Source organism: Epinephelus fuscoguttatus, linkage group LG20, assembly GCF_011397635.1.
Source record: "Epinephelus fuscoguttatus linkage group LG20, E.fuscoguttatus.final_Chr_v1".
Lineage (NCBI taxonomy): Eukaryota > Metazoa > Chordata > Actinopteri > Perciformes > Serranidae > Epinephelus > Epinephelus fuscoguttatus.
The window spans coordinates 12,311,530-12,455,708 of NC_064771.1; the positions used below are offsets into that span (position 1 = coordinate 12,311,530).

Genomic DNA, 144,179 nt, shown 5'->3' on the forward strand with positions numbered 1-144,179 from the left:
TGCTAATATGCTAAAGCAGTAAGCAGCTCTGTCCTAAAGGGAAACAAATCTTGTTATGTTTGTCACATGTATCCCAATAAATACAGAGACATTAAGCCAACCAATAACTTAAAGAGGGTATCTTGTCTGTTCCACAGTTAGCAGTTTAGCAGGAATATCTCCCCCAACTAAATCTGAAAATCTTCAAGTCTGGTGAACTGGTGCAGGACATACTATTCAAGTTTAGGTACCGTACCATTGTTACAATGGCCCAAAATTTTGAGGTCCCATTTGTCCAAAAAATGCCCCATTGGATTGAAAGCCCATTTCCCCAACTGCCTGTTATTCCAGAAACAAACGCCCATTGCTCCTATATGTTCCATTTCTCTGAAAATACATACAGGTTTTTACCAACCCTTCAAAGTATTTCTCAGTGGCACTTGAGCCACTGATTGCGAATGTTTTGGGGCATTTCTCAGCTGCGTTTGTGCCACCAAATGTGGGTGTTTTAAGCCAAAACATGATCTTTTCTTAACAATAACCAAGCAGTATTTGTACCTGAATCTAACCACGCAATCACCACAAGACTGTTGCAACATATTTGAGGATTACAGAATTGTACAATGCAAAAATGTTTCTGATGACTGGGTTGTCTCACCACAGGTAGTGTGCATTTTCAACAAATTGTTTTGTCTGAAGTCTTGTTTTGGCAAAACAGGACTTAAGAGCAATTGGCATTTGTTTTTGTGATAAAAGGCTGTCGGAGAAATGGACTTTCAGTTGAATGGGAATTTTTTTCGGACTTCGGATTTTTGGGTCATCAGAACAATTGGCAGTCCTTCAAGTTTCATAGCGATTAAGCCACAAGAAAATTAGCAATGCTATCTCCTATCTGCTTGGCGCGGAAGATCACAGCTTCCCTCAGGTATTTATTTCCTGTCTTGATGCACCGATTAATTGAATTGGCCACACTGCGCACTCAAGGCACTGAAGTGGGCGTGTAACATACCGGTTACACCAGCATTTTCATAATGTGGAAATGATTTAGCACACGTCATCTGGATATTTTTTTTTAATTAATGACATAAAGTTGCTTCTCTTCATCTCTTATAGGTTTAAAACCAGCAGCCTGGCTCTTCTCTCAGTCAGAGAAAGCTCATATAGTTTAGTTGTTTTTTAAAGTTATATGGCTTGGACCCTGCCTGCACCATGCCCCATTAACTCCATGAAAGATGTATGGTCCTAGTTCAGCCAATAAAAATATTTGGACTAATCTACTGGATTGGATAAAAGTGTATTTGCACTTGGGTCAAGAACTGCAGCAAGAAATCCAACAAAAGTGTGATCTCCAAGCTTCCACGTACTATTAATATGCATCCACTATTAGTTATCAGTAAAAGAAATATCTATACTGTGATCAAAGTTCAGATTCCCCTGCTGCCATTATTTTTTACCCCCATGTTGACATAAAGAGGATACATGAGAGGGGCACAGCCGTTAGCAGTCTGGATGGGTGTCAGCTACTCTTGTGGTAGTGAAGGCGCTGTAATGAGAGAGGGGGAGATTTAAATGTTGGGTTAAGTCTACTTGCAACCTCCTAATTATTTTCGAAAGGAAAAGAGAGAGGAAGCTCACTGTGTGCGTGGGACAAAAGGAACCCCAGAGGTCTTATAAAAATGTCTCACCCACAAAGAAAACGCATGGAGCTGACACAGAGATAGGTCAGTAGATGAGTCGGTTTGGAGAGAAGTTGTTCAATAGTAATAAAATATGATCAGTAAGGTAAATAAAAGCTGTTTAAGTAGGTGAGACTATAGGAAAGGAAAAAGAAAGCTCAAAGAAATGGAGTACAAAAAGAGGCTTGGAAGTGTAGGACAGACTGATGCTAGTTTCCTGTCTGAGCACGACACAGCAGGCTTTAGCAGACACTCCCTTAAAAAGAAACAACTGATGTCACCAGTAAAACAGCCAAACAAAACCTATTGTTAATTCTGGAAACCTTGCGTGCGTCTGCATTCGTTCTGTCCCACGCATGCCATCATCTCTGTCAATAGAAATACAATGCATAGTAAACACACAGTCTACAACCCAACACATCCTGTGTGGTTACAGTAATGCATAGCTACAGTGCACTGGCCTCCAGGCAGCAAAACGCATAATGAAAGACTTCAGCAAGTGGAAATCACAGGAAGTAGAAATTAAGATTAAGGCTCAGAACTGAAAGTCCTGGAAGAACTCAGATCCAATGTCCAGTGTTGGGCGGTCAGTCCATGTTAAAGGAGAGACCTCGTCCTTCTTTGTCCCCTCTGTAAGTATACAGCACTGCTCTGGAGTCATGTTCACTCAAGGTTTCCAACCAGACCCACTTGGACATGACCCATGAGCCTCTGAATCCAGTGGGTTTCCAGCTGTTTTGTCCTCACAAAAACACAATGGAGTACACGGTCAGCGTGTAGGACTCCTGCTGCAAAACAAACTGCTGCCTTCAAGGTAAATTTCTTGTCATCGGTCAAGTCTAGAGAGTTTCAAAAGTCAGTCCGGTCATACATTTTGAGAGAGAACTTGTTTTCGAGTTCTTAGAGTTATGACGTAGAGTGACGGCCAGAAAGGTGTTTATGCAGAACATGATGATGTCACAGTGAGGTTGACCTCTGACCTTTTGGATATGAAATGTCATCATTTTATCCTATTGGTCATATGTGTGAAATTGGGTCATAATTAGTGCATGAATCCCTGTGTTGTGATCAAAAACATGTTTCTGAGGTCACAGTGACCTTGACCTTTGACCTTCAACCACCAAATTATAATCAGTTTATTATTGAGTCCCAGGGGATGTTTGTGCCAAATTTGAGTAAACTCCTGCAAGGTGTTCTAGAGATATCGCAGTAACAAGAATAAGACAGACAAGGTTACAATGACCTTGACCTTTGACCACAAAAATCTAATCATTTCATTATTCAGTCCAAGTGGACATTTGTGCCAAATCTGAAAGAAAGAAAGTCCTTCTTAGTGTTAAGATATCGTGGTCACAAAAATGGACAGACTGACGGACAGACAGGTTGACAGATGGACAACCTGAGAAAATAATGCCTCTGACCGCAGCTGTTGATTGCGCTGAGGCATTAAAATAGCTCTAGACAGTTTATAGACAGTTAGACAGTTTATAATAGACAGTTTGCCTCATAAAAGTTGGCCTTTGTTTAAAATAGTTGTTGGAGATTATATCTGCTCGTATCGTTTTGAATCCAACAGCTTTTTCATATTACTCTCACACTTGGATTTGTTTGACAGACACAGTAACAGATGAGGCATTTCACTGCAAGATATATTAGTCTGCAGTTCGGGGTGACTGTCACCTCTCAGTACTATGATTCACTTTGCTGTTGTGTGGAACTGCAGGCCAAGCAGAGCTAATGAGAAACAGCCCGTCTCAGGCTCACCGGCTGGCTGCTTTTCACCCCTTTGGGTTCCCCAAAATGATGACATCATATTACAATGGCTTTCAAGATTGTTAACGGGTGCAAAGTTTTAAGTGATGAAGCAGATGAAGTCAGGATGAGGTTTCCCCATGACCATGGAGTTGGAACATTTTGCTTTCATTTTATACTATCACCTGTCATCTCGTGCTGAACTGAACAAAATTATTTGAATCAGCAAAGTGATTCATCATAACAGCCTAGTCTCACTCGCAGGGCATCAAAATACGCCACTTAGGAGGTGTCCCATAATGATATGGGGGACACCTTTTAGTGTCTGTAAAGCACAGTTTCCACCGAGCAGTACGGGACAGTACGGGACGGTACAGTTCGTTGCGAATTTTTTCCATTTCCACTGTGAAAAGTTGTGGATGGTATCAATGAAACTGTTCCATACCATCCCCATTTTTGGTCACCCCTCTGTTGGGGTACCTAGCACACAGATCTGGTACCAAATGATGGAGCTGTGAACACTGCTGTCCATTGATTGGTCAATAATGGACAGTCAGTCTTGCTCAGTTGTGGCTGGTTTTGAAGCTTATATAACCACCGTTCGTACAGTTGAGATTTACATAGGCTACATAAGTAAACTGTAACTATAAAATGAAAGGATGTTTGCTGCCTCTTGCAGCAGCTGTAGTCTGAGAAAAAAAAATTCACTGGGCCCACGGCCGGCAACTTTTAAGGTGGAACGTTAACTTGTAATGTTACTCAATGCACGAGTTTTTGACGTGAATCCATCAGCACACCTTAAATTTCACTGTGACAACTTTGACTGCTACTTTAATTTTTATTGTCTGTCTTGGATAACGTTGGATACAGTTGTAGTAATAAGTGGATCTTCAAGCATTTAAAAATGTATATTAGTTTTGACCATATTATGTGAACTGTATATATTGTAATCCTCACTCGGAGGCGGAGGAAAAAAAAGCGTTGTGGAGCATTGTTCCTGTGGGCTCTGGTAACACTAAACCCCTGAGCTTGCCTGAGAAGGATTAAATGCACAAACCTTCTATTTTTAAATATCCGATTGACAGAGACACTTTTTGCAGCCTGTTCTATTTTGTTCTGAAAATGTTGGCATGCAACCCCGTTCTGTGGATGATAAATGAGGTGCAAACTGATATGAGGAAATACAGTGAGTGCTGGACGTATCAGTGGGTGACAACAACCCTGCCCACATGAAAGAGTACTGTTTGCAGTGGAAACGCTAAGCGGACCAAGGGTCTAGGTACCATATCTGAAGGGTTACTTTTGGTTCTCAAGGTACCATACTGAAAGTGTTTGGTAGAATCAGGGCTTAAGAGACACACCTGGCTGTTAACTACCTCCATTGTATACTCATTTGTGTTATTATTAGATGTTCAGAGCAACGGAGGACGATGGGTCCAACAAGCACAGGACTTTGACCCAGGAGACCGGTGTTTGTGTCCCCAGTTGTTACGGGAGTTATATACACGAGTTGTTAGTCACGTAGGTCATTAGCCGCGTGAGTTGACTCACGTGACATGTCAACCACAATCTTTTCCCAACTCTTAGGTTTAGCCAACAGAATTAATAACTGCTGACTCCTGCATCAAGATACAGCACAAAAGTCTGCCCCTGTCAGCCTAATAACACTGGGGGCTTCTGCCCAAGCGTCAAAATATGATGAGTAGGGATGAGATCACATTGGTTATTTACACCTCTAATATTTCATACACACAGTCATTCACACAGTAATTTAAGGCTATACATGCTGAGATTTTGGACTAACCCAGGCTAAAGTCAATCCTTGGAACAACATGAAAGCCAATTTAGCCAATTTAGAGCTTTGGTAACCAGTGTCAGCTTGCATCAAAATTGTGACAAACTCCATCTGGCCCTTGTGGTCAAGTGGTCAGGATTCAGCACTCTCGCCCTGTGGCCTGGATTCTGTGAACATATCTGCCTACAACCTGTTTTCCTTGTGTGTATCTATTTACTACATTACTTCACAACCTGTTTATTTACATTTACATTACAATTCATACATTTTTCTTTACTGTACTCCTGTCTACCACAGTACTGTTTTATTTTTTTATTTTGTATTTTATTTTATTCCAATATCTTAGCTGCTGCACAATTTTATGTCTTGGATTCTGATTAGATTTTACATGCATGACTTTTTAATACATATTTTTATGAGCATTGTTTGAGGGAGGATGAGATCCAGGAATACCAAGCCAATGACTCCATGACGATATGACAATAAAGAACAAAGTGACAGTAGAGAACTGTTCAGTAGCTGCAAATGATTGCCATCAAGTGTACAGAAATGTGTTTTTAGTTACAGTATATGTTACATGGTTTGCTGGCGAGTTAGTGGAAACGATAAGGAGCACTTTATGTCTTATAATTAAGCCTTTAAAACACTTCTGTAGACACACTGCCTACAAACTAATCCTGACCCAGTCATTACATTCATCATAAGCAAACAACATGACTAACTGACTCACCCACCCAAAAACACTTTCTCAAATGCTTGGCGAATATCCTGTTAAGCCCATATTAAACTTTCCTGAATGAAACGTGGACTAACATTCACAAAAAGGAAAGCGGCTCTTTGAACTCGCAGCCCTGAAGCAACAACAACACAACAGTCACATAGTTAGAGGGGAGGAAAGCCACATCCATTCAAAGCTTAGATAAACACACAAATGCCTCTGCCCCTGTGGTGCCAGCTTTCCTAAACATAGCCAACGAGCTATCACTCATCTCTGTTCGAAAAGCAGCTTTACTCTTGTTTTGAAACAGAAGGCCTAAACAATAGTTCATAAAGTCGACAAAGTATGCACGAGCACGCTGGAAAGGAAGAATCACAAAGTCTCTGTGACAAAGTGGAGCCATGTGTCCGATCCTGAGCGGGATAAAGCCACGTCCTTCTGGCACCATTTATGTATTCCTCTTAAAACCTTATGTATCCTGTAAAGGTTGACTTTGCATGAAATACATGATCTTCTTTTTGCAATTCACACAATTCATATACAGTAGTTTCATGTGTTCACACTTAGGAGCTGCCCACTGTTTTTAGTCTTTTGTCACTGGCTACTGTACAGCTCCATGGAAGTGACTCTGCAGCTCCAAACTTATTTTACTTTCCTCTGCTCATCACAAACTGTCCGACCAAAGCAGTTTTAAAGGGAAGTGAGCCCATGACACAGAACAAAACTGAGAAGTGGTCAGTGACAATTCACCACCATGTATGCCATGTGATGCTTTTAATGGTTTTTGCTGTGTGTAGCATTTTGTGTCAAATCCCGCACTGGTTCTCTCCATCTCTCTCTCTCTCTCTGTATAAATTAGCAAGAACAAGACACTGATTATGTGTTTGTGTGCAAAAGTGTGTAGGTGACCAGCAGGACAGTGATTCAAGCTGTCAGACAGCTGTGAAAGAAGGCAGGAAGGAAATGAGTGAGTGAAAGAAAGAAAGGAAATCCTTGCCGAGAAGTTAGTAAATGAATACAAGGATGTGCTGGGTCTGTCTGAATTGGTCTGTCCACATTATTTCATATATATATTTAGATATATATTTGCTATTTCTGTCACTACGTGTTTGATTCTTGATGATTAGCCTACCTTTTTGAAGGTTTACAGTAGGCTCTTTGGAGATGAGCTCCGCCTGGCCTTGTTAGATCCAATCCAGAGCTCTAATTGTGTCTCCAGTAATTGCTGTTTCGCTAAGTTCTTATATATGACAGTGCTCACTTTACATGTGAGATAGCCTACCTGTGATCATCATGGTAATTTTCAGGGTCTTACGTCAGTATAATTAATAATTTTATTGAAAACGTAGAAGGTAGGTGTCATATCTTATCTTATCTTGCTACATAATGACGAAAACTCTGTCTGTGTGTGTGTCTGTTCCACTTTTTTCTCCTCACTGACTTGGTCAGTCCATGTGAAATTTGGCACAGTAGAGAGGGTCATGGGAGGATGCGAAGGAAGCAATTTTACATCAATTGGCCGAAGGGGGGCGCTATAGCAACCGATTGAAATTGCAAACTTTGAATGGGCATATTTCATGCCCCGTATATCGTAGAGACATGAAACTTTGCACAGAGATGCCTCTCCTCATGAGGAACAAATTTGCCTCAAGAACCCATAACTTCCAGTTATATAGATTTTCTGCCATTTTGAATTTTTTGAAACACTTCAAATCGATCTCTTCCTAGGAAGTTTGACCGATCTGCATGAAACTCGATGAACATAATCTAGGGACCAATATCTAAAGTTCCCTCTTGGCAAAAGTTGGAAAACTTACTAAAACTGAGCTTCTATAAGGCAATGAATATTGCAGAGGGCGTGGCTCATCACATAAAGGTGTATAACATCTCAAGGGTTTCACCGATCACCAGGCAACTTTGTAGGCATATGACCACGCATAATCTGAGGGGACCCCTCCATTACTGACCAGATCAAACAAAGTGGGGGTGCTAGAGAGCTAATTTCTTATCTAGGCCTAACCCCCATATTGACTTTTACTAAACTTGGTAGACATGTAGAACATAGACTAACAAATTCAGTCTTTAGACGCTTTGCTTAACTAAAGACTGATGTCTTTCTCCCTGATTTTGTGTTTAGATTGGGCGGATACAATTTCAGAGTTTAAAAAAACTCCCTACATTGCAGAACCAATAGTATATCTGCAGGGCGGTCCTTCGGTGGCACGCTAAGCTCTTGTGCTCGTAAACATAGTCCGACTGTGTTAAAAGTTTTAAACAAAGTCGCTGTAAGTCCTTCATTTCCACAATCTTGTGGACTGAGCACACGTTTGATAAAACAGAGTTAAATCTCTCGGCATCCATTTTCAAGCTCTCTGTGTGTTTGTTTTCTTGCGGATGAGAAAAGGGGGAGCGCACATTTCCGGGAGGGCATGTCCTTTTAAAAAATACAAGAGGCGTTGCTTTGTACACTTTAGAAAGGACTGTCCCCAGACTATCAGAAGGCGGAAATCTCTGATTGTCTGGTGGTGAGACTATGTAGAACAGGACGTCTCAAGGTGACTGGAGATATTTAACTCTAATTGGCAACTGGGTGGCGCTATAACAACAGAAAAATGCTTAAAAATGGCTAAAATGCGACCGATCGCTGTGGCTCCCCCTGTGGCCCAATGTTTGTTTTTTTTTTATAATTTTTGGTATGACTAAGTCATGGTATGGTATGCTGTACATAATCACGGAAACTGTCAGTGTGTCATTCTGTCAGTCAGTCATTCTGTCTGTCCCACGTTTTTCTACTCACTGACGTGGTCAATCTATGTGAAACTGTACATAGGCATTGAGGAGTGGCATAGATAGAAGGTGACAAAGCTACCCATGGGTATGGAATAGTTAGTTTGATTTATGTGTATCAGCCTGTCTCTTAAACTAAAGAAATAATTCATTAGTAGTCAATAGTTTTCACTATTGATCTGTCAGATATTTTGACAGTCAGGGCTTCACATATTTCATACCATATTATTGTGGACTAGAATTCTCATAGACCGTATAGTCTAGTATAACTCTCATCTCTAATAGAGTGTGCTAGAAGTGAGTCCTAAAACCTGGAAATGAGTTAGCATTTTACCACTTCCAGTTCCCTCTTTTAAAGTCAGTGGGTTTTTTGAATGGGTTTTTGGTTTGATGCCTGAAACAAGGTCTGTGGTTAACACAAGCTTAAAGAACTTTAATGTTTTGTTCTGACATAAAGTATGTCAGTAAATACCCCACTCTTGAACTTTGAAGCTTTTATGTGTCTCAAAAAAGGCAGCTGCTAACAAGTGGCTAAAGGAGGCTACGGTCATGCAACCATAGTGTAGTTTGTTCATAGCCTGACGTTAGCTTTTTAATTCTGACGATTGCATTTAGGCTTCAACAATCATGAAAGTGGTGTTCATCTATAAAGATTATCTTGCTGAACAAAACATCTAGGTATTATGTTTGTTTGCCACAGAGCTTATTTTCTAACCTGGGAATCCAGATGCCCAGCCCCTAGCAAATTCTAATTTGCACTGCAGGGGAATCCAGCCCCGACAAGCAGAGCCTGCTGAATTGCCTATTGGACCAATCAGATCAGTCTATCTGACAGAGGCTGGCTCTGGGCGGGCTTAACATGATGAGGACAGCGCTGCCCCAAAGGAGTCAAAAAGTAAACAGCCAAGATGGCAGCTGCCGAAGGACTGCGTCCATTCAATTTAGCTTTGGAAGAAACGTTAAGCCAACTACACTTATCTTTTTCCATGAGAGAGAAACAGAAGACTGCCCTAGAAGCCTTCGTTTCCAGGAAGGATATTTTTGCTGTTTTACCAACGGGATATGGCGAAATCATAATATATCAGTTAGCCCTACTGTTTGGCAAACAAATGGGGCTTAGTGCAATGAATACGTCACCTTGTTTTTTGCTCTGATTGGCCATCGTGCTATCCAATTGCGTGTGGCGGCATTTAATATGCCTCGGTTAGTGCAGTCCCTTGGGTAGGAAGGATGTATGTATCGGTGTCTAGATTTGAGTCTGGATTTCCAGGCTACTTATTTTCTGCAGTGATCCAAAATCCAATGGAAAAAAATCCCATAGGCTTTTTGATAGGGGCACCAGTGCAATGCGAACTTAAGTGTCTGCTTACAGAAATACGTCATCACTGGAGCACTTATAAACTAAATTAATACTTAATAACATCAAAATTTCTTTCAATAAAGTGCCATGTTGCTGATCCAACATCAAAACCAATCAGCTCTTACTTGGTGAGAGACAGGGTTTTCCTATCGTAGCTCCCATCGCTGTTGACATTTTGAGCTTGTTAGCTGGCCAAACATAACTAACAAAAAAGGCTATTTGTCCATTAGCTTGTTATCGACTGTAGCTAAACCTAGCTGACTAGCATTTCTTTTTTGTTTTTTTTTTTGTTTTTTTAGCTGCAGTAGCTAATCAACTAAGTAGCATTTGTTGTTAAGTTTGTTAGACACTGTAGCAAACTGTGTCTAAATAGCATCTGTGGTTTGGTTTGGTAGCCACAGTGGCTAACCATAGCTAACTAGCATTTGTTGTTCAGTTTGTTAGTCTCAGTAGCTAACCATAGCAAACTAGCATGTGTTGTTCAGCCTGTTGGTCATAGAAGCTAACCATAGCAAACTAGCATATGTTGTTTAGTTTGTTAGACACAGTAGCTAATTATAGCTAACTAGCATGTGATGCTAATTAGCCATGGTTAGCTACCATGGCTAATTAGCATCTGTTGTTCAGCTTGATAGCCATGGTAGCTAACTATAGCTAAATAGCATGTGTTGTTTGGTTTGTTAGCCACAGTACCTAACCATAGATAAATACCATATGTTGTTTAGTGTGTTAGCTACAGCAGCTGGCCAACTAATTAGCATCTGTTTTTCTGGCTTGTTAGCCACTAAAGCTAACCCTAGCAGCTAGCATTTGTTGTTCAGTTTGTTAGCACAGTAGCTAAAATTAGCTAACTGGCTGTGCTGTCTGCTAGTACACATGATTAAAATGCTAGTTAATGTATTACATGGCAGTGGATTAGTCAAATGTTGAATGTTTTTGTTTTCTAAATAAGACTGAGGTCTCTTCTTTCTTTCTCGTTATTTCTTTGCCTTTCTCTGGGCCTCTGTCATGCTCACGAAGGCTTAGATGCACACACACACACACACACACACACACACACACACACACACAAACACTCTCACACACACTGCTCACATTTCTTATCATTAGACGTAATCTGAACTGCTGTGTGCAGTACCTCATGCAATTAGGTCAGCACCATTTCCTCCAGTGTGACCTGCATATATCCTGGCCTGTATTTCACACTGCTGCGGGAAATGACTCAGGCTTATAGACCATATTATACTGTCGCCTGCTGTTTTAGGGGAATTGAAAATAAATTAAAAAAAAAAAAAAAAAAAGAACAAAAAAATCCCACAGCAAGAAATGGGCAGGTCTGGTTAAAAAAAGAGAGGAAGTAAATGGCTTTGGGTTTTGTCTGTAGTTTAACATTACAAAACATATGGCATTTAGTGGCTACGTTTTCCACAGTCTACCATACCATGGCTGCTTTTTCTTTGACAGACACATTGGAATCTAACCTCTAACCCAAGCAGATTTTCTCCTTTCTGTGGGATGATTATATTTATTGCCATGTTTCAAGCGTGTGTTTACATGCACATGATATTCTCGCCTTGATGCGGTATCGTAAGTGACCTGATTTTAGGTTGCTGCATGCAGACTTACATATAATAACCAGGTTTGAATAACATGGTAGACCAAAACTTTGATGAGAAACATGCTTAGGATTTCCAATTAATCAGGTACTGCTTTCACTTTTAGAATTTGCAGTATAAGCAAACTTTAGTGCCATGCAGAGTTTTGTGATGCTATTTTGTAGCTCCACTATAAAAAATAACAAAAACACACTATGTGGGCTGACCTGGTTTCATTCAGCCGAGAACCTCTGCCACGCAACATGGAAAATAGGGACTGTGACATGCTAAATCTGTAAACATGAACACCCAGCTGGTGTGAATTATTTTAGTATGTGCTTTTACCACTCTGTGACATGTCATGGTGTCAGTCAATCATGTCCATGACCTTTGGACCACACACAGTAGTTCATCATAAGTCATTCTGACTCTCATTTGGCTGTTAATATTTTCAAGGTATAAAATAGGTGCAAAGGTGGTGGTGACAATGGTCTGTAATATATCTTATTTATCAGCTGTTTTTTTTTTTGTTTTTTTTTTAACTTTTGCCACCTTTTCTATGTGTAAACAAAATTGTGCATCCCAAGATCCTCTTTCAGTTCTGTGTTAGTGTTCATGTCTGTGTGTGTTGATCTTGACATCATGAACCTGATTCATGGTAAGCCAGGAAACATTCAGGTTCACATGAGTCAAAAAGGGCCTGGTCACATGACTTTTTAAGCTCTGTTTTATATCGCAAACATCAAAATTCATCTGCTTACTATTATTCACAAAATGGCTTTATAAACAAAACTAAGAAATTGCAGAGATGCGACACGACACCTTGCAGCATCTTAGGGTTTTTTGCCAGAAACTGTACTGATTTCAATGTATGCTGTCATTATACTGTGGTGTGTATAAAGACAGCATCACCTAGTGGCAGGTAGGAGGTACTGTCTAATATTCACTCAAATGAAAGTGTGTCATATGAAGTGCATCAGGATAAATTTAGACGAGTGAGTAATGTCTGAAGTGCGACTACAGTATGTGATACATCAAACTTACTGCTGACACAAGTCTGTGGGTGTGTGTGACAGAAGGAGAGGCTGAGATTCATGCAGCATGTGAATGCTGTATCATATTAAAGCCTGGTAAAGGGGTCAGACTGGAAACTATTTACAAACACAGCAGAGTTAAGCAGGTCAGTACTGTATACTTTCTACTTATATTTAGGGCCCGAGCACTGACTGTTGCGAAGGTCCAGCTGACACTGAAGGAAGTATCATTATTCTCTCAAATTAACTGCATTTCTGAGGGGCTAAAGGTGAGGGTGCAAAACTTGGCACACATATCAGTACTAAAATTTTGATGTTTTATGGGTCTCATGCTCAGGTGTGGCAGAATGGCTTTACAGTGTCCCATAAGAGTTTTCAACGAAAAGCCCCCACCTTCAAATTTGATGAAGATCAATGAAATTTGGTATGCAGATGTATCTTCTCCAGACTAATAAAAAGTCTCTTGGGGCCATACCCTGAATTCAACAGAAAGTAAGACATTTTTAATTTTCTGTGTAGTTTTATAGCATTTTTGGCCATTTACAGACACTGAACTCTTACAAACTCCTCCTAAAGATTTAATTTGATCAAATTTGGTCTGTGCAATCTGAAGACCTTAACAATTTCAGTTCAATTCAAAGCCAATTCAAAGCCCGGTACCACAAATCACAATTTGCCTCAGAGGGCTTTACAGCATACAACAAACCTCTGTCCTTGGACCCTCACAGTGGATAAGGAAATACTCCCCAAAAAACTTTTTACAGGGAAACAATGGTAGAAACCTCAGAAAGAGCAACTGAGGAGGGATCCCTCTTCCAGACGTGAGATAGATATTGTGTTCTGAAAAGTTGTTAAAAGATGAATAGTTGTTAAAAGCTTTTGTTTTCATGCAACGATGTTGCCTTGGCATGGCAACCGTTTTATGCGTTTGGCCATAAGTTGTTGTAACTTGAGTGTACATGATCCAATCTGCCTAGAGATTAGTGGGTTGACCCACCAGATTGACCAGATCCACCTCAAATGTGGTCAGAAAAACCTTAAGGTGTTGATGATGCGTTCTTGTGAATATTGTGGGTTTTGGTGGACAGACATTGCCAGGGCTTGATTGCCATTTTGCATGTTTCACAATGACACAGGAAGTTGTTGTAACTTTACTGTACATTTCCTTATTTGCCCCAAATTTCTCATGCTTTATAAGAGTTCAGGCCTGAGGATATCTACATGCCAAAAATAGTACATAATTGGATTTACATGAAATTTAGGTTATGTGGTTGAAACTTTATACACAACATAGCACATTTAGTGCATGTTCTCTAGCGCCACCTGATGGGCACAGTAAGTAGTACAAAAGTTTTGTAATAAGTAATTTCCAGAATCACACACTCCACACAGGAAATAACTCCTGGCAGTGTCAACTGAAAACTGGCCTGTATCCCATGCAGGTAGGTTCATCAGTGCTTGCAGCCTTAACTTTATTTGTACTTTTTTTTTTTAACAATTATTTTTAATGATAATAATAACTTTTTGTATTTTTTATTGTCAAAAAAGATTTGTATCTTCTTAAAACTGAATTTTATGTTTCCAAATCATTTATTTAGCTTTTTTTTTTTTTCGAAAATAAATAAATAAATAAAAAAAATCACCATAAACAAACATTTAAATCAGATTTAAATTGTTTTAAATAGTGGAGCATAAGGGACTTCTGGGATCAATTATGAGAGGAAAAAAAAAAATCAAACATTGCTGTAATTTCAGATATAAAACTAGAAATGGCCTGTGTGTTGGTCAAAACATGTTGGCTGATTTTAAGCCTGTTTTTATTGATCCATAATGAACTAGTTCGTGATTAAAGCTTTTTATATATTTTTGAAGAGTGCCTTGAATTTATCATTTTTCTTATTCTGGCCTGTTTGATTATCAGATGTTTTCCTCCAATATGTTTATTTTAGGGCTGTCAAACATTTAATTTTTTCTTAATCACAACTGCTGATTTCAATAGTTAAGTTTTAATTGCATTGCATACACATTAACAAAGTGAAGCAATTCTTACCAGAGATGCAAAGAAATGTGCTTTATAATTTGAACTTTTTTAAATAACACATTAATGCTGACAACCCTAGTGTATTTCCAACAAGCAGGATATATAGGACCAGTTTATGAAGGGAAATCTCTAAATAGGCTGCAGCATTTTTTTTTTTTTTTTAAAAATCTTTACATACAAAAATTACATAAATATGCAGTGTAAAACAAACTGTAGATGAGCCACTAGAATGTCAACAGTATTTCTGTAATAGTGAGTATACAGTGACTGAAAAAAGTCAATGTAAAGTAATGTGTAGGTTGACTCCCATGGAGGTGTGAATACACATATTGTTGCAGTGGAACTGTAATTGTGTGTTTTTTATGACGAGGTTTGGAAGAGGTAAAAGAAAAAATAAATACATGAGCAGGGTACAAAATCCACTGCATACTTTTCCTCTTTTAGTTTTTTGGACTGCTGGAATTGTCCACTTAAAATCAAAATCCTATATAATCAGCAGATCAGTCCCCCAGCTTTTCTTAGACACATAGCAGGCCTACATAATGGATCAGTGAGCAACATCAACACCTTCATGTGTAATGTTTTTTTTAAACAGGATAATCCTAGAAACAGTCACTGTAATCCGTCAAAATTTCCTCCAAATACATTCACCCAAAGAACAAAGTGTCCTGCTGTAGCTGCTCACAGCTATAAAGTCTCCTGAGAGCAAAGAAGTTGCCTGGGAACTAAAGAAAACAGATTCTGTGTCTGGTGAAGTGAGTCAGTATGACAAACAGCTACTGCACAACTTGCCTGCTCTCGCCTCGTTTAAATACAATCTGACTGGATTTATTCATAGCTCAAAACTTGATGTAGAGTGTGATTCTCAGGCTGGAGAAAGAGATCAAAAAGTTAGGTGACACTGATGTTGCAGTATGGGTTTGGAGTCCCTTTTGTCTCTTTCCTGGTATTCGCTGTGCTGGATCTAAGAAGACAGACTCATTAAAGCTGGTAAGATATTAAAAAGTTTCTTGATCATGAAATTATTTGTATCATTAGAAATGTGTTTAAAGCACCCAACCCAAAACTCCTACATAGTCTTAGTTAATTTGCTTTGTCATGGAACAACGGTGATGATGTTGTGGATATCCAAGAAGAGGTACAACTGGACTTTGTCTACTGTTTCAGTTGGCTGGACTGTGTTGGGTAACATAATCTTGCAAACCGGTTCCACTGTCAACTCCTCCGTCACAGCACATTACTGAACCCTGTTAACTACAGACCTGTCACTGTCCCGTGTCTCCGTGCAGCAGGATGGCCAAAGGAAAGAAAAACAAACAGGCTAAAAGTAAAACCATCACCCTGAAAGTGGCTCAGAACTGCGTGGAGTTGACGCTGGAAGGTAAACGTCGTCTGAATCTCAGTTTTAAGGAGGTCGATGTGGTGCCAAAGTGCATCCAGAAGCTGTATGATGTGGATGAACTTGACCTGAGCAGGAACCTGATCAGAAAGGTCCCCGACTTTATTGAATATTTCATCCGCATCCAGGTTTTGGATCTGCACAGCAACTATGTGAGTATGACAGAAAACTATTAGAATAATTTTGGTTTATTTGACTATTTGCCTTTGTTGGTGACACAAAACAGCTGTTTTATATACTCTGTGGCTCTGGGGGACCTAGGTCTAAGAAAATAACCCCTACAATGTAATCGGAGTCACCTCCAATTGGGCTTGGATAGTTAGTATTGAAATCGTAAATTGGTGTTTGGCATTATGCTGTGTATCACATAATGTGTCAATGTTTTTATTGCAGCTGGAGCAGCTCCCCGAGACTATCGGCCGTCTCCAGAACCTGCTGGTTTTGAATCTGTGTAACAACCGTCTGACGAGCCTCCCCAGTGAGCTTGGCCTGCTGAAGAAACTCCACACCCTCAACCTGGGTCTCAACCAGCTGGAGACTCTTCCCCCCTCCATCGGTGCTCTGAAGGAGCTCCGCCACCTCGGCCTTTCTGACAACCAATTCACCCGTGTCCCTGGCTGCCTTGCGAGGCTGAATCAGCTGGAGAAGGTCAACCTGGACAGGAACCCCATCCTCACTGAGAAGGCACCGGGCCACAAGTCACTCATGATAACGGAGCAGCTTTACCTGGTCAAGGAGAGCTCCCTGTGTGAGGACTGCCTGAAGAAGTGCCAGACTGAGAGGAAGAGGGTGGAGAAAGGGGACTGAATTACTGTGTCTAACCAACATGAAGACTCAGGATGACAGGGAGATGCACAGCCTGGATCACTGTAAAATCTAAATACTACCTAGTGAAGTGATTTAGGTTTCACCACAGCACCATCTGCTGACATCCACTGGACTTACATGATGCATTGGCACTGTTGTTAACTGACTTTTATGCAGCTGGTATCCAGTGTTTAGGGCAAAGACACGCAGTTGGCGGAAATGGATGCTTGTGTTTTTAACTCAAGTTATATAGTTTAAGTGGATATTTTAGCAAAAGGCCATCTCAACCTTCGAAAGTTTTTCAAAATAAGGTATCACATTGTTAAAGTATTTATGTCCCCTAAAATGTCTGAAAGTTTGTTACTAATGAGGTGTTCTCACATTCTTCTACTAAGGGGGCGATATCTGTGCACTTCCCTAAAATCTGAGGTTCAAACCTACGTTGGCTAGCTAGATTAGTAACGTCACCAATAGAGTGCCCCAGAAAGGACGTTTTTCTGTAGGCCGACACGTAAATTAGCATCACACTGGTTCCCTCATCAAATAGCCTGTGGGATTTTTCCATTGGATTTTGGATTATTGCTGAAAATAAGCTTTGTGGCAAACAAACGTTTATGATGCTTACGTGTTTTCAGCAAGATAATCTTCACAAATGGTCACCACTTTCATGATTATTGAACCCTAAATTCAACTGCCACATGTAAAAAGCTAACGTTAGGCTAAAACTGAACTACGCTACGGTCACTTAACGTCAACACCATAACAAGCCTGTAAAGCTGTCTTTAGTGCGGCACAGTATGATGACTTGTTAGCAACCGTCTTTTAAAAGACACTTAGAAGCTTCATAGTTCATGAGTGGAGCATTTAGTGATGAATATTATGTCGTTGAACAAAACATGAAAGTCTCTTAAGCTTGTGTGAACCACAGACATTGTTTCAGGTATCTAACCAGGGGCGCTGGTGGCTTAGTGGTAGACCAGGTGCCCCATGTACAAGGCTGTTGCCGCAGCGGCCCGGGCTCGACCCCGGCCTGTGGCCCTTTGCTGCATGTCACTCACACGCCAGGGTCAAGCCCGGGCCGCTGCTCGACCCCAGCCTGTGGCCCTTTGCTGCAGATCACTCACACTTGTCTGTCCTATACATTAAAGGCTAAAAAGCCCCCCAAAAATCTTTAAAAAAAAAAAAAAAAAGGTATCTAACCAAAAAATCTGTTTAAAAAAATAATTGAATTTGAGACAAGGGAACCATGAGTGATAAAATACTAATTAATTTCTGGGTTTTAGGACTCATTCCTGGGGCACTCCATCCACCTTATTTCTGAGGGTGCATCTGTAGCAATGATTATGGGTGCAACTCCTGGGGAGATAGTGGAAAGAGTAGTATGCACTGGCTTTCTATAGTTAGACCCAGTGGCTAATCTTGTTGGCTAACCACCAGTGGCAGTTCCTTTAGCATTATCTACGTTAGCATTAGCTGGTAAACATTACGTGTATTCACTTTACATGAGCTTAAATTAATACAGAATTATGTTCCCTGAATGTGTTAGTGTCTGTTTATGAGTTTTAAGAAATCAGAAATGAGATGGCTGTCAGAGATGGCAGAGGTATGATCACACTTTCCCATCTGAGATGAACAGGTGGTGTTTTCCATTTTTTATTTTCCAGTCACATTAGGAAAGAGGATTAGTGTACCATTCATGGCACTGTTACCATTGGAACAGTGCCATGAACAGTAATTTATGCAAGGTATCATGGGGGCTAGGAATAAGGTAGATAACTTTCATGCCATGTCTATCACATGGCAGCTTATATATCAGTGTTGGCACATTTGATGCCTTAGGCCAGCCTTCCCCCGCTGCTGAATAAAGAACACAGATTTATGGAACAGATTTATTGACTGGTTGTTTTCTATTGACACACCGTCTCTTACAGCAGAGGCACAGTACTTGTGTTATTTTTCAGTAAAATGTGATTGTGATTGAGGACATAAAGTGACACATTTAATAGTGTTCTCTTTCCCCTATCATGAATAATAGGTAGAGCTGGCCTAACACATAAGCCACCAGAGGCCCCTAATTGCACCAAACATAACCCCTAACCCTGTCCCACAAGCAGAGCCGGGCAGTCCTATGCTCACTCAGGTGTCAATGTTACACACACATAATTTTACAATACAATGACTATCTACTCTCTAAGTCAAAGTTTAGTTAAAGCTCTGAATTAATGCAAGAGGGAAAGCAATGGATTGACATTGAGTATTGAATTTAAAATGTTGATTAGCTGAGAATACTGGGCAGTTTCTATGCACATCTGTCAGTAAATAATAACCATCAAGTATTCAGCCTGGCCCACTGAGCACCAAACCAGATTTCAACACTAGTTGAAAACTAGTTGATACTGGGCCTGAATGTCTAAGACCTCCTTTCACCCTCTTTTTTTAACTAGCTAAAATGTGGTTACAACATCAGCATGTCACAAAAACAAATTTCTTTAATTACACTGATGATTTGTTAAGTTGTTCTGACTTGTTTATATAAGGACGTCATATCTACAGCAACAACAAGCATGGCTAAAAGCTAAACTATTACCGACTCCGCTGTGGTTCCAAAAAGAAGAACAGCTTCAGTAGTGTGAAATATAAACTGTGACGTCCTCAGTGTTTTATGAACAGTTCTGGACTTCTCAGACTCTTTTAGCAAATTACAGCTCAGAGGGAACTCATTCTGCGGCTCCTCTGGCAGCGGCACAAAGGGAGAGAAAGGGAGCTGGTGTCGTCAAATGATTTTGTCATAAACCTTTGGTAATCTAAACATACATGATGTTTGCGGCTCAACAAAAAACTACATATATGTGAATGTGCAATAGCCATTGTAGCATAACAGCCTGTCACAGGTTACAGCGTGATTTTTAGAGGATAAATGGCAGAGCATAAAGGTCCAGGTGAAAAAAACACCCCATCTCAATCATTCAGGATTTTTGCTAAAAAAGTAGGAAATCACCTGTTGATTTATATGAATAAATCCCAGGGGGCATTTTGTGTATTTGGGAGCTGTTTAAATGTGTAATTCTTGGTAGATTTTATTTTATTGTACTATTTATACTGTATACAGAATCTGAATCTCACTCTGAGTTACTGTTGTTGTTTACAAACTAAAGAAATGAGAGATAATTTCAGTTTAGTTTTTACTGAATATTTTAAGGTAAACTGTAAACTACATCAATTATTTTGTTGCAACTCTATCTTCTTAAACTAATAATAAAATATTTTTCATTAATCTCTCATATTATCAAGAATATATAAAATGCTTGCTGAGATAGTATAAATAGTATTTTATATTTTAAAATGTATAAAAGAAAATGTTTTGTGCTTAAGTTTGACAGTAGACGATATGCTGGATCATTGGGCAGTACAAGCGCAGACTACACTGAGAAGGATCAGCAATATCTTTAGGTGGTAATGGAGAAAGTACTGAATTTACTGTGTATCTACTGTTTAAACGTAGTGTTGCAATTATGAGGTCCCACTTTAGTCTTTACATGCTTGTTCTATTTGCACAATATTTGCAAGATGCAAGCTGGTTCAGTGCCATGTTAAATGACAACATGTTACATTAAGAGGGCCCCCAAAAGTCTAGGGTCGTCCCTGACAGTAGGGAATAAATAATACTTGGCTCGAGGGAGAGTCTACTCAGACAAACCTCACAAAACCTTGTGATCATGACCACTTCACTAACCACAAAGTCTTATTTCCTCTAACCTTACTATGACCATGCTGCCTTTATGGTGCTTAGCTGGTCAAGTTTCATAAATTGTGTTGCCAGTATCTCCCAACCCATAACCACAACACGCCGGCTACGGCAAGCGAGGAGGGTCTGTTTTATTTAAAGCTTTCCGGTCTCCCACTGTCAACACTTGGCTCGAGCGCTGCTGCGGAGCAACGACGATGTCTGAGCAGGAGTCTCTGAGGTGCTCCAGTGCCAGAAACCGTGGAGGCGTACAACGGGTGGAAGGAAAACTGCGAGCCAGCGTAGAAAAAGGGGATTACTATGAAGCACATCAGATGTACAGGACTTTATTTTTTAGGTAAGGCTCCGTTTCATGTCACTAGGTGCAGTTGTAATTGTCATTTGGTTTTGGGGCCTACCTGTTCCAGATCATTCCACTGTCAACCTTGCTTCTATGCCTGTCCGTTTGTGATTGGGTGAATTCCACCACGGACCCACCCACTCATGTTGGTCCGGCTGTTCGTGTGGACAGCTGCGCCGTCAATCTTTAACAAACACAAAATGGGACTGCTAACTACGGCTAGTTAGCTAGCTACGTGTTCAGCAACACAACCAATGATAGCCGAAGCAGAATTAGCTGGGTCATTGATGCAAGACAGTGTTTAAACGTTAATGGAAAAACACTTGCGAATTAACAGATTGTAGCTGCTAACTGCTTTGTTGTCGTTTCCTCAACATCTGTTGAAGCTGTCCAGCTGTGTTAGCATTTAGCCAGATAGCAACATACTGCAACGCCGCAGTCTGAGCTAGCTAACGTTATCTATGATTAACGTTAGACATGTAATTGCCCACTGTAAAGTATATTTATTTAATCTAGATTTGCAGCTGGTTACGCTTACATGGTCTGTAGTCAAAATTGCCGAATCTAGGATAAGACAGTTATCAGTTATGGTCTCTTTTCTAGTGTCTGTCTATTTCATTAAGGAACATTCACACACCTATCAGTGATTGCATACCAAGAGAAAACTGGATGCTGTTTTGGGTAATGAATAGATTAGAAGTGCTGCTAAACTGGTTGGATATCTGCCTGGAGCATAGTTAACCAAAGAAGGTGATTTGTTCTGAATTCAGACCAGTGAAAGCCAGTCCTCCTTCATTACAGAGTGGGTTTATTATCCTCCTGCCTCTTTGTCATTGTCTTGCTATTTCTCATGACTAACAGTCATGTTTGTAATAAAATCCTCATAAAGGCAAGATGGAAAAAATAAAAAAAAATGTTGCAGCTGCTCTGTGGTCTTCAGGAAAGTTGTTATACACATTGCAATACTCATGATACCTTGTTTTGTACCTCAAGCAAAGCCAGCGTGCACATATCTTATCTTGCAGCCCTGTGTGGGAATAGTCTTGAGTGATGCAAACAAACCTCGTGTCTGTCCCGATAAGGGATAATACTTCATGTGTAACGCTGGGGCTCCTGTCCTCCATCAGGTACATGGCACAGGCAAAACATGCTGAGGCCAGGGAGCTGATGTACAATGGCGCTCTACTCTTCTTCAGCTATAATCAGGTACGTATTACACTAGATTTCTGCCGGAGTAGCTGATCTGGTGTATCCCACACCAAGTGTTAAATGTCAGGTGTACACATGTTCATGGAAACACCCTCGACAGAGAAATTTAAAATGTCATGTTCCAAAGTAGCTTTGTTGGGCGACTGTGTTTGTCTACTTTAGTATGATTGTAATACCAGAGTAATGTCTATAAACTTGTCATTCACAAGTGACACGGTGTATGTAAGAATGAAACTTTCACTCTTCACATTGTACATAACAGTTTTGTAGTTTAGACCACTTAAACTGAGACCAAGACCAGAGTGTATCGAGACCGTGACAGGACCAAGACCAGCCCAGTGCAAGATCCACACAGCATGACACACTTGTGATAAAATCTAGACATGCAAACCGTAGTTATCCTCAAACTGATCTGAAAGATCCACATTTCCATAAAAACAAATGACTGGTGCCCTGTCCAGTCTTGAAATAAAATCTTGAGTCCTCTCAGTGTCTCTGAGACTGAGACAAGAACAAGTAAAAATGCAGTCGAGTCCAAGATGACACAGAGACTTTAAAAAAAGGGGTCTCAAGACCAAGACTATTCCCAAGTATTACATCATTGATAAATGAACTTGTTTTCAGAGTAGCTGCACTATTGCTGCACACAGATTATCAGGTTTCCAGCCCTAATCTAAGGTAGATAGATTGCTTAATTAAGCTTATCCTCCCAGTCCCCAAGTTGCTCATGTAAAACACCTAATTCCTTTAAAAATATGGAATAAAATATACACTTTATTGTGTTTTCATCTCCAGCAAAACAGTGCAGCAGACCTGTCCATGCTGGTACTGGAGGTGTTGGAGAAATCTGAGGCAAAAGTTGATGATGAAATATTAGGTAAGTGGTAGCCTTCAGTCTGTGAAAGAGTACCTTCACTAAACTGTACATTTGTAATAAGGCGAGAATAGATAGTTTCCAGATATGCTGTGCTTTCATGTCTACTGTCTTTTTTTTGTGTGAAAGAGAGTCATATTTACATCAACTGCTTTGGGGAATTTTTAGGGCTGTAAATCACTGGCTTCATCATGATGCGATATTATATTGATTCTTTGGACAGTGATTCAGTATTTGCTGATATCACAAATTCTGCCATGACATGATTTCAATACCATGCAATTCAGGGGTGTGTGACCAATGAGACAATATCATCTGCCCATTTAACACAGTCAGTTACAGAAGAAGCAGCTACTCCTTTCTGTTTTGCTTTTGGCTGTAGCACAGTAATAACTTTTAAGGTTCATAGGCTAAATATTATTTTTTTTTTTTTTTGCTGGTCAGCAATAATGAGCTTCAGCACTTTAACATTGCATAAATTAGCCTCGCAGCTAGCAGACTTTTTCTCCACTTTTACATAACAAATGACATGTATTATTTATACTCTTTCTTACTCACCATTGGTTTAAGTCACTGTGTCTCCCAAAAGAACAGCACAGTTGAATTTTGGCCTGCATGCATGTTTTTTTTTGTTTGTTTGTTTTCAGCCAAACATTGTTGAAACGGAACAGTTAATGTTGCTGTAATAAGAAGTTAGCAGAGTGAGTTGCCTGGTCGAGTAGGTACATTGTGTTTTATCTCGTAATGGCATTGTTTACATGACAAATGCTTTGTCTGTTGACCTCTGTTTTTACTGAAATCCAAAATATTTCCACACTGCTGATTTATTCCAGAGTAAATAATGTCATCCTCTTCATCTTTTTCTTGGCTGCTGCCATTATCTGCCTGGTGCTGTTTGGCAGTGACACAGAATTTCAAAATAAAGGAGTATCCTAAAGATGATATGGATTGATGTTTTCACTTTGCATTGAATGTACTGTATCATTGAATTTATATATTAATCAAGACTGATAGATCATTACACTCCTAGAAATATGTCCTCATATTGTTACTGCACTAATTGTTAAACCAACAGACAGCACTTTTCACAGCAAGATTAACACGGCTTCAAAACACAACTATGGCGCACTTTAAATTTCAACTTTTAAAGTTGATCATTTCATTGTCGGTGAGCAAAGTAAAAGCCAATAGATTTAGTTTTTTGTGGAGGCGAATCAGGCTTTACAAGGACAATGTAACCACTGCAAAAAGAGCCAAAGTTGAAATGTATAAAGAGTACACATGAACATTATAACATATATATATTTACAGTATGTCCTGATTAATAAATACTAGCCTTTAATGCAGTGAGGCATTTTTAACAGCTGGCATACCCAGAGTACAGTGGGTGATGGATTGTGCTTTACATATATAGCCAGTACAGATCCATTATTGATTGACCTTTACTGATACTACTACTTTGCTGATCTTCCGACTCTGTTTGGGGCATCTCTAATCACTTGTAAATGCTGCAGCATTACATCGTCATGTCATTTAGAGAAGTTTGCCTTTCACGAGGAGGGGCGTAGAAAGGACATTCTCTGATTTTTGTTGGGGTTGTGTGTGTGTGTTTGTTGAACAGAATGCCTGGCTAAGCTGTTCAGCCCGATGGACCCGAACTCTCCAGAGAGAGTAGCGTTTGTGTCCAGAGCCTTGAAGTGGTCCACAGGAGGGTCCGGCAAGTTGGGCCACCCAAAACTACATCAGCTGCTAGCTGTCACCTTGTGGAAAGGTAATCAGTTAATCATTTAGTTTATAAAGTGTGGAGGATAGTAACAAATGTGTAACACAGGTCACAATAAATACTGGACAATCTAGATTGTTTTAGTGTGAGTTGCCGAGTGTTGGAGGTATCAGCCATAGAGATGTATGCCTTCTCTCCACTGTAATGGAATTAGATGGCACTCGGCTTGCGGTGCTCAAAGCGCCAACAAAATAAATTCGAAAAACAATGTCTCTTTCCAGAAATCATGACCCAGTTCCTCAAGATAATCCACAGTCTTTGTTGTGAGCAGTTTCATGTAGGAACTATTTTCTTGCTACTGAACTACACCTGCCAACTGCATGATAGTGCAGAAGGAAGTGTGCATCTACTCATGGACGAGAGGCTCGTGCTCGTGACAGCGTGAGATGTAAACATTAATGGTGTCCTCCTCAGCTGACCTTGGCTGAGCTAGCTGAGTGGTGCAAGTTGAACTAGCAGTAGATGCATGCTTCGTTCTGCGCAGAGATTCAGTTGGTTGGTGTAGTTTGGTAGCTCTTATGCAAAAGCCGATGTCACAGCATTTTCTTTGGTCATGTAGCACCAATTTCAAAAGTATTTGTGTCTTTTCACTGCATAGACAGCCCAGTTTGAAGAAGGGACTGTCTTTCAAGGAGTGAAATGCCTATTTAACTGTTTAAAATATATATATATTTTTTTATATTTCTGTGTATTCAGAGCAAAACTACAGTGAGTCTCGTTACCACTTCCTGCATTCGTCTGACGGGGAGGGCTGTGCACAGATGCTGGTGGAGTATTCAGCGTCACGAGGCTTCCGCAGCGAGGTCGACATGTTTGTGGCGCAGGCCGTCCTACAGTAAGTGAAAATATTTGTTTTTGATTTCATGCAATATAAAAGCAGAAATGACTTTCCATGTTTAGTTAAAAAAAATTCTAGTGCAGCTGTAGTCTGTAATGTCAGTAAATGTAAGCTGACCTGTTTGTTAGATTTAAGGTGTAGCTTTCAGAGTGTGCAGTGGAGAAAGCGGTATTGATGCATCCTCCTCCTGCATGTTTGTCCTGCAGTCAGATCCATTTTCTGTCTGTCAGCAGTTTCTTTAAAGTGCCTTTGATCTCTCTGTGTTTCTGGTCTACCGTCTCTCACTCTCTTATCTGTGTCACACTTTCTCTCCCATCTTCTCCTTCTGTTTTTATCCCTCGTCCTTTATCTATTTCTGTCCTTTCCCTCTCTGAACCTCCACCCTCCAGGTTCCTCTGCTTAAAGAACAAAAACAGCGCTTCCGTGGTGTTCAGCACATACACAGAGAAACACCCGTCCATAGAGAAGGGCCCTCCCTTTGTCCAGCCTCTACTTAACTTTATCTGGTTTCTGCTGCTGGCAGTGGATGGGTGAGTTGTGATAACACTTTAACACTAGATATACATACTGACTTCATTAAGACCTGCCACATATGTCTTATATATAATGTCTCACTCTGTTGTATATCTGCACAGACTCCTTCAGCAGTCCTGAGCGTGTAATAAGCTAATTAAGCTAGCATTAGCTGATCTCCTACTGCAGCATTAATCTCATTTGATTATGACGAATTTTATGCAGCAACTACAGACTACCTCTCCATGTTGTGAGCCTAAGTATAACATTATCTGAACTACTGCTGAGCTTGTTCCTGGAGTGCTTCGCAGCAGTTAAATGTTTGTGTTAGAAAAATAGATTTAGGATAATAATGTACACCACTCAAAGAATGTTTCTTCTCTTTATTTCTTCAGGGGTAAATTAACAGTTTTCACAGTGTTATGTGAGCAATATCAACCTTCCCTGAAGAGGGACCCCATGTATAATGAGGTGAGTGTTAGTGCTCAGGTATTTCTTCCCATGAATCATGTATGAAACGGCCTTCAGTAATGTAACAGCAGCTGCAACACACCATGTGTATACCATATGTATTATCAGGGTTCCCAAAGTTGTGAAATTCCTGGAACACTTATGAAAGTCAAGTCAGTTTTATGTATGAAGTGCCAAATCATAACCGTTATCTCAGTCCAAGTTATCTCAAGACATTTTTCATATAGAGCTAGTCTAGGCCATGACGTCACACCCCTAATTTCAGTCCATGTAAACATATTTTGGGTGTAATTTTGTAACGTGTCTTATTCACAACCCTGTCTCTCTGTCCTCCTCTACCTCTTCTCTGTGATATCTTCTTGCTCTTCAGTATCTCGACAGAATAGGACAGCTTTTCTTTGGTGTTCCACCCAAACAGTCTCCATCATACGGTGGGCTGCTAGGTGAGTGAACAAACACTTTGTTTGAGCTGATGTTCAGGATTGTTTACACAGAAGTTCCCTGATCACCTGTGATTGTGTCACTGAGTTTAATGTTAGGTCTTGTTCCTTGTTTTATCTGAGATGACATACGGCTAATTAAATACATAAACCAATTGAGGCAGCATTTGCTCAGCGCCATTTGATTTTAATGAACGTTACATGAGGGTTTTCTACCCTGAAGTTCTCGTAAATAACCTTGTGATTCAGTCGTTTAGACTGAATGCAGTGGCTCCCTGTAGTCTTATTGTCAGGTGAATTTCTAAAAGCAGTTTTATAAGAGTTTTATTACATACAAAGCTCACAACTTAACATGACCAAAAACTGCCAAATAATGTTGTACTCAAATCTTTATCGACAGATTTGCCTCCCAGCAGTGACAGAAAAAAAGTGAAAGCTGTTTTAACAGAGATCCTCTCTGTTTCAACAACACACGCTCTCATAAAGACGACGCTTGTCTGTCTTAGCTTTCCTCCAGAGAGTTTTCTAATTTGTGTGATGGGGACAAGATAAGAGCTTCTCTAAGATTTCTGCACACCAAAAGTCAAACTGGCTTGAGAGCTGACCTGCACACTTAGGAGTTGAAACACAGATCTCACTTAAACATATTTTATAAATATATGACATATAAGAAATGAACAGTAGAATAATACAAGCAGTAAATAAGAGTATACATTTCCATTACAGCAGTGTAGGTGTAATGAGCTTAAGAGGTGCTGGTAGGCATTTTTGTTACCTTTTGAATAAATCCAGGCTAGCTGTGCTCATGCTAAGCTAACTGGCTCCAGCTGTATATTTCCGTACAGCCGTGAGAGTGATATCAGTTTTCTCACCTAACTCTCTGCAAGAAATTGAGCAAGTGTATTTCCCAAAGTGTCCTAACTATTCTGTTAAATAGCTACAAAGAACATTCAAACACCTTTTGAAAAAGACATCTCTACACAGAATATTAATTGCTGTGTTGCACCCTGCAGGAAACCTGCTGAACAGCCTGATGGGTTCGGGGGAGGAGGACGACGGAGCCGAGGAAGCCCAGGAGGACAGCAGCCCCATAGAGCTGGACTGAGCCTGCCCCAGGACAAAGAGAACAAATGAACACACACACACACACACAAAAAAAAGAGGAAGACCACGCAGCCTCTCTCCTTCACCTCCACAACGAGGGCGGGGCGAGGTGCCGGTCCATGTTTCCAGAGGCGTGCTGTTTCCAAAAAACCCCTTTCCACCCATTCAGTCTTAAAATCCAAGCAAATATCAGGCCGCCAAAAACATCCCTCTCAGCACTGCCGGGACTGACTGCGCCAAACTGCAAACTCTTCCCGAGTTGAAATATTGTTAGATTATTATATTATTTTATTTTAATCATTATTTTTTGTTAGTGTGGGACTCTCTCTCTCTGTTTAGGGTGTATGATGTTAAACAAACTGTCCTCAGTGGAGAGGATAGTTTCACAAGTGCAAACCTTCTTCATGATGTCGCTGATGACATCATTATAAGAGGGTTTACACAGCTCACTACAATTACTCAAGTGTTTTCTTTGCCAGTTACACAGAGCTCCATCAGAGCCACGGTGTTGCTGTTTGCATTTTTCAGCAGCTTTCTCTGTTAAAACTTGGCTTTCAGTAGATAATGAAATGTAGTTAATGCCATCTGTCATGTTCTCATCTGTTTGTCCTTTAGCAATATGGACAAAAAGACAACAGAGCTCTTTGTAAGTTATTATCAGAGGTCATCTTACACTTTGAATATCAACCAGACAAACCCTTTCTGCTCAGTGTCTCCTCCACGGGTCATTTCTATTTAAGTTACTGCAAACACACAGTTGTCTGTATACAAGTAGCTCCATTGTGGAGGTCCCGCTTTTCACTGTGCACTCGCTGAACTGCTGTTTGCATCTTCGAGAGGAATTGTGAGGAAAAGTCTAATTTTGGCATTTTTAACAGCTGCCAGGTCATTAAAACAGTCAGGTGATGAGGTGTTTGAAGCACTTAGAGTGTGTGTTTGGCTGGTTGTTGGCTCTGGGTGCTGGTCTGCATGTCGCTGTGAAACATAAAAAGTCTAAGCTTGGGTTACCGTCCAAGTCTGTTAAGTGATCTTTATTAGAGGAGCAAAATGAGACACTGTGAAAACCTTTCTGTTGGAGTGAATTTTGCTTTTCATGTTCCAAAAGGCTAATAGCTAAAGCAGCTGGTTCCTTGACCGTGCCTGGCTCAGCCCTTCCTTTTCCTTATATTCCCTTTTTTAAGTGGCAGTCCAACATCAGTTTGGCCAGTGCACACTCAGAAGCGTGATTTCAACAATAGCTACTGTTTATCAGTGTTATCAGTCCTCAGAGAATACACTGCTTGTTCCTCTCAACTCTTTGTTCTCATCTTTCGATCTTCTTTTTGTCCTCGTAGTGACATTCGATCGGTCTAGGTCTTGTCAGTTTTAGGATTTAAAAATAAAAAAAAAGTCCTAACTTTGCTCCAGATAATCTTAAAAGAGGTCATACCCCCCCATGTGAAGACAAATTTTAATTTAATGCTAGGTTACTAGAAAAGTCCAGAGGTCTTCCAATGTAGAAGAATGTTTATTTACTTCTATGTAATTATCTGTGTGGGACTATGGAACACCAAAATGGTCAATACTAAATACAAAATGACAATAATTGTATGAATCAGTGGAGTAAAATATTTAAAGACTGGTAAAACTCAACAGATTTTCAGGGAATATCATTTTAGGTTTATTTATATTAATGAATAATTTAAGAAGGATAAAATAATTCCGTGAAAGTTAGGTAATTTAATAAATTAATTGAAACATCACAGGTTAGTTGGGTCCCTTTTAAACATTTATTTTCATGATTACTTGTTTCATAAACTTTAATATTGGCCATTTTGGCACACCGTACGGGACCGGCTGGCTCAATGTCGTAGTGCGACAGAAGGACAGATAGAGTTGTGTCGGGTTGTGAATGTAAACATGCTCTGCTGTGATTACATCTATCTAACGTTGGTGTCGACGATACAGAGAAAGAAACCAGTGGTGTGGCAGTGGAAGGATTAACAGCAGGGTTCATCAGAGACTGAAAAATAAGAAACTACAAACAAATGTTTAAATAACTCAGCTTTAACAGTATTGTGTTCATTTCTGGTGTCGGCTCCTCCTGCTGGTCCCTCCACTACATCACTGAGGTCTGAAGGGAAATCCAGGCAAAACTGACTTTTAGGTTCCTCAACAGTTCACATTTCCTATGACATCAGTCATTTCATGCAACATGCTCTGCTACTCATATCACACACCTTTTATTATTCAGTGTCATAACTTCTTTTTTGCCAACCTGAAAGTCAGTTTTGTTGGACTTCTCCTTTCATTATTGGCAGTGAAAAAGGTGTGACCGAAGGCCCTTTGTCAGTGTCATCACGCTTTTGTTTTCTATTATTTTTCCTTTCAGAACTAAAGAGGAGTGTTTGCCTTTCAGATGATTCACTAATCAAGTAAATAAACTACAACTGAGAAGAGTTTGAGAATGTCTTGAAACAAACATTGTCCTGTCCACTTTATCGCTTTTTATTGAGGGTATGAACAAAATTGCTGCATGTGGTGCAAGGATAGAAAACCCAAATTGCTCCTCCTGGGGGACACCAAGGCGTTCCCAGGCCAGATGAGATATGTAATCCCTTCCAGAGTGTTCTGGGTCTGCCCCGGGGCCTCCTACCAGTGGGACGTGCCCGGAAGATGATCAGATGCCCAAACCACCTCAACTGACCCCTTTTGATGCAAAGGAGCGGCAGCTCTCCTCTGAAGTCCCTCCAGATGTCTGAGCTCCTTACCCTATCTCTAAGGCTGAGCCCAGCCACCCCACGGAGGAAACTCATTTCAGTCGCTTGTAGCGATCTCATTCTTTCGGTCACTACCCAGTTCACGAGTTCATGACCATAGGTGAGGGTTGGGACGTAGATGGACCAGTAAATCGCTCTTCAGCACAACAGTCCAGCGCTGCACCCGCATCACAGCAGAAGCCACACCAAACTGCCGATCCATCTCGCCCTAACCCTCGTGAACAAGACCCAGAGATACTTGAACTCTTTCACTCCCTCCCAACCCAGAGGGGGCTATTCACCGATTTCCGGCAGAGAACCATGGCCTCAGATTTGGACCACTTCACACTCGGCTGCAAACTGTCCCAGTGCATGATGGAAATCACTATGTTATGAAGCCAACAGAATCACATCATCTGCAAAGCACAGAGACGCAAGTTTGAGGTTCCCAAACCCCGCTAGGACTGTTTCATAAGCAAGACATGTAATATATTTGCATTGTACTTCAATCAACAGGTTAGAAATCAACTCATACTTAAGACCGGTATTTAAATATAAAGCAGAATGATTGTTTATTTCTACAAATGCATGATGAAGACACATTAAAAATACATAATGTTGCAATACAGAGAGCAGTTGTGGTATAAGTTCAGTCAAAGATAACTAACTTTGTTTGATATGCAGGGGAACACTGCAGTAACCGGTGCAAATGACAGCAAAAATACAGTTCTGACAGATGTATCACTGCTTAAAATTATTTTTTAGACTGTGGCACGTTTTTCAAAATTTGAAGCCATTTTAGTTCAACAGAAAAATTAGGCCTAATCTTTGCAGCAGATCTGATGCATATTGGCTTGTTTGCAGTGTTCTTTTTGTAGAGAAGTCAGCAGCTTGTGACTTAACAGAAGACAGGAAAACATGCAGAGGAATGTCATTTCACTTCCTTTGTAAACTTTGAATAATTTGTTGATTCATTTAACATTTTTGTCGCATAGTTTATTTTACGTACCCCCAGATTGTGACACTGAATAGGAGCAACAAACAAAACCTCACAGAGTTTCCTTGAAGGTTTCACTGCAGGTTAATGTTCTACGATAGTTTAATGACCTGCTATTGTACATTGAATGGAATTTTGCCGAACAAACAGCTTTCAGTTCAGTCTTAAAGTATCAATTTTGGGTCTTTCCTATTAGTCCAAACTAACTGTAAATATTTAGTGCCAAAATGTAAAGTTAAATCTTCATAAAGTGTCCTCACACAAAATACATTCAGGCCTTTTTTTCTTTTTCTTTGTGCTTCACAGAAACTTAGTGCACAGACATTTTACAGATGATGTTGAGGTTTATATTCAGGTGCGGGACTGCAGTTGCAGCCTCTGGACTGTATCCAACAGGTGGTTCATGTCGGCCTGCTGAGCCTGGTGTTTGATGTACTCCAGAGTCCGAACCTGGAGCAGAGAGAAGAAACAGGCTGTGTTCACACAAAGCACGTTTGCTGAAATTAACAAGTAGAGCATCAATTTAAATAAGTCTGGGTGCAGCTGCTTGAGAAAAGTGTAAAATGTCTCCCTCACCGAAACTCGAGTCTCACAGTATCCGTGTTTGTGGCTGAGGTTCCACAGGTTGACAGCCAGCTGGCTTAGCTTGTTGTTCCTCAGGTCACCGTGAGCGAGCAGGACGCCAAACAGGGAAAAGGCCAGAGCGCCTTGACGCCGTGTGCTCTGCTGCAAGAGGGCGAGAAGAAAGCAGTGTTTTAGTTACTAGCTAGAAATTAGCTTCTGAGGAAAACATTTTAAAAGATGCACAAGAGGAGAAGAAGCGCTGTGGTCTTTTTGGTGGCAGTGAGCCGTTTTTGCCTCACCTCATCCCGACTGAGTGCCTTCAGGTGGTCCAGGATCTGTCCAATCAGAGTTTCACACAGCTTGTTGATCTCTGATAGAAACTTGGGGTCTCCTCCATAAAGTGTCTCGTTGGAGTCCACTGAGACCACGAAAGAGGAGAAAGATAACATAAAAATTCCTGTTTTTTTGAGATCTAAATATAAGTGATCATTGATATCAATATCATTGATATTTTTACCTTTAGGGATGGAGTAGAGGTAGGTTTCTTGGCCCATGGCAGCCAGCAGGGGCAAAGCGCTGATGTAGACCCGCACCTTGGCGTCGCTGTTTTCCTCCCAGGTGTAATCTTGTACCATGTTGAGTAGACCGCGGACAAGGTAGAGCACGCCATGCTCTGGATGGTCCTGCAAGAATATTCACACATACATATTGGGAGTTTAGGGAGACCAGCATGATGGTTTGGCACTTCTCTAAGTTTTAATTGAGCTGTCTGAAGAGAAAAATGAGGAAAAGCTAAAATGTTTCAGTTTTGGGCGATATATCTCTTCTTTCTGTTTCTGGAGAGGATTGTCTTACTGGGACAACTAGTAGTGTAGCCAGGAAGTTGTTGATAAAGTCCAGCAGGAAGCTCTCAGAAGAGCGAAGTTTTCCTTCCACGCTGATGGAGCGAGGAACCTCTGGAAGAAGACTGACTGCTGCCTTTAGGAAAGCATCCGCTGGAGGTGCAGAAAGGATGGAGGGGGAAAAGAGGGAGGAAGGATGGAAAATAAGTAAATGATTGGGACAAAAGGAGAGAAGGGAAAAGTCAGAGGCAGATAAATAATGTTAGGAATTGCTGATACAAAGCGAAATGAATCATTACCTCAGATTTTACACACAAAATAATGACCTGCATTTTTACTCCTTGTTTAAACTGAAAGGAAACAGCTGCTCACCCTGGGAGAGACACTGGTTTGCTAACGCAACCTGACCAGACAGCAGATAGAGGCTGAGACGACTAAAGATGCTGCTGAGAGACGGGATGGTGATAAAACTGTAGGCAGCACACGCCTGGAGGAGAAAGAGGGATAAGTTTAAATAAGCATCTGACATTTGAAGCCGACGCTGGGCTCACTGTTTCTCAGGAAATGCTGAGATCTCATTCTGTAAGAAGGAACGGTGGCCTGCAGTGATCAGATGCTGCTTGTGTTGACTCACCCTGACAAAGGCCGCTGTTTTACGTGAGTGATTTCCTCTCATCACCCTGCTGGTCTCCATCGCCAGCTGGTTCACCGTCTGGAAATGACAAGGTGGACAGTGAGGATGGTGTGTGTGTGTGTGTGTGTGTGTGTGTGTATGGATATCACGCACAAATTGAACATACAAACAAAGATTTGTACTGACATGAATGAGCTGCACCATCACTGACTCCAGGTTACAGAAGGTGGCTCTGGCCTCCACACAGAAGCTCAACTGCTGCTCGAAGTCCCGACCAAAAGAAACCTGTACACAACAATGGACAAACAGAATATATGTGTAACAAGACAAGAGTACTTTTGCTAAACAATACTTACTTAAAGATGGGAAAATAAAGATTAAAGGATGCATTGGTCTAAAATCACAACTTTTTTTAAAACTGTAAAGTTCAAAAGAAATTTGAATTTGTATAATTTACTCTGCTGTACCATACCAAAGAGCTCCATTGTTGTCAAAAATATATTAAAAACACATCAACAATGTGCACTGAGTGATGTTTTTTGTATGTATGTCATAAAAAATGCAATAAAAAGCCATGGCATAGTATAGTATGTCGTCAAAATCATGACAAAATGTCATAGTATAGTATGTCATCGAAAATCATAAAAAAAAAAAAATCAAGGTATAGTACGTCGTCAAAATCATGAAAAAAAGTCATAGCACAGTATGTTGTCCAAAATCATGAAAAAACGTCATAGTACAGTATGTCGTCGAAAATCATGAAAAAACGTCATAGTATAGCATGTTGTCCAAAATCATGAAAAAACGTCATAGTATAGCACGTCGTCCAAAATCATGAAAAAACGTCATAGTATAGTATGTCGTCCAAAATCATGAAAAAACGTCATAGTATAGTATGTCGTGAAAAGTCATGAAAAAAGTCATAGTATAGTATGTTGTCAAAAATCATGAAAAAACGTCATAGTACAGTATGTCGTCCAAAATCATGAAAAAACGTCATAGTACAGCATGTCGTCCAAAATCATGAAAAAACGTCATAGTATAGCACGTCGTCCAAAATCATGAAAAAACGTCATAGTATAGCACGTCGTCCAAAATCATGAAAAAAAGTTATAGTACAGTATGTCGTCCAAAATCATGAAAAAACGTCACAGTACTGTATGCCGTCCAAAATCATGAAAAAACATCATAGTACAGTATGTCGTCCAAAATCATGAAAAAACGTCACAGTATAGTATGTCATCCAAAATCATGAACAAACGTCATAGTATTGTATGTCGTCATAAATCACGACAAAATGTGATGGTACAGTATGTCGTCCAAAATCATGAAAAAACGTCATAGTATAGTATGTCGTGAAAAGTCATGAAAAAAGTCATAGTATAGTATGTTGTCAAAAATCATGAAAAAAAGTCATAGTATAGTATGTCGTCCAAAATCATGAAAAAACGTCATAGTATAGTATGTCGTGAAAAGTCATGAAAAAAGTCATAGTATAGTATGTTGTCAAAAATCATGAAAAAACGTCATAGTACAGTATGTCGTCCAAAATCATGAAAAAACGTCATAGTATAGCATGTTGTCCAAAATCATGAAAAAACGTCATAGTATAGCATGTCGTCCAAAATCATGAAAAAACGTCACAGTATAGTATGTCGTCAAAAATCATGAAAAAAGTCATAGTACAGTATGTCGTCCAAAATCATGAAAAAACGTCATAGTATAGCATGTTGTCCAAAATCATGAAAAAACGTCATAGTATAGCACGTCGTCCAAAATCATGAAAAAACGTCATAGTATAGTATGTCGTCCAAAATCATGAAAAAACGTCACAGTACTGTATGCCGTCCAAAATCATGAAAAAACATCATAGTACAGTATGTCGTCCAAAATCATGAAAAAACGTCACAGTATAGTATGTCGTCAAAAATCATGAAAAAACGTCATAGTATAGTATGTCGTCAAAAGTCATGAAAAAAGTCATAGTATAGTATGTCGTCCAAAATCATGAAAAAACGTCATAGTATAGTATGTCGTGAAAAGTCATGAAAAAAGTCATAGTATAGTATGTCGTCAAAAATCATGAAAAAAAGTCATAGTATAGTATGTCGTCCAAAATCATGAAAAAACGTCATAGTATAGCACGTCGTCCAAAATCATGAAAAAAAGTTATAGTACAGTATGTCGTCAAAAATCATGAAAAAAGTCATAGTACAGTATGTCGTCCAAAATCATGAAAAAACGTCATAGTACAGTATGTCGTCCAAAATCATGAAAAAACGTCATAGTATAGCATGTTGTCCAAAATCATGAAAAAACGTCATAGTATAGCACGTCGTCCAAAATCATGAAAAAACGTCATAGTATAGTATGTCGTCCAAAATCATGAAAAAACGTCACAGTACTGTATGCCGTCCAAAATCATGAAAAAACATCATAGTACAGTATGTCGTCCAAAATCATGAAAAACGCCACAGTATAGTATGTCGCCAAAATCATGAAAAACGCCATAGTATAGTATGTCGTCCAAAAGTCATGTAAAAACGTCATAGTACAGTATGTTGTCCAAAATCATGCAAAAACGTCATAGTGTAGAATGTTGTCAGAAATGACGAAAAAACGTCATAGTATAGTATGTCGTCAGAAATCATGAAAAAACGTCATAATATAGTATGTCGTCTAAAATCATGCAAAAACATCACAGTGTAGTATGTTGTCAGAAATCATGAAAAAACGTCATAGTATAGGTCGTCCAAAATCATGAAAAAACGTCATAGTATAGTATGTCGTCCAAAATCATGAAAAAACGTCATAGTATAGCACGTCGTCCAAAATCATGAAAAGAAGTTACAGTACAGTATGTCGTCAAAAATCATGAAAAAAAGTCATAGTACAGTATGTCGTCCAAAATCATGAAAAAAACTCATAGTACAGTATGTCGTCCAAAATCATGAAAAAACTTCATAGTATAGTATCTCGCCAAAAATCATGAAAAAACGTCATAGTATAGCACGTCGTCCAAAATCATGAAAAAAAGTTATAGTACAGTATGTCGTCCAAAATCATGAAAAAACGTCACAGTATAGTATGTCGTCAAAAATCATGAAAAAAGTCATAGTACAGTATGTCGTCCAAAATCATGAAAAAACGTCATAGTATAGCATGTTGTCCAAAATCATGAAAAACGCGTCATAGTATAGCACGTCGTCAAAATCATGAAAAACGTCATAGTATAGTATGTCGCCCAAAATCATGAAAAACGTCACAGTACTGTATGTCGCCCAAAATCATGAAAAAACATCATAGTACAGTATGTCGTCCAAAATCATGAAAACGCTACAGTATAGTATGTCGTCAAAATCATGAAAAACGTCATAGTATAGTATGTTATCAAAAATCATAAAAAATATCATGGTAAAGTATGCCGTCCAAAACCATTTAAAACGTCATAGTATAGTATGTCGTTGAAAATCATGAAAAAATGTCATAGTATAGTATGTCAGCAGAAATCATGAAAAACGTCATAGTATAGTATGTCGTCCAAAATCATGAAAAAATGTCATAGTATAGCATGTTGTCCAAAATCATGAAAAAACGTCATAGTATAGCACGTCGTCCAAAATCATGAAAAAACGTCATAGTATAGTATGTCGTCCAAAATCATGAAAAAACGTCATAGTATGGCACGTCGTCCAAAATCATGAAAAGAAGTTACAGTACAGTATGTCGTCAAAAATCATGAAAAAAAGTCATAGTACAGTATGTCGTCCAAAATCATGAAAAAAACTCATAGTACAGTATGTCGTCCAAAATCATGAAAAAACTTCATAGTATAGTATCTCGCCAAAAATCATGAAAAAACGTCATAGTATAGCACGTCGTCCAAAATCATGAAAAAAAGTTATAGTACAGTATGTCGTCCAAAATCATGAAAAAACGTCACAGTACTGTATGCCGTCAAAACCATGCAAAAACGTCATAGTATAGCATGGCGTCCAAAACCATGCAAAAACGTCATAGTATAGTATGTCGTCCAAAACCATGCAAAAACGTCATAGTATAGCATGTCATCAGAAATCATGAAAAAATGTTATAGTATGGTATGTTGTCAGAAATCATGTAAAAACGTCATAGTATAGTATGTTGTCAGAAATCATGAAAAAACGTCATAGTATGTCGTCCACAATCATGCAAAAACGTCATAGTATAGCACGTAGTCAGAAATCATGAAAAAACGTCATAGTACAGTATGTTGTCCAAAATCATGCAAAAACGTCATAGTGTAGAATGTTGTCAGAAATGACGAAAAAACGTCATAGTATAGTATGTCGTCAGAAATCATGAAAAAACATCATAGTATAGCATGTCGTCCAAAATCATGAAAAAAACCTCATATAGCATGTCGTCCAAAATCATGAAAAAACGTCATAGTATAGTATGTCGTCCAAAATCATGAAAAAACGTCATAGTATAGCATGTCGTCCAAAATCATGAAAAAACGTCATAGTATAGTATGTCGTCCAAAATCATGAAAAACGCACAGTATAGTATGTCGTCAAAATCATGAAAAACGTCATAGTATAGTATGTCAAAATCATGAAAAAGTCATAGTATTGTTTGTCGTCCAAAATCATGATAAAACGTCATAGTATAGTATGTTGTGAAAAGTCATTAAAAAAGTCATAGTATAGTATGTCGTCAAAAATCATGAAAAAAAGTCATAGTATAGTATGTCGTCCAAAATCATGAAAAAACGTCATAGTATAGCACGTCGTCCAAAATCATGAAAAAAAGTTATAGTACAGTATGTCGTCAAAAATCATGAAAAAAGTCATAGTACAGTATGTCGTCCAAAATCATGAAAAAACGTCATAGTACAGTATGTCGTCCAAAATCATGAAAAAACGTCATAGTATAGCATGTTGTCCAAAATCATGAAAAAACGTCATAGTATAGCACGTCGTCCAAAATCATGAAAAAACGTCATAGTATAGTATGTCGTCAAAATCATGAAAAACGCATAGTACTGTATGTCGCCCAAAATCATGAAAAAACATCATAGTACAGTATGTCGTCCAAATTCATGAAAAACCCTCATAGTGTAGTATATTGTCCAAAATCATGAAAAACGTCATAGTATAGTATAGTATAGTGTCAAAATTCAGGAAAAAAGTCATAGTATAGTAGTATGTCGTCCAAATTAATGAAAAACGTCATAGTATAGTATGTCATCCAAAATCATGAAAAAAGTCATAGTATAGTATGTCGTCAAAAATCATGAAAAAAAGTCATAGTATAGTATGTCGTCCAAAATCATGAAAAAATGTCATAGTATAGCATGTTGTCCAAAATCATGAAAAAACGTCATAGTATAGCACGTCGTCCAAAATCATGAAAAAAGTCATAGTACAGTATGTCGTCCAAAATCATGAAAAAACGTCATAGTATAGCATGTTGTCCAAAATCATGAAAAAACGTCATAGTATAGTATGTCGTCCAAAATCATGAAAAAAAGTCATAGTATAGTATGTCGTCCAAAATCATGAAAAAACGTCATAGTATAGTATGTTGTCCAAAATCACGAACAAACGTTATAGTATTGTATGTCGTCCAAAATCATGAAAAAAAGTCATAGTATAGTATGTCGTCCAAAATCATGAAAAAACGTCATAGTATAGTATGTCGTCAAAAGTCATGAAAAAAGTCATAGTATAGTATGTCGTCCAAAATCATGAAAAAACGTCATAGTATAGTATGTCGTGAAAAGTCATGAAAAAAGTCATAGTATAGTATGTCGTCAAAAATCATGAAAAAAAGTCATAGTATAGTATGTCGTCCAAAATCATGAAAAAATGTCATAGTATAGCATGTTGTCCAAAATCATGAAAAAACGTCATAGTATAGCACGTCGTCCAAAATCATGAAAAAACGTCATAGTATAGTATGTCGTCCAAAATCATGAAAAAACGTCATAGTATGGCACGTCGTCCAAAATCATGAAAAGAAGTTACAGTACAGTATGTCGTCAAAAATCATGAAAAAAAGTCATAGTACAGTATGTCGTCCAAAATCATGAAAAAAACTCATAGTACAGTATGTCGTCCAAAATCATGAAAAAACTTCATAGTATAGTATCTCGCCAAAAATCATGAAAAAACGTCATAGTATAGCACGTCGTCCAAAATCATGAAAAAAAGTTATAGTACAGTATGTCGTCCAAAATCATGAAAAAACGTCACAGTACTGTATGCCGTCCAAAATCATGAAAAAACATCATAGTACAGTATGTCGTCCAAAATCATGAAAAAACGTCACAGTACAGTATGTCGTCAAAAATCATGAAAAAACGTCATAGTATAGTATGTCGTCAAAAGTCATGAAAAAAGTCATAGTATAGTATGTCGTCCAAAATCATGAAAAAACGTCATAGTATAGTATGTCGTGAAAAGTCATGAAAAAAGTCATAGTATAGCATGTTGTCCAAAATCATGAAAAAACGTCATAGTATAGCACGTCGTCCAAAATCATGAAAAAACGTCATAGTATAGCATGTCGTCCAAAATCATGAAAAAACGTCACAGTATAGTATGTCGTCAAAAATCATGAAAAAAGTCATAGTACAGTATGTCGTCCAAAATCATGAAAAAACGTCATAGTATAGCATGTTGTCCAAAATCATGAAAAAACGTCATAGTATAGCACGTCGTCCAAAATCATGAAAAAACGTCATAGTATAGTATGTCGTCCAAAATCATGAAAAAACGTCACAGTACTGTATGCCGTCCAAAATCATGAAAAAACATCATAGTACAGTATGTCGTCCAAAATCATGAAAAAACGTCACAGTATAGTATGTCGTCAAAAATCATGAAAAAACGTCATAGTATAGTATGTCGTCAAAAGTCATGAAAAAAGTCATAGTATAGTATGTCGTCCAAAATCATGAAAAAACGTCATAGTATAGTATGTCGTGAAAAGTCATGAAAAAGTCATAGTATAGTATGTCGTCAAAAATCATGAAAAAGTCATAGTATAGTATGTCGCCCAAAATCATGAAAAACGCCATAGTATAGCACGTCGTCCAAAATCATGAAAAAAAGTTATAGTACAGTATGTCGTCAAAAATCATGAAAAAAGTCATAGTACAGTATGTCGTCCAAAATCATGAAAAAACGTCATAGTACAGTATGTCGTCCAAAATCATGAAAAAACGTCATAGTATAGCATGTTGTCCAAAATCATGAAAAAACGTCATAGTATAGCACGTCGTCCAAAATCATGAAAAAACGTCATAGTATAGTATGTCGTCCAAAATCATGAAAAAACGTCACAGTACTGTATGCCGTCCAAAATCATGAAAAAACATCATAGTACAGTATGTCGTCCAAAATCATGAAAAAACGTCACAGTATAGTATGTCGTCAAAAATCATAAAAAACTTAATAGTATAGTATGTCGTCAAAATTCATGAAAAAAGTCATAGTATAGTATGTCGTCAAAAATCATGAAAAAACGTCATAGTATAGTATGTCGTGAAAAGTCATGAAAAAAGTCATAGTATAGTATGTCGTCAAAAATCATGAAAAAAAGTCATAGTATAGTATGTCGTCCAAAATCATGAAAAAATGTCATAGTATAGCATGTTGTCCAAAATCATGAAAAAACGTCATAGTATAGCACGTCGTCCAAAATCATGAAAAAACGTCATAGTATAGTATGTCGTCCAAAATCATGAAAAAACGTCATAGTATGGCACGTCGTCCAAAATCATGAAAAGAAGTTACAGTACAGTATGTCGTCAAAAATCATGAAAAAAAGTCATAGTACAGTATGTCGTCCAAAATCATGAAAAAAAGTTATAGTACAGTATGTCGTCCAAAATCATGAAAAAACGTCACAGTACTGTATGCCGTCCAAAATCATGAAAAAACATCATAGTACAGTATGTCGTCCAAAATCATGAAAAAACGTCACAGTATAGTATGTCGTCAAAAATCATGAAAAAACGTCATAGTATAGTATGTCGTCAAAAGTCATGAAAAAAGTCATAGTATAGTATGTCGTCCAAAATCATGAAAAAACGTCATAGTATAGTATGTCGTGAAAAGTCATGAAAAAACTCATAGTATAGCATGTTGTCCAAAATCATGAAAAAACGTCATAGTATAGCACGTCGTCCAAAATCATGAAAAAACGTCATAGTATAGTATGTCGTCCAAAATCATGAAAAAACATCATAGTATAGCATGTCGTCCAAAATCATGAAAAAACGTCATAGTATAGCACGTCGTCCAAAATCATGAAAAGAAGTTACAGTACAGTATGTCGTCAAAAATCATGAAAAAAAGTCATAGTACAGTATGTCGTCCAAAATCATGAAAAAAAGTCATAGTACAGTATGTCGTCCAAAATCATGAAAAAACTTCATAGTATAGTATCTCGCCAAAAATCATGAAAAAACGTCATAGTATAGCATGTCGTCCAAAATCATGAAAAAACGTCATAGTATAGCACGTCGTCCAAAATCATGAAAAAACGTCATAGTATAGCATGTCGTCAAAAATCATGAAAAAAGTTATAGTACAGTGTGTCGTCCAAAATCATGAAAAAAAGTCATAGTACAGTATGTCTTACAAAATCATGAAAAAACTTCATAGTATAGTATCTCGCCAAAAATCATGAAAAAAGTCATAGTGTACTTTGTTGTCAAAAATTATGAAAATCATAGTACAGTATTTCATCACAATTTTCATGAACAATGTTAAAGTACATTATCTGGTCAAACACCATGAAAAAAACATCACCGTATAGTATGTCACAGAAAATGCCATAAAAAAAAAAATCATACAGTCATAGCATAGTATGGAAAAAAAATAAAAAATGGCCCCCCAAAAAAACCTAGCTCTTCAGTTTCTAAAAACTTTTTGTGTGGGGAGTTCCCCCCAGAACCTCCTAGACATTTAGGTCACAGAGGGCGTACATTGAAAATGGTCTCCCCAGTGTTACACTGATGATTATGGCCCTGCCTCAAACACACTACTCCCTCCTGACTGAGTTATGTTTTCTAAAAACTACAGTGCCAAGCTTTTTTAGTAATCATTTCGTTTTAAAATATTCACATCTTCAGTAAGAATAAATGGACTTGGTGCTGAAAGCCAGAGAGAAATTATGTCTCAGAAAGTAGTGAGAGATAGAGTCCTGAATGACCATTAGAAAATATAAAATAACACCAGTCTTATTTCTTAAATGCAGAAAAAAATTCTGAGGAGTCTCACCATGCGGATGAAGCCAATGATCAGCAGAGACAAAGATCTTTTCTCATCCTCGAGAGTGAGAGCGCTGCGGTAGAGAGAGCAGACAGGCTACTGAGTGAAGGCTGTTAACAGGCAGATCAGGAAACTAAGAAGAAAAGTAGGTGTCTAAACTCACTGACATTTACTGAAATTAAAAAAAAAAATAGAGATGAAAAACTGTAATCACATAATTACAAAGACCTATTTCCCCAAGTCCCTATAAGAGAACAGCTGAAGTAATTGTAATTGTAGAAGTAATTACAGGTATATAACACACACACACACACACACGCACACACACACACAGCCTACTTGACAGAGTCATGCATGGTCTTGCAGATGTGCAACATGGCGTTAAGGATGACCGGGTCTCTGGTGGGCTCCACCTGGTGCCTGTAGATGGAGAATAATTAGTAGTCAAAATTTTTTCTCACACTTGCCAATTTTATTTTGTTACAAAGCAAATAAATCTAATTCAACAAACTCTGAGGCAGCTCTTACTTGATGAAGACCTCCATGATGGATCTGCACACCTCCACCCTCACACTGTCCTTCTGGAACATGTCTAGGAACGGCAGGAAACGCTCCTGGGAAAAAAAACAATTAGGGAAACTTTGTGGACTGTTTCAGGCCTCCAGAGTGCAAACTTGTATTATGTATGTTTTGAAGTGGTGGTTGCTCACCATGGAGAAGAGGACGGAGAAGTCGTGGAAGTAGGTGAGGATCTTCCTGATCACTGACTGCAGCTGGATGCAAAACACAACAGAGTCAGTACAGAGCCGACGAAAGGATGAGGAGGAACGGCTCTGTTTTAGGAGAACAGGGTAGATTGTCCTGTTAGGTATGATGAGCTGCTAACCTGAGGATAAGCGTCCTCAAACGCCCGGTCAGGGGTCATGTGTTTGATGATGTCAGCCAGTACGGTGTTGACCTCACGTTTCTAATAGAAAGAGAAGACAGGTTAAATAAAGTGATAGGAACTTTAAATTCCACATGATAAAAGGTGTCAGGCAGGTACTTTACTGACTGTGAAGTGTCGGCAGGTGAACTCCACCCAGATCTCAGCACAGTTGATGTAATCCTAAAAACACACATAAACATTCACACATACAGTCAAAACCTGAATATTTTCATGGATTAAACCCCTGTGAGAAAGCAGCATCACTCTTCAGTACCTGAGGACTGCGGACTTTGGTGACGACCTTCCAGGCTTCATTCAGGATCGTCAGTCGCTCAGATTCTGGAGGGTCGGCACAGGCCAGACTGCGACCCAGAGATCCAAACAGCAGATGCTGGAGAACAGACAATAGTCAAGCTTCCACTGATATTTCAAGCACATTTAGACGATGTCTTAACCTATACTTTAACAGAAGAATAAAGTGTTCTTAACTAGAACCTTCAAGCTTATATTGCCTTACATATTTACATTTATTGGATCACTGTACTACATCTGTTCTCTTCTGACCTTTGGGAAGCCGGCCTCGTCACAGTCTTTGATCATACCGATAAAGTCAGTGGCCCTGGCTGCGACAAATTCTGGCCTGAACGCCCTCATAACTGAATTCAGCAGCAATGCACTGTGGAAAACAGGAACATGTTGGATCTTTAGGGTAAAAAACTCAACCTTTTTTTGTCCCCCAACCCCAGAAACCATTGAAACACTTGAGTAAAAGCTGTGTAAAACTTTGATTATGTACACTGTGTGTCCACCTCATTAAAACAGTGTCTTTAAAAGCACTCACTTGTTCCCCAGCTTCTTGCATCTCTCCATCATCTCCGTTAGTAAAGGCTGAAATGGAAGCACAAATAGTCTTATAAACACTCATGCCTCTGACAGCTGACCATTTTTTACAGCATTCAATATGTTTTAGTTTGAAAATTCATGCTAAATAAGTTGAGGTAAAACATGCCTCTGGAGCTCTGTAGGCGATGCACTGCAGGATCCAGTTGATGGCGGGTGAGTAGAGCGTCAGGTACTCGGGCACCTCCACCCTCTGCATGACCAGCTGGTTCTGGACGCTCTCCCCACTAATCTGCCGGAAGGTGCCCAGCAGGTCGAAGAAGTTGCGGTTCAGGCTGTCTTTCAGGTGGGGGGCCACTTCCACGCCCACCTGGAAGAAGAGAGCACTGTTATCTCTGGGCCCAGACCCTTTTTTCTCCCTTTAACCAGTCATTATGATACTCTGTAACTGGATCACATTTAAAGGTGAGTCAAACAAAATTATGGATTTATTCAAAAAAGGTTTTAATTCATCCTGGAGGAACATTCAGTGGTCTTAACAGCAAAAATGGAAAACAAACAACAAACAAACAAACAAGCCCATTTCTGCCAAAAAAATCATGTGAGTCATTATAATTAGACTTTCTTGAAATGAGTTTCTACTTTTAAAGTTTCTCATTTTCTTGAGATATTAAGTCATTGTTTTGAGACAGTTTCTCATTATTTTGAGATATCAAATCAATATTTTGAGATACTAACTCATTATTCTGAGATATTGAGTCATTATGTCAAGAAACTAACCCATTGTTTTCATTACTTCGAGATACTAAATCATTATTTTGAGATACTAAACCTTATTTTGAGATACTACGTCAATATTTTGAGAAAGTTTCTCATTATTTTGAGATACAGAATGATTATTTTGAAATACTAACTCATTATTTTGAAATATTAAGTCATTATTTGGAGAAAATTTCTCATTTTAATGACTTAAAAGATCTTTATTTTTTCGATACACTGGTGGAAATGGGCTTCCATACATCACCACCCCACTAATAGGGCAAAAATAATGACAGGAACAGGCAGTGAAAATGAGTCGACAGATAAGAACTGGCTCAGAAACAGGAGACAGGAAAGGAAAATGAAGTGAGCACATCTCACCCTGCAGAGGTAAGCTCTGGTATATGCTGCCACCAGAGGGTCTCCGATCCCTCTGATCATGGCTGTCAACCGAGGGAGTGTCTCCGGGATACCACTGTGAAGGTGGAGGAGCAGAAAGGAAGCTGTGCTATGTGTCTAAAAAAACCTTATAACTAGAAAGTTCTATTTGGTAGATCAGATGTAACAAATGTATCTCAAAGAACTTTTGAACACTGTCCTCTACACTTGCAATTATGAGAGATTAAGTGGGGACATTTTGGTACAGAGACCTTCATCAAACAACCTGATGAAGGTCAAAAATGTTGCTCCCGATAAATCTCTCATAATCGCAAGTGTAGAATACAGCGTGTGGGAGATCTTCATTCCACTATAGTTGGCCATGGTCTTCTCCAACACACCTATGAACCTCAGGTGTGTATAAGATTTGCTTTTTAACAAATATATCACAAAATCTTTCACATAACCCAAAAATGTAACTCAGAGAAACAAAGCAAAGACTGACTTTTAAAGCCCATAAGAGAATCAAACTAACCTCTTGTTCAGGAAGCGGTTGCACTTCAGAATGGCAGCCTCAACGTATCTGTTCATAGAGGTCAAGGAGTTGTCAAAACGGGCCTGACATTAGTTCTGATCATCTGAGAAGCATTATTGATTTAAGCGGTGAAGCCCTGCTGATGGCAGTAAAGGATACAGTCTGGGCAGAAGCTCTCTGATGGAGGCGATCTTGAAGAACCAGTTAAGGCACGTCTCCTTGGCCGTGTCATTCACATCGTCAACTGTGAACGAGTCTGAGTAGGAAGGAAGCCAAGTGGAAAAATCAGACACTACCCAGACAATATATCCAGTGAAATACGTCTGGATATAAGAGAGTCTGATTAGTACCTGGTAGGGGTCGTGGGTCTGAACACATGGTCCAGATTCTGTCGTATACCAGCCGTCCTACAGAGAAATGAGATTAAAGTAAGAAAACCTGCAGTGTTTTTTAACTGAGCTGAGAGAAACAAAGATTCAATACGCACCAAAAGTGTCGAGGATATCAGTAATGAGAACAAACTTGCTGGGGTAGAACTGGATCACAGAGGTGTCGGACAGAAGCTTCGAGCACTGGAACATAGATCACAGATCAGTGTTTATGTCTTTACGCAGGAGACATTATTTTTAGGATGAGTGTTTTCAGCTGCTGGATTACCTGGATGACAATCTTCAGGGCTTTGACCTTCTGGTCCGAGGCCCAGGCTTCCTTCAGGGACTGGTTCAGCTCCTCGATGCGGTTAGCGTAATCCTGCTGGGAGAGGTTGAGCAGCTCTCTCTGGGAACCCTGCACACACACAGACAAACAAGTCGGTCCAAAACACATCCTTGCTCTTACATGAATTCACTCTGCTTTGCTAGTATGACATTAATGCCAATGAAAATCTATTTAGTTGCTGAATTTTGCAGCTTATTTAAGCACCAATGGAGGCTGTGGACATTATGTGAATACACATCAACACAAATAAAAGAGCATTTGGTGAACAATTTAATTCTTATAGTACTGGGAGTTCAAATGATTTTAAAATAAATTATGTTTGAAAGCCACTCTATGAAAGCGTACCTCCTCCAGATCGTCGAGTTCCTCCAGGCGAGTTCGAACTTTCTCTGAAACAGCTGAGGATCCTGGACTTGGAGCTTTTCCTACAGCAACAACAGGAGTCATTTGTTAACTATCGACCACAGTAAAAAAAAAAAACAGACTCTGTAGTTTTTTTAAAGATTACTTTAAGGAATACTTCAGCCACAAAATGATGATTTGTACTCACTCATCAGTTACTCATCCTATGTAATGCTGAATTAGTGAGGAAAACTTTATTTTTCTGGCATGCTTCCACAATGAACGAAGAATCCAAAAATTGAGAAAATTCTTGATGAATTGGCGTAAAAGGAGTCCATGTTAAATAACAGCAAATCATCCATTTATACAACTGTTGCAGTAAAATCCCAGTCTCATTTATCCAGGCATATGCTCAGTATTTCTCAAACGCCAACATTTTTGCTCATACATTACTATTTCAAACATTTGTGCATAAACAGTCTCACCCACAAACGAGTAGTGTGCCTGGGCAAACGCATGCACCTGAACTCTGCCCAAAGGAATGCATAAGCAGACTCATGCCGAAGTTTTTCAGACCTAGTCCACGCAGACATGAGTATTTTCGAAAACTTCGCTTTATAAATGCATTTTAGCCTTTTGACCATACGCAAACTGCATTTATTGGTACTCTATTTTCAGTGTCGATGTGTCAAAAGATAAAACAAGAGTTTTTGGCTTCTTGTTGATATTTCATGCTAACATGACTCTTTACAAATAAACACATAAATAAACAGCAACTCTTCAAGTGTATTGAAAAACAGAGGTGTCAGAATGTGCTACAGAGGTCACTGCTCCAGGTGTCCTTCTGGTAATGGCTTTTTTTCAGGCTGCTGATTGGCCAATATCATCTTCTTCTTTGCATGGCTTTAGGGTTAGGGTTCTATAACCGTTTGTGGGTTTGGCGTATTCTTTACAGGACTTTAAAGTGTTTTTGTGTTTTCTTTGGAAAGAGACTTTTTAAAACATTGTGTCTGGATGGGATTTTTTTGGAGAATGGAGGATGGGAAAGCCCTGTTTATAAAAGGTACTGAGCAAACAGATGTTTTGATATAGTTTTGCTGTTATTCACCGTGGACCCCAGTGACTTTAATTCATCAGTTTTTGGATTCTTCGTTCACTGTGGAGGCATGCAAGGAAAACAAAGTTTCTTCACAAAATCAGCATTAACACAGGGTGAGAAAGTGATACAACAACAGTCATTTTGTGGGTTAAAGTATTCCTTTAAAGCAGTATTGATTGATTGTTTTTGCCAATTTGGACATGACAGGCTGTCACACAACATTAATATATTATCATCTTATAAAGTTGATATTGCTTACACATCACAGCTGCCTATTTACACACGTTTCTGGACACCCAATATATTCAAGACAAATATTTACTCTCCTTTCAGCTCTGGTTTGGCCTCCACCAACTTCTGAGAACTCCTGTTAAATACTCAACTATGTTCAGCACCTGGTTGCTAACTGTGTCTGTCAGCTGTTTGTGGCTGAGCAGATAGTACACTGCGGATTTATCAGAGCGTATTTGAGTGAGGTATTAATTAAATTATTATGACACAGATCTTACCTCGATCAGAGCCCATGCAGAGATTCTGTGAAGACAAAGAAATTGAAATTAGGCTTCTGTGTGACAGGGCATGGCTGTTTGCAGCAGTACCAGAACACATCGTAACAGATGGATGGTTGTAATGGAGGACGACTCACAATTGAGAGTTTTTCAGTGGTGGTAAACCGGGCCAGGATCTCTCCTCGTTTTGACGACCAGGGCTCAAAGTCTGGTCCCACTGCCTCTTCTTCTTTCTCCTTCCTCTTCCTCCCCAGGTCCTGGAAGCACAACATCTGTCTTTAAAATACAAGTTTGGGTATCTCTACTTCTTTATGTGTTCAGCAGGATTCCACTAGTGTTAGTTTCTGAAGGTTAGTACCAATACTTGTATAACAAGCCTCTCAATAGCTGATGTTTCCAATTTTCCTGTGTTATTTTAATGTTTTAAATCAGAGTAGTGAAGCTTCTAGAAAAGCAAGTGTCTCAGTATGGACAGGTGTGTCTGCGGTGTTACTGACCCCTGTGGAGGCGCTGTGTGACATGGCAGGAACCTCAGTGGCCGAGGCTGCCGCAAACATGGAGAGGGGGTCGGTCCCATCCAGCATGGAGCTGAGGGGGTCCGGGGGCGCCGAGGAGGAGGAGGAGGAAGACGAGGAGGTGCTGCCTTTACGAGCCCCACGGCGGGTCTTTGTGTCTGTCACCTGGGTGGAGAGGAGAGGGGAAGATCAGAGCTGTTAAAGAGACGTCAAATTAAATGCAAGAAATGACCAAATTATGCTTTTAAAGAGACAGTTCACCTCAAAATCAAAATTATTATTTTTTTCTTATCTGTGGTGCTGTTTTTTAGTCTGGATTGTTTTGGTGTGAGCTGCAGAGTGTTGAAGATATCAGCCAAAAAGATGTCTGCCGTCTCTTGAGTATAATGGAACTAGATGCACTGGGCTTGCGGTGCTTAAAGTAAAAAAAAAAAATTGAAAAAAAAATTGGTTACTCAAGATATTCCACAGACCTTGTTGTGAGCAGTTTTATGTAGCAACTATTTTCTACCTAGCTACCTACCAGACTACACCCACCAACTGTATCACTGGGCAGAAGGAAGCATGCATCTACTCATGAATGAGAGGCTCATGCTTATGACAGCGCGAGATGTAAACATTAATGGTGTTCTCCTGGGCTGAGCTGAAACGTTAGCTAGCTCAGTGGTGCTAGGTGAGCTAGCCGAAGATACATGCTTCCTTCTGCGTGGTGATACTGTTGGCAGGTGTAGTTCAGTAGAAAGAAAATAGTTCCTACATGAAACTGCTCACAACAAGGTCTGTGGATTATCTTGAGTAACCAGGTCATGATTTCTGGAAAGAGACATTGCTGTTGAGTTTTCAAATGTTGCGTTGTTGGCGCTTTAACCACCACAAGCTGAGTGCCATCTAGTTCCATTATATTGGAGAGAAGGCAGACATCTCTACGGCCAATATCTCCAACACTGTGCAGCCCACACCAAAACAACCTAGACTGATAAATAGCATTATGGGTAAGAGAAAAAAATTGCAGTTTTGATATTGGGGTGAACTGTCCCTTTAACTACATCAACAGATGAGTAACATAATAGATTTTGTTTAACTATGCTGATGGAGCAACTAATGCAGATGCTGTGATGTTGTGACAGACATCAGAACTTTATGAATCGTGTGCAGAGCTGGTGGTGGTGTTAGTGTTGAGGCTGAGCAGTAGAAAGACAGCAGATGGTTGTCTACCAAGATGGGTTTGAGGGGATGGTAGTCTCCAAATTCAATCGGAGAGGCCTCAGGATGACATCTCTGCAGCTCTGCCTCATAGTTGCGCCCTCTGGATCGCCTTGGTACACAACAGACAGACAGGAGACCAGAGTCAGCTGTTTCTACTGACATCCTGCCAGTCACCATGTGAGCTTACAGACATATTGTTTGTTTACTTGCAGCTGAGCTCTTACTACTGATGCGGACACTCTGTTTTTAATGCTAATATATGCACTGCTTCTATCTTGCAAGAAAAAAACCCCCACTGATTAAGTCTTATTGCGATCTAAGATTTTTTTTAAAAAGATGAGTAGGCAAAAGACACCCAATTTGAAAGTGCTACAGAACCTGTGTGAGTCTTTTGACACAACCCCATAGGCTTTTTTAGACTACAACCAAACCCTAGCCAAAAGGGCATTTATTTAACCGAAGGCCTAAATCACAATACCACATATCAATGCTGCAGCAAACTGGTAATATTTTGTTGACAACCTGCAAAAAAGTTGACATGTCACTCGGTACGCTACATTATAACTAAGCTCGCGACACACACGGTTTTACTGCATGTACGTTCTCACACTTCACACAATATCAATAAATGTACAATTTAACATATGTTTGTAATGATACGGTGTTTTTTTTTTTTAATAAGAAAAGAGCTTCTTACCACTGCACCGCAGCCATTTTTCTACAATCATATGACACCTCAGAACTTCCTGGTTATGCCAAATTTTGGGAAAACACTGTTTTTGGTCTTAAATGGGCGACTTATTATGTAGTTATTATTGTCGTCGTAAGGACTACTACTGTCAATAACTAACAGGGTGTTATTTCACAATTTGTCATAACAACAGCGCGAATTGAGAGACGTTTTAATTTATGTTACAACAAAATATAACTTCATTTCCCAGGGAACATTGCGCGCTCTCAAGCGAGCTAGACCAAAGAAGCGAAAAAGAGAAAGAGGTCCCACTTTGCTGTTATTTTCAGGGACTGAACCCTTGTAGAGGAACTTTCCGTTGTATAACGGATTACCTGGGGAGAATCAACCAAACTGATATAATCTTGTTGAAAGAGCAGTTTAACCCTTCACTGCTACAATAAAATAAAAAAAAAGAAAACGACTTTTCTCTAGTGTGAAGTTTACCCGGAAGACGTATCCGCTTGCTAGTGTTGAGTGAAACATCTGTTTAATAGACAATCTTTGTGAATACCGCCGCTCTGTGTTGCGGGTCTGCTGCAGTCAGTGGAGACGATGGCTAACACTTTCACCTGACCATGACCTGATCGTAGAGCCGCAGGCTTGTCCGCCCACTTCACCTGACCAGGTACACTATGTCAATGTCACATTTGGTCCGAGTTAGTGAACTGTATTTATTAGAAATGTCTCTTAACGTGGGCGGGTTGAAGGTAGCTGGGGGCAGCTAGCAGCCAGCAGCTAGCTAACTTAACGGTAGAGCATGACATGTTGTGTTTTTTTATACTGGTTGATAAGATGAGATATTTACAAGACAGGGCCGGTCAGTGTTAACTGCATTAATTTGGATTTTTGTTGAAGTGTTTAATCTCAGTCGTCCATTGAATTCATCAGGCCAAAGGTGATATTCTCTGTGCGACTAGAGCTAACGTAACATGATAATAACAACAGACAGACCACATCGAGATATACCTGTATGTTTGTATACGGATGTTCTGGCTGTGTCTGTTGGTGCTTTCCACAGTTTCTAATCTAAACCAAAGAGGTAGGTAATATAATCTGAGGGGGGAATAATAACTGTTAAAATGTTAAAATGTTGTATTAATTTCACTCAGAACTGTAGGTTCAAAAATGTGCATCACTTGACTGTAATGAGGCCTTTTACACTGGGAAAATAAATCACTGGACATAATTAAATTATAACATTAGGGTTAGAAGCAATAATTCTTCAGTATCAATGAATCTGTTGATTATTTTCTCTATCCTCCTGAGACCCAAACCTTTGTTTGGTATGTATTTTTTATTTGCCCAGCTATCTGGGATCAGTAGGACCGTATAAAAAAAACCTAACATTGTCAACAATAATTAAGTCTCAATGCCCTCAAACGAGACAATAATAAAGTCCCACTGTCCTCAAACAAGTACTTCTTAATTAACAGTGTCTTAGCTTGTTACTGTTGCTAAAATTGGTCAAACTTGTTGCCATATCAAACTACAAACATTATTAATCATAGATAAACAAGTTTCTGCTTTTGCATGTGATCAGATTTTGTCCACTTTTGTGTCAGGATCGGCTGCAGACTGACTTGACAGAGATGGCTGCCATCTTGTTTCTACATGGATTAGTGTATTGTGCTCTTACCACCACTAGATGGCACAAAAAAAGTGTCCACGAACAAGGACAACAGGTCTAACTTCAGTAGAATGAAGTATAAGGTCAAGTAAACCCAAAATGTGATGTCCTCATATGAGGACACAGCGTCTCAGGAGCATATTCAGCTATTAATATGTTCATAAAATGAACTATTATAAGAAAAGTGAAAAATACCCATAAACTTCCCAAAGCTCAAAGTGACTTCCTCAGATGTCTTATTTATTTATTTATTTATTTATTTATTTATTTATTTATTTATTACAGCAGCAGCAAACCCACAAATATTCACTGACAATGAAATAAAGCAGCAAAAAAGCAGCAAATCCACATTTTGGAGAGGCTGGAACAGGGTATTGTCTGCCATGTTGATTGATTGATTGATTGATTGATTGATTGATTGATTGATTGATTGATTGATTAACAGCCAATCATTTCAGCTCTACACAATATTCTAATAACCATAACCCCAGTCACCATATTAATATAAATTTAGTTAGCCTATCTTCACATTTTGTTGTATTTCTTCATTAATACTTACTTATTAATACCAAGTTTTAGAACTGAATAATCAGAGAAAGCAAATGCAACAGATGAGCAGATGTGGTCAGTGTCAAAGCGACTGTTGAAAGTATTAAAGCTTTGCTGGAAGTGTTAACGAATGTGTGATGAATAATTTAGTGACGAATATAATGATGAGGATTGCAAAAAAAAACTGTTTTCCAATACTTTCACCAAGAGTCAAAAATCAAAGACATTTTTATATTGTAAAAAATGTATGTATATATCCTACTTAAAAAAACAAGCATCTAAGTCTTAGTCTACTTGTGTGTTTGCATGATTTAAGAATGTCACATGTGAACTTTATCCGCAGTTTTTTTTTTTTTTTTTTCATCAGAATGACAGTATTGAACCAGCAGCCTGTCTAAAATCCTCCTCCTCCTCCTCTTTGAATCAGACAGACTGAGACACAACAGAGGTAGAAGAAAGGGAGATCACTGCCAGTGTTTCTCACTGTAATAAGCTTTACTTTGTCCTCTAAGACCAGATTTAGGGCAGCAGGTTGCCATAGACAGCAGCGTCCGGCTGTGTGCCACTCTCTCCTGTTCCACCTGTCGCTCCCTGGTACATGCACATTTACTGTGCCTTTTTAAGGTCTTGTTTAGGCAGCCATCAGCCGGTCTGTGCAACAGGCATAGGTGCTGCTGTGTGTCTGTTCAGGTGGCGGTATGTTTGTCATATGTTTGGACTGTGGTCATGGTCAGTCAAAACAAGCTTTTTGAGTGTGACAACTGGGAACTTGCTTTTGAATACTTTATAATATTTCACAGATCACATGATTAATTGCAAATATAATGAAAGAATTTGTCAATTAGTAAATAATAATCCATTACAGCTCTACTCTCACAATCAGAACAATATCAAATTTGATTAATTTACTTCCATTAACTCTTATTAATGCAACAGTATAAATTTCGAACATAACCATGATGCACATGTTGACATCTGTTAACACACAGACGCCCAGTCTCACACAGTTGTAACAGGCAATCATAATTTCGGGCTGTAAATATCTGATTATCGAATTTTCTTCATCAAGACATAATCTGTCGAGAGACAACAGAGGTACAGGTAAAAATTAATGGTTTCCCTCATGCCCATCTATCAAATCATCAATTTGTCCTACTGTGCCATGAGTAGTAGCTGCTATTAGGTGATCAATAGAAAATGATCACCCATTAGTCATTTCAGTAATTTCAAGTAAGAAAGCCGAACATGGTCTTGTATTTGCCTCTTAAATGTGAGGAGTTCACTTTTTTTTTTGTCATAATGTGAATATCTGGGTTTTGGACTACAGAGCTGGAAAATTAAAACATACCATTTGAATATGTCACCTTGGGCTCTGGGAAATTGCAAAGAGCTATTAAAATATTTTCAGACACTTTATTGACAAAGCGATTAACCATCTGTAAGAAAATGACGGGAAAATGAAACGATAATGAAAACAAACATTAGTTCCAGGCCCATCGAACTGTTTGATGGTGTTGATTGGTTCTGATTTTATTGACAAAACAATGAAATGATAGCTCACTCTGGGAAATAATCTGCAGGTTAGTAAAAAAGTGATTGTTAGTTATCAGGCTGGGTATCAGAACTCAGTACCTTTCAAATCAAATCAGATCATCTTTATTTATATACAGTACAGGCCAAAAGTTTGGACACACCTTCTCATTCAATGCGTTTTCTTTATTTTCATGACTATTTACATTGTAGATTCTCACTGAAGGCATCAAAACTATGAATGAACACACGTGGAGTTATGTACTTAACAAAAAAAGGTGAAATAACTGAAAACATGTTTTATATTCTAGTTTCTTCAAAATAGCCACCCTTTGCTCTGATTACTGCTTTGCACACTCTTGGCATTCTCTCCATGAGCTTCAAGAGGTAGTCACCTGAAATGGTTTTCCAACAGTCTTGAAGGAGTTCCCAGAGGTGTTTAGCACTTGTTGGCCCCTTTGCCTTCACTCTGCGGTCCAGCTCACCCCAAACCATCTCGATTGGGTTCAGATCCGGTGACTGTGGAGGCCAGGTCATCTGCCGCAGCACTCCATCACTCTCCTTCTTGGTCAAATAGCCCTTACACAGCCTGGAGGTGTGTTTGGGGTCATTGTCCTGTTGAAAAATAAATGATCGTCCAACTAAACGCAAACCGGATGGGATGGCATGTCGCTGCAGGATGCTGTGGTAGCCATGCTGGTTCAGTGTGCCTTCAATTTTGAATAAATCCCCAACAGTGTCACCAGCAAAACACCCCCACACCATCACACCTCCTCCTCCATGCTTCACAGTGGGAACCAGGCATGTGGAATCCATCCGTTCACCTTTTCTGCGTCTCACAAAGACACGGCGGTTGGAACCAAAGATCTCAAATTTGGACTCATCAGACCAAAGCACAGATTTCCACTGGTCTAATGTCCATTCCTTGTGTTTCTTGGCCCAAACAAATCTCTTCTGCTTGTTGCCTCTCCTTAGCAGTGGTTTCCTAGCAGCTATTTGACCATGAAGGCCTGATTCGCGCAGTCTCCTCTTAACAGTTGTTCTAGAGATGGGTCTGCTGCTAGAACTCTGTGTGGCATTCATCTGGTCTCTGATCTGAGCTGCTGTTAACTTGCGATTTCTGAGGCTGGTGACTCGGATGAACTTATCCTCAGAAGCAGAGGTGACTCTTGGTCTTCCTTTCCTGGGTTGGTCCTCATGTGTGCCAGTTTCGTTGTAGCGCTTGATGGTTTTTGCGACTCCACTTGGGGACACATTTAAAGTTTTTGCAATTTTCCGGACTGACTGACCTTCATTTCTTAAAGTAATGATGGCCACTCGTTTTCTTTAGTTAGCTGATTGGTTCTTGCCATAATATGAATTTTAACAGTTGTCCAATAGGGCTGTCGGCTGTGTATTAACCTGACTTCTGCACAACACAACTGATGGTCCCAACCCCATTGATAAAGCAAGAAATTCCACTAATTAACCCTGATAAGGCACACCTGTGAAGTGGAAACCATTTCAGGTGACTACCTCTTGAAGCTCATGGAGAGAATGCCAAGAGTGTGCAAAGCAGTAATCAGAGCAAAGGGTGGCTATTTTGAAGAAACTAGAATATAAAACATGTTTTCAGTTATTTCACCTTTTTTTGTTAAGTACATAACTCCACATGTGTTCATTCATAGTTTTGATGCCTTCAGTGAGAATCTACAATATAAATAGTCATGAAAATAAAGAAAACGCATTGAATGAGAAGGTGTGTCCAAACTTTTGGCCTGTACTGTAGCACATTTAACAACAACCGCAGTTGACTTAAGTGCTGTACAAAATAAAAGAATGACACACAAATATATGGCACTATAAAATGTACATAAATATAAAACAGAATAAAACCGGTAAGAACAAATACATACATAAAATGTTTATGAAATACCAAAATATTAAAACCACTACAAACAACCAAAAGCAACTGAAAACATGTATGTTTTAAGATTTATCTTCAGAATGTCACTGGAGGGGGAGCATTTGATTGAGAGCAGAACGCTATCCCAAAGCTTTGGAGCAGCTACCGCAAAGGCATGGTGTCCCTTAACCCCTTAACCTTTAACCAAAATAACCCAGCACCAAGTAGTATTGGCACCTCTCAAGTTAAATGATACCTGCATTTGATCCTTTTTGTACCTACATCTAGAAAAAAATGACTGTTAGTATGGTTTTGTTTGCAGCCAGTCATGGCAAACAATCTTAATTTCAACACAGCATGTGACTGTCCCACTCCAGCAGCAGCTACCTACAACCCATACAGTCTGTGGTGTGGTGAAGCTGAGTGCGGTGTGTGGGCTGCTCAGTGTGCAGAGAAGCCATCAAAATGCAAAATTAAACAATTTTACACAACTGGATGCTTCTATTCAAATAACAGGTATGGCATGAACTACTGTTGATATCAGTATCATTTTAAGGCTATTGATATTGGTGCTGGTATTGTAATTTTAAAAATATCCAGCACCAGTTAGGTGCAGACCTAAGCTTGACTTCTTGTGATTACTGCTAGCTTTTCATCATGATCTCCCTAATGTTATAGAGTTAATGTGTTCACCATGATTTATTAATGTCGCATGTTGAACCTTTTAATGAAGACAGAATGGAAAACCTATCTGTGTCATCCTGAGTGACTCTGGCCGATGGGACATGTGTCACACTTAGTTTTTAAGCTCAGTCACTTATTCCACTTTCATAGGCTTTTTTTTTTCCCAGCGTGTGTTTGCAGTGGTCACTGTGGACAGTCTGGTCTCAGCTCAGACAGAGGGCAGCCTGCTGACACGCCGTACTGTTACTGTCTAAAGGTCCTGATTAGCAGCTCTCATTATTAATGCCATCCTATTTTGGAGAACCTGAACAAGCCTTATCTGTGTAACCTATACTCACTTTCATGAAATGATGCCCTGGATCAGGTGGCTACTTTATTTCCTTCTTAAGACATTCATCTCATTGCATTTCCCTCTTACAGGGTTACCTCTCTGCCTCTCCCCTGCAAGTTTCTCAGGGGTTTTTGGCCTGTGGATGTGGATTTGCTGTGAATTATTAACAGGAGAAGTTTATTTGTAGGGGCTGACGGGCATAGCTCATTACCTGATAGCCCGTCCTTGTTTGCTTTGACGGACATGTGTCACACTGAAGATGCTGTCACAGAACTTGACCGGTGCTTTCTAGGAGTGGAGGTCCCTCGTGCTGCCTTCTTGTATCTTGGCTGTTAGTTTCAAATGTGCAAAGCGCTCCCACAGCCGAGATGACAGTGGAAAACTCCATCAGGCTACGCTACGAAGAGCTGCTGTTTTACGCCGCCCTGGTTTGTAACTGTTGGGGTGTGTGTCTGTGTGTTTGTGTGTGTCTGGAAGGCAGAGCGTGTAGGAGAGGAGGTGGCGGTGGCATGCGTATGGGCAGCAGCTGGAGGTGGCAGCTCTCCCGGGCCATGAGACTCGCGCTGCGCTGGTGCCGGCTGTGCCGCCCGCAGAGAGGAAGCCGAGGCGGGGGGACCAGCAAGCCGTGGATCAGCGGCAGGTTCTTGGAGCTGTGGAGCTACAGCAAGCTCCTGCTCAAGTCCCTTTACTCCAACAGCCTCACCAACGCAGACACTCTGCTGGACTGTGCATTCGAGCCCGTCTACTGGATTGTGGACAATGTGACCCGCTGGTTTGGCCTGGTAGGATTTCTATTCTGGGTGCTTCTCCTCTGTCTACACCCCCAAACTCTGGTCCTAACCCTCTCGTGTCTGTTCTCTTCCTCTCTCAGGTGTTTGTCTGTCTAGTCATTATGCTAACAACCTCAGTTGTGGTCATCGTCTACCTGTTCGTCCTACCCACGATCCTCAACACTTATTCTGTGTACTGGGTCGCCTGGCACCTCTGCTGTGGCCACTGGCTCCTTGTCATGGTTGTCTTCCATTACTACAAGGCCACCACCACCGCCGCAGGACACCCGCCCAAGGTACCAAACTCCTGATAAATGCTGACATGTTATGGCATGTCTACTGTGGCATGACATTTGTACTTTGGTATGATTTGTTACAACAGAGTACTGCAGGAATGAGTCCTGAACCTATAAATGAGTTAACATTTTTGCACTTCCAGTTCCCTAGTCTTGAAGTTGATGGGTTTTTTTGAATAGGTTAGATGACTGAATAAAGAATAACCATTAGTACATCAGTTACTCACCATGTGTTACCTTGAATTCATGAAGAAAGCTTTGTTTTTCTCACATGCTTCATGGGTGAACGAGGAATCCAAAAAACGCAAACATTCCTCATTGATTCAAGTAAATGGGGACTGTGTTAAACAGCAGCAAAACTATATCAAATCGTCCGTTTACAAACTCTCATACAACTTGTGCAGTGTAATCCAAGTCTCATTTCGTATGTCGTATGCTCAGTACTTCCGTAACACATGCAGTTTTGCCAAAACATGATAACTTAAAACACGTCCACCGTGCCTGAGCATGCGTGTGCTCTGCTTGAGCAGAGTTTAAGCACACACGTATGCCTAGGCGTGCTACTCTGCCGTGCATAACACTGTTTGTACTGACGTCTTTTAAACTGAAAGGTTGCTCGAAGCACTTTTCGAGTCGAAGAATATACAAAAGCGGTACTAATAAAACACAACAATATACATAAGCCTACACCAGCATATATAAACACATATATACCTTTGAGCATGCATACATACACACATGGCTGCAAAAATACATACACACCCATACACACAGCAAGTCTATCAACTGTCAGGAAAGGCCAATCTGTGGAAGTAAGTTTTGAGACGAGATGTAAAGACGTGAACAGAGTCAGCTGATCTGACGCTCAGTGGGAGGCTGTTCCAAAGCCGAGGAGCAAAAACTGAAAAGGCTCGATCACCCTTTGTTTTTCACCTGGACTCTGAAACAGTTGGAAGACCCAGACTAGCAGACCCGCCTGTTGGGGCGGTACAAAAATGCATGCATTTGGGAAGTGTACAACTCTGTAAGTGAAATTTGGAACTTTGCCTTTTTTGGATTCGTTATTCGCCAGAGGCAGGGAAGAATTTCCACTGCCCATTATAAGCTTTTAGGGGTCTTAAAAAGACAGTGTTGTATCATTGGCATTTTTGTAGATAAATTGTCTCTGTCTTTTTCTTTGTTAGCTTGACGTCTGTCGTTCCAATAATATATCCTCTCAATTTGTGTTTCTGTGTTTATTTTAGGACAAACTTCACATTCCCTCAGTGTCCATCTGTAAGAAATGCATCACTCCAAAACCGCCCAGGACGCACCACTGCAGCATCTGCAACGTGTAAGACAACCAAATAACAATTCATATGAACAGATTCTGCCAGTTTTGTCTTTGTAAATTTGATTTAAACAGTTTCTGTTACATTACAGGTGTGTTTTGAAGATGGACCACCACTGTCGTATCCTTCTGACAAGCAACACACACACGCACAAAAAAACTCAAAACTGCTCAAACTTTTTTATCCCCATTTTGTACACATTGAACTTAACATGTTTCCAGCCTGGTTGAACAACTGTGTGGGCCATTTCAACCACCGCTACTTCTTCTCCTTCTGCCTATACATGACCCTGGGCTGCATCTACTGCAGCATCAGCAGCAGGGACTTGTTTCTGGACGCCTACAGTGCTATAGAGGTGAGGTGAAGAATTATAATAGCCAGCAGTATCTAAGTGTAAATCAGTAGTTCCACAGGTAAAAGATAAAATGTGTGTTTTTGTCCCTTTAACCTTCAGGCTACCACTGTTGCTAATGGCACGGGTAGAGACGGTGTCCAGTTTAGACAAGGAGCTATGATGAAATGTTATGTACACTGGCACCTGCCAGACGGCAGCAAGACAGCAGAAGATGAGCTCTGATAGCAAATGATAAGCGAAACAAGAGACACGAAAAGGATCTTTGCTCTCCGCTCTCACATTTAACTCTGATCCAGGACGGCCTTATATCCAAGGTGGCTGTGCACCAGCTGGTAAACAAACTGCTCTGGGCTTTGAATACCAATTAGTTTAAAGGTTTGGAAGTCCGTGCCACCCAAAGATCACTTGCCCAGGAACAGGATCCAGCGTGTTAGACCTGTCACGTACCCATATTGTAAACAGCCTTCTGATGCTGAGCCAAAATGACCTCAGAGCAGGGAGCTCACTGTGAGGGAAGAACTCCATATCTGACACCAGGATAAATAGTTAGCCTGACTGTTTTCTGTCCCCTTCAGAGATACTATCAGACCCCTCCTCCAACAGAGACCTACAGAGACAGCACTGCCCACAAGAGTGTCATTTTCCTCTGGGTGCTGACCAGGTAGGAAAAACTTCCCCACATGTATTTCCCTTCTTTAAACATCTGCTAAAGGTTGATGACATCATGCAGACAGCTCAGGTTGTAATATGTCCTCCCTGCAGCTCGGTGGCTGTAGCTCTTGGAGGACTCACCCTGTGGCACACCATACTCATCAGCAGAGGAGAGACCAGCGTGGAGCGCCACATCAACCGCAAAGAGGCCAGAAGACTGAAGGAGAAGGGCAAGGTACACACACGCATGTACAAACCAGCACTGGACCACTGAGTGCTCTTATTGGGAACATGTAATTGTAAATTTTAAGACACAAAGCTTGAAGGTATAATATGCAACATTTCCACATCAAAATTTATAAGAACGAGCAGACCTTTGTCATATTTTTTGTTTAATTGTGTACTTCTGTTATCCCAAATGTTTACAACAATATTCAGGCCCAGAGAAATCTGTAATATTTTTAAGGTAACAGTGCATTACATTTGCTCACCTGTCAATGGTGTCATATTCCCTTTACTCCCTGTAGTTGCTTTACCTTCTGAGGACACACCAGATGATACATCAAAGAGTGAGGAAGGAATCAGAACTTTCTCCGAGTTATACTCAGTAATGCCCCGTTTACACAGAAAGCGTTTAAGCAGCTGGAGGAGGCTTTTTGTAATTGCCCCACGTCATCTCTTTTTCGTCGTCTTCTTTCCCATTGTCCAATCGGATGATTTGAGAAGCAGGTTCTATGGTGGTCCTAACAACAAGTTTACAACTGGTAAACTGGTGGTAGCAGTTGCCCGATATCCAGAGCTATACGGCCCAACGATAGACAGCAGGTTGTCAAACTGCACCCGAGTCCTAAAATATGCCTGGAAACAGCCATCATGGAGGCGAAGCTCCTGGACCAACTGGTGGTACTCCCCTTGATCCACCCTCCTTTTTTAGGGTCTCATGTATCTTCATAGATTTTTGTTTCTCTGTGCCCGACAAACTATTTACTGACTGATGACATGGAAAGGTTAACAATAAAAAGGCGCAGCAAGCGTTTTTTTTTACTAGTGGCATTCAATTCAAAAAGGCAGTGCGATGCCTAATTTATTGATCTATTTTGACATCAATGCAGCTTACAATGATGAATGACAAGTGGCTCATGCTAGCCATCAAGCTAATGAGTATGGTAACGCTGTAACATTAAGACAATGTTTAACATGGTCAGAGTTATTTTTTAGTATGATAGTTTTGACCACAGCTAACAGCACTGAGCAACTCTACAGTTGAATTCGCCACGTAACGTTAGCTACAGTAGCGTTAGCTACGTTAGTTGTGGCAGATTTTTTAGAATGAAATTATCTAACAGGAATAAACATGACGAAACCTTACATGAATAAAACTTAAATAAATTTCCTCGTCAGTAAACGTGATCTCTGCCCGTCACGTCAGATAGAACAGTGGTGTTTGTTTAACAAGGACAACAACTCCCATGATCCCACGCTGCTTCACAACGTCATCAAAGTCTACTTTTTGTTGTTTTGAGTGAGAGACCTGTAGCAGCAGAAATTGCATGCTGTGCGCTAAATAATGTTAACTGTTGTTAACCCCTTCAAAAATGGCACATTAACAGCTGTTAATACTTCTTTTGTTTCGATGCAGGTGTTCAGAAATCCATATCACCATGGTGCAGTGAACAACTGGAGGTTACTGCTTGGTGTGGAAAGGAGGAGGTGAGTTCAGTTACCCATATTTCTAAATGCTGCCTGTTGAAATGTCACTGTTTATTTTATTTCAGTCACTGTTTAACAATCTCTGGTTACCATGGTGAAAGCAAGTGCAGTTAAACACCACAGTTTTGTTTCCAGCCACAATTATTTGTCTTTCTGTTCCTCAGTCACTGGTTCACACGGGTCCTGTTGCCCTCCAGCCATCTTCCCAATGGGGATGGCATCATGTGGGACTGCAGCTTCACCAGAAGAGACCCCATGGCCATCTGATCCTCACCCTTGTTTCTTTTTTAAACTCCAAACCATATCAAAAAACTCTAACCTGCATTTACACCACAGGCAGTGTGAGTGATGTTTCACGCTGCTGTGACCAGCTCGGGACAAAGAAAAGAAGCTCCTGCTGCTACAGTCACTTGGCGAGGAAAAAGCTTTGTAGTTATATAAATACACATAACTTGCTGCATTGGTATTTGCACTGCTTTAAATGGGACCCACATGGGAATAACCACTCGTGATTCATCGTCTTAGGACGCATATCATTTCAACCTTTCTCCAGTGGACCTGTAACAGTAGGTCTTATTGTGGACATCGCCACCAGCTGATGTCACCCTGCGACTGCAGCGCTGTTGACTTACGTGATGTGTAAATGGTGCTGCTGGTCAGCATTGTTAAAAAGCCCAAACCTTTCTTAACGAAGAGTATGGTGTGTTCCCCAGTATGGGAGGCACTGATGAACACCACAGCTTGAAGTTAAAGGTGCTATGTGTTGCATTTACAGATACTAATACAACACACATACTAAACAAATACTTTGACCTGTCAGAGAAGGTCTCATTTGTTGACACTGTTTAAATGTGCCAGTGTTAAAGTAATAGTCTTGAAGATTTTCATTTAAATAAATTGTCTGTTTAGTCACTATCTATGACCATATGAGGTACACAGTGGTGATTGAGCCAACTGATGAAAGACCTTGCATTTGTAGTGTAATGAACTGGGTGTGTGTGGCGACATTCCTGGGAGAAATCGCAAGCGGAGCATCACCCAGCAGTGGTTGGTCCGCCAGAGAGTGTAGGCAGAGCTAATGTAACAGACTTGCTCTTCAACCTCAAGCTCCGAGGAGTAGTGGCCATTCTGTGGAATTACAACTTGGTCAGTCGCGTGATGTCACAGGCCCAAAAGACACCTATAAATCAGTGGCTTCATTTCTTTGAATGTCACACCCCTCACTAAATGACTCATTTCACTATCGGGATTTGATCCATTCAGTCTGGTAACGTCTCAAAAGTCCAGAAGACCTGCACAATTTATTTATTTTACCCCTTTACAAGTTAGACAAGTTAGCTTAGTGCTAAGTTAGCTACTTAGGAGGCGAAGTCCCTCGTGTGCTTGCTCTAGGGACCCAATGATTCGGTGTATCGGGTAATTTTACACCCAAGAAGCGGAACTTTTCTGGCTTTATGCGCCATTGAGCAACTTGAGAATGAAACGGGCACCACCTTCAACATTTTATCCAGTTCTCAACACACCTGCAGTCACCACTTGTCTCCATATGTGCTGCCAAAGAAAACACAACAGATATTCAAGATTGTGACTTTAATGTGCTCATGGTTCATTGTCTATAAAATGCAACATATAGCATCTTTGATAATGGACGTCCCGATGATCCCTGACTTCATGCAGAGCCAGAGATATGAGCCTCGTCCTCGTCTACTTATTGAAGAGGTCTTGTATGTTGTCTATAATAACTGTTTATGTGTGTTGGGCTGAGGATAAAACCAAGTGTTTCTTAATGTGATGAGGCAAGTTGTGAGGTAAAAACATATTCTCAATGTTAATCTTTGATTTTGTTCTTTAAATGTCCTGTGATTATTTAAACATTTTAAAAATGTATTTTAAGGTTTACTGCCCTGCATGTTTGCACCTGCAGTATTCTGCTGCTGTGTCTTGGGGAGTGTGTGCTAATGAGACTGAAAACAAGTCTGAACTGACTGCCGAAGAGGAGTGAGAAACCAAAAGTTTGATACACTTGTGCTTAAACTTGAATCTTTTGCTTACTTGCCAGTTTAGTTAAAAAAAAAGAAGAAAAAACCTGCACAGCAGTCATCCTGATTTTAGGTCTTTGACACTGATAAAGAAATTGTTGTGCCTTGTTTGGTTGTTCAGCCTTTACATTGAGGCACTTTAAGTGAATCAGGCACTGTGAACTGTAATTCCACATTTTTAATTCCCTTTCATATTTTCCACCCCAAAATGTTCATACCAATAACTTAATGATAGATTGGGTGGATTTGTAGTTGCCATAGAAACATGACGTACAGCTGTGATATCATGTATGGAGCTGTGCTCCACTTTGATTTACTTTGTCTTTTTCAATAAAACACGTGTTTCATATTTTGAGTTATAAGTGTTTCTATTTTAAATGTGAACTAGAATTACAGCCTTGTGGTTATACGCCTGTATGCACCAGTCAGGTTGCTCATAGAGTTTACATCCATGTCTGTGAAAACATGGATGCTTCACACACACATCTTCCCCCGGCAGCACAGAAGATCTATTCCAACAGCACAGTTACAAGGTGGACACCCAAGATTAGTGTCACTAATTCAGTATCTAACCAACTGTTTCCCATCCCATCCAATTGCAGAATTTTAATCCGTGTTCCTGAGTTATGACACTGGATAATGGCCAGAAAAGTGTTTTTACAAAACATGATGTCATGGTGACGTTGACCTTTGACCTTTTGGATATAAAGTGTCATCACTTTATCATTATATCCTGTTAGACCTCTATGTGAATTATTTACATAATTAGCATATGACTTCTTGAGTTATGGCCAGCACACATTTTGTGAGGTCACAGTGACCTTGACCTTCGACCTTCACCACCAAATTATAATCAGTTTATTATTGAGTCCCAGTAGATGTTTGTGCCAAATTTGAGGAAACTCCTTCAAGGCCATCTTGAGATAATGTGTTCACGAAAATAAGACAGACACAAAGTCACAGTGACCTTGGCCTTTGACCACCAAATTATAATCAGTTCATTATTGAGTCCCAGTGGATGTTCGGCCAAATTTGAGGAAACTCCTTCAAAGCCATCTTGAGATAATGTGTTCACGAAAATAAGACAGACACAAGGTCACAGTGACCTTGGCCTTTGACCACCAAACTCTCATCAGTTGAGTCTAAATGGACATTTGTGCCAAATTTAAAAAAAAAAAAAACCTTCAAGGTGTTCTTGATAGGACGTACACACAACCCGAAAACATAATGCCCCCGGCCACGACTGTCACCAGCACAGAGACATAAAAAGAACATCAAATTGATTACGATTACAAAGAAATGTTTTAATGACATTTTAAGTTAGACATTTTAAATATTGTCTATTTCCTTGGCATAAGTTGATGTGAGGTCCAAAGTAGCCAACCTAGCTGCAATGACTCGACAATAACTATGACACAGCATCAATATTTCTTTAAATATTGATAGAATACAAGGCAGACATTTGACATTTTGTTCACATAACTTAAATCTTAATTAACTCAACATAGTTATTCAATTATGTAAAATGCATCTTAAAATCTAACTCTTGTCAGCGAAGGTGTGAAACACTGATTCATGTCACCCGGTGAGTAACCAGAGGACAAATGGCACATTCTCCCAAGTCTCAGTGACCCAACCCAGCTGTTGTTAGGACATTACTGCTCAGCTACACATTCATCCACATGGGAAGATAAAGGCTATCTATCAGTGCCTGCTGGGCTCAGTGCTGCTCTCATTTGGTTGTTTACATCTTTATATGCAGGAAATGGAGATTTTTGATCTTTCCAGCAGCCAAACGTCTCAAAAATGGTCTTAAAATTTAAAAAAAGTTCATCAGGTCACTGTGGTGACGTTCCCATTCAATACATCCACATTGTTTGCTTCCTCTCTGTGTATAGGAGTTGACACATTCAAAGTGCATTCAACAAGAGCCATTTGGATTTTCAGACCTTGACTTTCTTACTAGATTTAAGTAAACATCAAAAATACTGTCCTTCATTTCATTATGATTATTATTATCATTTCTGCTGCTGATTTGACTGAGAAGGAAACCTAAAATGTGAAACTTTTGGCCCTTATGGTGGCCACTGAATCCCATTTTCCAAATCATAAAAAGCCAAAATACCTCAATGCAATCTGATGTTACTTCTTCTCCAATACATAGTGAGAAAGACAACAACGTACATGAGGTGTGTTGCATATTAAACAAACATTTTCATTCCTTTAACTTAGACACTGCTCCAGTCAGTCCACATACTTGTACTTGTGCGTTCGTAAAGATACAGACAGTTACAACAGAAACATTTCAGTAAAAAGGGAGAGAAGATGAAGGATGGAGGGATTCTGGTAGAAAAAGACGAGAGTAAGGAGGATAGGGGGGATTCTGGAAGATCCGAAGAAAAGGGCAGGGAGCACTGGAGAATTTAAACCAAGGAGAGAGTGCTGTTGATCCTTGGTACCTGTTCCTGGACTTTACCACATCTGGATTCTTCCAAGTTTAGGGAGGATGGGAGGCTGGGGTTGTGTTTGAGGAGCAGAATCAACTTCCTCCAGGACTTCCTAACAGGAACCTGTAAGGAAAGTAATAAAGAGACAGCATGTTGTGACGAACAAACTATAAATGCATAGTGGAATTTTGGCACTTGACCATTAGAAGGTACCAGTTACTGCACCACCAGGATGTTAATGAGAGCAGGAAGTATACCACGGAAACCATGAACTAAAAGGTAAAATCTCTCCTGACAAATGTGATTTCAAATTTCCAACTCTCTTGTCTCTTAAACAGTGCTATCTGATTCTTACCACTCTCCTCTTGCCCGTACCGCCTCGCTCCTCACCAGCCTCTTCTTGTCATCCAGAGGCCGGGCCAGAGCTCGCAGCACTCGAGCCCGAAACGGTAAGACCTGAAACATTAAAAAAAAAAAAAAAAAAAAAAAAAATTGAAAGAAAAATGACGCTGTAAACTAACATTTGTCTTCCAGTGTCCATAAAAAGTAGAAGTAATACTTTCAACAAGTTGGTCAAATTGGCAGTGTTTCTATGGGTGAGGCACAGCACTATTTTATACTGCAGCCAGTCTTTATATTAATATTCTCATGAGAAAATCAGCTTTAAACTGCTCATACAATCTAAACACCAGAGATAAAGCTCTTCTTTTAGTTTAGTTTATTCTTTTAGTTTTACCTCGTGTTCAGGGAAGCGGGACAGAGCATGGATGCACCGCAGAGAGACGATTCTCACATCCTGCAAGAAAGGTACAAAACGCTGGTTAGAGCTCTGGCTAACACTGCTGATAACAGTTTTACTTTTTACTGCTCAGAGTTTTACAATCATGACTTTTTGGATCAGAAAAGAAAACACTCTGAGCTACGATGTCTCACTAACCATGGCTGGACTGGAGTGGAGGGCCAGCAGCCTGCTGATCAAAGCCTCCAGCTGCTGGATGAGTGCTGGTGGTGGGTCGATGAGGACGGGCTCCAGACAGGACAGGGTGGACAGCTGGACGCCCTGGTCAGGACATGACAGTGCCTCTAACAGCAGAGACAGGAGCTGGACAGGGACAAAAGACTCCACATTAATACTGACCATTATCTGGGGGTTCCAAGTTTTCTCATTAAGTTGCAGACGGTCACTGGCGACAGTCATTTTAGTACTATTTGTGATCAACTTGGAGTGACAGCAGCAGTTTGCTCCTTACTCACCGCTGGTAGTTCAGTGACTTGCACCTGCTTGGGCAGTTTATTGACGATATTAGACAGAGCCTTCAGGTAGTTGGGCTTCTTCTCTGAAGAGGACAAACAGATACATAACATTAATGTATTACCTAAAACCTGAGACTGCTGCTTCCAGGAAAGGACCAGAGATAAAGTCTAAAACCTCCAAAACAGCAAGTCATTTGAAGATTTTATATGTTGTCTTCCAAATATTCTCGAAATGTTGAGTTTTTGTGCATCTATGGCAACTAACTATTGCCCTGTTCCCACCAAACACCTTCAGTATGGTACCTTTGGAACCAAAAGTAACCCTTCAGACATGGTACCTAGACCCTAGGTCCATTTAGTGTTTCAACTGCTCCGTCAGGCTCCCACTGTAGCTCCTTATCACCGGTGACAGAGGGGAGTCCGCACCTTGTTTATCATCCACAGAACGAGTCGGCACGCCAATATTTTCAGAACAAACGAGAACGGGCGTTTCGTCCCTCTCAGGCAAGTGCAGGGGTTTAGTGTTGCCGGAGCCCACAGGAATAACGCTTAGCAACACACCTTGCATATATACAGTTCACATAATCCGGACATTAACATAAATTAAAGCTTGAAGATCCACTCTTTACTAAAAGTGTATGTATTAAAACTAAAGTAATGGTCAAAGTTGTCACAGTGAAACTGATCTCGTTTGGGTCTGTTAATAACCAATCTACTGGGCCATCCTGTTGCCTCGTACCTTGCGGCGCAGCGTTGAAGCCCTGGACCAACTTGGCTGAATTCTCGCTGAAGAAGCGCTGGCGGTACATGATGCGAACATCAGCGTGGCATCCACGATTCAGGATGTCGGGAGAGTCACTCATCAGCAGCGAGAAGCCATTTGCCGCCACTGGACCCAGGTCAGCATCATCGAGCAGAGAAAAGAGCTGGAAAAATACAGCGGAAGGAAAATTAAAACGAAAGACTGCACAAGTCCGGTTTACGCGAACGTGAACCTGTATTTAAGATATCATATGATAAAGGCGTGCAATGCATGCGTCTCTGTTTCTACCTTGTCAGTCAGTGTTGTGACCAGAGGGTGGTATCGGAGAAGCAGAGCCTTGGCAACCTGGAGACAAAAGCAACTTTACTGCACTCGCTGCTTCTTACACAAACATCTGCTGCTGTGAATTTATGACTAACATGAAAACCTTTGAGTATCATCAAATACCAAATGTCTTCACTGAAAACAGTGTGACTCTTACCCAGATCATGAGGGTGAAGGCCTGAGTGCGAACAGATGACGTCGCAGAGTCCAACTCACTACACACTCTCTTCATGGTGTTCTGAATGAGGCTGTCGAGAGAATCACCTGAGGAACAAACCAAACCATCACAGCTGATGTTAGGTAACAAAGAGAGGCTTTAAGTTTTGGAACAAAGAGTGTTAAATCACAAACTGACCCTGTGGCCTCTTGTTAACCAGGCCAGCAAAGCACTTTGCAGCTGAGGTGTATGACAGTGGGTGGGTGCAGGTGCAGCTCATCTCCTCCAGCTCTGACAGCAGGTCATCTATCTGAGGCACCTCCACCTATGAGACATTCACAACACTCAGGAAACTGCTTCAGTGACATAAAAAATACTTTGCTGTTTAAGGGTTCAAGCTGAGACTCACACTGCGAGGTAGCGAACACACACATCCCATGAGCAGACAAACCATCTGAGACTGGCTCCATGACTCCCCCTGCTGCTTCTGAGGAAACATAACATGCATCAGTGACACTGAAATTTTAAAAAAAAAAAATGCTACAAATCCAAAGAGAATTTAGGAGTTAAATTAGTGGTGGAAAACATGAGTGATGCAAATTGAGATAAAAGAGTTTGTGGTGTTAACCGAATATAAAGAGACAGTATTTGAATAACTGCAGTCACTCATTTACACAAATCTGTGTGCTTATAAACCTTGAGCAGCCGGATGTTTGAAGGGAAGGAGTTGTCGGGCAAAAAGGAGACGTCACCATCCAGGAAGAGAGACACAGCCCTCGACGCCGTCTGTCCCGCCAACCTGTCGACATCAAACACCACAGAAGGAAACCACGTAAACCTCATGAAAAATGATCTTAACAAATCTGAGTCTGACAAGATGAGAAGGTGTGAGACAGACAAGAACTAAAAGCATATTTAGTTTGTTTAAATCTGATTTAGATTCTTGTTCTAAACTGAACAGTTTTACAAGTGCTCCTCTCTGCAACAAATAATCTCACCAAGAAGCATCAGACAGGTCTCCAGGTCTGATGATCAAAATCCTCACTGCACACGGCTTAGTACATCTTTACATTTAGATGAGTTACGACGAGTTCAGATTTTTACAAACACACAGATATCTGTATCATGGTATTTTGGTTGTCAGAACAAAGAGATTTACTATGGAGGTATGTTCACGTGTGAGTGAGAGTTTGCACTGACGTGGGCTGCAGCCTGGAGCAGGAAGTACAGATGATGGGGACCATGGCAGACAGAACCACCTCCTCCAGAAGAGGACTGCGACGACCAGATGACTCATCGCCTGCAAAACATGAACAGGAAGTACAAAACGTCTGAATCTCAGATGAAGTAATTCACCTTTTCAACTGTCATGTTTATCTAATATGGGTAAAGAGGAGAGTGGAAGGTCACCAATAGAGGTCTTCACAAGTCTACCCTCACACTAGGACTCGAGACCCGACCCGGCTGCCACACAGATTTGGGTCCACATTTTATTATGGTCAATCAGGTCGAGTCCCATTCAATTACCCCAGGTTCCACATGTGTTTATATAATGTGTAACACCCAACTGGAAATGAGAAGACCCGTGATCAGAGCTGACCATAACAGAAACACATAAGTGCTGTGTGTGCAACAAGTAAGGTGGAAATAACGCTGAGCAAGTTGGAGATAGAGCCCAGGAAAGATGGCTGGTGAACATTACAGCAGATAAAATCCCAACAATAACAACAACAAAACAAGTGGCAATAGAATAAACAAAGCAAAAAACAGACATCTGGAACATTATTAAGCATTATACAGTAAGATGGGCGAGAACAGGAAGTTGTATCCAACATGAGAAATGTCTTTAGCAGTAGACCTACATTTTTAGTAGCAATTTAAATCATCAGGTTTGTTGGGTCCATGAAACAGACCCTAGACCCATCAGGTCTCTCCTCTCAGACATGTACCAGGCAAGATCTGTAATATCTCAGGCAAAACCAGGTCAGGTATATATATATTTAAGAAAAAAAACTATGAGTTTAAATCGGATCTCAGTATGAATTCCCGAGGTCCATTAGGGTTTGGATCCGTCATTTGTTGACCTGTGAAGACCTCTAGTCACAGACTCAAACTCTTCTTCAGAAAATGCAAGCAATGGGGTCGCAGTTATGAAGACAGGAGGAGATTGATTTAACAGAAGGAATCTATGGATCAGATTTAAAAATGATTTGAGAATGCTGTGGAGGGTTGTGAATAAAAAAATAACACACAGTCAGTAAAAAAGGGGGATCACTGTAGTTTTAGTTGAGGATCTGCTCACCCTGCAGTGCTGCCTGAAGTGCCAGAGACAGCAGGCGAGGGATGATGATGTCATGGAAGCATCGTCCCGTCTCCTCAGTGTCTTTAACCTGCTCTGCTATTCTCTGGAGGCTGCGACACGCCAGCACCACCTCCTCCACTGAGAAACCAACACCACCTGGAAAAAGATGACACTGGTATTCATTAATCTGAAACTTCTTTTTTGATTCCTCCTCCTTCCTTTAGCCTGTACATGTGAGGCAACTTCTGTGAATTTAAACACCGACACACTTCACTGCATCAATGCCTGATGATGACTGATGTCATCTGACACAAGTGCACTGCAGGTGGGAGATGTGAAGTGTCAGCGAGCAGTAGAGATGCTCACATTTCAGAAAATGATGCGTGCTGTTACTGTATCATAGCTCTAGTCCTGCTTGACCTTTAGCTTTTGTATTCAGAGACAAACTAACTAGCTATTATTGTTTGTTCCTAAGTCCTTCTGGAGAGACTGAGAATGCATCAAAGCAAATTATGAGGAAAAAGGAATCATATAGGGAAAAACTACCTGTGTGTGCTGAGCTGAGGACCTCCAACAGGACAGGTGTGCTCTCCTGGACAACACTGGGTTGGGTGGACATCGCAGCCAGGGCAGACAAACACCGCTGGCGCAGAGCATGATGGGAATGCTGCTCGGAAGCTACTCTGTTGTTGTCTTGATCCATGGGCTCTAAGCAGAGGAGACGGGAGAGGAACAGGTTTGTAGGGTATATTAACTAAGCGTCTGTCTGCTGACTTAATGCTGAATCACAAATTCAATTAATTCGCCATGCTTCTTTTCCATAGTATCAAACGTAATATCATAAGACTCAGGAAGAACACATTTTGAAAAATAAATACATAGATAAATAAAATAATAAAGGGAAGCAATTATTATAATAATGCATTTACAAATTAAATAAAGACGTCAAAGAAAAACTCAAGACTAAGATTCAGTTCCTCCTACAAGATGAGACACTGAAAAGGTTGCCAGATTTTCTCAGAATCTTATAACTTGTCTTTACTAATAAATCTGATGCTCTCAAGATGCTCCTCCAGTCCAAGTGTCAAAGTATCCTTGGGCAAGATACTAAACCCCAAATTGCTACCAATGCCTATTGCATCAGTGTGTAAATGGTTACTCAATAGCAGGCGGCACCATGTCTCGGCCACCAGTGTGTGACTGTATGTGTGAATGGTTGAATGTGACGTGTAAAAAGCGCTTTGAGTGATCATAAGAATAGACAAGAGCTATACAAGTGCAGTCCATTTTAAGTGTGCACTTTTCACTTACCAGAAAACATCTCTGTCTTTAGTCTTGGGATCATTTTAGTGATAAAGGCTGCTGGGCGCAGCGCTGCTAAAGCTCCGGCACACTCCACCACAGCAAGACTGGAGGCAGAAAGAAGACAAAGACACATAGAGATAGTATTTATGTTTAGTCCAACTGCAAAGGAAAAAGAAGTGCTGTGTATGTGTGTGTTTAGACGAGGTAAACGCAGAGCAGCAGTACAGAAATCAAAAGGATGACAGACAAAAGTATGTTAAACATAAGCTGACCTGACTTGAGCGTCGTCCTCCGTCAGCAACAATCTGGTCAGGTGATCTATGGCCAACTCAATGTCGGAGTCCAACAGCAGACCTAAGAGAGACGTTAGGTTTGTAACATAAGTAACAGTGCTGACTGAATGTGCCTCTGCTGTTGGCTGTAAATGTTGCATCTCACCTGGTTGTTGTGCCAGTGAGGTGAGCACAGAGGCGGCTGTGATCTGCAGACTGGCATTAGTCTCTGTCAGAGCTGAGAACACCATGCTGCACAGAGACGGGCGGAAGGCTAAAAACACACTCTCTTCTAATGTGGAGGGATGAAACACAGACAGAAAAAAAAAGAAAGCAATGAGTTAAAATCTGGAAGTTTAGTCTGTGTTTAGTCTCCATGGTTCTGCACAAACAGGCCCTAGACAGACTTACAGTAACAGTGCATATCATCCTTTTGAAGTGCCTTTCTGACAAACTATCTGTATAACACACATTACCTCACAGTACATCTGGAAAATGCATGATTTAATGTCAAGAGGAGACATTTATCTGACAGAGATGAGCTGTAAACACATGAATCCCCCCCCCCCCCCACAAAAGGACAGGGGGATTAAAACCTGAACCAAACCTATAATTTAAAGATTTGTATCATTAAGTATTTGTGTTAAAGTGGAACAAGATGCAGCTGTAAGAAATGGAAGTCACACGAGTGGCTTGGATTGAATAAGTGACCCTGATGATAAACAGCACTTGCCATTATCTGACGACTGGCAGGTTTTCACCGACTGGATAAACCGCTGCACCACCTCCAGTAATGTTCGTCTGTGGGAACACTGCACAGGGATAATAAGAAAGTTACTGATATCACCACACACTGTATCAAAATATGACTTTGGTGCCAATAACAGCACAGATTATCATAAATATGTGAATGAAACTTAAAGAGAATACAGCTGAGACGTAAGAGCACCATTATCAAACTGTCAGTGTTCCTTACTTACCTGAGCTCTGCTGTTGTACTGCTCAATGAGAGAAGGCATGACAGCGGCTGTAATGATGTGGCTCGCCCTGTAGGAGGCGCTGCAGGAGGCCTGTAGCAGCTTGGCGCTGGGCCACACTAGCTTCAGGTCAGGCTCACACAGGTGATGTTTGCAATCTGGAACAACATCACACTTCTGGTTAAAAACACAAAAGTCCAATGGACATGTTTCACAGTTGTAGTGACTGTCTCTTTATCTGTTACTCACCCTGTGTTATGATGAATTTGTGAAGAAAACTCTGTTTTCCTGGCATGCCTCAACAGTTTACAACGAGTAAAAAAAAACTGAGAAATTCTTCATAAACTGAAGTCATAAGCCACATTACCACCAAGCAGTCTGATTCAGTTCAGTTAAACATTGGAATGTTATTTTTTCCACTGTTTCCACTGTGATAAGTTGTGGATGATGGTAGCAACAGAACCGTCTCCATTCTTCGTCACCCCTCTGTGGGGATCCCTAGTACACTGATCTGATACTAAAAGGTGGCACTAGACACACTGAGGTTTCTTGAATGGTCAGTACAGAACCATCACTCTTGTTCAGGGCTGAGTTGTGGCTGAATTTAATTCACTGGCAGCAGCTACTGGAAACTTTTAAGGTGGAATGTTAACTTGTAATGTTACTAAATGCATGAGCCAATCAAGACACCTTAAATGTCAATATGACTTTGACCATTCTGTTTGTTTTTATTGTCTATCTTGAATGACATACGCTTTAGTGATGCAGCATTTAAAAAATGTCTATGAGTTTCAACCAGCATATATAGCAATCATTACTTGGAGAAAGAAAAACATGGTTTAGCGTCATTCCAGTACATCCCTGCTCTTTTCTAACAACCACAAACCTGCTATTTTTAGATATCCCATTGACAGAGACTCTTACTTCAGCCTGCTGTTTTTGCCCTAATAATTTTGCTGAGCAACTCCAATATATGGACGATACGGGAGGTGCAGATATTCCTCGGTGTCACCAGTGAAGAGGAAATACAACAAAAGCTGGACAGGGCAGTGAGTGACAGCAACCCCGCCTGTATTATATGAGTGCTGTCTGGGGTGGGAATGCTAAACGGATCTACGGTCTAGGTAGATGCTCTTTGGTTTTAAATGTACTATACCGAAGGTTTTTGGCAGACACGGAGCTTTAAGCAGCCATGTTAAAAAACAGCAGAACATCCATTTACAAACTCTCCCGCAATGCCTGCAGTATACTTCACGTCTCATTTATGCAGTTGTATGCTCAGTGATTCCCAAACAGACAGCCCTTTCTGGCAGGAAACTGAGCTGTAGGTGATGGTCTCTTCAAATCCAGACTTCACTGAGAAAAATGGTATTTTTACTTTGCTGAACACGTACAAGACTTATGTGAGTTTGCAACCAGATGTTTTGATAAAGTTTTACTTGTGTTAAACACACGCCCCTATGACTTCATTTCATCAACAATTTTCTCTGTTTTTGGATTCTCCATTCACCATGGAGGCATGCCAGAAAAACTAAGTTTTCTTCATGCTGTTAAAAATGTTTTGGGATATGAAATCCCAAATACCTGCCTTGTGATGAATCTTGGGAACATTAAAGGTGTTGTCATAAGAAAAGATATTTACTTGATTAAAGTCTTGTTTGCAGCAAGTAAGAAACCTATTGCCAGGCACTGGCTCAAAGACAACCCCCCAAAACAGTAACTCTGGCTGGAAATTGTCCAAGAAATGTTAGAGAATACATTCAAAATGAACTGGGACAAATGGAACATTTATATGAGACATGACACCAAGTAAAAGAACTTGAAGATACCTATTTAAATACTAAAACCGTCCCAGACAACCATATATTGTTGCTGTGTATTTTTATTCGATTTGTTTATCGCACTGTATCATTTTTGTGGATATGTGTTTGTACTGTTGACATATCTGTGAAAACTCAATAAAAACGTGTGTAATAAAGTGTTAAAAAAAAAGTTTTCTTCACAAGTTAAACAGAACACGGGGTGAGTAATTGATATACAAATGGTCATGTTGTGGGTGAAGTATTCCTTTAAAGATGAGTTTAAAAACAGAAGAAGGAGAGAGGGTCTCCCTGGCATTAAGAGCAGTGAACACTAAAATATTCAGGTTTCATTTATGAGTTTGAGTGTCTCACATCACATCCTGTTTCACTGACTTTTCTACTCTAAAGAAAGAGGTCATGTCTTTTCTGGTTTTGGGGTTATGAATGATCTTTACAAACCCTCTGAATACATCAGCCAAAGTTTCAACAATTTCAGACTGAAATATTTACTGGTCGTGACCTTTAGAAATTAACTAACACTAGTCTATAAAGCTGTGACATTAGTTTGGAAGTTTCTAAGTATGTTGTTTCAGAGAGCTATTTATGATGGGAAGAATGCAACTCCAGAAAACCATTTCGACAACATGAATTCTGAGCATTGTATCATGTACAGTGTTACGTGACCTGTTAACAGTGTGAGCAGTTGGTTGAAATTAGAGCCCTGAACAGTCTCTGTGGTATAATTTCCTGCCCATCTACTTGAGCAGAGCTGCACTGCAGTAAACCCTCCCATTACCACAGTTCTGACATATTTAGTTCAGCACTTTTTACATCTGCACACCCTCCCTTACAGTCACTCTGCCTGCGTCAGAGCAATAACTTATTTAACAAGTCTTTTACAGTTCTGTTGTTTTGTGTCTTTCAGCTTGTGTTTCAATAAAACTGACTGTAATTAGTTTGTCTGTATCACTGTCATGGCAATCCTTCTTTTCTTTCTGTATGTTTTAAACACTCCTGGAGTTTAGACATCTTTACAACAAAATATATATTCACTTTCCAAGTGCTAATAAGCTTAATTTGACAGCATTTCACCTTTGAGAACCAGATCCAGAAAGGTGCAGAGCGAGTCCTCTGAATCAGAGTTGAGGACTGAGCGAGACAGACAGGAAGTGAGTGCGGTGAGTGCAGCGAGGCCAGCAGACTCTATCCTCTCACTAGATGTCTGAAACACCTGCAGGGAAACAACAAGAGGGGAACATTCTTCATTTGTTTGTTCTTTTGATTCACGGAGAGGTGATTACTTTAATAGCGTATTTACTTTGGTCGAAATAGTTTGACAGGAAAGGAACAGTTTATCTTGATATATTTCTGTGACGGATCTTTTAAATTTTAAATGTGTTTTCAGTGCCTGAAGCGTGCATGAGGAATTAGTTTCTTCTCTTATTAGAAACAGAAGAAAATACTGATGAATATGAGCTTTGGTCCAGACTTGACTTTGTTTTTCTTGGTTTTACAAACATGAGAAACTGCATTTGTTCCTTTCCTCCCACAAAGCATCGATCTCAATTACTTTCTCACTTCTAATGTATCATCCGCCAATTCTATTGTTAGTAACTGGTGACTTGATGGTAGTGTTTGCAACTGGACAAACAACACAAACTAAAAGACAAAACAATGCAGAGGTGGATGTAAAAGCAGCCTTACAGATGCTTGTTTTTAAAGAGCAGGTGAAAATTTTTTTGTCATTCATAGCAACTAAATAAATAGAATGCCATCTCCACACAAAACACACAAAAAGGTGTTTAAATATTTCCATATAACGCTTAGAAACTACACACACACATCAATCAGTCAAAACTACAAGTACTAACACTGTTTTTGTATCTCAAACAAACCTCTCTGCGCAGGGATGCCCACAGGCCCTCTAGGAATTCCGCCAGATCCTTGTGTTCATATTGTGTCACACAGGCAGTCTGAAAAATAGAAAGTGTGGTGAGAAACCTGATAAAGCTTTTCCAGCAACAGCCTGCATCACCTTTATAAGTTAAACATCAAACCTCCTGCTCAGGGCTACTAAGCAGCACGCTGTTGTAATGAGTGACTGTGTTGCTTTAGAAAATATCAACTGTATATCACCCACATTTACAGACTTCTTGCTTATTTTAGAAGATAAAGATTTCTCACCAGAGTCTGCAGCGAGTCCAGCTTCGCACTCTGAACATCTGAGTCCAGTTTCTCAATGATGAGAGGTAACAGGAACTGAAACAGTGAAGTAAGAGACAGAGCATGAACCTCTCTTTGGGCTCTTAAAGAAGGTCACAAGACCTCCACTGCACCAAAAAGCTAAATGTACACCGATTAGACTCAACATTAAAACAAGTGACAAATGAAGTGAATAACACTGATTGTCTTCTGAATGTTCCAGTGGGTATCCTTTGGTCCTGGCATCCATGTAGAGATCACCTGACACACTCCAACCACCCAAATACTGTTGCAGACCAAGTACACACACTCATGGCAATGGCCATTCCTGATGGCAGTGGCTGCCCCAGCAGGACAATGCATCATGCCACACCTCAAAAAAATGCTTAGGAATCACCCAAAGAACGTGACAAAGAGCTCAGGGTGTTGTCCTGGCCTCAAAATTTGAAAAATCCCAATCTGATCCAGGTCAACGCCTTGAGCTCCTCATCACGTTCCACAAGACATGTCTGAGTAGTTTTTGCTGTGTGGCGTGGTGCATTGTGCTGCTAAGGGGGTCATCTGGACAAGCCATTGCCAGTAGGGGGGGGATACTTGGTCTACTGTGTTTGGGTGGGTGGTGTGTGTTTAGTGGCATCTACATGAATGCCAGACACAAGGTTTCCCAGCAGGAGATTGCATCGTAACAAGATGATCAGTGTTTTTCACTTCACCTGTCATAAGATTAAAATGTAAATTAATTGTCCTACCTCAGCAAATTGTGGCGTACCCGTGAGAACGTCCCTCAGGGTCTGGATGAGCTCCTCTCGGGTGATGCCGTGCGGGTCATTGACAGGCTGGGGTGGGTAGGTGGGTGAAGAAGAGGTAACACACAGAAATCAGAAATGCATCTACACATGTTCACTGATGTAATGAACAGATTGTTAACGAGAGGCTCAGCAGATGTGAAAGTCAAGCACTGATGCAAGTTTTAAAAATGATTTTTGACATATTCATGTAAAACTGGCTGTGTGAACTGTTTCTGGGTTTTCAGTGGAGAGTGTTTGAGATTCAGAGACTTTTCCATGTTAAGAAGAATTTGAGCATTGAGGTTGATGATAACAGCTTTTCTTTTTCTTTTTGGTTAATTATTATCAGGTGAGACAATGCTGTGATCCTTGTGTCACATAAAACCTCACATTTTATCAGCCGCACTGTGACATTGTGCTGGTTTGCTCCAGAGTCAACAAACAGTCACAGAGCTGTGACCCTCTGTGATGTGAAGATGGGAAATGTGCGTGAGCAGATGAGACAGCAGACGCTGTATTGTTGTTCTCGACAGAGTTAGCCTGAGGTCACAGGAAGTCGGCAATGACATTTCTGTCTGCTGCCCTCTCCGCTTTCGTCAGCTCTCAGGCAAAAGCAGCTGAGTAAACAGGGACTTACGGGGTTGAAGTCAATGGGGAAATAGCAGGATGTCACTTCAAACAGCTCCTCCGTGAATTTACCTGAGACGACAGACAGGAAATTAATGGAAGGCAAAACAGAGCCATGCTTGAACTGTGCAGTGGATAATAACAAAGTTCAAAAAGGCTCAGAGACGGACAGAAAAAACAGGTGCTGTACATGAGTGTATGCACCTGTATGTGTTCTCACCTAGATCATAACCTCGGAGGATGATGTTCTTAGCGATCTGGAAGGCTAACAGGAGGTTGCGAGGATCCCTCTCTCCGTCCATTGATTGGACAAAACCAAACACGAAGTCTACCCCTAAACCCTTCAGCTCTGAAGAAAAGTCAAACAGGAGTACATGGTTTTTATTAAGTTCTGTAAGAGAGCAGGTCATCACATAATGTTCGGAGAGCAGAGGCATACTCTTACAAGGCACACCAGCAAGGTGGTGAAATGACACCAAATACCTCTTCCATAGCATCTGAGAAAGTTGATGTAGGCCACAAGTATGTGGAAGATTGTCTAATTTAAGCTTATTCACAACAAATGATTTTATTAGATGAAACTGAGAAAAAAAACGTGAATCTATCTCTGACAAGCAACCAGCAATTATCAGCTACCAAGAGCCTTAAAGGAACAGTTCACCCCAAATTCAAAAATACATATTATTCCTCTTACCTACGGTGCTATTTATCAATCTAGATTGTTTTGGTGTGAGTTGCAGAGTGTTGGAGATATTGGCCGCAAAGATGTCTACCTTCTCTCCAGTATAATGGAACTAGATGGCACTCAGCTTGTGGTATGCATGCGTCTACTGCTGCTCACCTAGCACCACTGAGCTAGGTTTTGTTACAGCTCAGCTGAGGAGGACGCCATTAATGTTTACATCTTGTGCTATCACCCGCAAGAGCCTCTAGTCCATGAGTAGATGCACACTTCCTTCTGCGCAGTGATATGGTTGGTGGATGTAGTATTTCAAATGTAACTTTCTGGCTCTTTAAGCCCCATCACTCGCCATCACTATCTCCAACACTCAGCAAGTCACATCAAATGAATCGAGATGGACAAACAGCCCTACGAGTAAGAGCAAGAATATGTATTGTTGATTTTGGGGTGAGCTTTCCCTGTAAGCCACACACAAACACTTCGTTGTCAGCCTTCCATTTGTTTCCGACACAGTACGTCTATGCAAAACTTGCACAGCATGCAAATTATTCAACTGCCAACCAAAGCAGAAGAAGGTGTGACAACTCTGTCCTTTATTACAGGCCTGGTACAAGCTCAGTTGAGCAATGACCACAGTGATTAGTCAGCAAACTGTTGAGATTCTGACTTTCAAAACACACTGCTCACTGCTTTGAATCACCCACATATTCACCAGAGAGGCTTGTTTTCTTCCAGCAGAGCCCTCGGTCATTGTGGGAAGCTGTTAGTGCGTTTCTCTACTAATCTGTGAATCAGACTCAAAGCTGCCATCTCTTACCAGCTTCTCTGGTCTCCATGAGGTTGATGAGCATGTTGTAGACGCAAGCTCGCTCTGTCAGCATCAAAGACTGGAAACAATAAAGACAAATAAATAGATCCTGTGAGCTTTTTACCCATGATGCCCAGATGTAAGAGCAGTTAAGATGAGTCAAGTTGACCGACAAAGCATGCTTAATAAAAGAGGAAGTGCTTCGCAGACATGGTGGAAACAAGAACAATATTATACAAACTCTAAGCAGTGTGGTCAAATATTCATGGGTGTGTGTTTGCATATATCTAGATACGAGAGTCTGATGCATTTGGTCAGTGAATGATGCTGTTGCGCATTTCAACAGGCAGCAGATAAATATCAGACTTGAACACAAATTCATCTCAGTTTTTTCCTGTAGATCAGTTGCCTTAGTTCCTCATAAATAAATTAAACAATACTATTTACTGCAGCAATGTAGTTATGTTTTAAACTCAAATCCAATGTATACATTCCCCCGACACAAAACGCTCAGGGTCCTCTTACTATGACAGATTTCCCTGGCTGCATGATAAAATAGAATGCAGCTTGCGACAACTTTTTCACAGTGTCAAGTCTCACCTGGACGTGAACATCCTGGAACAAAGACCTCAGCATGGACACAGCCGAGCCGGGAGGCAACACTCTACATTTTGTCTGGAATAAACATCAACAGACACAAAGACCATGTTGTTTGCAGCGATCACATCTGGGACTCTGAATGATTCTAAAATCTACCAAGAAGCAACTAATTTGAAAACATGGCATTCAGTTAAACTTTGGCAGGATGTTTCAGATGTTGTCACTGAAAATCCATCAGAGTCAGACACTCACCAGCGCTCTGAGCCCCTGTAAAACAGGCGGTATGATGACATAATGGTCCTTTAGACGGTTTTCATAGAAGGCAATGAGCACTTCCACTGGGGAGAACAGAGACAGGGACACATGCTGATAAAATATCACTCTTTACATTAATATATTGCATGTAGCCCTGCAAAACTACTGGATCATGCTATAGTCATTTGACATATTTGTTTGTTTTTTATTTATATATCAGCCAACAAGGCACTGAGAGGTTTGCACCCACATAACTTCTCAGTATTTTCACAGCATCTAGAAAACAAACAAGAAAAGAGTGGGATAGATTTTCAACAAAACATACGAGAAGCTGTGTACCTTCTCTCTCTGTAAGACCTCCGTAGCACTCGTGTAAAACTTCAGAGAGAAGCTGGACTCCTCGAGCTCGTGTGTGAGGCTGAGAGCTCGTCAGACTCGGTCTGTAACAAGGAAGGAAATGAAACTGCTAATTACCATTATCATTAAATATTAACATAAGAGCAACTCTGAGTTTCATTGTTGATTTTAAAGGTCCAGTGTGTAGGTTTTGGGGGATAGGTCGGCAGAAATGGAATATAATATAATGAGTATGTTTTCTTTAATGCAGAATCACCTGAAAATAAGAATCATGTCTTTGTTACCTCAGAATGAGCTGTTTATAACTACATAAAGAGCGGGTCCTCGTTCATGGAGCCAGCCATGTCACATTTATACAGTAGCCCAGACTGGACAAACAAAACACTGGCTCTAGATAGGGCCATTCACATTTTCGCATCAGCCACTGTAACTAGATGAAGCCATTGGAAAAAATGTTTTTTTTTTGTTTTTTTTTTAAACATGAAACTGCTTTATTCAGTGTTTTCACCTAGGGACTCATTTATGAACATTGCCTACGCAGAAAACAAGGCCTGAAAGAAGTGTACACCACTTCCCATGAAAAAGTTGTGATCTATAGAAACAGACTTAATCGGAGGAATTTTGACCCATGCTTACAAACATTTTTGAGATGGGATATTGGTGACAGAGACAGAGAGGTGGAAGCCTGACTGTAGAAATTGTCAAATACATTTTGGCGCATGCCATATTTGGCTTTTGTCCATACTTACATTTTTTATATGGATCCCACTTGGGTGGGAATCATCAGAGGCTCCACGACACAATATTATCACCATACTTTAGTCATGATGATACAATATTATAGCGATTTTAAATGTGTTGCAATATGCTTATTATTGCAAAGAAATATATTACACTATATTGCAATGTATTACCTATTTTCAACTACAAATAATGTCCCCCAAAGGAAAACTTTTTCAACAACTGTTTTATCCAGTTAGATAAAGTTTTATGTTCATCTCACTTTAGTAATTTTTTTTTTTGCTATATCGATGATACGATATTGCCACACAAAAAAAAATTGGATACTATGCTGTGTCGCTAGATCCTACACACTTTTATATTTGAGACCTCTGGTCCATTTGTTTTGGAGAGAAGAAGACCTCTGTGGATAATCTGGCTCCTATTAAAAACCTGAACAATAATAATAGTAAACACTGAATGAATTCTAACCGGGGAAGTTTAAGCTGTTTTCAATCTGCAATCCTCTCTGCTAGAGACAACTAAATCCCCCTAAGTTTTACACACTGTTCCTTTAATGAGCAGAAGTCAGCAATATAGTGTGAATGTGTTTTATATGTATCATAAATTCACCAGTATTAATGGGAAAGACAACATATCTGCTTGGCTGGGTGATAATGGCAAGTTTCAATAATGTTTTGAGGGAAATCTTTTAACTTCTACCACCTCACTTGTGTAACACATCCTACAACCAAAATAAGTCAGACAAAGGAAAAAATAAAATAATACTATGGTAATGATTTTGCTTCGTTTATATTTTTGCCGTAATATTAGAATTTAAGTTGACAGCTTACCCCAGTGCTTCCACCAGCTGCAGTGTTGTGAACTGTCCATCTTTGACACCTGAACAGAAAGACAACTTCAGTGAAACACTGCACAGCACTGATAAGATAACCAACTACAAATACACAGAAAACAAACACAACAACACACGAGCTCAGCTAAGTTATCTCTCGTAGTTATCTATGGATTAACTAGCAGCACCGGCGGAGTTCAACTGTACAGAGTTCATTGACAGGATGCTCTCATTGGGACAAAAACACAGCAGCTAGCAAGCGGCATGCGGTGACACCACAGCGGACTAGCTTCAAAATTCACATTACCGGTCGAATGACACTACATTAAAACGGTAAAGGTACATTCAGAGTGTGCTGGTGTCGTGATAAAATAAGCAGACCAGTGTCACAACCTGTGTGTTTTAGTCTCATGAAGCTGGAACACCACACAGGATGTTGTGGCGCTAAGTTAGCTAGTTAACCTAACCATCACGCCGTGCTGCGCATCCCTGTAGCTGCAGCTAAGCAGCTTCAACGGCGTGTTCTCCGCAAAGAGTTGTGCTGGAAATGTGTCGAGGGAAATATCACGAACGTTTATTTACCTGTTGCTGTATCTTTGGCCTTGCTGTCCTGCAGTCCCGAGACAAATTCCTCCACCAGAGACAGCAGCAGGGTACTGTCCGCAGCCATCGTGCCCGTGTAACCCAACTGAGACTGCGCATGCGCCAAAAGTTAGGGCGAAGCGCAAAAGTAAATAATTTTACGTTAACTTTTATATAATGGGACTGTTCGTGAACAATACAATGTACGCGTGAGGCCACTTGTATTAAGTTCAAGTTGTTAAAAATGTAAACGTTTTCTAAATGTGTAAATATAAAACCAAACATTTAGTTTTTGGTGTTGCCTTCATGTGCTGTCCGAATTCCAAAATACTACGTACAACCTAGTGTGGACCTCTCTGTGACAGATGTCCCATTTCACTGATGCAACGTGCTTTTGTACTGACTTGAATAACTTACTACCAGTCTAAATAAGGATAATAAACTAAAAACAAGAAGCATAATGGCTGCGCGTGATAGTTATGTGATACTTCCGGCGGTGTCGCCTTTATTTTCAGAGTCCTCCATTCATAATTGTTTTTCATCCTGACGTCAGAGAATCCAACACCTGCCTGCGTGCTTACGCGCAGGCGTAAAAAAGTTCGGTGGCGCAAGCTCCGCCGCCAGTCAGTCACCTTTTACCAGCAGAGAGGGAAGTATCGTTTTGGGGGTTTTAGGAAAACAAATCTGAAGACAGCGGCACAGAATTGAAGCAGTACACCGAGGTCAGCGGGAGACGGTAACTATCCACTGCATCTGGAGGAAAGTCAACGTGCAGGGAAACGGTCACGGGTGCGCGGAAGTTTGTGTTTACTGATGTAGTAGTAGCTAGCTGGTTGGCCCTGTTAGCTTGTTAGCGAGGAAGGTGCGCGCTGCTCAGACTGCTGGACTTCAACATTTACAACTAGCCCAACTTAACAGCCAAGTTAGACAACTGTCCTGTTTGTGGTTATAACATTTAAAAACGGTTTGGCAGATGTTGCGGCGGCTTGTAGGTTTGGCAAACTCTTGTAACGTCAGTGCGGGCCACGAGCTTTGAATCTTGTGGGGTCGTGTCACACACAGACAGCACTGACACATAAAGAGAGAAAACGCATTTAAAGCCACGATCTTTAAAGTGAAGATCACTGCAGTCAAACATCCAAGCGTCCCTGTCTCTGCTGATACGGATGAGGTTTGCATTGGAGCTGCGACCCGTCCTCCTCTTCGGACCTAGTTCATCGTCTTCGCCCGTGATGGGCCCCCTGCTCAGCTAGTACGACGCGTGGAAACAATCCGCAGCCCTCTAACCATGGGAGGATGTGTGGGGAGATACTGGGAAGGCTGGGAGGACACACAGAGCCGAGGCTCGTCCAGGAACGGTGGACGAGGAGGTAAGACTACAGTGTGTGTGTATATATATGTGTGAGGTCCTTCACTAAATCATAACATGTTTCACATTTTTACTCTTGCAAAACTACTACTTACACCTTCCGCCTGTCAGCTTCTCGTGATGGCATTGCAAATACATGGTAGTTCCCTCTGTTTTTGCCAGTTCCCTGTGTTAACCCCTGCTGTGTGACAAATGATGGCGTTTGGCCAGTGGCGCCCCAAGGGGTGTCCAGGAGGGCAATGCCCCCTTTAACAATTGCTTGAAGGGCAATTTTTATGCCTTTAAGAGGCTGTGCCATACTAATTTTTAAATTAGTGTGAAGACAGTGGTATTTTGTGAAACCAGACAACTTAAGACATCCGTTGGTGCCAGCCATGTTGGCGTAGCTTGTTGGAAAGGGGGCTAAATAATGCTCCAGATTTAGGCAAAATTTTGGCAAGGGAACAACTAGTATGGCCATTTTCAGAGGGATCTCTTGAACCTTCACTTCAAGATACCTGAATGGAAATCGGTTGTATGGGTACCCACAAGTCCCTTGAACTTGAGAGGGCTTGTTCCCAGAAATGTTCTGCTTCTAATGATCAATGTACTCCTTCATATTAAAGTTGTATATTTGTCCTTTGAAGAAGGACAATTAATCATCTATCACATATACAAATACATAACACATTACAACAGGATTTTTGTGGAACTCAAAATGTTAACTGTACCAGTATTAGTCTGTGCATCCTCCGCAAGATCGTCAGTGGTCTCATCTGGCAACCCTTTTGAAAAATGTCTGGGGGCACCACTGTTTTGGTATCTGACAACTGTCCAGTTTTGCTTAGTTGCATGTATGTAAAGTACACACCCAATACATATTAAAGTGCAGAAAATGCTCATAACACCACTAGAGGTGGTTGAGACTCCTTGTATCCAGGTGTATTTCACTCCTGCGTCAGATTCAAACGCATCTCAAGTGACCACTTGTGATTGGGTTTCACCTCCTTGCACATCTTTTGTTTTTCTGTGGACAAACTGACTGCTGCTAAATAGAAGAACAAGAAGACTAGTTGGTACGTCACTCTGGATGGTCTTCCTCCATGCTCAGGGATTCAGTTGCGTTCACAATGCACTACAAATCTTCTCTATATAAACTTGCACATTGGCATGCTTGGATCATTGTGTATGCTAATGTTGGTTGATTAGATAGAGATCATATTGGACAATGGCAAATGCTGAAGTTCCTGATAATTTACATAACGGCAAGTAAAGCGGAAGGACATTGAAGGGCACCAGTAGAGATTTGGGGATTTTGGACGAATAGTCTTTTCTTTGATTGCTGGAGACACATTTGTAGCTGTAGGTGTAAGTGCATTACAATTCACCTGGATGCCGGCCTCACCTCACATGACCAATGTAGAGAGCGCATGTCCCCTCTGCAGGACAACACACAAGTCACCAGTTCTGTCTTGCTGCTTTTTACCAGTCACTTCACGGAGAAAGGTCTTTGCTCATGTAGCCAGCACACAGACTGTGGTGTTAAGGCAAACTCTACTACGCCAGACCCACTCTCAGTAGTGATTACAACTGCACCCACGCAACACCTACATTTGTCTGACATTGCACCCATGACAAGGCTGACGATTTTCTCACCCAACAATTTCCAGCCTCACACTTAATCCCACAACGGTGAGCTTGTTGGGCCAACAGCTATCTAAAAATGATAGTATGGCAGCCCTGTGAGCACCATTTCACACTGCACTCCTAATGCATATGCAGAGACCAAGCAGGAGGCTGCTGTTGGCTGAAGCAAAGGGTTACATTGATTCCTGAAGTTGCTGATATATGTCGATTATTCACATCAGGGGCTGGAGTTCATGTCCATTAGTTACTTACCTTCCCGGAAGATAACATTCTTCTGAAGATAAACACTGGCTCACTGCCATGTTTTGTTCTCCTACACTTGTCTTTGATAGTGACAGATGGAATTTGGATTGCTGCTTCAGCACTTAGTGAGAGTAAATGTTATATTTACGACCAGACTAAACTGAATGACGCAGGCGCCGCACAGCCGAATTGGCAGACGTTTTGAATTTCTGCATAGTTTGGACCCCAGAAAACAATGTCAATGATATTAGTGCAAGGTTTTATGATATATGGTGTGATTATTAGAGGCTCTACACATCTGTCAGGTTATGAATGTTGTTATTACCCCACTTAGGATGGTAAACAACCTTTAGGCTCCTTCAGAGATGTGGTGAAACCTCCACTGAGGTCATTCCATTACTGTCACATTCAGCATATCCGGAGCTAAGAAGTTTCCTTTATAGTGACTGTTTAGGAATCTAAGTGTCTGTTATTCATTTGGATGCAGGTTCTGTCCCCTTTGTTTCCTCAAACTTTGCTGATGGAAAGTTTTTCAGTTTTTTTCCAACAGGAATTGTCTCCAGTTTACATCAGAAAGACAGAACATTTTTAAGAATGATTCCAGCTCTGTGCGTTCGTATCAGAAGTGGACTTTTCTGAACCCCGGCCACATGGCTGTGTTCCAGTTTGAACATCTGATACAGATTTTTAGAGCAGCAGAATATGACCTTCAAAATAATTTGTCTTTCTTTGTTTCCTGCCAAAGTGGCTGATGAATAGACTTTTTGAAGTTAAAGCCTTCACAGCCAAGATTCTCTGGGCTTTGGTCGTGGCTCGTGGTAATTTCCCATCCTAAATTGGTATCAACATACCCTACGCACATGATACTCCCTATTAGACCGGGCTTCGATCAAACAAGTCACATCATGTCCTGTTGCGTCATTGACTGGCTTCTTTGATGGGACTGACTCTACGCTGCTGACACACCCTCATACAGACAGACAGCCATGTCAGAAGAAGAGAACAAGTACAACAGAAGATTCATGTGGTATTTCTAGATTTTTTTCATAGTGTGACTTAATAGATTTTAGTTCTTCTAAAGCCGTAAAGTTTTTGCCCTTATTTACTTTGGATGAAATGTATCTGTCATTTATGTTTTTTCTCTGCATCTCATGCCCTAAGGGATAAAAAACCCAATTTGCATGCCAAAGGTTGGAATATATATACCCTGGTAGAGCAGGGTTGGACAACATGTCCACTGTGTCTAAATAGCTAAGATTTATCGTCTTTTGAAGATCGCATGAGACGCTAGGCTGATTATAAAGTGGAAGTGTTTGTTGGCTTTAATTAGCAGTGTACAGAAAATAAAATATTGCACTTACAGGTAAAGCTCGGGTAGCGGAAATGTGTGCGTTAATGATTGCATTTTTTTTAATGTATTGTCTGGTTTCCTAGTCTCTTTACAACAGTTAATTTATATAGTTTCATTTTGGTTTGGTGGCTGGACAGAATAGACATTTCAAGTGGGGCTAGGTAGTGGATTGACAATATCGATATATACTGGTATCAGCTAGATATAATCTTAGATTTTGGCTATCATAACACCGTAAGTGTTGTCTTTTCCTTGTTTTAAAGGCTGCATTACAATAAAGTGATGCCATTTTCTGAACTTACCAGACTATTCTAGGTGTTCTGTAGTTTGCCTTTACCCACTTAGTCCAGGGGTTGGCAACCTGTGGCTCTGGAGCCCTTCTTTATTTAGTTATTTTTTTTCAACATTTTAATTCTCATGTATCTTTGTTGTCCTCCGAAAGAAATTCTTACATTCTTCAAATGTAAAACTGTGTAGCATATCCACCAAATTAAGTTTAAACATTTAATCAACTAAAATGTGCATCACTGGTGTATAGCGTGGCCTCTTTTCCCTTCAAATTTTGCTGACCCTCAATAGCGTTGGCTAGTCTTTAGTCTCTGAGCAAAGCTGCCTATGGATTCCAAATCCAAAAAGTAAGTCTTTGAGGAAAATAGAGAATTTAATAGTGCCAGGACAGATCCGTTTACTTTCACCGCAAACGCTACATAGTCGGAAGTACCAAAAATAACAAAAAGCCAACGGCAAAGTAGCCACCTTGTGGTACAACATATTGATGAATGCCCATTTAGGCATATTAGTAATCATAAGACTCAAATATGTTTTCTGGCTCCAGACAGATTTTTTTTATGTCAAAAATCGCTCTTTTGATAATGAACGTTGCTAACCCCTGACTCATAAATGATAACCACTTTACTGATGATTATTTATCAGAAATCTCATTTTGTAAATATTTTGTGAAAGGAGCAATAGTAATTATATTGATATTAAGTATTTGGTCAAAAATATTATGATATTTTACTTTCTTCACATCACCTGGCCCTAATTTCAAAGCATTAGCACTAGGTTTTCAAGCTAGTGTTGTATCAGTAATTAAAATCAGTCAGAAAATTGAGCTTAGCGCATGACTGCTCAATTTGGCCGGGCCGATGTGAGCCAATATGAGATTATTGCAGATATATAGGTATTAGTGTAAGTGTTGTCCATTAAGTAATAAAGTAAGTCAAGTTATGGTGCCATAATTACAAAGTTGAATGACACCAGAGAGTAAGCACGGACAAGTTAATTTTTCTACTGTAGTTACCCACTCAATACTGATTCGATCCCAATTTGGTAAAAAATGTTTGTTAGCCAATCAGTACCAATGTATCTTAGCAAGTCATTTTTTGAGTTCTCATGAATTTGCCTCAAAAATGCAGTATAGATGAATTCGGCGAGCGATTTGTGTATGCCGCCATCTTGCGGCAGTGCCATTACTGCGGTGACATGCGTCAGTCATCAGTTCATTATGCTGTCATTGTAAACTTACTCTTTGCAATGACAGCATCATGAATAGATGGATTGATGATGTTAGACAGTGGCCTCCAGTAACTGATGAAGGTATCTTAAATCAATCAGAGACCTGTAATTGCCGTTTTTCTGGTCATCGGAGGCCAGGCGATCAATAAAATATTCTTGAATACCTAAAACAAAACACAAACATGTGTTGTTGTTGTTTTTAGTCACGTAGCCTGTCCATAATGATTAAATGTCACGCTGCTAGCTTGCTAACGTCAGCACACGTAACGTATGCTAACGTTATATTACACAGTGTTTAATGATACAGTCTATTATCTCCCTATTACTCTAATCTTTCCTGCTTATCGCTCAAACAAATGATTAATTTCTATATTAATATCGGTACTCATTTAAGATACCTTCATCAGTTACCAGAGGCCACTGTCTAACATCATCAATCCAGCTATTCATGATGCTGTCATTGTAGAGACTCAGTTCACAATGACAGCATAATGAATTGATGACTGACACATGTCACCGCAGCAATGGCGCCGCCGCAAGGTGGCGGCATACACAAATCGCGCGCCGAATTCGTCTATAGTTAACAGTTTTGCACTCCAGGTTAGTAAGTTAGCATCAGTAGCTGGGTTATGTAGCTAATGCTGCAGTCGAACATAGTAGTATTATAACTGAACCCAGAAATAGATTTACCTAATCTCAAAGCATAGTTTGAGATGTTCTGTAGAAATGAACGCGAAAGACGTGAAAGCTAAAGCAGAGGAGAGTATGTCTCAGCTCCTCAGGGATATTAGAGGTCTACTAGGCTCTTGAAGCTACAGCGGTAAACAAGTGTATGTGAAATATTTTGTGCAGGCTTGTCGAAAACCAGTAACAGGATACATTACATTTGTCCCTGGCCTGCTGAGAATGTTTTCAAAAGTAACATAGATGCTACACAGGACTTTGTCAAGGTAGGGAGGCTACCTTTATCTGTAGTTGCAGGAAGCCCAATGCACCGTTGTGGTGATAAGATAACCAGCTAAAAAGATGACACCGTATGTGTGCGTTTGACTGCACGTGGGAGTGTATGTGCATGTGCTTGTGTGTCCTGTGTCTTGTTAGGTCTGGGTGCACTTCTTTCTATCCTGTCGATCAGCTCCAGTTCACTGATATCTGCCTTTATAGAGGAACACAGAAAACACCCCTTATTCGTTGTTTGCCTCATGTCGGGGGAATGTAAGAAGCTGTTAAATGTCTTAGCAGGGCCAGAATAACAGTATGTGTTTTCCCAGGAGCAGGTAATCCTTTAACAGCCACCTATGAGTGTGTTGTGATGATCGTATCCTGACATACATCCTTCTATATGATCCTCATACTTTGTTTATGACGTATTTCATTAACTCTCATAGATACAGCATGTTTCACTGTAGCCTCGTCACGTGGCACCTGTTTTTATGGGCCCAGACGGACGAAAACACCCTGATATTGTCTCATGTGTCTGTAATGCATTGCTTCATGTCTCTGTTTTGGTGTGTTTCAGTTACATTTGATAAAACGGGCTATGTAGTGAATCTCTTCCTTTTGTTGCCGCCTGCTGCACACACACACACACACACACACACACACACAGTCCACCTAACCACACTTATTTCCATAAAATGTAAAACCCTGTTTAAATTTTATTTCTACCACTTGTTTGTTTCTTATAACAGGATTTTTTGGCAGGTGGTTTTATACAGTATGTTCTCTGTCTTGAGTGTAACTAGCTTGTTATTCTTTGGAAATCCTGATTGCTGGAGGGCACAAAAAAATACACTGGTAAAAAAGATGCTATTCAAGTCTAAAGAAACTCAAAGGCATCCTAAAGCCTGTTGCCTAAAGCCTAAACTGTTGTCTCTGATTCTTAGCTCACATCCTGTTCTGATTATTTTTGTCAAACGTTTAAGTCCTTAGCTGTCCCACATCTGCTTGTGCTGACTTTACAGCATGTTGACCCTTCAGAAAATATCTTCTGGAAATGTCATGTTGACTCAGTGTGTCACTGAAAGATAACCAGTCTGAGCTCTGAGTCAGTTTTCTTCGGAAATGGGAGTCACCAAAACACTACAGCTGAAATCACAGGGCAGCTCACAGTGCAAGACTGTGACATTATTCATTCATATTTTAACAGAGTTCATTCTGCTGTACACAGTACATAGCAAAACATTTAATCACATCACATAATAATGTGTGTAAGTAAGGAGAGAAAGGAAAATGTGCATTATCCTGTTTGGCAGAAATAATGTGCACCAAACTGCATATAAGCTGAGCCTTATTAATGGATGCGCAGCACTATGAAGAGGAGCACTAGGGCTGGCAATATATTTGATTTTTACTACATGATTATTGTGTCCAAAATAGTTCACTCATAGCTCACTAGTTCAGTTGAAATAATGATAATGATGCTCATCAGGCAAATTCATCTTTAACTTTGTTTATTACGCATTTTTTCTCTTCTTTGGCAAATGAATCACACTTAAAACAGGAGTGTAGGGAGGTGGAGAGTGAGTCTATCTGTACTAAAGCATGAAAAAAGAAGAATAGCACTTAATGGATGGTAAATAAGACTAGATGGCGAGAATGGAAAGAAAGAAATTATTTAAGAGGCGCTGGATTACTGCTTACATGATATTATCCTGTATTATCAGTAATTTATTTTCACGTATCATGGTTAATGATGCAGTCAATACCAGTATATTACATGCACCATTACGTAAACATTTTTGGTAAATGCACTTATTCCATTTCTTGCCAAGAGTCAGAAAAATGATACAACTTGTATCCAAATTTGATGCTGCATCCAGCAGTTTGCATCGCTCTGTTCAATGGTAACAAAATTTGCCTACCACCTCACAACTTAACATTTTAACAAGGGTTAAAAACTAGTGGGAAAAAAACTTGGCTTTGGGGCCAACAGTGATATTGATCCTATGGGGAATACAAAAAATCAGATAATAGTAATTTCTATTTAACATAAACTAGCAATCTTGATTCGGAGCCCTTCAGTTTATTATTTATTAATCTACAACTGTGACCATAGACTGTATACTAAAGATGAAGGACATGACAGCTCCTCAAAAGTAAAGCTTCAACATGTCTATCGACCCCTGGTGGCTGGCTGCAGAATACGTCATAAACCTCAGGGACATGGGCCAAACTAAAAGATCAAAGTACACATCAAATCATTTTTTCCCAGAGATGGTTTTTGTCATTTTAGGTAGTTCTTATCATGCTAATGTATGTTCAAGGGTTCGCTTTTATGATGTATGTGGTTTTAATTGCTTACGGTATACGAAAAGGGGATGTGACATCATGACTGACAGCTGCGATTGAGCCAAGCGATTTTATGGACAGCAACTGGATACTTCAGCTCCACATCCTGATCACTACTGTGCAGACTGTGGTTTCAAGTGACATCACCAGCGCAAGATGGCGGTGACCGTACCTTGGATATTTTGGAGACGTGTTGCTCATCTTTGTATACAGTCTATGATTGTGATTAATATGCATATTGAGCACGAGATTTTTTTTTTTTTTTTTTTTAAATCCACTTGTCAGCGCTTTCTGGTTGACAAACCAGTGTGTAATGGAGGCTCTGTTCCTAAGTGACCTCAAACCTCAAAGCTTCTGACTTGAAAAGAGGGTGAATATTTATATATTTTAAGGGTTTTCAGAGTCACACAATGTGGGCTCCCTGCAGACAAAATGGAGACAACTGTGCCCTACCCACACACACGCTCACACACACCACCCACATCGTAAACAGGAAGTGTCATTTGCCATGGGGTCAGTGAGTTTGCTGTTGACTACAACTTGAGTCCTGTTTTTTGACAGAAAATTAATCTAAAAAAAATGGGCGTTTTTCACTATTTTCTGATGTTTTATAGAGCAGATGAATAATTTAAAGAGAAATGATTAACTAAAAATGAAAATAAACGACAGTTGAATACTTAACAGACTGAAAACCTCTGGTATAGTTTGTTGTGTGTTTCGGCCCTGGGAACTGGAATAATATTGCATGTGTACCTGTGTGTCTTGAAGATATGGACCACATAAGGATAGGTAATTTTACCCCATTTGTCTTCTATACAGACATGTGTCCACTACCACTTTGGCTGAGTGGCAGTGAGGAAGCCCCTTTGCTTCACTTGGGATTCACTCCTTTCCAAGTGCTAATCCTACACCGCCCCACGTCCTCCACATTACTCCTCCTAAGCCGCCTGCACTATAAATAATTTGTTTGAAAGAAATGCAACCTCTTGGATGTGTGCGGCCTCCTTCATACTCCTCTTCATTTTCCATCCCTCCTCTCCTCGGTGACTGGCATCTCTGCCTCTTAGGCATTTGGAAATATAAGCTTTGGCTGGTTTAGAAGCTGCTTTTGATAAGTAGTAAAGGTGTTTATGACAACATAAACTGAAGTGACTGGCAGTTGGCGACCATTTAGAAAACACCACAGTTCTAACACAGCCTATTATGTTTAAGTACAACCCACAGTGGGGAATGTTTCACCAGGGAATTGCAGGTTTGGTAAATTGTGGTGTCTTTGTCATTTAGCAACAGCTTGCCGAATTGCTAGTGAATGTTAAGATGTTAACCTGCTGAATGGTGATCAGAAATGTTAGTGTCTTCTTGATGTTAGCTTGTTGTTTTTGTTTGTGACCGTCAGTCCTCCACTAATATACCGTAAGTGCTCTCCTGGCCTAGTGTGCTTTGTGTTAATATTGATGGTGGGAAACACAGGTAAGGTTACTAGAGAGACATAAGCTACACGTGCCTCATGCATATTGCAAACTCTGAATGACCTCCTAATTTTAGATTCGGATGACATAGTGTGGTGGGGTGGGGGGAGATGTTCTCTATCTCTGGTGACGGGTAGCGTTTCTCTCCACTGCCAAATATGATAAGAGATGAAAGCACAGGATATGAATTATATGGAATCCATGTAAATCATCTGTGGTACTGAAAATCCATTAAAAACGAATTTCCACAGATTCCACTTCAGTAAGACGATTGTACATGTACATGTATGATAGAAAGAACAGTTGATAAAGTAGTGCAGGTATTATTTATAACATGAACTGTCTTAGCATTTTAGACTTGCGTTTGTAAATGTCTGACATTTTACTTTTGTGGTCTGTACTTTTCTGTGTATGTCAGTCAAAGGAAAATTTCACCCCCTCAAACGGTCATTTGAATATCAATCACTCACCCTGTGTTACGTTCATTACTGAGGAAAACTTTGTTTTACTTGCATGCCTTGATGGTGAACGAAGAATCCAAAAACTGATAAAAAAAAATTGAAGAATCAAAGTCAAAGGGGACATTGTTCAACAACAGCAAAACAGTATCAAAACGTCCGTTTCTAAACTGTTGCACAACTTTTGAAGTGTAAAGAAGCGATCACACAGAGATGAAACGCTAGAAGCGCGACGCCAGTTAAACAATTGTTTTCCTATGATACGGTGCGTCTGACCGGCATTCAAGCGTCTTTTTAGACAGGCGTTTTTCCGGCTTCTTTTTAGACACGTGTTTTTGTAGCTGAAAAGTTAAAATACTTTAAACTTTTTGAGCGTCAGACGCCACTAGCTAGCGCGCATTGAATAAGCGTTTCAAGCGTCTTTGAAGCAACCGCGTCTCTAGCGTCTCATTTCTGTGTGATCACCCCCTAAGTCAAGTCTCATTTATCTAGTTATATGCTCATTACTTCCCAAACACAAAACCCTGACATTCAAAACTAAACTGAAAGTGAATCCAAACCAAGCTTTTCACACAATAACACAAACTAACAGATTGCGGCAGTGGTAGATCTGCAGCTCTCATGTTCTGGCTTTGAGGTTTAGTTTAACTTAGTTTGGGAAGCTCTGAGCCTGTGACTGGATAAATGAGATTTCGATTATACTGCACGAGTTGTGTGTGAGTTTGTAAATGAGTGAGTTTTTGGATTCTTCGTTCACCGTGGAAGCATGTGAGGAAAAAAATCATGTTATGTTATGTTCCCGAATTCAACTTAACACATAAACAACTGGTTATTTTTGTGATGATGCATTCCTTTAATGTCACTGTCTCTCACTTCTTCCAATCACAGGACGTAACGAGCCTCTGAAGAAAGAGCGTCCCAAGTGGAAGAGCGACTATCCGATGACAGAGGGCCAGCTACGGAGCAAGCGGGACGAGTTCTGGGACACGGCGCCGGCCTTCGAGGGCCGTAAGGAGATCTGGGACGCCTTGAAAGCTGCAGCCGTGGCCTTGGAGTGCAACGACCACGAGCTGGCCCAGGCAATAGTGGATGGAGCCAGTATCACACTGCCACATGGTGAGGACAGAAAACACATAAATCACAAAACCACCCTAGTTCTTACTCGTCAAGAAAAATACTCTCACATACAAAGTCGGTAGAACAACATATCCTGTTCTCCAACACCCCTCTCCAGGTACTCTTGCGGAGTGTTACGATGAACTCGGGAACCGCTACCAGCTGCCCGTCTACTGCCTTGCTCCACCTGTCAACCTCATCTCAGAGCGCAATGATGACGACCCTGGCGATAGCCCCGAACCTCCTGTAGCACCCAAGAAGGAGTTCCAGCTCAAGGTACTGTCACAAGCACAGCTCCTAAAAGACTTGCATGGTTGTTTTTCACATTTTATTGGGAGTTGAGTGTCTCATCTTTGTATTATCTTTGTTCACACCTCCAACAAATGCAGCATACATATTGAAGTGATTATCAACATGTTTATCAAAGATAACTTGCTAATCGAACAATCCAGAGTCCTGTAGCCCTTAGTTACTGGTGCTAGGTCAGACAAGCTTGACAAAAAGAAACATGGCGATGCTCTAACATGTGTCTCACAGTACTGTTCTTCATCATAACATGTATTTACATGAGTTTTTGGGCTGGATCACAACAGGGACAGCTCATGCCAGCTCTGTAAAGCGAAAGTCAAAGCAAATCAAGGTCCAACTGGGTATATGCCAGCCACTTCCTGTTTGAAATTAAAAGTCCTCATTTCAAATTTCAGCCCTGTAGCATTTCATACACAGGCCAGCCATATACTAGGTTTTGACCAAGTCTTGATTTTTTTATTATTATCATTTTTTAAAATGTGGGTTTCAACAAGCCTAACAAGTTCAGTCACGTCATCCATCTCATCACCTCTCAAGATTTTGCTCTTCTGATTTGATTTGAGCTTGAGCTTCCTACAAATGGGTCTCCCTGTTGAGAAGTGAGATGAACCTCCTGTGCCTAAAATGCGGTGGAAACGTTCTTTCATAATCACAACCTAACACAACCTCCATAGTTTTTGACCTGGAAAGAGGCAGAAATGAGGCGAGGAGAAAACCAAAAAACCTAATAAAAACAACTCCTAATCACCAAGATGCTGATTTACCTGGAACTAATATTACCACACAACCTGTGTTTGGTGAAATATGGGAGGTAATCGGCTGAAATTTGTACTTGGCAAATTACAAAGATGGCAGATTGACACAGGGTTAAGATCACAGACCACCTCCACAATTCTTACAAATTACTAGATGTTCCCAGGTAATACTAGTCCTGTGTGGACAAGGTTTTAGTTTATCCTTGAAAGACAAATTTTACGCGTCTGTCTCTTGATCGGTGTTAATTTTCACACTTCCTGTTTGCCGTAGGTACGACTTTCCACAGGCACAGACCTGCGCCTCAGCGCCAGCATGGCTGACACCATAGGGCTACTAAAAAAGCAGCTGCAGGCCCAGGAGGACATTGACGCCGCCCACCAGCGCTGGTTCTTCTCCGGGAAGCTGCTCACGGACAAGACGCGACTGCAGGACACTAAAATCCAGAAGGACTTTGTCATCCAGGTCATCGTCAACCCGCAGGCCCTCCGAGGCCCCAAGCTGTCACCCACCAACACTGCCTCATCGCCTGCATCTGAATAACGGAGGACACAGAGGACAGATGGAGGGATGGTGCAGTAGGTAGTGAGGTGGTTGGCGGACCCTGAAGGACCAGAGGTGCCTCCGTGTTGCTGGATAACTTATACTTTTTAAGAACAGTTATTGTTATTGAAATAAAATCGTACTGTGGAGGTACAAAACTACTTTGGAGCAAAAACACAAGAAAGAAACTCAAAAGTGCTGCTTTCTGTCATCTGCCACGTGTCATTATAGTTTGGGGTTCTGCCGGGTTGTTCTTTAAGTGAATCCAGTCACCACACTAACGCTGGAGCTCCTCGTCCCCTTGTCTCTTTGAACCATCTCGAATTAAAAGCAGAACTCGTCATGCTGTTGTGCAGCCATTTCAACCACATACAAAACATGCACATCACGCTGCACATTCAGACTCCTCCTCTGCCCTTTTATCTGCACTAATGCTAACTAAGTGCCAACGGATGAACTGCAGAGGTGTTTGTGTTGGTTCTAAAGCACATTTCCACTATGATGCCCGTGGACTCTGCGCTGCAATCCTTTTCTCCTCCACAGAAACAGGAGGGGAAGGCGGAGAGGGAGATACTGAACTTCTTTTTTCCTTCTTTGTTTTATTGAGGAAATAATGTAAACAGAGCTTTTTTGCACATTTGAAGATTATAACTATACTTTTGTGGTAGTTTGTGTGCCTTCTACAAAATGAAACAAAAAAGGGTTAATGTCCGAAAAGACGCTAGTGTTACTGCTAGGCAAAGCCTTCTGTATTTTTTTAGATTCAGGAACTCTTAGATCAATCCAAGCTATAACTGCTGCCTTTTTTAATGATTTCAAGAATATTGCAAACAAAACATTTAATGTGTGAGTGCTGGCAGGTGTGTGCGTGTGCGTACGTATGTATAGGAATATGCATTTGGCCCATATGATACATTTCAGTACCACGTAGCTCAAAGACAAGACTGTTTCCCCGGTCATAGCTTTTCAGTCAATCATATCAAATTGTGCAGGGAAGGCAAAAGTCCCCCACAAAAAATACGATCTTAAAAGCTGCATTATTGACCACTTAATGACCGCCAGACCACTAGGGGGCAGCAACACAGCCCTGATGTAGTCAGTTCAGTTGCTTAGGGCTTGTTGTCCCTTTTCTCACCACATGATGAATGTAAGATCAGTATTCATTCATCCTCATCAACTTGATGTGGTCCTCAAAGGAAAGTATCTGTCACATTTGTTCGCTCAGTGTTTGACTTTCTTCACCAGCATATAAATGGCTTGTGTGAGCCTGTTTGCCAGAAATGCCTGCCGACATGTTTTGGACATAGTCTGTGTAAAAAAAAAAAAAGTGGACGTAGCCTCCGGGTCTGAAAAGCAAGCCAGTGTGTAAGTTCCTTAACCCTGCATTCTTTCTAATGGCCAGCAGGGGGTGACTCTACTGCTTGCAGAGAGAAGTATAATTGTATAGAAGTCAATGTGAAAACGACCCTACTTCTAACTTGATTTATTACCTCCGTAAACATCTTCCCTAAGAGTTTATGGTCTCAATTAGTAGTTTCGAGTCTTCTTCAATACAGTACAATGTTCATTTTTTAAGTAATATTCTCATTTAATTAAACAAGGTACACTTACTATCTTGTGATTGACGGGTGACTACCATGGCTCTCTGTCGATCAAGAGAGGTGTAGCCATGCGTATCCATCAGATCCACTCTCTTGTCCAAATATGATCATTTCTGGCTCCAAAAAAAACAAAAACAAAAAAAACCCCAGCTAAAATGCCAAACTCGGCTTCGAAATGGTCGTCCACAAACCAATAGGTGACGTCACGGTTGTTATTTCCACTACTGTTACACTGTCTATGTTTTTTTGTTTGGGATTGGTGAGAACCATCAGGACTCTATGTGGAGCGGTGAATCAAAACAATGAGCTGAGGGCCTCAAAGAGCGTTAACATCAAGTGTTGATTCTCAGTGGAACCGGCAGTGCTAACAACTCACATAGGAAGTTATTTATTTTAGTGTTTTATTAAGAAATATCACATAAAGGGACAGTCCACAGATTTAGACATGATTTGATTTGACATTAAAAGCAGATGTTGGACGAGTGACGGTCATCAATTTCATATAATTTTTCATTTCACTTATGTTACCTCTCAGTTGATAGCATCCTGTTAGCACCATACACCTGCATCAACGTTAGACTTTTTGTTGTGTCTGGAGGGCAAAGGGAGGGACGCTGTTTTAGACATTTTGTGACTATCAACTGTTTGCTTGCTTGAGCAGAAACATTGCTTAAATGAAATAAAAGATAAATATGTACCTCTTAAAAGTCAGGTAACACAGTCAGTGTTTGAAAAAGCCATTTTCTCAGTACTTGCCTTTAACATGTATGTACAAGTACAGCCTTAGTGATTCTGATTGGTCATCATTGTGCAGCAAAAGATTATTGTTTTGGATTGTTCTTCCAGCTTTGTCACTAACCACAGTGGCTGCCGGAGGACAGAAACAAATCAGCCACAGACAAAATTGCCTTGAATCATATACTGGCAGCTGATGGCTGAAGCTCCCATCAGGCCTGACAGTCTGATTGGTAAAACACATTTACACAAGGTGGCTACATTCACACTGCAGCTCAACTTGCACAGCTGAGATATTCCCCCCTCACATGTGACATATCAGATTTTTGTCTGAGCGCTGTGAACATCAAAAGCTGCATTTAGTTTCTTGCTCCCACAGATCATATGGACATGTAAGAAATTATATCTGGCAGCATGCAGATGTTTCTCTGAACTCTGAATTCACCATGAGCCTGAGACATTTATGATATGTTTGACTACACTGCAGCTTCTTTGAGCAGTGTGTTAGAACATAAAGAAACATGACGCAACCCAGGAAGCTGATTGTTTTGCTGTTTCACATTTCTAGTGTGTCATTTTAAAGGTCCAGTGTGTAGGATTGAGGGGCAACTATTGGCAGAAATGGTATATAATCTTATTAACTATGTTTTCATGAACTTATAATAATCTGAAACTAGTTATCATTCTGTTTTTGTTACCTTGGAATGTGCGATTTCTTTCTACATAAGGAGCGGGTCCTCTTCCACGGAGGCTGCCATGTTGTTTCTACAGTAGCCCAGAACAGACAAACCATTTATGTTTTGACATTGGCCACCATAGTTCTCATACTAAACTACTCATACTACTCATAGTTCTAAATACTAAATGTCATTAAATCCTACACTCAAAACCTTTTAAGTTTTGAAATATCAAAGATTTTAAGGGGTTCACAGATCCAGATAGAAAATTCAAGTGTCCAGGGTTTTGAGTTGCTCATCTGAACTTCTCTTTATAGGATCACATTATTAGGGCTGTGGAGCGATTTTAAAAAAAAAAAAAAAAAAAAAAGATCTAATTCATTACATGCTCTGTGATTAATCTAAAATTGCATTACATCATTTTTTGCTGTCAGAGTATTTAAAAATATGTCAGTTCAATTTAATTCCGACGGATGTGTTGTGGTAAAGCTGCTGGATTTTAGACACAATTGTCTCCCTGTCCTCTACAACCAAAACTGGTTTGCAGTCCATTGCAATCCATTTTGCAAGTTAGTCGGTCACAGGTAGACTTGCCGAGATTGCGTGTGAACGCCTGGTTGAGTGTGGCTTGACGAGGCTGACGGCTAGCGCTAGCATCAGAGGCTATGCTAGCTCAGACCTCCAGGTTCGCTGCTAAATGCTTTGCTAAGAAGTGATATTTCAGGCTTTAAGTACTCCAATGTTACGAAAATTCCTTACTGCAGAAATTGCAGTGGTGCTCCTATCAACAGTTCCATCGGGGCGTTTTTTAAATGTAAGTGTTCATTCACGGGGCAAGCAACGTTGTCTTGTCTGCCTCCATCATGTGACACCGCTACTGTGGCCTTCAGTGACGCACCAGATCAAAGGGCATCATTTTTTCTGTGATGAATAAAATCGAAATTAACAAGTTATTTTTGACAGCCCTAATTATTATCACTGGAAGGAAGAAGTTTTCATTTCACATCTTTAATTTAGGTGCCTTGATTTATAACAACTTGAGACACTTTACTTTTGGCTTAATTTTCAAATCTGCAAAATGACTGAATTTGAGAGTTACTTTTTTTTGAAATATGGGACGCTTGGAATTTCTATCTATTTGTGAACCTTTAAAAAACCACAAACAACAAAATTCAAGTTTATGAAATTGCAAAACTAACGCAAATGTTACCCACAATACATTTCAAAGAGGGAAATTCAGCCCACATGTATCCTATCCCAGAGACTAGAGATGCAAAGATACAAAAATCTCGTCTTTGCATGACTGTCGCTTCCAGGTCATGTTCAGGTCAGGTTTGGGTTACATCCCAGAATAGATATTCAGGCACTTCAGGGTTGGGAATCACGACCTGCTTTGTGAATGTATCTTATATTGTGCTCGTCATGGTTGAACGCTCACAGTTAAGTATTTGCTGTTTCTCCCTCCACACACCAATCTGTAGCTGGATGTGCCTTGTTTTCATTCACCGCTCCTGCCACAATATTTTCAAGCAGTTTGATCATGGAGGGGATAAAATGAAACCATCAGAGTGAAACCTAATTGAGCCACAGCTCACCACATGAAGAAAACATTTAATATTATATAAAAATATCATTATTTTGTGTCTTTTCTGTGCAGTTTCAGCCTTGACACTGATCACAATCACTCTGTCTGTTATTTCCAGGCCTTATTTTGCTGTTCTTGTACCAATGGTTCTTCTGGGGGATATTTCGTAATCATTGTCCGCAAACTTGAATAAGCATTTTTCTCTGTATGTGCAATACAATAGACATAGACCTCATATCATTTTTGTTTTGTTCCTCTAAATCCACAGATTTCATACAGCACCAGCTATGAGTATTCAAGAAATGTCAATCAACAGGTCCAAGCCTGCTACAATCTGACGCCTCGTGTCAGAGAATCAGCTGTTTCCATGTTTGTCACTTTAAAATGTATTCGTCTTCTGATGGCCTCTCATCTTTCACAGAGTAAATATCTAAATATTAAAAATGCCTACACAACTTTTCTCTCCCGGTGTCCGTTTAGCATTCTGCCCTGCATGTCTCAGCTGTGAAGGTTAGGGTGCCATTGAGCCTCAGGGTGGGGAAAAGCTCTGTTGACAACTTCATCGATAGCGTCTCTTGTTACAGCGTCCTTGCTGCAGTGAGCTGTGATGGGTGTTTGTCCTCATGTCGCTTTCTGTCCCATTGCTTGCTCTGAGTCTCGACTCATTTTAGTAACAAGCAGTGGCCATTGTTTGAATCTATAAAGTGCAACATATCACTTCGGTGTAAAAGGGAATGGATTAAGGAATTTTAAGGTGTCAGTCCCTCCAGAAGAAACCCGCTCCACAGGGTCGTAGCAGTTACTGAAATCAAGTTCTTTCCCACCAGTGATTTAATGTAGAGGTGGTTCCCATCCTGAGGGTCCTAACCCCCACTAGGGGTCGTCAAAGCTTCATAGGGAGAACTCCACCTATATTAAGTATTCCAAAATCTTATTTCCACAACCTAGTAAAGTTTATATTTCATCGTCATATTTGGGAACATGAGATACTCTCTCTCAGAGGCAGAAACCAGAGAAATAAGTCTCAAACTTGTGACGTCATTATGTACAAAGTCTGGAGCTGCTTCATAGACAATAAATGGGAGCCTAATATTGTGGACCCACAGACTGTTTGTTTTCTTTTTTATACGAAAATGGTCTTTATTCTCAGCTCTGAAACAGCAATGTCTCCATATGCTCAGAACATTCCCCTGAGTACTCTCTACATCTCTCACAATTCATTGTCTATGGAACAGCTCCAGACTTTTTATACTGGGTGACATCACAGGTTTGAGTTTTAGCACTCTATCCTATGTGCTATATCGTAAGCAACTGGACTTGCTTGAGTTTCCTGAAGACATTTCGCCTCTCGAGTTCTCTCATCCTCTTGGATGAGCAGTGAAAAATCTTCAAGAAACTCAAGCAAGTTCAGTTGTCTGTGATATAGCACATAAGATCACCATGACCTGGATGACTGAGAATCTTCACCCACTTTTAGCACTGTAGATTTTGGATTAGGGAGAGACTTGCTCATGCAGGGGTGTAAGAAAATCATTCTTAAAAATATATAGTACACCCATCATTTCATTAATTCCTGTGAAGAAAACTGAATATAATTGTGTTAATGTCTGGATTATTATTCAAGATATAACCTAAAAAAATACTCACAGGGTAAGGGCACAGTGAACACCTGAACACAAGCTATATTCACAGAGCCTTCACTTTGCTGAACAGCTAGCAAAGTACGACTGTAAAACAACCAAAGAACTAATTCAATAAGGAGAGACTTGTTTTTATAGTAGAAAGAATATTTATTAACATATGTGCATAAGAATGAAAAATGTGAAAAGTCTTTGGCAATTAGTCCCCATGGAGATGGTATAATTTAAGGAGGGTGATGAATCCATAGTCGAATAAGTCTAATTTAGCTTACGAACATTACCAATAGGTCTCATCAACAACACGTTTTACCATAAAGTAGCTACTCTGTTGTAAAGTATTTATGAATATTTGGTACTTTGCAGTGAAAGTAAACAAATTCCTCCAAGACTTTTCCTTTCTGGATTTTTGATTCATACCTAGTTTCGCTAAGGACTCAAGACAAGCCACTGCTCTTGATGTCTGACAAAATTTAGAGAAAAGGCGCCAGGCCATAGACATAGTTGACGAAATGTTAAAACATTTTTTAAATTTGTTGCTGACAGAGGCTGGAGGTGGAGGTTAGGCAGCAGCTGTCTGCCAGAATCTGCAGGTGGAGGTGGAGGCGGTGGCGGCAATGCAGGTTGCTGACAGAGGCTGGAGGTGGAGGTCTGGTTGCAGCAGTCTGTCAGAATCTGCAGGTGGAGGCAGCGGCTGCAAGTTGCTGACAGAGGCTGTGGACTTGGCAGAAGCTGTCTGTCAGAATCTGAAGGTGGAGGCGGCTGCAGGTTGCTGGCAGAGGTTGTAGTTGGAGGTTCAGACGCTGCAGGTGGAGCATGGGGCAGCAGTTGGGTGGTCAAAGCTCCTGGCAGAGGGTGGAGGCAGCAGACTGACAGGTGGAGCGAGGTGTGTCATCTTGTTTCACACATGAAACACTTAAAACTAAAATCCTTAACTTAAAACTACAACACTTAACTTAAAACTACAAGACTTAACTTAAAACATCAAGACTTAAAACTACAAGTCATAACTTCAAACTAAAATGCTTAACTTAAAACTACAAGATTTAACTTAAAACAAAAAGACTTAACTTAAAACAAAAAGACTTAACTTAAAACTACAACACTTAACTTAAAACAGTTCTGAACCATAAACTACAAACTATTTACAGATGTGAGCTAATGTAAGTGCTATTCAGGTTGCTGACAAAGGTTGGAGTTGGAAGTTCAGACGCTGCAGGTGGAGCACAGGAGAGCAGTTGGGTGGTCAAACATCCTGGCAGAGGGTGGAGACAGGAGACTGACAGGTGGAGGGAGTTGTGTCATCTTGTCACACACATGAAACACTTAACTTTAAACTACAAGACTTAACTTAAAACTAAAATACTTAACTTAAAACTGCAACACTTAACTTAAAACAACGAACCTTAACTTAAAAGTACAAGATTTAACTTAAAACTAAAATACTTAACTTAAAATTGCAACACTTAACTTAAAACAACGAACCTTAACTTAAAAGTACAAGATTTAACTTAAAACTAAAAGACTTAACTTAACACAACAGGACTTAATGTAGAAACTACAACACTTAATGTAGGTTACTGACAGAGGCTGAACTTCATCTACCTCTAGCCTCTGTCAGCAACCTGCAGCCTTTGCCTCCAGCTAGAGATTCAGACTGATACCGTGGATCAAGAAGTAAAGTAACATATATATTAAATAATGTCATTTAGAAATACCAGCTGTAACATTAAGGCCACAAACATGTGCATCAATAATAATAATAATAAGAATAATAACAATAATAAATATAATTCCTAATATAAAATGTGCATGCTATTTTGATGGGCCCCATAGTTTACGCTACTGTGCACACAGGTCTCGTCACATGATCAGAGACTTGACATTGGATAACATCAACATACATATTAGCCAGCAATCATAATTGCATATCTGTGTATCACAAAAAATTCCAAAGAAAATGAGAAATTATTCATTTAATTTAACAATTTAAATAGTTTATTATGGTTTACTTGGAATAAGCATATTATTTTGTGATGGACGGTATTGACTATTTTACAAAAACACATGATGGAGATGGGTTTGCCTTTTTCAAGGGCATATATAGCAAATGGCACAGTTTTTAATTTAATGAGAGTTCTTTTGTGTCTCTGTGAGGTGCTTTTCTCTTTGAGTTCATTTTGTGGCTTTTTTAGTCATTTTGTGTCTCTTTGAAGCCAATGTATGTCATTTTAGTCATGTTGTGTCTCTCTGAGACAAGTAAGTGTGTCTCTGAGGTAATTTTGTGTCTCTTTGAGGTTGATTTGTGTCTTCTGTGGTTGTTTTGTGACTGATGACCTGTAATAATGGGAATATTAATGGTTCAAGTGAACAAAAATAATCATAAATATTACAAACAACAATAGGACATAACTATAAAGATAACAGAGACAGAGAAGTGTATAGCTGAATATGACATGTTAGAATTTACAATGCATGCAGTTATTACTTGCTGCAAAATAACAACAGCAGGTCTCTCAAGGATGACCTCCATCACTGGTGAGCTCGGTGAACAGCGCTTTGTTTTATCTCCATGGTAACTGATATTCAAGAGGGTCAAAGTTTAGGGTGTAATGTTATGAGACTGTAGTATGTCTCGACTGTGTGCAAACGGTGTGCAAAACAATTGAATATCCATCCAACAGTTAATTCAAGTTTTTTCCAGTTTGAGGTGAAGTGTATGCTATTATGCTATCTATGTCATTACTTTAATATGTAATAAAAAGTGAAAAATAGAATGTAATAAGAGTGTTTGTAGGATATATCACTGTCTAAAAAAAGTGTTGACTTTTCCTGTGCGTCCTTAAAATGGCACTCAGCCATCTAAACTCTGAAAACTCCTGATCCAAGATTTTGCTTTGCTGTAAAATGCTCAGTTTACCTGTTAGGTTTCTGAAAATTTCACCTGAGGGGGTTACTGGTGATTTACAATGGGCCCCCCAATGTTAAAGTGGTGATTACTGCCCTGCATCACAGCGCAGCTGCTCAGAGGTTCAGTCGCAACAAACGGCAGAAATATGTTGACGCTGAAAGTTGCATTTCACTCATCCATCTCAGAAACCTGGTAAAACACTCTCTGCGTCAGACTCTGGACCAGAGTCAGGTGCTGGCTCAGCTGGTACAGCCTCTCCTCTGTAGCGATGTCAACCGTGTTGGTGGCCACGGCAAAGTGGCGGAGGTCTCCATCAAGAGTGAAGCCACCATCCTCCTCCAGGCACCGAGCCGCTTCTCCTCAGACAGAGAACAACAGACCAGGCACCAGGATCAAATTCTTGCAGTGGTGGCAGCACAGCGCTCACACACTGACGGTCTTCATGGCTCTCTGATCTCCTCCACAGTGTCACTAGTCGTTCGTAAAAGCGTAGTGCGCCTTTATTGAAAAGTGCTGGAAGAGGGAGGGAGCGCCCAGCGGAACTCAAAACTCATATTTTTATTTCTATATAATGATTTTTGCAACATTGCTGTTTTCACTCAGTTTCAGAGTCTATACACCACATAACCAGTGTGATATGAGTTTCAGACGATGACAGTCTCTAGCTGACTAGAAAGCGTTTAATGAATACACCTTAATTAATTCACATGATGATATCCTCATCAAGAAGAACCGAAAGCCGGCTGAGTAAACCGATTCTCAATAAGGCTGCTGATAGAGAAAAACTGTCCACGTGAATACAGAAAAGAGCGGAAAACAAAACACACACATTAAAAAAAAAAAAAAAGCCGTAGCGTGTTAAACAAATAAATTGCCGGTTTAATAAATCGCCACACACTAACAGGTGATATTGTTCCTGCAGTGGAGGACTGTCTGATGATGACGTAATGAGAGCTCTGAGGTCAGACGTGTTACGGACCTGATGGTTCCATGGTTGCTATGTTGTCTCTAAGCCATCATTTCACACTACGTTTAATCATTTGAACCAAAACAAACTTTCTGTCGGAGAGAAAAGCAGCAGCTCAACTTTCACTCGACGATTTTTCTGGAAAACAAACTACAAACTGAGACCTTTTGCTTCTGGACCTCTTCTTAAGACCTGCTGTCACTGACAAACGGACTCATTGATGGGAGACGTGAGATTTTGACACTTTCTTAAAGCCCATTTTGTTTTCTGTGTATTTTACCGTTGAGACTTGACAAAAACTGTAGTGATGAAGGTAAAATATGACCAATATTGGCAATATTTTTGCCTACATTGCTGCTATTTTATTGTAAATGAATCAAAGTGGACTGACGTTTGACTGTTACAAAGTTTGAATAGGTAAATCTAAAGCTACTGTCTCTTTGGTTTACCAACTGTCTGTTTTATCTGTCCAACAAACAGCCTAGCATGCTAATAAAAATATAGCCTAGCTTATATAGCTATTCTTTAACTTCGGTGCTGCAAGCAGTGACTCAAGCATTGACGCCTTATTATTTGAATATGCTCATAATTCAACATTTTTGTCAATATTTAGGATATTTTTCATTTATAAGTATTTTACACAAAACGTCTTTTAAATATTATGATGTCATCATACTGTGAGAGCAACAGAGAGGTGTGAATCAACTGCACACAGAGATTTTTCTGATGTTGTGCTGGCTTTTTCTCGTTCCGTAAGAGAGAGCTTCAAATTGGCATGTTGTTGAATATCTGGCAAAAATGTCCCTCTGTAAAAGACAGCTATGTCTCTTTGTGGTCGACTTGTGTCTTTTTCAGTCGTTTTGTCCCGTACAGGTCATGTTTTGTAACTTGGAGGTCATTTTGTGTCTCTTAGAAGTCAATTAATGTCTTTTTTAGTAATTTAGTGTCTCTTTCAGATCAAATTGTGTCACTGTAGTTATTTTTTGTTGTTTTGTTTGTACTTGTGGAAATTACATTTTGACATGTCTAGATTTATTTTTGGCTTAACTTAAATTGTTAACTTAAAAGAAAAAAGTAAAATGTGAACTTAAAATATCTGTAAGATAAGTTCGACATGTTACAAATGTATTTTCATTTAAACAAATCACATTTCAACAACCAAGCTCACTGTCAATGTATTGGAGAGTTTTTTCCTGTCAACGGGAGAGAGGCATCTCAATAGGCTCTTTGAATTTAATTTTAAAGACAGCGAAACACCTTGGAAGAAGGTCTCTCCAATGTTATCTTCCCAGGGAACACTCCAATTTAATCTCACTGTTAATGTACTGGAGAGATTTCCCTGTCAAATGGAGAGAGGCATCTCAAAAGGCTCTTTGAATTTAACTATTTCATTTGTAATTTCTGTTATTGTCATTGTAAAGACAGCAAAACACCTTGGAAGAAGGTCTCTCCAATGTAATCTTCCTGGGGAACACTCCAATTTAATCTCAATTTAGACTTAACTTAAAACATCAAGACTGGGACAGGGAAAAAATGAATCAGAAAAACAGAAAATATTACTCAGAAAAACAGGGGGAAAAATACTCTGAAAAACAGAAAAAATTACATTAAAAAAAACATAAAAATAAATGAATTACTCCGAAAAACATTAAAAGTTACTCAGAAAAACAGGGCTTTTGTCATCTAGTCAAGTGTCAAGTGAATGCAATACGCTTCCGTACATTCATATGTTGATTTCATTTTAATCTACTGTGAAAAGGGACTGCCTTGTAATAATTCTTTTCTTTTCTTCCTGAATAAAGGAGTCCTGAATTTTGAGTAAATGAGCCTTAAGGTGGTCTGATTCAGTTGGTTGCTCTGCGCAAGTGTCAGTTCAAACGAGAGATAATTATCTCTGCCACAAGATGGTGCTCTGCTCTTGTGTAAATACTTGAGTGAATGGTTGGAGTGAAGGCAGAGAGGCAGACCTCATACAGCCTTGTTTGTTTGAGCCTCCAACATATTCATGAATCACATGATTTACAGTATTCCTTGAAAGCAGCATTGCTCAACCTGAGAGGGTGAAATTATGGAGCACAGGAAAATTGTTATTCACAAAGAGTCATTTTTGCGTCTTTGCTACAGGCCTTGAAATGTGAACAACATGCGCTGAGAAAATTGCTCCTACATTTCCTAAAATGCCCCATCAATTTAAGGATGTGGACATGGTAGTTGCAATCAAAGATGACTTTATGGGCATATTAAGTTGGAAGCTGTGAGCTGCATGTGTTACTCATGCACATGATTCAACAACCCTCGACACTCATGTTAGTTTTATTCTGTTGCTGAGGCCTCACCTTACTGTAGCTTTGCAGCACTGCATTTCCCAACAGCCACCTGTCAGTCAAACAGCATAGGTGGGAAGGTAACGGGACTATCTTTCTAGAGTTTTTTTTCTTGATGAATTTTCTGTAGGTGGTGCTCCTTTTATTAAAACTTCTGCTGAGCTGTGGTGAGCGTTTGTGGTTATGGTAATTACCAAGTTTTACTTCTGTTTATAACAAACAAACCAGAACTGTAAAAGCCATCATTTCCTGTCTGGAAGGCAGAGAAAGGCTGTGAGACATCAGGTAAGCATGTGGAGCAGAAAATGGGGCTACTGTGCTCAGGTTTACTCAGTATTTACTCAGTATTTTGTCATAGTAAATAGTAATTAGAGGCACTTTTCTACTGGTACTATACCCAGGTATACAGGCTATACCCAGCTCTTTTTCTGTCTGTTTATAGTATACCCACCTATCAGCCAAAAAGCCACTGGAATATTTAGGAAAGTATACCCACTTACTCCTCAGTAGCCTACCCATCTACTGAGTAAATCACCCACTTCATCAAATACCACTACACCACTAACTGTTCTATAAAAAACTGCCCATTGTTACTGTTGTGCTGCGCATTTTGCAACAACTAATATCATCTTCTCAGTACAGGGAACTTTTCAAGCAGTGCAAATCTGTCTCTTTCTCTCGCTCAGTCTCTGCAAACACAGGGCCTCTGGAGGGTTGTGGTGCACCGGGCCTGGAAAAAGCCCCTATTGACGGTGGAATTTCACAGGGAGAGCTGTGTTTGTGGTCACTCGCCCAGCTAGCCTTATTCTAAACTCTGTACTCCCCACCGACAGACCCAGGATGACCCTGACGCCACAGCACAGAGCTTGGGGAGGGTTGGGACGTTACATTGTCCCAGGCTCGGTTGTTAATTTGACTTTGAATTTCAGTCAGAATCAGTTTTATGAAACTCCCACATCATAGCGTGTGTGTCCAATTTTCTTTCCTCTGACTCCTTTCTGTGTGCAGCAAAACCACCCTGGTAGCCCCTAGAGGTTTACAGTAATCCTACTAGATGAATTGCAAAGTCATGACTGCAATGTTAGGAGATTAAACCAACATACAGTGCTCAAATGCACCAACTGGTACAGTGAGGCCAAGATTGACCCTTTTTTTAATCTACATATGTGAACTATATCATTTATTTTCTTGTGTGACATATACTGCATTCAATCAGGCTGTTTTAAGACTTGCTGACGATTCGTTTGACAGACGTAGGCCCTTTTTATGTGAACCCATCTTTTACAGGCTGGTGATGAAGAAAAAATAAGCCTTTCTTATTTTGTACAAAGATCCCCCAAAAAACACAAAACAAACTCAGCTTGTCATGCTGAACTACAAGCTACAACCCTGCTGTACATTTGCCCAAATGAAACTCTGTTGTCAGTATGGTGGAAAGTCTGCACCACAGGAAGTGGTGAATCAGAAATGAGAGTAAAATAAAAACCGCGTCCAGGGAAGGCTCGACTCGCCACCAGCTCTCCTGCCTTCTCACCCCCACTGGACATAAGCACTATGTTTCCTTCAAAGCTGGAAACTCCCATCTTATAGGCTGTAATTACAACTTCTGTGGGTTGACTTCTTCTGACCATTAGCTTACTATGCAAAAGCTAACGCTAAAGCTAATCAGCAGTAGTAGTGTTAGTGGCATAAAATCTGTAAAAAAGCCACATAGAAAATGAGTTGTACTTAGCAATAATGTTATCTTCAGTCTTATAAAGGTGAGTGGTAAAGAATGTTTGTATTTTAATATGAGCAAAGTGTGGGAGAAGATAATGCTAACATTAGACATTACGCCATTTAGCTAATGTGTCATATTTGCTTGTTGTATACTGTGGTATTGTGTTACTGAGTATAATTAACAGTACTGTTACCTTCTCATCCTGAGCAGAAAGGAGATTAAAAAAAAAATGCATATTTTTTGCAGTATTTATTCAGGCACACGTCTCTGTTCCAAATAATATATTTTAGAATCTGTGATATCAACAACATGCTAGCTTCTCCAACAGGCGAACATTAGCCGCACTTTGCACAAACAAGTTAGCATAATTTTTTATTTAGCTATTTAGCATAGTATTTCTTTCACACAACAAGACAGACTAATAAACACTTTCTCATCCCAACTTGTCAAATATCGTTGTTTTAGTTCGTGGACTTTCATGTCTACATATGACGCACTACGTAACCTCCGGTATCTGTTGTTTATTGTCTTGGGACGTCATGTCAATATATGCTTTTTACATGTATTGTGTCTTTTCAAAATATACTTCCATTTTCTCAGTACAGTATAAAATATATAGTTTCTGCTTGTTAGGTGAATATAGTCTATTTCAAAATAAACTTAGAATGTCAGTAAAAAAAAGTGGTATTTGTGTTAATTTCAACATTCACATGGGAAGTGAACAGCAGCCTCCCAGGTGAAAGTCTTAAGTTTGTTGGACCCAATCCACCTCCCCTCTAACCTAACCTGTAGAGACTTTCCAGCTCCATATATTATTTTATTACTGCCAGTGTTTCAAACTGACAGCATCTAGCAAAGTTATAAACTGATGCACCTTTCGCGGTGCTATTATATGCCTTCATACTGCCACGAAAGGTGCCTTTTTGCAAAGGCGCTGACGAAGCGGCGGGATTTCACAACTTGGGAATGACAACAGGCTGGAATATTAGCTTAATTTTGTTTCTTGACAGACAACATTTAGTCATTAAATAGTAGTTTATATAGTTAATAAAAGTGCAAATGGAAGTTCAGCGTCCAGTGTGTAGGATTTAGGGAGATATATTGATGAAAAGGAATATAATATTCATCACTATGTTTACATTAGTGTATAATTACCTGAAACTAAGAATGATTGTGTTTTCGTTAGCTTAGAATGAGCCATTTATATGTACAGATGCAGCAGGTCCTCTTCCTGACACTCCAACATTGGAGTCCACAATGTTGTTTTTACAGTAGCCCAGAACGGACAAACCAAACACTTGCTCTAGATACAGTCGTTTGTGTTTTCACGTCAGCCACCACAGTTCTCCTGCACACTTGGCACACAGGAGAAGTTTCAGCTGTTGCAATCTGCAACCTCATTGCTAGATGCCACTAAATCCTACACACTGGACCTTTAAAGATCTCAATTTTGGAGACCCTTTATTTCCTTTGGCTGGCAGATGTGGGCCCTCAGATTAGACAGTTTGCCAACCAAGTGGGTTTTAATGGCCTGTAAAAAGGTAGGAGTGTATGTAATATTTATTGCCCCGGCAACAGATAGCTGGGGCTTGGAAAAAAATACAGTCCTGAGGAACCTTGAAAGTCCCCAGCTTGGAGCGCTGACTTACATTTTCCTCATTACTGGAATTTCCTACCCTCCAGAATCCCAGAAAAGCACCAAAAGAACAATAAAGTTAGTTTACTGATGGAGCTGTATGATTTCTGTAGTGATGAAACACTGTTGCTGCTGCTACTTGTGCAACTATGCCCTGTTTGAGTTCAAAGGCACAGCTCTAATGTCTTCTCATTTCCTGCCTTCCCTCACTATTTTCCATCACCAACAATTTTCCGGCTTTTGTCATTTCAGCAGATATTTGCTATTTTTCCCTCATCACAATTTTTCTTCAAAGTAAATATTTTGACACATTGTACACTGTGTAAAATCTAGATGTAATTTGATTACTTTGTGACTGACAGAAGAAGAATAGATTAACTTGTGTTTGGTGGAACTTCAATTTCCAAATATGCCTTGTTTCATAGCAGCAGTAAACAGTTCAGAATTGGATATTTTTCCAATATATCTTGTGATGCTTTCACATTGAGCACCAATTAGTGTTCCCATTTGTTCCGTCCTCTGCAGCTCCTGGATCAGTGTCATACTGGCTTACTTTTTAACAAACCCCACCATTATTTCTGCTGTTCCCTTTTGGTGTAATGTGTACTTGATGTTAGTGAACCTACAGTAATCTCCTGCAGTGATTTACAGGAACTGGAGGTCATTCATGAGTCATCGGGATGTTTATAAGAAGAGTGTGTGTGCTTTCTGTGGGATAAATACAGGGATTGTTATGCAAAGCAGACTTTTGTCCAGAATAACAGAGGACTCTAACCAGAATAGATGAAGAAGTAAAATCCTCTCAGCACAGGGATGGGTGGCTGGTCTAATTGTGTGAATGTGTGTTTGCATGCGCAAGTGCTCGTAGGGCTAGTTATGGTGGCTTTAAAGCTAATCCCTGGACTCCTGCTCTCACCGGACTCTCATCCACTTACCTAACACTCACCTGGCGCTCACCTAAACCTCACATAATACTATACTGTGTTTGTGACTCATGTAATACCTTCTACCGTAAACCACTACTGTGAACCTGATCACCCTATGGTGTGACGGACCACGTCACAGCGCCTAGTGGGAGCAGAGCCAATGGAAGATGTTACAAGACAAGGCAGGTTTCCAAGGCTTAGCATGGCGGGAAGGTGTGTGTGGAGGTTAGGGTGTGTACTGACATGTTAAAGGTATGAGGCTACATCCACACTAATATATTTTTAGTACAGCAGCTTTTTGAAATGAAATCAAACTCTGTACACACAAGCGTTTTAGCACTATGTTGTAGAAATAATCTCTGTCCATACTAACACACCTGAAAAGGCATATCATATTTAGGTACACTGGACATGAGCCTGCTGTTGTAAACAGGAAGCAGATTGTCTACTCTGTAGTTGCTTGCTTAGTTGCAGAAAATACTGTGAAGGAAGAACAGCAATGGGGAAATGTATGACCAAACTTACTGAAAATAACACATGAAGGCACTCAAGGTGGCTGAAAACATAAATTGGGAGTGTCTCAGAGAAGTACTCGTTGTGATTGATCAGGAAGTGAACATGGGTGTCTGTGTCATCAATTTCAAAAGACCAGACTAAAATGCAATCCCAGAGTTTTCAAGCAAATCGGGGTCAGCATCGTTTTCTAAAGTCTTAGTTTCAGGGGTCAAAAATGCAGGAGAACTGTGAACACTGAGCATAAATGTGGCAAAAGTTATGTGTTTTAAAATCAAAACATATTAGTGTGGTTGTAACATGAGGGTTAATATGAGCCAACCTGTTACGATGACAACTTAGAGCAGGAAACCAGTCTGTCATTTTCAATCATAGTGACAGAATTTGCAACAATTTAGCTGTAATGAATATGAGAGGGGAAATCGACCCAAACCTCACCTATGGTCATGAGCTCTGGGTAGTGACTGAAAGAATGAGATCGCGGATACAAGCAGCCGAAATTAGTTTCCTTGGTGGGGTGGCTGGGCTCAGCCTTAGAGATAGGATGCTCAGACATCCGCAGGGAGCTCAGAGTAAAGCCGCTGCTCCTTCGCCTCTAAAGGGGTCAGTTGAGGTAGTTCGGGCATCTGATTTAGATTCCCCTTGGGCTCGTCCTCTTAGAGGTGTTCCAGGCACGTCTCACCGGTATGAGGCCCTGGGGTAGCCCCAGAACACGCTGTAGAGATTACATATCTTGTTTGGCCTGGGAACCCCTCAGGATCCCCCAGGAGAGGCTGGAAAGCGTCGCTGTGAAGAGAGACATCTGGGGTGCTTTGCTTGGCCTGCTGCCGCTGCGACCCGGCCCAGGATAAGCGGGTGAAAATGGATGGATGAATCTTAAGTCGATGCCCAGCTGGCACCATTGACATTGATATGATGTCAGAAAGCTGTTAAATTTTAGTTGGAAAGAAAATTAGGTTGACAAGATTTTAAATGTCTAAATGAGAGTTTCATGAGAATTCGTTTCACCTCATGTGAACAGTACCATTATGATGTTTTGCAGAGGGTGGATTTTGTTCTCCATACCGAAAGACTATGCCATTATTTTATGTCAGAACAACGTTAGCATGAGATGCTTGGAAGACATTGGATTTTGGTTGGCATCAGACATTGTCCTGACATTGAATTTGGTTACCCAACGTCACGACTGAAGTTCATTCGCATATTGTCTAACAACACTGGTGGCCAGCTGGTTGATTGTCCAAAGATGCAGATAAAAAAAACGTTAACCCAATCCACAGCTGGATTAGGCAGCTGTAGCAAAAAATTCCATTCATGAAACAAAACTTATGTTTCAATGTTTTTCAGCTCCTTCAATCCTTCTTAGTCTGATTTCAAGATCGAATACAGGATGTCTGAACTGACTGACAAGGCCTTTCTTTGCCTAAGTTTGCATGTTAGCCATTTGCCACCTCCTTCTAGGTCTACATTCCAAGTATACATATGTTGTAGCTTACCAGTTTGACAAGACCTGTCCCACCATAGGCACATCTAGATGGTGCCTTTTTGCCAAGATTTGCAGATGTTGCGTACTGTTCTTTAACCTTTTCGATACATTAGCTCTTCAGAAGTTCAAACTTAGTTGTAACATAGGTATTTACTTTCCACATTACCAAACTGAATATGGTGGCACCACACAGACTATGTTTTAGGGAGAGATAAGTTGTTACTACAGTCTTACACCAACTACCTGCCAGCTGCAATTCTTGCATAACTAACATAACTAGCCAGCTGACAAAACTAACTTTATCTTACAAGTATATCTGATGTGTTTAAAGAATAAAAGAGGTGATAGGGAATCCGGTCAGTAACACAGTTCATTGCTGTTAATTCCTTGCGTTTTTTGGTGCAACCTATTTTAGTAAATCGCTATTTTAAACTTGCTAGTATTTACTAACTTAAAAAAGACTTTCCACTTAAACTTAAATGAAATATGAATAGCTGTTGCAACCCAATCTAATTCTCCAAAGGGCACATCTTCACAGCCATCACACCTCTCTGAAAGGGAACAAAGCCAGACCATATTGCTTGCTTCATCTTATAGGTTAAGATTTTATTTTTAAGAGGCATAAGCTGTGACAGGAGCGACATGAGGAAAATTCTTCAGTGACACACATTATGAGCCTCACATGGCTGAAGTCGGGCAGCAGCATATGGAGCTAGTGCTGGATGTACATAGACAGAAACCGCATTAACTGTACTCTGTGTACAGGATCAACACACTGACCAGACAGCCTCTTCATCCGCCAGAGCCAAGACACCAGCTCCACGTCTGAGACCTATTAGCCATGAACCCCCCCCCCCTCCCCCCCCCCCCGCCAAGCCGGCCAAGTGTGTCAGCCAAACATACACTGTCCAATGCAGGTGAGACACACTGATTAAATCCCCCCGAGCCAAAGTAAACATCTCCTCATTTCCAATCCCTGCCCTGCCGCCAATCAGGACACTCCTCGAGAGCTCCATTCTTAATCAGCAGACGGTCTCAGGGCTTTCAGCGAACCAGACTGTAGCTTAGGAGAATCTCACAATGTTCGACAGGGTATTAGATGCTGATATGAGCTCTATCAAAGGAGGATTTTCCCATAGGAAAAATTGAGGCAGCGGTCGCCTGAAGGTCAGAGAAATGGTAGGCTGGAAGAGGAAGTGAAACAGAGAAGCTCCTCCCTAATACGCTGTAAATGACTCAGGGGTGAATTCACAAAGAATGGATTGCGGCCGCTGACAGCACCATGGATTGTGCATCACTTGCAAATATTATCTGCCCCATTTCAAGGTCCAGTTCACAGGAGATATTGCCCTTATAATATTACAGCGCAAATAGGCTTTGCAGCTGAGTTTAGCCTCTCCTCTTCTTTTTTTTTTTGCATCTGATTGCAATTATCCATGTGGCAAAGTACAGATATTGCTCTGTGCCAAGAACACAGTGGGCAGAACAATGGCAGGCAGAAAGAGAAAACAAACAAAAAAGTGATATTCTCTTCAAATTATCCGCTCAAGAGCGCTCTTGGCATGACGATGCCTTCAAATGGCTATAATCACTGCTGCCATGATCCCTTGAAAGTCTAGGTGCAACACCCCTTTAAAATGTGCTTTAATTACCACCAACTCTCTTAAGGTGCTAACAGCTTCACTGTTACTGCATGTGGCTATTAGCGCCAATCATTGTGAATTGCACCGTTTTTGCAGTGACGCTCATTTGCATAGTAAGGGGCTGATTTTGCACCAAATGTATACATTTTACATAATTTAAAACGTGCACATAGCACAGGAGCACCAAGATGCTGGAGTAGTGCAAGGGTGAAGTTGGCATCACCCTGGTTCCCTCAACAGTAAAGCCAGTGGATTGTTTTTTCATTGGATTTTGGATTATTGCAGAAAATAAGCTCTGTGGCAAACAGAAGTTTTTGATACTTACATATTTTGATCAGCAAGATAGTCCTCACAAATGAACACCACTTTTATTATTTTTGAAACATAAATGAAATCGCCAGAAATAAAAAGCTAACATTAGGCTATACTACAAACTACACCATGGTCCTTTGACTTCAGCAAGACTGTAAAGCCATGTTCAGCATGGTTCATGGTTAAACACATTCTCTCCCCATTCAGCCACGACCAGCCTTTTAAAGACACACTAAAGCTTCACTATTCATTTTGCGCGGGGGGACGCAATGGATGCGTGTTTATCATTTCATCTGTGTGACCAGTAGCTTATGGTGACTAACCTTGACTAATGTTATCAAACATTAGCGCTGTCAGTAGCACAAGTAGAGAAAGTCAGTGAGCTACTCTAAGCTAAGCTACTTTTCATACCAGACCAAATAAGACTACAGCAGCAGCAAAACCTCTGAGTGTGTTGATCTAAACATTAGGCTACTTTCTAGTAAGTACAGCCTACCAGTAGCTTTTACAAATATTAATCCCATTTCATAATTTCCAGGAAATTTCAGTGTGGTCTACAAACATCATGCAGAGATCAGAAACACGGTCAGGAAAAGCAATCCATCACATTCAACATCTTGTCTGGTTTTCCTTATGAAACTGTTAAATTATTGTTGAACGATAATACAGATGCAAGTAAGGGAAGAATGCCAGTATGGTACAGTTGTGTGCTGGGGGTAAAGCTACAACAGACACTGAGACTTAAGTCGGCTGCCAAACAGCAATCTTGTTAATGTAAGAGTTTACCAAAATTATTACTTTCGTTTTGTCAGGGTTTAATTTTCTGACAGTCTAGCTTGTGTTTACAAAGTTGTATGGCAGCTCAAACCATGGGATGTGCAAAAGGCCCCACCACTTGTCCTGTAGAGGAGCAAGACATACAGACTTTATAGTTGTTTAGCCTCTTTTTGTGGTTTTGTATCTCTACGAAGGCATTTTGAGGTAATTCAGTCCCTTTTTTGGGTCCTTTTGTTTCTTTTTGTAGTTGTTTTGTCTCTTTAAGGTAATGCTGTGTCTTTTGTTGCCCTTTTCTATCTCTTATGATTATTTTGCTCCTCTATGTAGTTATACTGTGCCTCATTGCAGTTCCTTTGCATCTCTTTGTTGTCTTTTTGTGTCTCTTTGTGGCCTTTTTAAGTCTATTACTGGTTAGTACATGCTAATTTGAGTGACCTTTGGCGGGTCCATGTCATTGGTCCGACATCCCATTAGTCCGACGGTCCGCGGTGCTGAACGGCTCCCGGCGGGCATATTTCTACCTTGATGGTACGCCACGACCGGCTCTGGGTCAGCTGGGAAAGGCTTGAAGCGAAGCAGGCTCACGCCTTATGTGTTTGTCACTTTCTTTTTCATTTTAACCCACACCATGATCTTTTCCTAACCCTAACCAAGTGGTTTTTGTGCCTAAACCTAACCAGACCCTAACCACAGGGCATCATGATGATTTCGGAACCACGGGACATCAGGACAATGGGTTTAATATGGTCAGAACAATTGGATGTCGGACCAATGGGCTGTCGGACCAATGGGCAGTTCCCCCTTTGGCAGGGGCCCCTGACACTTTGGGCCCCTTAGCCTCTGCCAGGTAGGCCCATTCATATTAACGTAATGCTTCATGCTGATTCATGCTAACCCTTCATTTTAAGGCTTTTTAAATCTGATCTAAGTAGGTGTTCACATCATTAAAAATACAGTGAGCTGTGTAATTAGTAACCCCAGTCAGAAAGAACATAAACAGCCATAAACATTGATTTATCTGTTTACTTTTTCCTTTAACATTTTGTGCTGTGCTCTTTTATTATCATAATGAGGCACTTTGTAATTGTGCCATAAAAATAATGTTTATTATTGTGGTGTAATGACATGGATACAGTGTTACTCAAGTCATCCTGGCCTCCCTGTCAGTGAACTGTGATGTCTTCAGTTCTTTTCCTCACAATACACCATATAAATCAGTTGGCTGTGACAGAAGAAGGGTAGTTACATTCTTGATTGACACACACACACACACACACACACACACACACACGCACATGCTCTTTATATAGCATAATTACTGCTGGCCTACATAATGCTCCATCCAAACCGCATGACATGGCAGGATAGTGGAAAAATTGCAATTTATGTCACTAGATTTGGTCCTATCAGGTTGCACTGCTGTTTTTCTTTCTGTGGTCGGTGATGGCATCTGCAGCTCTGAGGGAGAGTTCATGCTCACGAGGTCTGATTCAGCTTGAGTTTCTCAGCCATGAAATGTTGTGATAGTTGCACTAAGGCATAGTCATTTTTGTTCGACATTCTGGGAAATACACTTTTTTGCTTTCTTGCCAAAAGTTTGATGAAAAGATCGATACCACCGTCATCTGTCGTGCCAACAGCTGAGTGGTTTATGTAAGCATAAATGCCAGAGCCTTACCAGCAGGGTCTCGGTCATGAGAGGACTCCAGGAAATCACTGTGAAATAGTCCGACACATGAAACCAAATGTGTCACGTTCACACTTTGGTTTTTGTATGGACTAAACAGACAAGATACAACATGTCAGTTAGTAAGATTTATACTGAAGGGCAGATTGTGTTACATTTGAAAGAGCCAAGCTAGCTTTTTCCTCCTGTTTCTAGGCTTTATGCAAAGCTAAGCTAACAGGCTGCTGCCCGAAGAGGGTCTAGCCCTAAAGCAGGATTTATATCCCTGCGTCGAATCGATGCCATACCTATGGCGTAGGCGTGCTGACGTGCACTTTCCCAGAAATGTAACTAATTGTAATTGCGGCAACGTAAGCTGAAAACCATTTCCCTCAGTGGAAACAAAGCTTTTAGTTAATTTCATTTCTCAGATAAGACCCAATATATTGTGAAGACAATAAAACTTTAACAAAATAGCATTTTAAGTCTTATGTGTGATTTATCCTGGCTTCATTTGAGTAGAGGAAATCTTTGCTAGTCACAAGGCTAATATATACAATGTAAAATGCCATAGGCTTGTGCTAATAACGTTAGCATGTTATATTTGTTTGGAAAACGTGTTTAGCAAGACAGTTTTGCCAGTGAACCTTGTGAGTTGTAATGGCGCTGAATTTTGTAAAGTTACCTTTATTAAATGTAGTTGTATTCTCTGGCTTCATATCAGTAGGCTAGAAGAAATGTCTGCTAGCTGCTAGGCTAATTTATACAATGTAAAATGCCATAGGCTTGTGCTAATAACGTTAGCATGCTGTATTTGTGGGGAAAATGTGTCCAGATAAAGACAAGTGCTTTGTCTGTGAATGCTGCAAGTTAGAGTGAAGCTGGTTTGTGTACTTGTGTTTGAATTTGTCGCTAATAAGCCTTGTTTAATGTGTGATTAATGTGTGTTTTGGGTGTGTTTTGAATCAGTTAAACTTGACAACACTTGTTTTGGAGGCGTAACTGCAGAGTGACACAGACACACCATCGCAAGTATAAATGTTCACGATGGCGTAGGCCACAAGCATACTCTACGGCATAGGCTTTGCATATAGATGACGCACAAGTATAAATCCGACTTAACCAGAGGTCCAGGTCTAAAATGATGAACTTAAACCCTAATGGACTTAAGAAATTTGTTCCAAGCTTGGATCCAATAACTTTTTAAAATGTTCCGACTCAGTGCCTGTTCGCAAGAGGAGAGACTCAGGTCTATTTTATAGACTACAAATGCCATTCTACTGCTAACAACGTTTATAATGTTAGATACAACATACTGTCACCCATCCCACTGTACATAATGTTCAATAATGTGTGAAAAATGTAATTTGATTCTATTGTCACTTATTTTGTTGTCTTAAGTTACATGGCTCAGGGATCAAAAAAGTCCCTGAGTTTACGAAATGTTAACAGTCCACAGGTAGTTTACTAACCAGCACTTACTTTCTTGCTGCATTTGTCCACAACTTACATGAAGGAGGCCCAGATAAAAGGGATGCTGCTACGTTTGATCTGTTAGCTTTTTTTTTCACCTCAGTTAAAAGGTATCCATCTTTCCTCCACTCCACCTCCAATATGCTGCCGCTGCCTCTTTTTTTTTTTTTTTTTACACCTTACTTTCAGTCTTGTAATCTGATCTTTACTCAGCCTAGTAGAATGGGAACAAACCCGAACGCAAATGACCATAATAAAACATTGACCCGGCACTATACAGGTCCCAGGTTGAGTCTCGGGTTCCTCTTCTTCTTGGATCCTAGGGCCTGGGTGACGACTCTAGGACCTGAGAAGACCTCTATTGTACAAACATGAGAGTGGTATCAAAGTGAAGGCTATTTTTGCAAAAACTATTCCTTTAATGATGTGGCAGTAGGACAAGTTTGATACATCAGTTTTTCACCTGTTGACAGAGAAGCAGGGATGAGATTAGAGTACAGCACAGTGACAGAAACCAGCTGCAGGCTTCCACAGCAGTAAGTAACAGCCTGTATTTATTTCTGATTAACAGTAGATTTATTAGCTCATGATATTTCACCTAACAGCACTAACACTGTCACATTATGGCAGCTCCACCCATGAATAATGAAGTATTTATTGTAGGTGTCAGAGCGCAGTAATTGCTTGGTGTGTGTTGTGTGATTTAGCATCATTTTCACAGTGTGCAGGCTTTAGTGTGATTTTATATCGTTTGCTCTGCATATTCCTCGCTGTACTTTCCATACAGTCATGCCACACCTACACTTTTTCTTTAGTCTGTGGTCGTTTTCCTCAGACTATGAATATCCACTGGGTCACTCAAATCCATTACTATCTGTCCCTGTCTATTTGCCTCTGTACAGTATGTCTCTCTCCTCTCATGGTGACAGCTTCATACTGAAATTGTTACCACTGAAACCAGTAGTGACAGTGCGTGTTCCCACTAAGCATTACTTTGGTCATGAAAAAACAAAAGTTGTTAAAGCATATAACTTAATGTGTACACACAAGAGATAGTTGCAACCAAAATACAGATGTTTAAACGCAGTTCAAACTCTGGGCTCTTCATTACATCCATGCTGGATTACAGCGGTTAAATGCCAGATGAAATTTCATGAGGCAAGGGGTTCTCCTCCATTTACTTTCTATGAGAAATAAATAAGCATGATAATGGGATAGGAGGTTAATGCAAACCAGGCCAGCAGTATACCTAGAAAATTTGGAAAAGAAAGTTTGCACATGAGCACATTTGTTGGATGAGAACAGAGCCCAGTGAAGTCAAACACTGCAGACTGTGGGTGTCCTGGCTGCTCTGTTGCCTAATGTGCCCACCATGTAAATGTCAGACTTGTATCTGGTCCCTGAGTTTGGTCACATCCTGCCCTCCCTGTCTCTGCTCATGTCTCCTGTGCCTTTGTTCTTTGAGGCGTCTACAGTTCTTTCCAAAACTCTAAAACTGGATACTGGTGGTGTTCTTGGGATGAGTGTATTACAACTGGAGAAGTCTTTTAGGGGCTGTACAAAAAAAAATCAGGGGGAGTGGGGGTCAGAAAAGGGTGGGTGTTATGTATTTATTCATTCCTGGGTCTTTTTATTTTTTTCACAACCTGGATTTATATATTATGCCTGCATTTAAAAGCGAGCGTTATTGTTTAAAAAAAAAAAAAAGACTTATTATTGAAATTCAGGATGGGGTGAGAAAAATTGTGGGGTTAAGCCCATGTTTATACAGATATTTTTGAAAATATCCTATAGCCTATTTTTTCCCCCTCCATTTTAAAAACAATTCTGTCCTCACCTTTTACAAAATATCTCTATATCTTCCACACTATAACGCAAAAATGACTTAGTCTCCCCTGTCACAAAGGTAGTAAAGTGTACAGGCTAGTGTTACCTTTTTCAAAACACCTACTGGAGAGCACATCACTGTGAAAGAAGGAAAGTCATGAGTGGGATATTTATTAACTTTTGCAGTATTATATTTGCCAGTATGGCTCTGTTCTGGGCCTCTCTGCCTTTCCTAGGTCCATGCAGAAAGCCTAAGGCAGAAAGAGCACACCTCTCTGCCCTTCCACACGCCTATGTGGATAACCTAAGGCAGAGAGAGCACACCTCTCTGCCCTTCCACACGCCTGTGTGGATAGCCTCAGGCAAAAAGAGCACACCTCTCTGCCCTTCCACACGCCTATGTGGATAGCCTAAGGCAGAAAGAGCACACCTCTCTGCCCTGCCACACGCCTATGTGGATAGCCTAACGAAAAAATAAAAGCGTCATGAGTGCCAGCAGTCGCTCAGGTCGCTGGCATTGCGCTGCCTAGCAGCTCTGGCAGGGCTTGCAGAAGGCTGCCAAGGGGCAGGGCTTTCAAGCTGTGCTGCAGATGTGTTCAGCTCCATTCTAACTAACCTACCTGTTTATGTGTTTTGCATTTGTTTACATGGATCAACACAAGCCTCTTTTACTTACCAGACAAACCAACAATTTCAGATACCCTTTTCCAGGCATCTGACTTCTTCTGGATGTCTACGTAAATAAACAGAGACACATCATATAGCACCGGGAAACCGGAGACTGCCACAATCAACCTCTCCTCCGTTTTTGTCTTCTCTTTCTTTTTCTTTCACTGTCCCGCCTAGAATATTCAAGGTCTGCAATTGGCTGCTGTTCACTACTGCATCGGCAGCGTCAGCAGCGTCGCTCCTCATTTGCATAAAGTTGAGCTTCTCTCAACTTCGCAGTGACGCTCCAGTCGCTGGCATCGCGCTGCTCACTGCTGCTGACGCTCCAGATGCCCTTCGTAGCAAGCGTACATTGAAAATTAATGACTGCCGGCCGCTTATGATGCTCATGACGCTTTTGGTGTGAATGCACAGTAAGGCAGAAAGAGCACACCTCTCTGCCCTTCCACATGCCTACATGGATAGCCTAAGGCAGAGAGAGCACACCTCTCTGCCCTTCCACATTGCTACATGGATAGTCTAAGGCAGAAAGAGCACACCTCTCTGCCCTTCCACATGCCTACATGGATAGCCTAAGGCAGAGAGAGTACACCTCTCTGCCCTTCCACACGCCTACGTGGAAAGTCTTAAGGTTGAGAGAGCAAACCTCCCTGCCCTTCCATGGAAAACAACACCTCTAGTCTTTGCTGCTGGAACAGAACCGAGCCAGCATCAAAGACAAACACAAATGACATTGATAAGTCAGACACAGTTGTTGCAAAGCGGCTTGCAGAGGAAGCAGCAACAGTAGGCAGGCCAGAGCAGTTTAAATAGGGCGTCCTGAATGAGATCTGCCAATTGGTTGCATAGAAAGGAATCATGTGATCAGCTGACTACCTTTCATCAATCAGCTGATCCATTAGTTGATTGGCTGATGTAGCTGCGATGTGAGCTGAGCTTGACATTGTGTTCTGCCTGAACTAACGCTATGCTGAAGTTCTGGCAAACTTTAAACTGCAGATGCTGAGGTGGAGCAAAAACACTGGGTGCAGCAGATGCCTCTGTTCATTCATGATATGGTGCAGCAATACTAAGTATAAGTATAAAGTAGCAAATCAGTAGTCAGCCGTTGTTGTTTCTTCTAGGGTATACTCTATTACACAATTCAACAATGGGCATGTCCGAATTGAGAAGATGACATCATCCGTTCCCAAACGCTTTGCTTTACATGTCCACACAGATAAACAATTTTTGAAAAATCTGCACCTTAAAAGGTGTTTTAAAAAAAATCTCTGTATTGGTGACCTAAAACTCAATTGGCATATTTGTTTGTTTGCTAATTACACTCAGGCTGTTCTCATGCCCTGTTTGTACCTTTTGCTACAAAACGTAATGCACAAAAATTGGCACATATCCCACGTAATGCTGAGCCAATAATCTGTGCATAATCATACATAGTTTGGTAGGCTGCAATCACATGACCAATGTGCTGAAGGGAGTAAAGAACAAAGCAGTCACGAGCTGTCCACTCAGGAGTCAGGTTCGGGTGGTGGATGGGTCACAAAGCACAAGACTTTCCCCTGGGATTTTCCCCAGGGGACTGTGTGAACCTTGAGTGAACTTTGAGTCACTACATGCCACGTAGTCGCCATGTTTCCTTTCCAAACCCTAAGCAAAACAACTTTAATTTCCTAAACCAAACCTCTGTACCTTTACCTTAATTATGTAACTTTTCATTAAAGACATAACGTTGTTCGTGGGCTGCTAATTTGTAGGATATCATACAAACAGTTGTATAAGGATACATCGCTCCACTTTTATTGAGAGATTTGCTGGCTATGTGTAAATTGTTGCAGGATTACAATTCTAAGCTTTAAGTATGAGCACACCATCTTAAATTGTTTATATACTCATGGTGACATGAACTATACCAGCTACAGGGTTGGGCCTCGCTTTATATAAAGTGAAACATATGTTTCAGTCCCCTTACCCACCCACACTTTTCCATACAGGCCCTTAACTACATTTACATCAGATTGCTGGCGGTCCTGTATCACACGTGGTGGCTTTTATCAACTAAATCTAAATGTGATATATCTTTTGTAAGTATGTTTATGTTTGAGCAAATAAAACATCAGCAAAGATAAATTTCTTCACACACAGCGAAACACCTAGACAGAATGTGTCATTATTTTTCTTGGTTTGAATGAACCTCTACTTTATCTCCATGCTTGTTTTCAAAAATCCCTGTTAAACCTCTCTTTAAACCAGTCCACCCTTACTTCTCTTGATCCCTGCGAACCAACTCCATATGTGTGTAAATGTGTGTGTGCGTGCATGAATGTGTGTGGGAGTCTTGGATCAAGCTGTGCTTTCTGTTTATCTTACTTGTTCTTCCCACTTCCTGGTCAGGGGGTTGCACACTAATAAAAGTTGTTAAGGTATAATAATGCTTACTGGAGACAGTCTGGGTCAAACTACAGTTAACCTGGATGACCGTCGGAGTTTCGTCACAGAAGAGTCTAGTGACTCATTATTGGGAAACACAAATAGCACAAGAGAACAATGTTGTTTTGTCAGTTTGGTGCTGTGGAGAGAGTTCAAGGAGTTCAAGGAGTTCTTTACAGAGTTGTTATGATGCTATGAAGATGTCAAAGATCATGACATACGCTGAATATAAGAGATAAGTAAGGTTAGAAGATAGTTAGGGAGCTGATTATGTACGTATGTGCTTTACTGAGTGCATGTGAGGGGAGGAGGAGATGGAGAAGTGGAGGTGGATGTGGGGAGGGGGTTCTGTGCCACACAAGTTGCCCCTGGGGCCTGAGTGGTCGCGTTGGCTTTGGCAGGAAGAGGGAGGAAGCAAAGAGGAGGTGTGTGTGTGTGTGTGTGTGTGTGTGTGTGTAGAGGGGGGGCTGTGGAGGGCAGCTCCTGGTGCCACGTTTGCATCACAGAACTGTAATTCCTTTCAGTGCTGAGCAAAGCACAGTTGGCACTGTGGCTGCTTCACTTCTTTCTTTCTTTTTTAACCCTTTTCGACCGCTTGCTGCTCCACAGACACCCACAGACTGACGTGATATCAACAGCGTGTGGGTTGTGTTTATTTATTTTTTACTTTTTGTTTTTACAGCAGTTACATGTCCCTTTGTTTGGATCTTCTTACAATTGACTTGCTGGTATCAGACAGAATCTCGTGCTACTCGTTCAGCTCTGTTTCCATCTTCAGTCTGACACTGAGTCCACTCTAACTGATTTCCCTGGGGAGGGGGCTCGATTTTCCTACCAATCACTAGAGACCAACATATCCGCCTGAATCTAACGTCATTTTTAAATCCACACTGATGAGTAGCCATGCCAACAAACCTGCTTTGCTGGGGTTTAAAGTGAAGCAAAATGAAGTAAAAACAAAAAACAAAAAAACAACTTAAGATGTCGGGTGATATTTACAAGTTTTATGTCACGATGCTAGACAAATCAGTCAACTCCAACTCAGTTAAGTGGGTGGAATCAAAGGTCTGGACCCATACAGGCAAAGCATTAACCTTTGCTGAACTTTCCACTCCGTAGTTACTGTTTTGCCGTTGGTAGAGCTTTCCACTCTTGCAGTTTTGAATGATAATAGTGGCAGCTTACCCACTCAAAGTTTTTAGCAAGTTTTCAAACAATGTGTCCCTAATTTTACACATAGGCAACCCAGAGCCAACAACTGTTGATTTTGTGGTCTAAAATGACGTCTGTTGTTAGCAGAGTTAAAGTTCTAGTGTGTAGGATTTTGTGGCATCTAGCGGTAAAGTTGCAGAACTGAAACTTCTTCTGTGCACCAAGCGTGTAGGAGAACTACACTGGCTGAGGCGAAAACACAAATAGCATTATCTAGAGGCAGTGTTTGGGCTACTGTACAACAACATGGCAGACTCCTGAGGAAGAGCTCATTCTAAGGTAACAAAAATACAACAATTGTTATTTAAGGGTGATTATGAACTAATGACAACTTAGTTATGAATATTATATACAATCTCTGCCATTACATAGCTTAGTTAGCTTCAGCCTCTACAGTTTGTCTGATTAACGGAGCAAAATGCTTGCTGCATGTTGACATGCTGAGTTTAAGATCTCACAGTTTTCCCATATCTTCCTTCCGATGCCTCGCGTCTTTTTGCTTTAAAGCTTAGTTTTTCAGTGCAGCAGCTTGTTAAAACTTTGTGTGGTTTCCTAACCATGTTGGTGGTGCATCTCATCACAAAGCAGCTTTTAGGCATTTTTGTGTTGTTTGCCACCAAAAAGCCAATGGGATTTTGACTTTTTAATTTTTATTTTTGCCAAAATCAAACTCTGCAGCAAACAAATGTTTATGATACTGACACATTTTGTTCAGCAAGAGCAAATGAACACCACTTTTATGATTACTGAAGCTTAAATACAATTGCCACAGGTAAAAAGCCAACATTAGGCTATAAACAAACTACTGTACAGTATGGTTGTATGACCAAACATCATCACATCACGAGACTATAAAGCTGTGCTTGGCACGGCTCAGCATGATGATGTTCTGTAGTCTCATATAGCCACTTGTCAGCAAATGCATTTTTAAGACACATAGAAGCTTCAAAGTTCACAGTTTACAGATGGATTTTTATGTCGTAGAACAAAACGTGAAAGTCTCCTAAGCTTGTTTTAACCACAGACCTTATGTCAGACATCCAACTAAAAACCCATTAAAAAAACCCATTGCCTTTGAGATGAGGGGACAGTGAGTGGTAAAATGTCAACTCATTTCCTGGTTTTAGCACTCATTCCCGGGGCCCTCTATACAAAATCATTGGAGGGTGATGTTTTCGCCATGGTGGAGGCAGGACTTAATTGCGCTCTATCTCACGCTAACCTTTTATGGCTTACATTAGAGCAGAAATCCAATATGTGACAGACCTGTGGTGCCCAGTTTCAATTGTAAACCTATGATTGGACAATCACTGTTAGGGGAGGGTGTTACCAAAAGGTCTGATAAGTCTGAGAAGCAGCATCCAACATGTTGTGTTTGATGCACAGACGAGTAAACAAAGTTGTAACGCCAAAAATGTGTTGGAAATATAATTGTATAATTACACTTGCCAAAAGCCCTTGATGTTGTCACATTGTCACACTAATTTTCCTGAGAATGAAACACAGACACCACAGATCTCAGCATACGTAGACAGACACACACATACACACAAAACATGTCTGCTGGCACCAAAACACACCCATGCACATGCACACATACAAAACAAACCAGCCACCAAACTGTACATCTTTGCCCAGTAATGACACTGTTTGCGCACACACACACATAGGATGAGGAAATTGCATGACATCAAATCTAATTGGACCCATTCAGAGATGTCAGACAACATGTCTGTAATTGCGTGTTGCTGCTGGTAGGAATCCGTCTCCTTTTTCATCTTTGTTTTTGATTGTCTTTCTTGTAACTTGTGCTGTTTGGAGGATCTGAGGAATCACAGCTGAAGCATCTTTGCATGCAGAAAGAATGTGACGCAAGTGGAAATACAACTAAAACTAATTTAGTAAATTGAAATATATACAAAAACAACCTGTCACCACAAACATAAAACAGCCAAACACTCCACAGAGATTCAGTGATGAACTGTTACCAAACAGAGCATTTTTGAGAATAAAAACTGAAATGAAATTTTCAAAACGAAACAAATGACAAACTGATGGGAACCGTCATAAATCAAAATAACTCTTGCATAAACCCACCATCCACACAAACACACACACACACACACACACACATACTGTTTGCATCAATGTGACTCAGTAGCTTTCAGTGGTAGATTCATCGGCCTCTGTGGCACTTGGGGTTTTCCAAAGTCCACAACATCATCAGTGTTGGAAAATAACTGAAGAGCAGCAAATGATTTGGTTGAGTGTTAACAGCCAGGTGGTATGAATTCAGCGTATCTGTGGAAAGGGCTGCTGTAAACACTCAGCTCGAACCAAAAACACAAATACCGTGAAATCAATGATGTGCATATTTGATAAGTTGGAGGTTTGTTTCCCAAGTGTCAGCATGATTATATTACTTTTTATTTCTCTCCCCACAGAGCCTGAAGGCTAAACTATGACCAGCTTAATAAAGCAGCATATCATTTAAAACAGCAGTGCTTAGGAAAAGGGCAACATTATCACTTCTGAGTCCCAAAAAGTATATTTCAATACCTTATATACAACTGTTCTGAAAATAACTCAAAGGAGTGACAATTGCTGACCACCGCTGACAATGACTAAAAGAACAATGATTAAAGGAAATCAGTGTTGACTGTTGGTAAGTGATTGGATATAAACCACAAATACTTTTGTCTGTGGTTTGGTGCTGGGCAGGTGGTGCACAGAGGGTTTATCCAAGCTTTTTCACTGAAGCAAAACTGTAACAGCTCAGAAAATACACCCTTATTATACAGTTTGTAAACAGTGATGATGTGCATAAATGCACAGGCAAAATGGCATGGAAGTGTAGCGGAGTGCATTAGCCTATCAAGCTGTGCAAGGACATTAACCACCAAAGGTCACAAATGCTGCCTACACAATCAGACTCTGACAAAAAGTGACTGACTTCTGGATCTGTGTGCTATTAGTGTGTGTAAAAGACATTAGCAAGTGGCCCAGTATTCAGTAGCCAAATATATACACGTTTGCTGGGGAAACGTAGCGTATACAAAATTACACTGCTTATCTGTGGTCATGTACAGAACGTCACATGCTCCCTGGCCAATGACCACTGTGTATGAGTTTAACATAATTAACAAACCAGAAAACTAATGTTATGTCCTATTGTATCTGCTTTTTGTGTTGTTGAGTCGCTAGCTATCAAAGTTAAAAGTTTGAAGCAGGAGAATTTTTCTTAAGATTATTATTTTGGCGTTTTGCCTTTGTTAGATAGGACAGTATTAGGGCCAGTCCCAATACCCCCCCTTAGCCCTACCCCTTGGCCGTACCCCTACATTTGCGTGTTTCCGCGAAGGGTAGTGGTGTCCCGATTCCTTTTTGCGTGTAGGGGTAGGGGTGTCCCAATTCCTTTTTGCGTGTAGGGTTAGGGGGCATAACAAGGGGTAGTGGGTATGAAACTAGCCCTTCGGAGCGAGGGATTTCAGATGCTGCTGACTTGCCAGTGAGGGGTAGACATCGCCATGGCTACCACCGAGCAAGAGACGGGGAAAAAAATTCATACATAGCTAACGCTACCGTCGTCAGGTTGCTTGTTAGCTAGCTAGCTAGCTTGCACTATCTGGCGTCTGTCATCTGTCCTGTTCTGCAAAATTGTCGGACTTTTCGCATTACGATAACACGCCAGCTAGTATAACTATGCTGCCTCGTAATGTTAGCTGGTTAGCTAGCTAGCAGAAGTCCCCTGTCGTCTGTCGAAGCATGATGAATGCAGCAAATGGGATCGGTAGGATGAATGAGACTCCATTGTAGATGCCGGTTGGAAATGTAGATGGCTCGCAGCTTACTGTTTAAAATAGTTACGTATGCGTGAACGTAACCGACGCAGTGACGTAGTGAGTGGTGTCCCACTTCCTAGGGAAAGATTTCAACCCCTACCCCTCCTTGCTTCATTTCAAGGGCCAAGGGGTAGTGGGCAAGGGGGGGTATTGGGATTGTGAAATGGGGAGAGAGAGGGGATGACTTGCAGCAAACATGCAGCTACAGGCTGGAACTGAACCCATGGCCGCAGTAGCAAGGACATTGCTTTTGTATATGACACACCTGCTCTACCCACTAAGCCACCATGCACCCATAACAATTGAATTTTGGATTGTGTCCTCAGTCCCGTAGTAGTCAACACATTAAATAGCTTGCAGTCATAGACATGAGTGACAGATGGAAAGTTAGTGTAAAAGTCTAAGTTTACTCCGTTCAAAAGCAAGCAAACCAGAGGGCTGTACCACAAGCCGAGATTAGTTTCTTAGGGATGTACGTTGAATCTAACGCCAGAGTTTTCTGTCCTACGAAGGTGGCTCTCTTTTAACCTGGCTAGATCACCATGGTAACAACAGTGCAGACTTAACCTGGTTTGGACCAGTTTTCGTGCCAAGTTTTGGCTTGAAATTGCCTACAGATTCTCTGCTGAGAGAATACGTTATAAATGCACTTTATCAAACTTGTTGAGCTGTAATGTTACGTAAATGCCACCAAATGATGCTGTGCAGTTACAGTAGTGCTTACTTACTTACTTAAAGGGGTCACTGCAGGACAGGAGAGTTTATTATATATATTATAAGAGTTATTACATGATCCACTGTTGATATGTAAAAGGATTTCGTAAAATAAAAGATCTCAGGAGAATAAAAACAGATGCAAGACAAAAGAGAATATATAATATAATATTGTAAATATTCAAACATGTAGTGGGTAAGTGAGGCATAATTTACATATAAGGTTTAAATTCTCATTGAGTCAGTTTTAGAAAAGTGCCCTTCAAATGAAGCTAAATATAATCAGTATAATATATTTTCACCAAAAGCATAACATCATAAAGTAATTGGGCAATTTATATGGTTTCACAGGATGTGAGAAGCAGCACTATAAACAGCATCAAATGAACCTGTCACTGGACTTTATTGGATTAAAGAGAGAGAGAGAGCCAGCTGAATGAGTCCAGAAAGCATTACACGTTTTCCCCGTGTCGCAGTACGCAGAGGATCAGACACAGTGAGTATGGTCACATAAACTCAGCTTTAACTGCGAGAGAAAACCCACCACGGTGCTTACAGGACAGCTTTCCATCTTTCCAGCCTGCTGTTTGCACTCACACCGGTTACCGTGGATACCAGGGGCATCAAAATACAGGCACAATGACAAATACCAGCATCTGTGTGTGTGTGTGTGTGTGTGTGTGTGTGTGTGTGTGGGTCAGTGAGGTTCAGTCTGGGCGGTAATGTGAGACCAAGATGAAACACTCAGCCATCAGCACATTCCTATGGGCCTCGGTTTTCTGCAGCTCGGAGAGAAAGAAAGAGACAGAGAGAGAGTTAAAGAAAGAAAGAAAGAAAGAAAGAAAGAAGAAGACTGGACGTCAGAAAGACAGGAATATTACAGAGGAAGAAAGCCCAGCAGCAGTAAACATGTCAGCTACTCTTAATGATGCAGCTGCCTCCTGGGCCGCTCACTAACAATCACAGTCACACAGCAATAACTCCTCCACCTCTCATTAGCCTAGTGTGTATATTGTTTTAGGTTTTATATAATGATATGCTCTGTGGATGCTTTGCACAAATCTGCCTTCAGCCTCGCCTGCTTCATGACGGTGGTTGACGGAGGAATCCACTCCCCACAAATATTGTCTGAATATCTGTGAACCAGACTAGAAACACAGAGCTGCCTTAAAATGATTGTTTGTGATGTGGCTGTAGAACCATTTAATAACCACTTATTATCATGTGTAGACGTGCAGACTTTTGTTTGTAGAATAAATTAGGCTACAAACAACTTTAGAAAAAAATTATAGCCTGCCATTGAAGTCAACTGAAAACACCAGAGTCTGGAAACAACACATGTGCTACTGTCAGTTTTCACAGTTTAGGGGCCCTGCTCATTCCTCTGAGAGTCAAGAGAACATAGAAATGTTATAGGACTAAATCCTGATAGTGAAACGAGTCATTTCACAAGGCTTGTGATGCTCAAAAAAAAAGTATCCACTGATTTACAGATGTCTCTCTCACAGTGTGAGTCAATGGGAAAAAGTCTTTTTGGGGCCCCGTGGCATCACATGACAGAACTGGATGGTGTAATTCCAGTCTTGGCCACTATGTCAAATTGGCCTCAAAGCCCAGTGCTGCTCCTTTAGGCTTGGCTTTTTTGCACACACAAAGAAAAAATAAGAAATGTGTCAGGAGAGATGAAGAAGCCACAGGCTCATACAAACTGACTTCCCCTCACCGTAAGATGAAAAACGGACAATGACAAAAAAAAGGGAGAAAAGTTGCCAAACAATCTAAACTAACATTATACAGAAAAATACAACAAAAGATAAATGACATCAGGAAGCACACTGAGCAGTCAGTGAAAAATAATCCAATAAAATGGTGTTCCATAATCTGTACATTACAACATCTAAGGTAGTACTAGCCATGTTTTGTTTTGTAAAAAAGACGGTGGAGCTGATTAACCTTCCTTTTTACAAAACTAAACATGGCCAGTATTTTGGCTAATAAACTACCCAGCAGGTGTAACAGCATCATGCCAGAGGTAGGTAATCTAACTAGTTTAACTAGAACAACATTACTTCAATAACACCTACAGAGTTTTATGAGCAGATGCAATACATGTTAAAGGGACATTGTGTAGTGTTTTCAGTTGTTTATTGGCAAAAATCGATGTCTGCATTCATAAACATGTCATCATTGGTGTATTATTACCTCCACCAATAATCTGACTTATTCTCATAAAAGGAGAATTTCAGATTTGTTTGTACATGGGGCGGGTAAGTCATCTGGGGGGTTCCATAACGTTTCGCCATCTTGAAAATACATCCACCAACAAGGGACATACAGCCCTGCCTTTGATGTTTTCATTGAGAGCCAGGCTGCATGACTGAGAAGCTGAAGGAGAGGAGCAAGAGGCGCTTTGCTACTACCCTACTACTTACTTACTACTACCCACTACTGCAGCATAACAAAGTCCACTCTTTGAGTATCATGCAGCATCACGGGAGATGGAATCCTTGTTGCCAAGAAAGTGCAAAAGGGAATCAAAAAGGCAACGTGACCGGCAAATTCAAAAAACGAGGGTCAACATCAGGGTAGCCTTTCCCAGGTGGAAAGAGCTGCTGAAGGAGAAAGGTTTTAAAGGAGCAATAAGCGAAATTCATCATTTCTAGACTGAAGGAATTAAAAAATTGCTATGTGAAGAATAAGAGGTGTGATTTCATGTGGAGTATAGCATGACCTCACACACCCTCTCTCTGTGTTGATCTCCAGCCCATTGTTTACAAGCCGGTCCGGCTGCGCGTTCATGTACGTTCATGTGAGCCCAGTTCCCGGCTCAGTTGGAGTTGGAGCGTTAGCGTGGCAGCCGAGTAGTGCTAACGCTAACAGGAAAGCAGGGAAATAGCTAAACGCAGCAGAGACCGAGAGTGAGTGAAAGACATCGCTAACTGCTAAACTAAGCCAAACTAAGTTGGCTGTTTAGGTTTTATTTCCTCGCCTCTGTGGCGAGTGAGTGGGCTAACCGGTGCTTCCTCCTCATGCTCCACTTCACTCAGCTGCCAACACAGCCAGTTAGCCTCTGCTAGCTTCCCAGCTAGCAGCTCTCTGTTTGGATCCAACCGGAGTTGGATTGTTATTTAGGTTAATGTGGGAAGAAGCAGCGGGTATATCGGGCAGCTGAGTGAAGCTGAGTGAAGCGGAGCCTGCGGAAGAAACACCAGGACTGTCTGGATGTGATAGTCCGTGGAGATGCCGCAGTACTCACCGGCACAGACGAGGCGAGTGGGGGGGTGGGGAGTGTTGGAGAGCAGAGGTAGAGGGAGGAGTGGCTCATGACACACTTTGTTTTGCTCTACAGGCAGTGCACAACAACGAACCTAGCGGTGAAACGATTTCGCTTATTGTTCCTTTAAAAGGGACGCTGAAGTTGCCTGCTTTCTTCTCGACAGGTAAGTAAACTTTACTGCCTAAATTAGCCTACAGCTAGCTTTTTTCATTGGCTTGGTTAGCCTATGTGATTCATTACCATAGACAGCATATCAGTAGAAAAATACGCTAGCCTCGTTGGTGCAGGACTGACGGAATAAGGGTTGTATACCCACTAACTCCATCAGTAGTTTTCTTTGTAGGCCCATAGCGCATAGGCAACGGTGGAAAGTGACGGCCTTACTTCTGCTAACTGTAAAGTAGCCTATAATTTTTGTCTCGAGGGACATTTCATTTGACCTAATTCATGCTAAGAGTCAGGCCCGGACAGTGATGTGAGGGGAGGAATGAGGTGTGTGAGGTTCAGTCAGTTGTCAAAAGACAAGACATGATTGGTTCGTTTCGATTTACACCCGGAGAAGACCGTAAGTCATTCAGCTTTACCAGCATGACGAAAAGAAAATGGTGCCTCCCAGAACATGTGTCCGTTCCTCAATTCATACAAGTGCAAGTTATTCATATTCCTTCAGTCCAAGAGGGTCCTCAGTCAGTATGTCAGGTGCTCTGTCTGTTGGAGCTAGATTAAATGAGCTGACTGACACATTGTTTGAAGCCTAATTTTTATACAAGTAATATTCATGAGTTCAAAAAAACAATTTCATCATTTTTTCATCTTTGCTGAGCAACATTTGCACAAAATAAATTAAAGCCCTGTCCCAAATAAACGCCTGTTGACTTCAAGAAAATAATAGCCCGGGCTACTAATTGGAGTTTAATGTTAACAGACTCTATTACAGTGAGCAAGGAAGGGATTTGGACACAGGCTGAGGGTTGTTGACTAACCATTTACAGTGGTGTGTGGCTGAGCTCAGACTCAGTAGATTAATCATTGTTCGTGCGATCATGTGACTAAGATTAACATTTGATACCACAGGCAGTTTTTTCTATCAACGACAAGCCTCTACATAAGTTATTTCGTAAATACCGCCATCTTGGATTTTGACCAGCTGGTGACATAGGTTGTAGGATGAATTGTGGGGTAGATTGGGAACATTGCAGAAAAAGCTAGCTGTCAGAAACAGTGTGACTAATGACTGGAGAAATGAGTGTGAATTAATGAAACAAAGACAGCCAGCTTTGAGAGCTGGACAGTTGACTCTGAGGGAGCGTCCCAGCTGCTGTTATTCTTGCTTTTCGTTTTTTTCAGCTCTGTTTGGAGGACCGACTGCCCGTCTGCCTCATTTTCTCCATTCTTTACTCCATTTTTCTGATTCAGCTCACCCCTTTCAACATCCCACATCCTTCTCTCCTCTGCATGCAGAGGGGAAAAACGCAGACTCCACAGTAATTATCCAGCTGGAACTGCTCATGGCTATTCGGGCTGTATTAAATTCATTACCGACCAGAGGAACAGATTTTGAATACTCCCTCAGTGCACAACGTGTTTTTATACACATTAAATTATAATGTGACACCTTGATTGTTGGCATCCTTGGCTGTTAAAGGGGATGCTCAGATACACATGGGCACACCTGAATGCAGGTCCAGCAGTTCCATTATTTCCTACCGTCTGAATGCCTCTTAGCGATTTGGGAGGTAGAGGTAGAAAGGTTAGCATTGAGCTCGTGACCGGAAGGGAGCCAGTGGTGAACCCAGCACAGCAAAAGGAAAGAGGTATTTGGGGAAATTCACTGGAAAGCACCGTTCCATCCATCAGGAAATAAGCCTCAGCAGGATTAAAGGATGAGGAAAAATCCTCTACAGCGAGACCACTTTTCTGGTTCTCCCTTCCATAACAGACGAGGTGGGAGTCAGTGGATGGAACTCATTACAAGTGCAGGGTATTTGTGTCTCTGGCTAACCTTGACATGCTGAAGAATTCTGTTTTTCTCAAAGTTACACAACTTACCTTGTTTTGGGTTACTTTGGGTACACTAAATCAAATGTAATAATGCCCCAATTTTTTGGGCCACATGGGAGTGACAGAAACAAGCTGTGGAACCAAACACATGCTTACTTACACGTAAAGCAGATTTTAAGCAACAATAGCGTGCAGTATCATTTTCTTAAGTCTGCTTTTTCCACCATTGTAGTTCATTTTGGTAACTCTTGTACTTATCTTACTTCTATTGTTACTCTGATAGGCACTGGTTTTGCTTTTGCTCCTTGAAAACACTTCTTATCTTGTATGTTTTGACAGATCTATTGTTTCTAAAACTGGGCCCAGGGAGTGACCCTAATCTGGGGAACCCACTGGTTGTTACTAGTTGTGAACATTAAATTGTGGTAATACTTAGTGTAATGTCGGGTTCACACAACACGATATCAGCCCGATTACAGCCCAACAGTGTTGTAGGTTGTTGGCTCTGATTGTAATTGACAATGAGTGTCGTGCGCAATAATCCATTCATCGCGTGTAGTGTGTCATAGTAAAGGACAACCGACGCCACGTCTGGGACGCCTCATGACATTCCGACAGAGAGTCTAGCATGTTAGATTTTCTTTTTGTCGTTCACGACTACTCACGTCACAGCCGTCACTTTGACCAACAGAAACAGAGTGATCTGCTGCCATAGACAGCTGTACAACAACAACACCCCAGATTTTTGATATTTCCTTTAGGGATGTTACCACACAGAGAAAAAAGGGAAAATTATGGCGTGGAACAGCAGAGGCACTTCAGTAAAACCTGGTGAGTACTGCCATTAGCATCAAGCTAGCAAACAATGTTACTTCTTCATAATGGAGACGGACATAAAGTAAGAATATTAAAAAATATTTGCGGGACTTTTACCTACCACATTATATTTCCTCTGCATTTTTATATTTTATATTTTCTTATAATTAGGGTCCGGGCAGCTAAGCTGCCAGGACACTATTGTAATCCTAGTTCTTCTTCTTCTTCTTCTTCTTCTTCCGAGGAAATCATACTTCCCATGGGTGAAAACTCACCAAACTTTGCACAAAGGTCCAGTTTCATGCCAGATATCCTCAGCTGTAAACTCAAGCCAATAGTTCCTGATGGTGGCGCTACAGCAAGCGTCTAAAGTTCGAAACTTCATAACAAATCAACCATACGTGCTACAGCTTCACAACTTTCATCAAACTGTAGCCCCAATACTGAAGAAACTTTTGTACATTTAAACCTATTAAAAATTATGAAGTTCATCACTGTTTTTTTCAAAAACTGTAAAACTTCTTAAACCTATCTCCTCCCACAATTTTTGCTCAATTGACACCAAACTTGCTACAGAGCATCTTCAGACTGTCCTACAAAACTATGTTTCTCCGATTTTTGATTTATCAAAAATTGAGCCTACAGTGCATCAAAATGTTTGACCGTAAACGGTACTGTAAACATATACATGCAAATTCTTGCTAAATAAATCTTCAGTGTTCATGAAAATAAGACAAAATTCTAGAGTCATGGTAGATGATGTGTGGCAAATTTCAGAATTTTATCTCAAAAACTGAATTTTTGACAGCATTTTGAATTTTGCTCTAATGTGAACAGTTGGAGTCAATGTAAAAATGGCAATTTTAAACATCAGTTTTTCACTTATGGAGCAAATCAATCATTGTTACAAACAAATTACCAACATCTCCATGCTGTCTAGATGCAATATGTGTATTTTCAGATTTTTGTCTTAATAACTGAATTTTTTACAGTGGTTTGAAATCTGCCTTTCCATGCACGGATGGCTGCTTTCCTACACACCAGTGAATGGCTTACTCAATTTGTGAAGCCACTGTTGAGTTGCTACTTGCCAATTAGCTCAGAGTGGTAGATGACTGTCTTAGAATCCACATTGTAATGTAAACATCTTCTTGTGCTCCAGCTTATTGCTTAAAATTGCCTGAGCGTGACTGATCACTGTGCAGCATCTACAACTATTTTTTTCTGCTAGAAAATCTGCCTTCTCATGCTTGAAAATAAACCAAACTGCACAAAGATCCAGTGTCAATACTTCAGTGTGAAACCATCAGAGGCTTCTCACTTTGCACATAGCTCAACTAGTTAAACATCAGTTTTTCACTTATGAAGCAAATCAATCATTGTTAAAATAAATTCCATGCATGGACAGATGCTAAACCTGTGCATCTGACTTAGTCAATTTCTGAAGCTACACAAGTGAGATAGAAATTGATTCTTAGTCTCCGAGGTTGTGAGTTCAAGCCTCAGCTGATGCAAAAGGCAAATTGTGTTGCTAAATTCCTAAATGTCTTCCAATTCTTCTGCTTATTGGTCAGAATTGCCTAAAAATGCCCGGACCCGACCCCTGCGCAGCAGCTATATCTTTACTTGTAATCCGCTCCCATGTGCACTGTTACATTAAATGCATCGCACCATCATTTCAATCTAAAGCCCCATTATAACTTCGATTGAGAGAATCCCTTCATTTTCTAAACAGACTTTTATTGTGAAACATTTGCAGGAACTTGTCAGTGACTTGCATAGTTGCTTGGCCTGCTGCCCCCGTGACCCGGCCCTGGTCCCTTCCCCGAGATAAAGATGAAAATGGATGGATGGATACAAACAGGACAATCAATTTCAATCAATCAATCAATTTTATTTATAAAGCCCAATATCACAAATCACAATTTGCCTCACAGGGCTTTACAGCATACGACATCCCTCTGTCCTTAAGACCCTCACAGTGGATAAGGAAAAACTCCCCAAAAAAAACCCTTTAACGGGGGAAAAAAAACGGTAGAAACCTCAGGAAGAGCAACTGAGGAGGGATCCCTCTTCCAGGACGGACAGACGTGCAATAGATGTCGTACAGAACAGATCAACATGATAAATTAACAGTAATCCATATGACACAGGGAGAGAGAGAGAGAGAGAGAGAGAGAGAGAGAGAGAGCGAGAGAGAGAGATGCAGGTAATGACAGTATCTTACAACAACATTAATGGAAGTAATAATATTATAGTTATAGTTCTGGTTACTGCGGTACAATATGTTGAAAGTATGTATTAATACCTGGCAGTATACATGTGTGACAATAATCATGTGTATAATAACAGAAGAAGTATGACTAATGACTAATGATGGCAGCAGCAGCAGGAGGCATCTGGCGGGACCACGGCAGCAGCACAACCACACACGTCACGCTGTCCAGGCACCGCTGTGATATGAGTTAATCTGAGAGACAGTGGAGCACAAAGGCTCCGGAGAAGAAGCCGAGTTAGTGACATCCAGAATGGCCGGGTTAGCTAGATGCAGTAATAGGATACGAGAGAGAGAGAGAGAGAGAGAAGGAGAGAAGGGGCCCGGTGTATTATAGAGGGGTCCTCCGGCAGACTAGGCCTAAGTCAGCCTAACTAAGGGCTGGTACAGGACAAGCCTGAGCCAGCCCTAACTATAAGCTTTATCAAAGAGGAAAGTCTTAAGTCTAGTCTTAAATGTGGAGACGGTGTCTGCCTCCCGGACCGTAACAGGAAGATGATTCCACAGGAGAGGAGCCTGATAGCTAAAGGCTCTGGCTCCTGATCTACTTTTGGAGACTTTAGGGACCACAAGTAATCCTGCGTTCTCAGAGCGCAGTGTTCTGGTGGGCTAATATGGCACTATGAGCTCTCTAAGATATGACGGAGCTTGACCATTTAGAGCTTTATAAGTTAACAGTAGGATTTTAAATTCAATTCTGGATTTTACAGGGATCCAGTGCAGAGAAGCTAAAACAGGAGAGATATGATCGCGTTTCTTAGTTCCTGTTAGTACACGTGCTGCT

At 40.5% G+C, this 144,179-nt stretch overlaps 6 protein-coding genes across 13 annotated transcripts; 4 read left to right on the plus strand and 2 right to left on the minus strand.

Annotated features, from left to right (window-relative positions):
• The first annotated feature begins 15,583 nt into the window (after positions 1-15,583).
• Positions 15,584-18,036, plus strand: LOC125880736 (leucine-rich repeat-containing protein 18-like). Of its 2 annotated transcripts, none has more exons than XM_049563453.1 (3): positions 15,584-15,727; positions 15,905-16,288; positions 16,530-18,036. In XM_049563453.1, exons 2-3 carry the CDS (start codon positions 16,031-16,033, stop codon positions 16,941-16,943), a joined length of 672 nt encoding a protein of 223 aa, XP_049419410.1. In that variant the 5' UTR covers positions 15,584-15,727; positions 15,905-16,030; the 3' UTR covers positions 16,944-18,036. The 2 variants fall into 2 exon arrangements, with proteins under 2 accessions (XP_049419410.1, XP_049419409.1); XM_049563452.1 differs by having other exon boundaries at positions 16,027-16,288.
• A 2,792-nt stretch (positions 18,037-20,828) lies between these two features.
• get4 (guided entry of tail-anchored proteins factor 4) lies at positions 20,829-30,696 on the plus strand. Its single transcript, XM_049562852.1, has 9 exons — positions 20,829-21,025; positions 22,156-22,234; positions 23,033-23,114; positions 24,733-24,882; positions 25,591-25,729; positions 26,122-26,262; positions 26,641-26,716; positions 27,087-27,159; positions 28,170-30,696. The coding sequence occupies exons 1-9, from the start codon at positions 20,886-20,888 to the stop codon at positions 28,259-28,261; spliced, it is 972 nt and encodes a 323-aa protein (XP_049418809.1). The 5' UTR covers positions 20,829-20,885; the 3' UTR covers positions 28,262-30,696.
• Positions 30,697-31,545: 849 nt separating this feature from the next.
• On the minus strand, positions 31,546-51,853 carry vps35l (VPS35 endosomal protein sorting factor like). Of its 6 annotated transcripts, XM_049562851.1 has the most exons (30): positions 51,827-51,853; positions 51,139-51,238; positions 49,906-50,088; positions 49,546-49,665; positions 49,409-49,433; positions 47,804-47,883; positions 47,399-47,527; positions 47,229-47,313; positions 47,092-47,148; positions 46,901-46,997; positions 46,742-46,789; positions 46,210-46,303; positions 45,239-45,439; positions 45,071-45,117; positions 44,794-44,905; positions 44,504-44,620; positions 44,356-44,409; positions 44,188-44,268; positions 44,012-44,074; positions 43,830-43,915; positions 43,641-43,721; positions 43,311-43,374; positions 34,222-34,320; positions 34,036-34,113; positions 33,774-33,888; positions 33,415-33,554; positions 33,077-33,242; positions 32,859-32,977; positions 32,572-32,721; positions 31,546-32,445 (listed from the first exon to the last, which is right to left on the minus strand). In XM_049562851.1, the coding sequence occupies exons 1-30, from the start codon at positions 51,841-51,843 to the stop codon at positions 32,347-32,349; spliced, it is 2,907 nt and encodes a 968-aa protein (XP_049418808.1). In that variant the 5' UTR covers positions 51,844-51,853; the 3' UTR covers positions 31,546-32,346. The 6 variants fall into 6 exon arrangements, with proteins under 6 accessions (XP_049418808.1, XP_049418807.1, XP_049418805.1 ...); XM_049562850.1 differs by having other exon boundaries at positions 31,546-32,721; XM_049562848.1 differs by having other exon boundaries at positions 31,546-32,721; positions 32,859-33,242.
• Positions 51,854-52,369: 516 nt separating this feature from the next.
• Positions 52,370-65,969, plus strand: zdhhc16b (zinc finger DHHC-type palmitoyltransferase 16b). 2 transcript variants are annotated; one of them, XM_049562632.1, is made up of 10 exons: positions 52,370-52,487; positions 58,946-59,250; positions 59,340-59,534; positions 60,779-60,867; positions 60,957-60,985; positions 61,087-61,220; positions 61,796-61,881; positions 61,983-62,106; positions 63,511-63,581; positions 63,746-65,969. In XM_049562632.1, the coding sequence occupies exons 2-10, from the start codon at positions 58,978-58,980 to the stop codon at positions 63,846-63,848; spliced, it is 1,104 nt and encodes a 367-aa protein (XP_049418589.1). In that variant the 5' UTR covers positions 52,370-52,487; positions 58,946-58,977; the 3' UTR covers positions 63,849-65,969. The 2 variants fall into 2 exon arrangements, with proteins under 2 accessions (XP_049418589.1, XP_049418590.1); XM_049562633.1 differs by having other exon boundaries at positions 52,373-52,487; positions 58,950-59,250.
• A 934-nt stretch (positions 65,970-66,903) lies between these two features.
• mms19 (MMS19 homolog, cytosolic iron-sulfur assembly component) lies at positions 66,904-85,829 on the minus strand. Its single transcript, XM_049562634.1, has 31 exons — positions 85,701-85,829; positions 85,117-85,165; positions 83,525-83,625; positions 83,183-83,268; positions 82,931-83,005; positions 82,340-82,409; positions 81,061-81,189; positions 80,851-80,912; positions 80,175-80,261; positions 79,408-79,482; positions 79,119-79,196; positions 78,316-78,454; positions 75,425-75,579; positions 75,178-75,256; positions 74,611-74,736; positions 74,445-74,526; positions 74,179-74,276; positions 73,414-73,575; positions 72,868-73,023; positions 71,766-71,865; positions 71,262-71,364; positions 70,975-71,052; positions 70,764-70,890; positions 70,566-70,672; positions 70,373-70,429; positions 70,061-70,247; positions 69,322-69,404; positions 69,005-69,169; positions 68,804-68,863; positions 68,423-68,523; positions 66,904-68,190 (listed from the first exon to the last, which is right to left on the minus strand). The coding sequence occupies exons 1-31, from the start codon at positions 85,786-85,788 to the stop codon at positions 68,160-68,162; spliced, it is 3,096 nt and encodes a 1,031-aa protein (XP_049418591.1). The 5' UTR covers positions 85,789-85,829; the 3' UTR covers positions 66,904-68,159.
• Positions 85,830-86,293: 464 nt separating this feature from the next.
• ubtd1b (ubiquitin domain containing 1b) lies at positions 86,294-104,799 on the plus strand. Its single transcript, XM_049562635.1, has 4 exons — positions 86,294-87,070; positions 97,914-98,141; positions 98,260-98,417; positions 99,477-104,799. Exons 1-4 carry the CDS (start codon positions 86,989-86,991, stop codon positions 99,744-99,746), a joined length of 738 nt encoding a protein of 245 aa, XP_049418592.1. The 5' UTR covers positions 86,294-86,988; the 3' UTR covers positions 99,747-104,799.
• The last annotated feature ends 39,380 nt before the right edge of the window (positions 104,800-144,179 follow it).

Bases quoted from the DNA above. Each gene is read 5' to 3' on its own strand.
- ubtd1b (XM_049562635.1), top strand. From the start codon at position 86,989: ATGGGAGGATGTGTGGGGAGATACTGGGAAGGCTGGGAGGACACACAG. The intron at 87,071-97,913 runs GTAAGACTACAG...TTCCAATCACAG, and splicing joins CAGGAACGGTGGACGAGGAG to GACGTAACGAGCCTCTGAAG. The intron at 98,418-99,476 runs GTACTGTCACAA...TGTTTGCCGTAG, and splicing joins AGAAGGAGTTCCAGCTCAAG to GTACGACTTTCCACAGGCAC.
- get4 (XM_049562852.1), top strand. From the start codon at position 20,886: ATGTCTGAGCAGGAGTCTCTGAGGTGCTCCAGTGCCAGAAACCGTGGA. The intron at 23,115-24,732 runs GTAAGTGGTAGC...TTTGTTGAACAG, and splicing joins AGTTGATGATGAAATATTAG to AATGCCTGGCTAAGCTGTTC. The intron at 26,717-27,086 runs GTGAGTGTTAGT...CTTGCTCTTCAG, and splicing joins GGGACCCCATGTATAATGAG to TATCTCGACAGAATAGGACA.
- zdhhc16b (XM_049562632.1), top strand. From the start codon at position 58,978: ATGCGTATGGGCAGCAGCTGGAGGTGGCAGCTCTCCCGGGCCATGAGA. The intron at 61,221-61,795 runs GTGAGGTGAAGA...TGTCCCCTTCAG, and splicing joins ACGCCTACAGTGCTATAGAG to AGATACTATCAGACCCCTCC. The intron at 63,582-63,745 runs GTGAGTTCAGTT...TCTGTTCCTCAG, and splicing joins CTTGGTGTGGAAAGGAGGAG to TCACTGGTTCACACGGGTCC.
- mms19 (XM_049562634.1), bottom strand. From the start codon at position 85,788: ATGGCTGCGGACAGTACCCTGCTGCTGTCTCTGGTGGAGGAATTTGTC. The intron at 83,269-83,524 runs GTACACAGCTTC...TGTTCTCCCCAG, and splicing joins AGGTCTTACAGAGAGAGAAG to TGGAAGTGCTCATTGCCTTC. The intron at 74,527-74,610 runs GTGAGATGCAAC...CGTCTCTCTTAG, and splicing joins CTCACTGGCACAACAACCAG to GTCTGCTGTTGGACTCCGAC.
- vps35l (XM_049562846.1), bottom strand. The intron at 45,118-45,238 runs GCATGTTTTACC...CTTCCATTTCAG, and splicing joins TCGCCTACAGAGCTCCAGAG to CCTTTACTAACGGAGATGAT. The intron at 32,722-32,858 runs GTGAGGCAAAAA...GCCCTCTTGCAG, and splicing joins AGGCACTCAGTCGGGATGAG to CAGAGCACACGGCGTCAAGG.
- LOC125880736 (XM_049563453.1), top strand. From the start codon at position 16,031: ATGGCCAAAGGAAAGAAAAACAAACAGGCTAAAAGTAAAACCATCACC. The intron at 16,289-16,529 runs GTGAGTATGACA...TTTTTATTGCAG, and splicing joins TGGATCTGCACAGCAACTAT to CTGGAGCAGCTCCCCGAGAC.